Source organism: Aulonocara sp. 'chitande type north' Nkhata Bay, linkage group LG14 (assembly GCF_057382095.1).
Source record: "Aulonocara sp. 'chitande type north' Nkhata Bay isolate Kocher_YH1m ecotype deep benthic linkage group LG14, A_spYH_male_GT1.1, whole genome shotgun sequence".
Lineage (NCBI taxonomy): Eukaryota > Metazoa > Chordata > Actinopteri > Cichliformes > Cichlidae > Aulonocara > Aulonocara sp. 'chitande type north' Nkhata Bay.
In genome coordinates, this window is record NC_141357.1 from 20,422,730 (window position 1) to 20,526,655 (window position 103,926).

A 103,926-nucleotide genomic window follows, 5' to 3' on the forward strand; every position below is an offset into this window, starting at 1 on the left:
ATTGTTTTTTTTTTTTTTCAATTAAGAGAAAATAAGAGTTATGACTGCCATGTGATTGCCTGGTACAAATCACTGACCAGTGCTGCTGTGATGACAAAGAACAAAAAGCTGACAGATGTGACATTTTTTGTGTTAGTAAAGAATTTTTTACTCAGATTCTTCAGCTAACCATGTCGCTAGCTTTCCATGTATCGGCCTATTTACTCCAAATCAGCTATAGTGTATACTTTAAATTACACAATGCAGCCGTGTTTCACAAAACAGGCTTTCTTTGGTTTCCTGTTAGTTATGCAAAACGTTTTAAAAGTTATCTATTACATCTCAGTTAACATTAGGTCTTCATGAAGTTTTCTTGACATAATGCAAAGCTCGATTTAAATTACATGATGGATTCAACAATATTAAAACATTAGCAAAAATAACTGTTTTTCTCACTTGAATGCGTTGTCAACCTCGAGTAAATTTCTAGCATGTGCTAACAGATTTTTCTTCTTTAATTATTGTGCATATATGAAACAAAACCAACGGCTGCCTTGAAATGCAGGAAAGACTCAAATCTAAAACTGTAAAGCGTACATTTAAATGAAGCTTAAGTTAGTTCAATAAGGAAGATCTGTATTCACCCATCTGCCTGCTTTTCCTGGGTGTTCGGCTGCTTTTCTCTTCACACGTCTACCCCTTTCGCACGCTGTCATTCTCAATCCTGACATCATTACACTAGTCCAATCATCTTCTCGCCTGCCTTCTTTGAGCCAATCAGCCTGCACTTAGAATGGTTTAAATCTGTGCTCTCCGTCATTCTACCTTTCAGACTGTCTGTCCTGCGTACCACCTCCTTCCCATCTCCACCTCAGCCACTTCAGTCAGAGCTCTATTCAAGCCTCAGTCTTCACTGCCACCACCAGCATCTAGACGCCGGTGGGTCCTGTCCTAAATCCTTGCACTGCTAGGATTCCATTCTGCCATGATGGCTCATCGGAGTCAAACACATTAACTCCTCTTTCTCAATAAATTATGTTCAGTTCTTCCGAGTCATCTGTCCTTATTGAAATATGGTTAGCAACGATTAAAGAATATGATTTGTAGTGAGAAGCTAAAACACGTGACCCTTGAAACCTTGACCGGTTCATCATTCATCTCTAGTTAAAACCCTAAAATGTTACACAGCAACACGCTGCAGCGTTCTTGGATTATTGAAATGAATATGATAATAAACTAAATAACAACTTGAAACGATATCACAGCTTTGACTTAAGTCTCTTTGAAGTGTCCAAAGGGTAAATTTCTCTTTTGACTGATCTGTTAAGTTTCAAATTTCTGATAAATGAAAACAAAGTAAAGAGATCTGAAACAGTCTACAAAACCCCCAAACACAGGTGGAGAATGGGACCATACAGGTGTGAAACATGAAATATCCAATGTAGTAGAGTTCACATTAGATTATACGTGAGGTACTGATATACTCTATAGTGCATCAGGTATTTACAGCGCATGGCGCTCATGCTCATTCACGTGTACGACAGGAGGCTTGCAGCTTCTTGCAGTGAGGTGGGTCGATGTTTTTTTAAAACTCAAGTTTAAAAGCTTGCAAACCTAAATAATGTCTTGATCTACAGTTGTGTTGCTCTGTTGTGTATCAGCTGGTGTGTACAGGTCATTTTTACCTGCTATAAGCGAACCTATCAGAACAAGCCAATGCAAAGAAAGGCTAGTGGAAGACGACTGGTCCAGGAAGTGACACGTAAAGCCAAGAGCGGATTGCCGCACATGCTACAAATATGCAAATATGACTAGTGCTGCAGTTTTTGCTACCAAACAAATCACATATCGATTTGCTTTTACTTTTTCTTCCTTTTTCTTTTAATTGTCAAATTTAAAAAAAAAAAAGATTTTTAGTCAGGGACTTTTGTGTGATTGACATCAATGCTGAAGGTAATTCTGCTTTGATTTGTGTTTTTGCTAAATATAATTTATTAATGAAAACCTAATTAAGTTTTTCCCTCTTTGAGTTTGAGTGATAGCAACTGTAAATAAAAAAGACTTCAAACACCAAGGGGCTTTCAACTTGAACTGAAACATGAACAAAAAGCCCAGGATTTAGTTAGTGCAGGCCTTTTTTTTCATAGTATTAAAAAAGAAGCTGTGGTACTGCACTCCTTTGTAAGTACAGGGTATAAGCAGTAAAGGGAATTATGCTGCACTGTTTAGCCCTCCTTTGCACAATGGACATTTTGATAACAGTGCAATGGATACAGCTGCAGATTTACACAGTATTACCAGAGTATTAGCAAAACTCTAATTGAGTTAAGAAATTGGGTTACAATAGAACAAGTAAAGGTAGCCAGTAAAAATAAGCAAACAAGCCTGTTTGATGTATTTCTTAGTGACTGAGATCCAGTGTTTAACATCTAACTGCATAAAGTGTACACTTACTGAAAAGTGTAATGCTGCTTTTTATATTTCTGTCACAGTTTTCTTTTTAGGTTTAATTTCAGCGCTGCTGTTTTCATTGTAAATGTTTCCGCCCTGTTAATGCTCTCCTCTAATCCCTGTCTAATCACTTCAGGTACAAGTAGAATTGCCAAGCCAAAGCTAGCCTGTCACGCGTGACGTCTGTGGCTTCAAATTGTTTACACTCTTTGAGGGATTTGAAATTGTTGCGTTATGAAATAATAAAATCTGTCAAACTGCTACAGAGATTTACCACAGAAGCAGAAAATCCATTGCTACAGGTCAACAATGCTGTACTGCCTCTTCGATATCTCTACCTTGATCCTACCTCAAGTGTCAGGCAGGTTCCCAAAAAAAGTCTTGTCAAAATGAATGCATCCATTTTTTATTTTGCAAATATGATAAAAGAAAAACAACTGTCCATTACAACTCACTGCATGAAGAAACTAAGTAACCTAAATTCTTGAGATCTGAATCCACAAAGAGCCCCTGTTGCTTTTCTGACGTCAGATCAGATACACTACACTGCATATCCCTGTAATACGGTTTGGAGAATTGGAGAAGTGGATCATCACATGATTTTGAATCCAACTGAACTGGCTCATCTTCAAAGACTTACACCAGAAAGAATCAGCTGAACTGTGACAAAGATCTGAGACCCCTCTGACCTCTCATGAGCAGCTCCAAGTCCAGCTGAAAGGATTCTTCCATTAATAAGCCTCATTACCGAGGCTGTTCTTTTTTTTCACACATTTTCTTCCATTACAGCAAATATGAATGTCCAAGGACATCAAAGACGAGCGCAAACAGTGACATTAATAAAAGAGTGAAGAGAAATAGTCTCTCAAAAAATAGTAGGTAAACTACATCATTCAATAAATAGATAGTAAATATCATATATTTGTGTACATGTGGTTAATTATTAAGCTGGATTCAGAAATGTAAGGGGCTTACTGTTTCCACTATAACTTTCTTTGGCTTTTTATGGAAGTGAAACAACTAGTTCTTTAAAGTTATTTTAACAGCTTTTTCTATGTATCATTAAAAGTCACTCCAAAACACAGATAGGCTTCATGGTGCTGATATTTCTAAACTCTTTCCAAAGGTTTTTTGGCTCGAGAGGTCAAAGTTCACGCTATCATATCTTTTGTTTACATGAGGCAATTTTAAGCAACTGTAGATGTACATCACTGACTCTTGGCTCGTTAACTGCTTTTGCATTCATGTGGACAGAAACATTTTAAGGGTGTTTTATCAGATTTATTTACTTAGAACAACAAAAGAAAACCCCTGTTTGAAAGAATACCCCTATGCGTGTGGACCCGGTCATACGCTTCCATGTATAGTTTTTTTGTGGGCGCACAGCACCTCCTGCATGGCAATAAGCCTCACAGTGTTGAAATGTCTTATTAACGTAAATCTTCTTGGGTAATTTAGATCAGTGACTCAGCTCTGGCCTAGTCCACTATGGCGGATTACTGCACTTTCTGAAACATTTGGCCTACATACCAGCCTAGAAGTTACACTGGAGAGAAACAGAATCTCTTCTCTTTAACAAATCCCTTAAAGATTGATCCAAGTTGAGAGGTCCCATAAATGTGGGCACAGATTATATGTGCTTGCAATATGAAAACACCTTATATTACCGACTGGTTTCTTTCTTGAGAGTTAGCTGTAGTGTGATTAATATTAATGTGCATTAGGTGTTGCACAAAGAGAACCACACTCTGCTGGGGACGCACTGAAGTGACAAAAAAGGCAGAAGCAGTGACAATTAAAAGGACAAGAACACTAGAGGTCCTTTTTTTGTTTCTCGATCTCTAAGGGTTTCTGCCTTCCTGAGTTATGCAGACTGGAAACGTGTAGGTGCGCTGAACCAATTATAACAAAAGAAAGGGAGAAATGATTGCTGACTAACATTGTTTGACAAGAACAAAACATTGCTTTGTATGTTTTTCCTTGAATGAGAATAAAGCTTTTGGTGCAACAGAGTTCTTTGTTAAACTTCCTATCTGTTCTGAGCATGGAGTGTGTTTCTGCTATAGCACTGTGTGTGTCTGTGTGAAGTGTGTGTACACAATGCATGACCACTGGCTCTTTTTTTCAATCTCCTCCTGAAATTCACGTGGCAGAGGCTCAGTGGACACGGCTTTTCCGCTGGCTTTCATCCCATTGTGTTCACGGAGAAGGGGCCTGGTGCACATCCTCGAGCAGCTGCGTGGCTCCAAAGTGTGCTGATAGCATGGGAACTAAAGACAGGAGTGTGTGTGTGGGAGGGGGGGGAGCGGGGTGACAGTGTATTACTCACTGGTGGAGTGAAGATGTGAATCAGCGTGGTTGGCCCATAGTGCAAGATGAGCAGTCTGGGTGCCAAATCCAAACTAAAACAAACAGCAAAACAAACAAATGCACTCCATCTTGATTACTCAGTCTGAGTTTTTCTCTATTTTCCCTCATTTGTCGCTTCATCTTCTTGCTCATCTCACATCTCTCTCCTCGTCAGATGCACTGGGTACGAGTTTATCCCTGTCCTCAACCCTGTTTTTGTTAGGCACATTTTACCCAAAACATCCTCTACAGTGTTGTGTCAAAGTGATGTGCTGGCTACCATATAAAGAGTTTAGTTAGGAAAGAAAAACAAAAAAACCCAAAAACGTTTTGGACAACGTTCAGATTCCTGGTTTAAGAGGAGGTCAGAGTTCATCATTTCACTCAGGTTCTTCCTCTTTTTCTCCTGAAGTGTCCAATTGTGGAAAGATCTCCTCTTCCTCTATAGCTGGCACCTCTTCCCTTTCATTAAGGCCATCAGTCAACTCCTCTTTGCTTGCCTGCTCCTCCTCTTCCTCGTGAATGGCTGTTATTGGATCGGTGGGCTTGCCAATGCAGTTTGGATTCTCTTCCTGAGCCTCCTCCTGGGCTTCTGCAGCAAGCACTCTTTTCCACATTTCATGGTTTTCCAAAAGATGCTGTGTGATCTGGCAAAACACTTTCCTCCTGCTCACCTTTTTGGCTTCTTGCCGCTCTGTCAGACAGAAAACCAACAGTTAGAGAAGATTCTGGGATTGAAAAAGAGTAGAAATAGAAGATTTTCGGGAAACATGCTCATTTGCTCTCTTGCAGAGAGCTACAAGATAGGAATCATATTCATTTTACACATGCGTTACGAGAAAGGCATGAAACAGGAAAACAGTGAGTCTGCACCTTTACAGTGAGATAATTAACATATATATATATATATATACACACATATATTATTTTTGTGCTAAAAGCAAAATTTAAGAGTACTGTGGTTTCCTTGTTTGTTTTTTTTATTTTTACTTACAGGAATAAAGGGAGCGTGACGCACGTAACTACTGTAAAAAGAGAAACTAACATTGCACTTGCAGGGGGATGATGAAATGAGCATCATATATATGAAAATCAAAAGAACTGGAATTTCAAATAATAAATTATAGATGCTGATGATAACTGTTGCACTTGTTGTTGCAAGAAAGCAAATGATAACTATTTATCCCATTAGGAATATGTGTAGTAATTAATAGTGTTCTCAACTATTAATACTGTGTGTCTTTTTTGCATCTATCACAGCAGCAGAAACTAGCTGCATTAAATGTCGATAAATGAGTCAAAAATAATGACAGAAAGTCTATCCTGGAACATGTCCTCCCATGCAGTGAATACTCACAGGAACGATTCAGCGACATACGTTAGGTATTCCCTACAACATGAATAATCAAGAGACTGACATACGCGAGGTGTCAGAACTTGTTGACGCATCCTCATCTGCCATATCCTCATCCTCCTCTTCTGTATCTTGTCCTTCCTGGTCTCCCTCAGATTCATCAACCCAGTGTCCCGGCATAAGAGCAGCTGAGTCGTAGGAGGAGCACAGTGGTCCCACGATGTGAGTAATGAATGATTCCTGCAGTTTAGCTAACTGTGGAGCAGACCTGTCCATGAACGGGCTGATGGGAAGGCCCAGGGATGATTCTTCATCGCCCTGGCAGAGTACAAATATGAAAACGTAAGAATAACAGGAATTATTAAATATAAATGATGTGTCTTGCACTCTCTCCTTCAAGAGCTGTACATTTTTAAAGATGGCAGAGAATAAGGGCTTTTACACAGCATAAACTAATTTCTGTATTAAAATAAATCAATATATGAATTAAACACGATATCACTCAAAGGTAAACACAGCTATGCATCTAGTCTTCTGTATAACTCAAGTGGCAAGCACAGAAACTTCCAGATATGCTGCCTCTGGGCACAGTCTCTTGAAAGTAGGTCAAGAAGACTACAAATAGAAAAACATCAGTTCAAACTATGGCCGATCTGTATGTATCAGTCATCCAAATGAGGCTGCCTGCAGAAATTTTCCAGAGTAATGGTGACTGTGATCTTTATATTTGTAACCACATGGTCACCACCAGTAAATGCAGACACAAATCTAATTATCTTTGCTGTGTATGTATAGATTGGGTGCACGACTCCGCATCAGATAAACTGTAATTATGATTTGTTTAAGTATTTATCTATGTAACAGTCGTATACTGTAAATGGAGGCCACATAAAGAAAACCAAAGCGGAGTCATATCTGCCCCAAATCGTGTGGTTTGTGTTGGATTACCCACGACCACACAGCTTGTATTGTATTTTAATACATCGTGACAGTCCTGTACTGTGCTTTTATGTTTGTTATATGATGTTAGAGCTTTCAAAGCTATTCACCGGGAGGACAGAGGGCCAAGAGCTCCAATTGCTATGGAAACCAGAAACCTGGATGGCGTCAGTGCACTGCACTAGTGGTTGTGTGTGAAAAGTGTGTGTGTGTGTGTATTTATAGACACGGCACAATCAAACAGAGAAACTTTGTTTTAAGTGAGTATTTTTAAAGTGTAGAATATTAAATTGGTGCATTGCAGTGCATGATGAAAATTCACGCATGTTTGTGTGTGTGTGTGTGCGTTTATATCTGCGCTGACTCTGATGTCACAGAGAGCCTCGTTCCACTTGTGATCTTCCTCAGTGCGACTGTGAATGAGTGCTGTCAAAGGATGGCACATTTAGGTCATGCGCCTCTATGAAAGCAAAGCATGCGCATACGCTCTGTCCCTCGCCACCCTGTCTCTCACCCCCAACCCCCATCCCCCCGGGATGCTGTCACTCAAAGGACTTACATAATCCATAAAGTTTTTTAAGACAACTGAGCCAAAGCTTCCAGAGGAACACCAGAATGCTAAGCAGCAGACATGAGAGGCATGTCGCTTTCCTCGGGAATCAGCAATGTTCAGATTAGAGGTTTCTCGCTGCTGAACACTGGTTTGATATCCTTTCTCTGAGTTTTCCCTTCATTAAAAAGGATTAAATAGATAATACACATTCTGATGCTAAGTTTGGTGGCTGTCAAAGCAACCTTGTGATAACAAGCTTCTGTCCCAGCCTGTATGTCTAACATAAAGACCTGATTTGAGAGGAATTTATATTGTGGGTACCGCTGAGAAATAAATAAAGTTTTCAAATTAGTGCTATGCTGTCTACAAAATCCTTGCTTGTTATCTTTATGGTCTTGTGAGTTTATAGCAGGATTTGTTGCCAGGCATCCATCTACAGCGGCTGTAATAAATACATGAGCTAATAGGTAAATGTTTTCAATATTCAGTTATTGTCAGAGGGAACATGTGGCTACACATTTATACCTTAGAGAAATGTTCTAGGGGCAAGAAATGAAATGCCTTTCATGCATACTGGAAGTTTTTAAAGGTTTAGTTCATTGTGTCTGTTTCTTAGCTTTAATTTCCAATTTCCTGTCACCTCTGTAATGTCACTCTCCCAGTTTCCTTTATTCCCTGCCTCATTGTCTTGCTACTTTGTGTAGTCAAGAGACTTTTCCTCTTTTCTCGTCTTTTCCGTCCCCCTGCCTGTGACCTGGACAGCAATCTCATTACATGACTGTCTCAGTTCCTAAAATGAATTTGAAGGACAGAGGATTGAGGAGACAGAAAGCTTGCCAGAGCAGATGTAACGAAGGATCAACAGGTGTATCCTTTGTGTGGAAGTGTTGTTACCTCTGTGCTAAACTGCTGAAATACACAAACCACATTGGGAGGAGGGATCTACAAATAAGTTATTTTAGGAACTGTTCAGTTCACTACTTGTGTATTTGTTTGATAAAAGAAAAAGGTATGATATCTTGACACAATGTCAATTTATTTGAAAGATGGCCTCAATAATAAAGTTGTGAAGCACACTGTTATGCTTGAATGACATCTGAAATAATGAAACACAGCAGTAGTCGGTCTGCACCAAAACAATTTAGGATGCCGCCATGCCAAACATCATATTTACTTGACATTGTTTTAAAAATCCGACTCCAAAGCCAGGATGTCTCATTTAGTTAAATGCCTGTTTCCTTGACTGACTCCCCGTGTCTCTTACTCGCCTCCTCTACTCACATGTCTGGCAGAAGGGCTAAGACGTTAAGAGGATTCAAAGAAAGGAATGAAGAATGTACTTAGAAAGAAATTAGGAATCTGGAAGGTTTCCGGGAATTCTTAGTGTTTGTTGTGTTTTCTGTCTTGCCTTGTTTTCTTCTGTGTGAACTCTGACCTCTGTTTTTAGATTTTTTTTTTTACACTCTTTTTTGCCCACTGGATTTATTTGTCATGTTGACTGACTCCTGTGAATGTTCTGTGTTTGGATTTTCCTTCACTGAAAATCACATTGTGTTTATCACTGATAAGGCTGTAGATGAGAACATTTTTGGTTAACTCTCACAAGATATTGGTTGATATTGACAGGATTCGTTAGTAAAACAGTGACATCAAACACAATAAGTATTGTTTTTGTACAGAAAGTTAGCTTGAATTACAATTAATAACTCCTAATCCCTGAATGTAAAATAGTTTTAACTTGTCATAGCTTTATAATTTTTCATGTGACTGAAATATGGAAATAATACTGAGATATTTATCATACATAAACTATGTTAGTAATCTATTACAAAAAAATGACCTCATATCTCTCATTAATGATCTAATAAACGTTCTGCAACAGCCACTCCTAACAGGACTTTGGTTTATTTACAAATGATGACAGTGAAAACACTACTAGAGGCGCTCCTGTGCATCACAGCACTTCCTGTATTTCAAAGTTTTTTGTATAACTATTTGGTTTTTGGCATCTGGCAATTGCTTGTACTTTGGCACACAAGTTAGGCTTTAGCAAAATATCCAGTCTGATCACACTGGATTTTAGGTAGAGTTTTATTGTGTTAAACCATTACTGATATATAAGTAATAAATGGTTGATTTTATTAAGTTGTTTTTTTTTGTTTAAATTTAAAGATTTGGGCAAGTGTAGAGTTAAAGAAAGAATATTTTGGTATAATTCTTTTTGAAATAATTCTTGTGTTTTTTTGTGTTTTGTTAGTTTTATGTGAAATGCTGAACATTTAGAAAGCAGTTATTTTTAAGGGAACACTTAACAAAACTGCGCTCTGAATATATTGGAGACATTTTCATGAACATACCTGTTCATAGAACTCATTGACGATCCCCTCTGTCCATTGTAGGTGCAGCTCCTTACACTTCAGTGGCCCGTTGACATCAGCGAGCTTGATGCACATCTGGCACACTAGCAATCGATCATTCTCATTGGTCCAATCAATACAAGACACTCCTTCATCCCCTACCTAAGGAATTAGAAAGATGTTTTTGTCAAAAACAAAAACAGAGCTTATAGATTAGTTGTAGAAAGGTTTATAGACCTTGCATTTAAGACAATGTGAAAAAAAGACATTCTCTGTTACTTCAGAAAGAGACCTTTACAGAAAAAAAATGAAAAGAGCCTGCAGTAAATGTTTATTATCTCTTTCAAGGAGGTTATGATTTTGGTAGTGTTTGCATGTGTGTATCACTCTTTCTGTCCATATACATGATAGCTCAAAATTTTTGAATGATTTCTAATAAAACTTTGTAGGCGTGTAGATTATTGTGACGTTAACAATCCATTAGAATTTGGATTATAAAGGTCTTCAAGGTAAAATTTAATAAGTTGTTGGTGGAAAACGTGTATTGTCAATATATAGAAAGTACCATTTAAGGATTTACAATGTGTCACGTTTGACCTCTGAGCTCTTCTTCAAGGTCAGATAAGGTCAAAGTTTCATAAAAAGTCTCGTTAAAATGTTTATCGTTAAAACTGTGCTTTAAATTCTGCGTCTTGTTTGTATTGGCAACATTTAGAAATTTGAACTGTTAAATGGGGATTCTAAATATCACATCATAGTTTGCATTCAAATATCAAGTCGAGTCAGTAACAGCATTGTAATTACAGACGAATGATGGATGGTCATGTTTTATACTGTTTATGTAGCTTATTTGATTTACCTTGGCATTAAACTCTGCGAGGAAGTCAAAGTGCTTTTTGAGGTCAGTGGCCAGGATAGCTTCAATGACTAGGAAGCGGAAGCGCTTGAACTCGACGTGTTCAAGGTTAACCAGGAAGTTATACTCAGATCGAGACATAAAGAGGTTCCAAGCTGCAGCTGCGTGATGGTTTTCCAAGACTGACCTGTCGTTGTAAAGAAGAGCCTAAAATGGAGAAGGAGAAACTTAAATTAATATTTCATATCTGTCAATGAATGAATCTTCCCAGTTTAGTAATGAGTCGCTTACTAAACCATGTTTAATATTACATGTTAGGTTTTAAGGTAGGATTTGGTACACCAAAATCTAAAAATAAAAATAACTCATACATGAATCAAAACTTTGACAAGAATCCGTTTTTTTGTTGATGCTAATTCTGGCTTTCTTTTTTACCATAATGTTGCCTAAAACCTGCAGCATCTGCATTGCCTCAGTCTCAACTGTAAACTGCTTAGACTAACAACTTAATCTGCTTTTGGCTGTATGTTGATGTTTGTATTTGGTTCATTTAAAGCTCTTTAACAACAGTACTCATGTCTGAGCATTATGTACGTTTATATTCACACCATTTACGCTCTTGTAACAACATTTGATAACAGGATAAGCGGCTTCATTCATATTAATTATAAGCAAAACAAGCAGATTTTAGCTCAAAGCGCAGTTAATGTGACAGCTTACATTACTCCTTATCTCATCATAATTACATCTGAACCGTTATAAAGGTTTACACTGCTCATAATAAACAAATACTGGTAATATGCTGCCTATCATCTCTCTGGAGCATTTCATAAACATAAACTTAATGAAAAGACGTCTTACTGACATTCAGTTTTGTGAGCTTATCTACCTTAAAACATTAATTACTATCACATAACTAATAATTCAGTCAGTTAGTATTCTAAGATCAGTATAGTTGCTGAAGGGACTTGGTTAATGAATATCCACACAACAACTTGATGTGGACAACGCTCAGGGCGACCTTATTGATGACATTTCACTACTCCATTCCCAGTTTTAGCTTCCCAGTAAATGAACTTTCCCATCCGTCAGTCTTATTGATCACTATCCAGCCATCACTACGGCTCCTCCCTCAAGCCTTCCAGGTCACAAACATTTTCCTGTATTTATTTACCTGTGGTGCACTGGTAGCTACTAGAAAGGCATTGGTTCTTCCAGGGTGGTCATAGTCATGCATGGCAGCAGCTACATAAAGGGCCATGAGCTCCAGGGCAGGGATAAGACCAGCCAGGCAGCCATAGCCTTCCTGCAGCACAGGGTTCATTTTGGACACCAGGAATCCTGTGGCACCAGGTGTAATGCCGTTCTGTGAGTCTACATCCAAAGAGACAACACAGGCAAACTATCAGTGACTCTGACCTCTGATCGCTCCTCTCAAATGTTGCCTGCAAGTCTACTTCATTCTGCAGGACATGCCAGCATTATCACTAACTTTTAGTATCTTGCCATTGACCAAACAGGAGGAAAAAATAATTTAAAAAAATTACTTTCAATAAAAATAAATATGGGAATATCTGGGTAATTTTGCTATCACACTGCACTTGTGATGCCGTCCAAAACTTGTAAACAAGCATGAATAAAAATTGAGGACGACATCTAGTTAAGTTGTGAGCATTAGCTCTGGTTCAGGACCCATGAGAACGACTAAATGTATGTCCTAATTATTCAGCTTGGTCCCTCGTGACAGAAGTTATTAATGCATAAATAACAAAATTGTCAGCTTAATTTTCAATCTATGCACTTTGATCCTCTGACTGAATATCTGTCCTGTACAGTCTAGGTACAGTTATGAGTGTCTTAAGCTTTAAGATTTACACCAACGTGGAAACAGGCTTGCTAGAGTCTGGCAGACGGGAATTAAAATTATGATTTTTTTTTTTGCATGAAATATCAGGAAGATTAATGTATGCGTAGGAGACAGCGCACCAGTGTGTACTCCGTTCTCAGTCAGCAGGGTGGGCAGTCCTGGCACAGGCTGAGTGGTGAGGTACCAGACAGCATGCAGCACGTCTGTAGCATGGATCCGGTTGTGATCTGAGGAGAGTAAAATGAAGTGCTGATTCACAACAGTGTGGGTGGTAAGAGCGTAGTGGAAAAGTCCCAGCTTGACTAGTTTTAAATACCCTCAATCACGGTAGTCACCTCATTGGGCCTCAATGCAAGCAGTGTCCTTTTAAAATATATTGGCGATATAATATGTAAAGTTGGTATACATATAAGTATACTGTATACTATGGATTACTACTGCATCAGTGCATGGCTGATGAAGCGACTTCTCTCGTTTTTACAGAAAAACAATGTTACAATCCATGGAAGACATGGAGATGTAACATAAAAATCCATATAAAATAAACACTTATTAATTGATTGATTTGATTAATTAAGTTTCACTGGAAGGTTTTTTAATAAGAACACAACTTGTAAACATGTTGGGTCACAGTCTTTCGCATAATGAATGAAGTGCTATGAGTAAATCTGCCAATTCAAACAATGGCTTAAAATCTGGGTCACAAATAGACAACAAGACTGATATAGTTTGATTAACGTCACATATGTATGAGATGGATATTGATGCCTCTAAGTAGGCTTTATCCATAGTATTCCCAAACATGTAAAAATATTCCCTCTTGATGTACCCTGTGGAGGCTTTGAGAGAAAGGCTAAAATCTATTTGTATTTGATTAGGAGCTATTTTACAATATATTCCTTCAAATAATCTAATCTGTCACACTATAAATTCAAGCTCGTGTCATCACATTTTCAGTATATATTTGCACAGTAAACAGCAGGCAGGAAAAATAGACACGCTATTAAAAGTTTATTTCATGAGCAACACATCCACCTTGTGGCAGCAAAAGGTAATGATGGATCATTTTTTGTTTTTTTCTTAAATATGTGATCCTTCTACTTACAAGGGATGTCCCTGTATCCATTTTCCAAAGAATGGAAGTAGTTCATGAACTCTCGCACAGGAATCCTGAAGGTCTCAAACAGACCTGTGTCCTCAAACAGCCTATAAGAAACCTGGGAGATGCCACCATGAGGAAAACACACACTACAGTGAATCACCTGGATATCAAATCATGCATATTAGAAATCAATTCATTTTTCCACCACCTGCATTAACAAGCTAACATCTTTATCCAGTTAAGCTGCTAATTACATAAGTCTACTGCAAATGTAATCTCAACAATATGAGTTCCTGTTTATTGAATTAATGACCATTTGTTTTCATTAAAGTTGCAACATTTCCTCACTAACAAAGTATTTACCTGGCTGAGGATGCAGCCCGTCTTGCCGTGAGTCTTCTCCACAAGACTAAAAATGGGAAAGTTCCAGTTGTTAAGCTGACTCATTAGAGGCTCCAGCCCTGGCATTAACAGAGTCTCTGGGGCCAAGTTTGGCTTGTCCTGTCAGGCAAAGGTAAGTGAACAAAGATAAGTTCAGGGTGGTGAAAGAAATATTTGGACGTAAGGTAAAATAACCTTTAGGACTTAAAAATTTCAGTCATCACAGTGACACAACAGTAGGAATATTGGTTTACTTAATGCACTCTGTAGACATACAGTAATCGGGCATAACATTATGACCACTGACAGGTGAAGAGAATAACACTGATTATCTCTTCGTCGTGGCACCTCCTAGTGGGTGGGATATATTAGGGGCCATGTGAGCCTTTTACATAAGAAGCAGGAAAAATGGGAAAGCATAAGGATTAGTGCAAGTTGGACAAAGGCGAACTTGTGTTGGCTACAAGACCGGGTCAGGGCATCTCCAAAACTGCAGCTCTTGATGTCATGATCCTTGGTTCGTCGACCCACACTTTTGTCTTTTTTCTCATTGTTTTTCGTTATCTTTGTATTATAGTTCTCACTGTTCTATAGGGTTTTTGGTTCGTTCTGGTTAAGATGAGTTTTGGTTTGGAGCTTCATAGTCTTCTATTTATTCATTTTTTCCTAGTGCCTCTGAGTTTCATTATGTCTATTTGTGGTTCATAGTTTCTTGTTTGATTATGTTAGTTTCTCTTTGTTTCCAGTCTGTGTTCCTTATTGGGTAAGTCAGTGTTTAGTTATCATGTTTTTGTTCCCTTTCTTCATCCCCCCAGTCAGTCATGTCTCTGTGTGTTTATTCTCCAATCGCTGTGTCAAGTTCACATGTCTTAGTTGTGGTCTCAGTGTTTTTACTTCCTGTTTTATTTAGTTCTTTTCATTCTCGTGTGTATGATGTTCAGTTTTGCTTCCCCCATCACATCAGTCAGATAAGTGTGTTTCTTCCTGCTCATGTTTTTCCCAGTTTAGATGGTTTGTTCCTGCCTCATGTTTTGGTTAAGTTTTCAAAGCAATAAACCTGTTTTTGAGTTTTCACGTTGTGCTCCGTGAGGCCCACGTTTGGGTCCTACCTATGACACTTGTGGGGTGCTCCCAGTCTGCAGTGGTCAGTATCTATTAAAAGTGATACAAGGAAGCAACAGCTGTGAACAAGCCACAGGGTCATCGGCGGGCAATGTTCATTGATGCATGTGGGGAGTGAAAGCTGGCCAGTGTGGTCTGATCCAACAGATGAGCTGCTGTAACTCAAAATGCTGATGTTGGTTTCGAAATACACATCCATCCATCCATTCGCTTCCGCTTATCCTTTTCAGGGTCGCGGGGGGCGCTGGAGCCTATCCCAGCTGTCATAGGGCGAAAGGCGGGGTACACCCTGGACAGGTCGCCAGTCTGTCGCAGGGCTTCGAAATACACATTTCACTGCAATTTGTTGCGTATGGGCTGCATCGCTGTAGACCAGTCAGAGTGTCCACTGCTGAAAGTTCCAACAACATCAAAACTGGACCACAGAGCAATGGAAGAAGGTCTGATGAGTCATGTTTTCTTTGTAAATCAATGCCTGTTGCTTACTTTGGAACACCTGGCACCAGGATACTGAAATCCATGTTCCCTACTTAAGCACTGCTGCAGACCATGTACACCATTTCATGGAAACGGTATTCCCTGATGGCTCTGGCCTATTTCAGCAGGATAATGCATCATTCCACAAAACAAAAATGGTTCATTAATGGTTTGAGGAGCACAACAAGTTTGAAGTGTTGACTTGGCCTCCAAATTCCCCAGATTTCAATCCAGTCGAACATTTGTAGGATGTTGCGAGGCCCCACCTGGCAACTTACAGGACTTAAAGAATCTGCTGCTAACATCTTGTTGCCAGATACCACAGCACACCTTCGGTCAGGCCTGTTTTGCTAGCAAAAGGTGGAACAACACAATATTAGACAGGTGACCGTAATGTTATGCCTCATTGACTTATATTGTTAAAGCAAAACCAGCTTTTTTAAAGTAACTTTCAAAGATAGTTGCTGCTTAATAGAGGATAGCTAGCTCATGACATCATAAGATGGTTTCACATAATTCGCAAATGATGTAGTGCTGCTCTTATTGTCGATTCAATTATTCCTTCTTAATGAAATTATTTTGGGGGAAGGACATTAAGTGAGGTCTGATTGTCTACCTCTGAAGAGAGCAGGACAGGGTGAAGAACAATGCCGTCATTCGGATACTCCCTGCAACCTTCCCTTGCTTCAGGAGGCTTCTTGCCTCCCTCTGCTTCCTCTTCATTCTGTGCAAAGTCGCTGCTGTCACTGTGGTTGGTCTCATAGGTGCTGTCGTACGTGCTATCATAGTCTGATGACGCTACTGCGCGTTCATCTGGAAAAACATGACACGATTTAGAAAGGTAGCTTTAATAATCACACTAGTACTTATGGCCACATTGGATTTGACACATTAAAAAGGACTAAACACATTAGAAGTGAACACAGACGTGTTTCTTCTGTTGAGAATACATTATCACTAGAACACAAAGATGTTTCTGTTTAACTAAAAACTGGAGTTAATCCTATGTTAATGTTAACTATAAGACCTTTTTTTTATAATGACTCCATGAAAACATAATCAAAATCCAAATGTCCAAAACTTCAGCTGTCCTAGGTGAAGCGCCCTTGATTTAGATCCTGCCTTATATAAGATTATTTTAAGGTCGAGACCTTAAAAGACCTCGATATGTAAGCCGATATGTTTTTGTTTCAGACACATGAAACAAACAAATTTATGAATCCTTACTAAAATTTGTGTCAAAAACAAACTCTTTTATTGCCATAACGAGTGGTGGATTTCTTGTTTACATTCTGCTTGAATGTCGTAAACTATGCAACTGTATATAACTGAAGGGTGTTTCTGTTGTTTCTTCTTTACTTTTTCAATTTACATTTATTGGCTGCTGTAAATACCGACACCAGTAGATTGACAAACAACTGATATCTGCTGAAATATCAGTTGTGCTCTAATTTGTATCTGGAATAAACAGAAAAATATGTATTTTTTTACTTGATTACCTGGGTGGGGTATTCTGTCTCCTTTGTCTTCAGACTCTACCCCGTTGTTTAGTCGATTGTTGTACGGCCTGCCACAGCTAACGGAGAGCAGAGAGACACAAGCATTCAGAGTATACACACCGGTCCATCCTAATTGATCTCTCTCATCTGGTAATTTGGATGTTGCTTTATTCTCAGAGCAAACTAATGACGTGACTAATTTCCCCCACTCACACGCAGATGACACATAAATTGTACAATCAAATTTTCTGCGGTCAGAATCGCTCTATATATTGTAAGTAAATAACTGATTTAGTATGTGATAGCGTGTAAATTACCTGCCGCAGAGTGATGGAGGCCGCCAGTGAGTGGTGGTGGAGCTCGGAGCGCTCTGGCTGTGAGTTAAGGTTCTGTGGTGGCTTTTGGGGGCCACAGAGCCAGGTACTAGCTCTGTTAGTGGCCCAGCCGGCTCAGGAAGCTGCACTGAACATATTTTTATCGTAGGGCTGGAGGCAGGAGTGCCCTGGACAGGAGGAGATGAGCAAGGAGAGCCCAGAGGTGATATGTTGGAGGGAGGGAAACCTGAAAAAGATTGCATTGTAAATCAATACTCGCTTTTTTTGTTTGTTTGTTTTGTTTTTACCCAAAATAACTGAAATGTTCTACACTCTGCAGTAAAATAGATTCACAGACACACACCTGGTCTTCCCAGTGGTTTGCTGTACAGGTGGTTGGATGTGACAGAGGCAGCACAGGAGGCAGACATGGAGCGACTCTTTGAGATGGTCATCATCACTGAGTTGTTCCAAAAATCACTGGTTTATTGGAGGAGAAAAGTCAGATAAAGAAATGACAGTAATGTTAAACCTTCTGAGTAAGACGTGTTACCTTTCTGTAGTGTGTTTGTTGCTGGCTGAGCGGTCTCTGCGTACAGGGCCTGGCTCGATGGTAGGCAGCCCTGTAGCTGATGTGGTTGTGGTCCAAGTTGATGAAATTCTCCTAAGTAATCCTGGGGGAAGACTCCGCCTGAGACGCTGAAATACAGATGAACATGTAGATGTTACCTAATGGTAAGTAGCTAAGGCAACATTATGAAATTCTAAAAAGTAAAGGGATTTTTTAAATAAAACGCAGCTTAAAAATGATGAAGAGAATGCTTCTTCGTCACAGTGGTCAAAATCAGTCAAACTTCAGAGATATCACTGCGTTCAGTTAGGAAGCATAAACCACTGTGAATCAATTTCACCCACTTTGGTGCAAATGAAAGTGACAACGGTGCACCGGAGAGGCAACCCCAAAAAAGGGAACGGCTTTGTAGGTGGAGGCCACAGATACAGATGAAAGCAGGGTCACACTGAGCACACTTGACAGTTGTGAAAGAGAGTAGAAGGGAGACATGCACCACGTCCCCATGGTGTTAATCAACCCAGTGTTAGACATTTCTCTGTAAATCCATGAGCTGAACGCAGTTAATGAGCTCATATTTTTCTGAAGGGAGCACACAAACACATTTACAGCAGAATATAGAGGGCAGCAGAGGATCACATTTGATGTTCTTCTAAAATAAACTTGCATCCACTCAAGCAGATAACCTCACATACACACATGCTCACTCTGCTCTGTGGCACTTAATCTATTCAAAGATCTCAAGCAGAGTGTGAACGAATGACTGAGGAGGCGAGTAAAAGAGAAAAGGGTGGGCTGAGAGAGAATGGCTGTTGGCGCTTTTTCTATTGTAAATTTTATTATTACTATGGGGTATTCCACTTTAAAGGGCATATCTGAAACATCTTCATGCAACAATAATGTAGCTTGAAAAAGTGACAAAAAAACTTGAAAATTGGTTTCACTGCATAAAAAATAAGTTATGAGCCAATCTTATAAAATCGTATAGTAACTTTGTAAAAATGTAGCCATTTTCAAAGTTTGCTAGGAGTAATATAAAGAGAAAATTTGTTTAACACAAGCTAGTTCAGAAGCTGGAAGTTGCTAAATATTAGAAAAATATCCTGAACAGTAGCAGCTTGATAACATAAACAGCCAAATGATACACTTTCAATAAGAACTACAAGCAAAACCTACAAATTAAGAAAAAAAACAGGGTTTTGCTGTCTCGCTGTGCAAGGTCAAAGCTTAGTTGTAGCTCAGTCACCAATAGTACTGATTACCTTTATGTAACTGCTATTTCTGTCCTTAGTTCAGAGCCATACAACAGGCCAGTGCAAGTGAGTTGAATCACCTACATTACCCACTGCCACATGCAGTCTCACAAATCCCCAGTGAGCCAAAATGAGGCAGCATCTCATTGAGTTCCACTACATGGCTCAGGCATTTGAGTGCACTCAGGCATTGTTAAAGCTGCTAGTCACTTTCCTGGTAGGCCGTCCTGCATTGCATCACACACTTTATTTAGTTTCCTTGCTCACGTTAAGTGCCTTCATACATTTTGAAGCTCTGGCCTTGTAAAACATTAAAAAGCCCCCTGGAAGAATTTGCGTCATTGTTAGTTATCTTAGAGGCCCCCACCAGGCTAGCAGTGAGGGAGGAAATGGAAAAGATCGCTGATATGTGCCAAAAGAGACATACCTGGTAAATACCTGTGTGTGTGTGTGTGTGTGTGTGTGTGTGTGTGTGTGTGTGTGTGTGTGTGTGTGTGTGTGTACAACAATACAACTAAAAAAACATAGCTTAAATATAATTAAATATTTTTGTGTTTTTATGAGCACATTATTAATACTTTTTACTTTACTCACTCAATATAATAGAGGGGAGTATAATAAGTCTGGCATAACTATAGTAATGCCAGTTTTCATTTTTTGTATGTCCCTCTATTCATTGGTTATTCATGGGCAACCATGAACCTTTGAGGTTAGGGTGATCTGCTGATCATCACTGCTTAGGTACAATCAATAGCATCACTAGTATATAGCAATGAAAACCTTTTACTTCTTCATCTTTCTGCATAAACTTTGAGTGGGGTTCTAAACCCTGAAATTAAAACAAACAAAGAATACATAAAGGATGAATCTGTCTACGAATCTGAACAGTAAAGCCAATGCAAAGTGCCTTGAACCTACATTATTTCTAACAGACAGCAGATGAGTCCTCTTGTAAAAAGATTTATATGAAAAAAATACTCTCTTTCTAACTTGAGCTATTCCTCATGCCCTTACTACTCATTTTCTGGATAGGTTTATGATATCAGTCACATGTTTCAGTGTTAGTTTTGTGAATATTCACAATATAGATAATAAAGACATTTTTTAGATAGGGGGAGGCTGTCTTGTGATTGATATAATGCTGGGCATGTATCTTTCCTTGTTAGATCGTCCTTTACTTGTTTAGTATGGCGTTATTTTTGTGCCACTATTCTGAGCACACGTAAAAAAAAATTGAGCGCACGTAAAAAAATTTGAGCGCACGTAAAAACATTTTGCAGGTGCATGTGTTGCATTTTGAGGAGAAATTTATTTTGAGCGAAGAAAAGATCAATTTGAGTGAACAAAGGTAATCGCTGTGTGCAAAAAATGTATTTCAGTGTTTGCTATTATCCATGCACACACACACACACACACACACACACACACACACACACACAAACAGCAGCCCCTCTCGCTCAGTTTTTGCATTTGCGCTTGCTCGCAATGTGTTGCTTGCGCTCTCAACATTTCTTCCCGTGTGCGTTCAGCTCTTTCTGTACACCGTTATAGTTGTACCACAAAACCAGCCAATCACAGACTTGGATGCAAAAAACCCTGATTGGCTGTTTTGGTCTCCAATCAGTTCAAAATGACGAAATGCAGTATCCCAGAATCCATTTCGTCCAAACCTCAAACGAGGCAGTGGCGGAGGAACACAGAGTGGCGGAGTTTGAAATATTACTCTTTCTGGGTCACAAATAAACTTTAAAGATATTTTCATGCAAGAATGGTGCTGTGTAAACTTCAAATATCTGCTCGAATTATCAAGACATCGCATATTTGCAGAAGTGCTCTAAACGTTTTCGGAGATGCCTGTTACCCACCAGCTGACCGCATAGCTGGACTGGCCATTGGGCATACATTTGCCCGGTGGACCGATGGTGACTTTTCATTTTTATGTTTGCTTGTTTTTGTAACGGTATAAACAACGAAAGGTTGGATTAACCAATTCAGCTAGAATGAAAAAAAGACACAAAGCTGGAGTTATTCTGTGTTTTGCTGCACACCTGCCTGTTCTTCTCTCATCCTCTCCCCTCCCTCTCCTGTTGCTACTTCAATCATGAAACTGATCAATGATCAGCTGATCGGCTTTTCTGCCACAAGTCCTGTCTCTCTTGTTTGTTTATCGCCCACTTTGCGACAGAAAGAGGAAACCAGCGGATTTTGCGCTAAACAACATCAGCACGTTCAAGCTTGATCAGCTGTTGTTAGAATTTATTTAATTACTTTCTAGTATCAGCTGATGTTTGCTGGAGTCACAGCTGTAAAAGCTGCTGGTCATGATATTGGTTTGGATATGTGGTGAGAGGGAAACATGAAGGTGATACAAATCATACATATATATGTCTTGATGCATTCTTAATCATCCAGGAAAGTAAATCTCCAAAAGTTTATCCAAGTGACTTTTGTGACTGAAGTGACTTCTTCAGTCTGAGACCAATCCGATTTTTTTTTTGCATCCAAGTCTGTGACTGGCTGGTTTTGTGGCACAAATATAACTGTGTACAGAAACAGTTGAACGCGCACGGGAAGAAATGTTGAGAGCGCAAGCAACACATTGCGAGCGAGCGCAAATGCAAAAACTGAGCGAGAGGGGCTGCTATTGTGTGTGTGTATGGATAATAGCAAACACTAAAATACATTTTTTGCACGCAGCAATTAATTTTGTTCACTCAAATTTAGCTTTTCTTTGCTCAAAATAAATTTCTCCTCAAAATGCAACACATGCACCTGCAAAATGTTTTTACATGCGCTCCATTTTTTTTTTTTTTTACGTGTGCTCAGAATAGTGGCACAAAAATAACGCCATAGTTTAGCATTTGGTTGTACTAAAACACACACCCAAAGCTGGAGGCTGTTAATTTTTTCTGTCATTACTTTTGTTTTAGTCCCGTTCTACCCAAAACTACGATCACAACAAAGATAAAAAAGGAAAAAAAAGAAAGAAAACCCCACACTTTTATCTATGCATGCTACTTAGCTAGCATTAGCTAACTGAGGTTTCTCGTGTGAGATTATTCACACATTGAGCTGACTATTGGTTCAGCACTGGTTCCTATGGAAAAATGTGTTTCCCAAAGTTTTCTGGCTGTTGCTTGGTAAAACTAGTTGCAATAAGGTGCTGCACCACAAACTGCTCCCTGATTGGTTTTGTTGCTAGCAGGTTGCCATGGTTGCCTGTCATTATTCATGTTTGTCTACAAAAACCTGCAAATTACTAACCAAGTGGTATGCAAAACTTGAAAATATGTGACGCAAATTAGAAATGAACAAGCTTTGCCTTCAAAGTAAACAGTTATAGCTCAGCTCTGCAGCCTGTTTCAAAAACATGTCTCCATTTCTAGCTTGCACGTTTCACAGCTTGGAGAGCAGTGTTTGTAGACAAATCTGTAAAAAATATAAATATGCGACTAAAGTAAAAAAGGAAGTTTTTACCAACCTTTGGGGAATACATATTTTTATATTTTATCCAAGCATTGTCACAACCAGTTAAAATAAAAAGCAGAAAAACAAGACGGCAACAGGACAAACACAAGTGTTCAAAACAGTAACCTAAAAACTGTGTGAGCCACTGAGCCTACTTTTAACATTTATGGTTTAGAACTGTGTCTACAATTTGCACTGGCACTGACTTTTCTATTCACGTTTATCTGCTTTGCCTAGCACACTAAACAGTTAAACATATGTATCTACAATAACTGTAAATCTTACACTGAATAGTAGTGATTCTTCTTCTCCTTTTGGAAGACCAGACAAAACTTTGTTTTTAGCTGTAAGTAAAATTCCACAAAACAGCCAGAACTACACAAACTCAACTTTTCTAGAAAGACAAGCAATAACCTTTGGAATAGCGAGTCTCTCTGTTTTTTCTGGCCCATCTTCAGAGTCAGAGCAGGTGTGGGTGTCTGCAGGGGTGCGAGGTCGGTGGAGTGGCTGGAGGTTGATCTGGGTGCTGAGGAGATTGCTGACAGCCTTCAGAGAGCTGCAGGTGTTAGGGGGCAATGATGGGTCTGCCAGCAGGTCTGAGATCAAACCATGAGCCTCACCCATCACTGCGATGTCCACCACCACACTGGTGCCCGATGACTAGAAGACAAAATGAGAGAAAAGGTGAATAATTAATAATCCATTGTTCATTTTTTCTTGTGTAATACAGTCATGTTGTGGATTTAAAAAGTCTTTACACACTGATGCATACTAAAGTTTTTTTATCTAAAAGAGAATGGAAAAATGTTTGTCTGTATACTGTGGTTGCACAGCAGCGCAACCATTGTCTGTGTGTATATGTGTGTGTGTTTTGAGCATAAAGCATAAATAAAATAAAGCAAATAAATAAGATGAAACAATTGCCTTTAGCCTACGATTGTACTATATGGTTACAGCAGGTTAATAATAAGTAATGAGAGTGGTCAAAATCCTGAAAACTGACTAACAAGCCCCACTCCTCCTACCCCTCCACCTTTTGTTCTATATTTAGCTATTATTGATTCAACATACTGATTGATAAACCCCAAAGGCTCATCTGTGTCAGAGGTAGGCCACGTGTTGTTTCAGTCATGGATTCCACCATTAATGTCAACATCGGTTAATCAGCTTCTCTTTAGTTTATACCAGTTTCCATCACACAACCAAACATGTCACCCCACACACACACACACACACACACACACACACACACACACACACACACACACACAAGGCAGTTTCTACATGTACATATTCTCTGCATGCAAAATGCAGTGTCTGCAATAAAGTGAGCCTTGAGAAAGATAAAGAACTGACATTTGAGAGAATTCACCAATCTTGCTGTGCTTAATTAAGTGAAAAGTTAAAATAAATAGCTTTTTTGATTAATGCCATAATTAAACGATGCAAGGCAACAATTAAAAGATCAAAAGATTAAGAAGACTAGTTCCTAAAGAAGATGCTTATTTTTTGTCAGTGAATGGCTTAAGGAAATAGACTGTATAGTGTAAAAGATTCAATTCAATTCAATTCAATTTTATTTATATAGCGCCAAATCACAACAAAAGTCGCCTCAAGGCACTTCATAGATACAGAGAAAAACCCAACAATCATATGACCCCCTATGAGCAAGCACTTTGGCGACAGTGGGAAGGAAAAACTCCCTTTTAACAGGAAGAAACCTCCGGCAGAACCAGGCTCAGGGAGGGGCGGCCATCTGCTGCGACCGGTTGGGGTGAGAGAAGGAAGACAGGATAAAGACATGCTGTGGAAGAGAGACAGAGGTTAATAACAGATATGATTCAATGCAGAGAGGTCTATTAATACATAGTGAGTGAGAAAGGTGACTGGAAAGGAAAAACTCAATGCATCATGGGAATCCCCCGGCAGCCAACGTCTATTGCAGCATAACTAAGGGAGGATTCAGGGTCACCTGGTCCAGCCCTAACTATATGCTTTAGCAAAAAGGAAAGTTTTAAGCCTAATCTTAAAAGTAGAGATAGTGTCTGTCTCCCGAATCCAAACTGGAAGCTGGTTCCACAGAAGAGGGGCCTGAAAACTGAAGGCTCTCCCTCCCATTCTACTTTTAAATGATGTAGAAGTGATCGAGTATTGTGTCTCTTCACTGAAGCTTACATGATCTGTGCCATAAAATAATGCTTTTGAACCTGTGAAGGATCAGTACCTTTTCTGTTTAGCTACTGGTCTTTTTTTTTTTTTTTTTTTTTTGGACATGTCTCCTTTCGATAAAAAAGCAAAAGATAAAAATCTTAAAGATTTTTATAATTTAAAATCTTAAATAATTGGGCTGAAAAAGTTAAACTTTGATGCTTGCAGGGATCAGTTCCCCAAACTAAGATTTGATATTAAATATTATTATTTAATGTCTCTGTCTAAATAAAATGTTATTCTATTGTGATTTCAAAAAGATCACTTCAATTCAATTTTATTTATATAGTGCCAGAAATCAGATAGAAACTGATTTAGTGGATCAGTGGATGATAGTCCCTAGAGAGGTGGCGTCTGATACCTGACCTGACATATGGACACAGACAAACAGGCACACACAGATACGAACATCCATTCCCACCCTCATGCTCTCATATGCAAATACTCAGCACTCATCCAATGTGGAGACAGACATAAATAGACACTGTACACACAATCACACTCCCCAAGCGCACTCTATACCCCAGGTCTAGGTACTCTTGCCCCTAGAGGGGGAAACTGCACCCAGACCCAGGTAGTGTTACCCTCTTCCCTGGGGTGGAGAGAAGCAGACCGCCCGGACTCCGCAGCAGCAGGGAGGCCCCACATTCCAGACCCCAATCGGATGGCCAACTCCTCCTCCCAGCCCCCCGCCCCAACAGGCAACAGAGAATGGGGGTGTATGAAGACTCCAAACCTCCCTCCGCCCGCTCATATGTAGTGTAGATGCATGTGTGTTCTAAGGTGCATTTAATACCCAGGAGGGCATGGAGCTACCTGCCAGAGAGCAGCAGGTAAGCGCATAGCCCCTCCCGATAGCCCTCAATGTCGACGTGTATTTAAAATTGAGAGGTGGGCAACGGCGCCAGAGGTGAGGTCGTACACCCTGACGGTCTTCTGGATGCCGTGTAGCGTGCCCACCCCCAAGGTCCTATATGTATGTGTAATGAGAGTGTGAGTAATGTGAATGTCTAAGTTGTGAGATAAAATTGTGGCACAGGCAGCCAGAAGGGGACAGAGGCCCCTCCCTGGGGGCTAGCTCCCCCGCTGACCCCAGTAGGCACCCCCACACTCTGGAACCTACCAGGGCAAGGGGGCCCAGGCCCATCCGGACTGGGGCCCAGGTCAGCAGGGGCAGCCCATCCAACCCCACCACAGAGAAAACTGCACCCACCCCATCATCCACTCATCTCCCAGACTACACAATGGTGTGTATGTGTAAGTTTGGTGATGGAGTTTTTATTATGAATGAATGATGAATTTTTTATGAATTATTATGTCTATTTTTATGCTTAAGGACAACAGATGGAAATTAGCCCTTGGCTATAATCTGGTATGTTTACATTCATGTAATTTTTTTTTTTTTTACATTTATGTTCATTAACATGCACTGTCCTAAATAAATAAATAAACAAGACAATAGACACCCAGGCTGAGTTCTTCCTCCACCTCTCTTATATCTCTCCCCCACCTGCAGAGTGAGTTCCTGGAGAGAGGAGACCTCCTTCAAAGATGTAACAGCGTCTCCCATCAGTTAAAGAGACCCTCAGGTGGCTTGATGCACCGGTGGCAACCCGCACCAGGGCTGAGCTCCCATATGCCCACCCGCCCACAACCCAGGTGACACACCAACCAGGACACAAGCTCCCAAGGCCCAGCCAGGGTCCCGGCCCGGAGACGGAGCACCCCCAGAACCCCATGCCCACCCCGGACCCACCTAGGGGCAGCCAGGCTACCAGGTCAGTAACCCATGTCCGTCAGCACAGACCCTCCCCTATCCCCGCTGCACGCAGCCACGAGGAAACCATCACCTAAGAGCCCTTAACAGGCCATGACCGCAACCCCGGATTGAGCCCTCCAAGGAAGACGCTCCTGGGGAATCCCCCGACGCCCCAAGCCTATCCCTACCCCCACACCAATCACAACAGCGAATGTGGGACCAAACTATTTTTTGCCATTTTCTAATTATGGTATATGGTGTACAAGGCCAAGTCTTTGGCTTTTAAATGAATATAAACTCTTTCTGTGTCTATGGTTGATTAATAAGCTGGAGTGGAAGATTGCTGCTGCTACTCCTCCTCCTCGGCCTGTACTTCGAGGATTCTGACATTGGTATAACTCAGGAGTGTTGATTCATTTAACTAACATAATCATCCTGTTGTAACCAGGCCTCTGTAAGGCAGAATGAATCAATATGTGGATCAATTATTAAATCATTTACTAAAAGGCAATTAGAACAGAGAGACATAGACCTAGTAGTGTTTCATAATTCACAAATAACTGTTTTATATTTTGGTCCGGTTGAGGATGTATATTACTCTTTTTTTGTCATTTTTTAAATACTTAAGTTATTTTTGCAGATTTTTGGTTTGGGGTTTGGTGATATGGGAACAGAGGGTCTCTATATAGGATTTAAAACAGAAAAACTTTTCCAGCTTTTAATACTTGAAATTGTCAAATACTAATATGTAACAAAGTGTTGCATATTTTTTACTTTTGATTCAAACTCTCTCATATTTTGTCCCTAAACCACCAGCCTGTGTGTTGTAGTACTGAGTTTTGATATCCAGAGCACTTTTAGAAATTGATCTAAGACCTGAAAGTTCAGGTCAAGTGTGGAAGACTACCTTTTCTTTTATTTCTTACACTTATGCTATATTTTAATACCAAGGACCCAACTTTTGTTGTTGATTAAATTACATCAGTAGGATAATGTTAAAGTTATAGAACAAAATCTGTTGCTATTCATTTCAGTCCTGGTAGTTTTTGTATTATATATAAAACAAATAATAATGACCTACCATCATACTGTCATCTGTGGATGTCTGTAGATGTTAGCCAGTTAAACCTCTACAAGGTTTTGTCAGAATTCATTCCAAACTTTTTAAGCTATTGTGTTTGCCACACGTGTATAAACTAGAACCTGGTCATGCAGTCTGGGAATGGGCTATTTCAAAAAAACTCACTGATTTAACTGTGGTCCTTAATAGGATGCCAGAGCTGCAATTTGTTAAGTTTCATGCCTCCTAGCTATCAACTGTAAGTGGTGTTATTGCAAGGGTTTGGGAACCACAGCAATTTAAAAGTAGCAGACCACACAAAGTAACAGAGCAGGGTTAGCAAGTCCTGAGACTCAGAGAGAGTAAAAGTCACTAGTGCTTTGCTAAAGCAGTAATAGAGTAGCAGAGTAGTATTACAGTTTTTTCTGATTGCTTAAGCACATTTTTTGTAACCATTGGCTAATTTTGCAAAACTCTTCACACAAATAAGAAAACCTGTCACCCAATAATCAAAACATTGTAGTTCTCTTGCAAAAGCAAGATTAACTAAGCTAGATTAACTCTTCACACCTTCGTAAAAATGGTGTTTCCGTATCAAACAGTACACACAAGCCATCATCTACTAAGCACACAATGCGCCAACTGCACACTGATGGTATGAATACAAAACACATCTGGCTTTTGCTTTCTCTGTGCACAAGGTAGGCTATGTCAGTTTGAGCTCATACTTCTGTCATAGATCCATAAGCATAGAGGGATCCAAACTTCAAGTACTGGTGTATTTGAAACACTGTAATAGAGTTCCAAACTTTATCTGACATTACAGTTTTTTCTGAATGCTTAAACCCTAACTGTGATTCCTGTAGCACAATCTCTAAAACTATTCAGACTTATAGCAAAACCACTCACTGAGTTTGCAAAACTAAAAGCACAAAAACTGCTTTGCACTCAGTTTGCAATTTTGTAACACACACTTTGCAAAACTGTAGGCACAATTCACTGCACAACACTCAATTACCAAATTTCCAACACACTCCTAGCAAAAGTATACACATGTATGGCTATCATTAACACTAATTTGCCAACTGTCTGGCACACTTTCACATGTGAAAACTTTCTTAGATAATTAGTTCACTTTGCAATCAGCCTAAGCACTATAATACAGGTAAGCTGTGTGTGCGGAGTACAATGGAGGGAGCAGAAAGAGTGAGAAGTAGAGGAGGCCGAGGAAGAGGACGTGGAGGTGAAGAAGTAGGATGAAGAGGACGACAAGGACAAGGAGGAGCAAGAGGAAGACGAGGAGGGGGGAGAGGAAGATGAGGAGGGGGGAGAGGAAGGGTAGGAAGAGTAAGAAATAGAATTGCTGATGACATCAGAGCTACAATAGTGGACCATGTAATCAACCGTGGAATGACCCTGAGGGTAGCTGGCCAACGGGTCCAGCCTAACTCGAGCCGCTACACTGTAGCAAGTACCATAAGGACATCTTGAAATGAGAATCGGTTAGTACAGTCACTTCGCACAAAGATTTGTAGCACTGCCATATGCCAATGAGAAACACACCAATACCATTGATGTAGAAATACTGAAATTGTTACTTTACAGAATTGCTAGATGACCAGATGCTGGGGGCAGAGGAAGCATGTTCACTGCAGACCAAGTAACCCATATAGTCATTATAGCGATTACAAATAATCCTATACTTGGAAATAAACACTTGTGTTTGTTTTGATGTGTTTGAATAAACACCAGTACTTGAAGTTTGGATCCCTCTATGCTTATGGATCTATGACAGAAGTAGCTCAAACTGACATAGCCTACCTTGTGCACAGAGAAAGCAAAAGCCAGATGTGTTTTGTATTCATACCATCAGTGTGCAGTTGGCGCATTGTGTGCTTAGTAGATGATGGCTTGTGTGTACTGTTTGATACGGAAACACCATTTTTACGAAGGTGTGAAGAGTTAATCTAGCTGTGTTTGCTTTTGCAAGAGAACTACAATGTTTTGATTATTGGGTGACAGGTTTTCTTATTTGTGTGAAGAGTTTTGCAAAATTAGCCAATAGTTACAAAAAATGTGCTTAAGCAATCAGAAAAAACTGTAACATCAGCACAAAAAGTGTGTGGCACAGGTTTCCATGGCCAATAACGTCTGCAGGTGCAATAAATATACATTACTGTGCAAAGGTTTTAGGCAGGTGAGGAAATGCTGTACACAAAGAATGCATAAAAATGGAAGTGTTAATCAAGTCAATCAACAAAATGCTGTGAATGAACAAAAGAGAAATCTAAATCAAATCAATATTTGGTGTGACCACCCTTTGACTTCAAAACAGCATCCATTCTTCTAGGGACACTTGCACACAGCTTTTGAAGGAACTCGGCTGGTAAGTTGTTCCAAACATCTTGGAGAACTAACCACAGACCTTCTGTGGATGTAGGCTTCCTCATATCCTTCTGTCTCTTCATGCAATCCCAGACACACTTGATGATGTTGAGATCAGGGCTCTGTGGGGGTCATACCATCACTTCCAGTACTTCTTGTTCTTCTGTATGCTGAAGATAGTTCTTAATGACTTTGGCTTTATGTTTGGGGTGGTTGTCTTGCTGCAGAATACATTTGGGGCCAGTAAACAATCATTTATATTTCTGTAAGCATTCTTTGTTTACAGAATTTTTCCCACAGCTGCCTAAAACTTTTGCACAGTATAATAATAATAACAACAACAACAACAACAACAACAACAACAACAACAACAACAATAATAATTAGGGCTGAACGATATATCGCATTTGCGATAATATCGCGACATGATCAAGTGCAATTTTCTAACCGCAAAGGCTGCGATTATACTCTGGACATGTCCAAATTCATGGGCTGCATCCTCCTGAGGCCGCATTTGTAGACCGATTACGTCACAGCGACGCGCCGAAGGCTGTCCAAATTACTACCATATCCCAGAATTCATAGCGCGGCCCAGCCAAACTCCAGTTTCCAACAATGGCGGCCGCTACTAAGTTTTAAAATTACTCATACTAATCTTTCTGGGTCACAAAATAAACTTTTAACATATTTTCAGGCGAGAAAGTAGTTGTGTAAACATCAAATATCTGCTCGGTTTATCAAGATATCCCATATTTGCAAAAGTGCTTCGACGTTTTCAGAGGCGTCTGCTACCCACCAGCTCGACAGCTAGCCGGGAGCTCGAGGGTTACTGATGCGGCCGAGAACGGCACAACTCCCGGCACATCATTTTCAGATCACCGCGGAGTTTCGCTGCTCGGGTTAAACGTAATATATAAGTCACTTAGACAACCTAAAAATGTTATTGTTGGGCTTTTTTCAGTGTTTTGTTTGTTCGTGAGTAAATCGGTTTGGCTGAGATTAAAGTTATTAGATTAGATAAAATAAAACTTTATTAATCCCCCGGGTGGGTTCCTCCTTGGTTTTCACACAGCTGACTAAACGTCAAACAGAAAACTTATTAAACAGAAGTATGAGACAGTCGAGAATTTACACCAGTGTCTGGTTATATTTTAGATAGCAAGAAGCAGACGGCCGAGTTTAATAAACTCCACCGAGACAGCGGTGACGCTAATCAGAAGGCTAGACCGTCCAATTTCACGCCTTTAAATTTTAAAGGCGTGTTTGTGTGTGTGTTTATACAATTGCTATTATGTTTGCACTTTATGTGTAATGTTACTGACTGCAGAGATCAGTAAGATGTGTGTATTTTTTATTTATTAGTTTTATTTATTTAATATTATTTTTTAATTGAATGACTGTCTAGTAGTTCACAGATGTCGAAAAACTGAGTGTGGTAAAGCCACTGATTTTGTTTCTGTATATTTCTGCAATCTGCACATTGTACTGACTTTCATTTTAATGTTTACACCAGGGTTCCTTGTCAGCACTTTATGCTCAGATGTTTGTAAGCTAAAAATAAACTATTGTGTATGTTCAAATATACTGTTGTGATTGAAGAAGTTAAATAAAAATGTCAGTCATCAATTCATGCATCACCTCATGTCATCATAACAGAGGTCTGTCTTCCAGGAAAGAACAGTTTAAAATTAATGTAATATAGTATTGGCCATACTATATGATGTATTGCTTGTCTTTGTTTAATAATACAGAAGACAAAGACCTTAAAAAATAATCGCATATCGCATCGCAATCGCAATATTGGGGCAAAAAATCGCAATTAGATTATTTTCCATAATCGTTCAGCCCTAATAATAATAATAATAATAAATTTACTAGAATTAGGAGAATACTGAAAATAAAACAGCGACTCATGGTTATTAAAAACTAGATCATTACTAATGTAGACAAATCAAAGAACAATATTTTCCACTATACCCCCACCCCCTCTCCTTCTGTATCTTTCTTTCCTCACTGTGGCAGCACATGAAGCTAATTTAGCTCACATGATCACTCCATCCATAAGCCTTCCCATCTGCCTGCCTGAGGCTGCGAGGCTTGACAACTGGCAGCAACCTCTGCTTTTGCCACTTTGCTTGTATCCCTGCCAAACTTTTTCACTTTGGTTGGACTTTAAAGTGTTATTTTTATATCTCAGGCTCGTGAGTGACCCGCTTGAGGATTTTTATTAATTCAATTCTTTTTTGGTCCAGAGGAAAAAAAGATCAAGATGAGACAGCAACAGGAGAGGCACCCCTCCATATTCCAACTAAGTGACAGCTGATTCTCAAAATTTGCTTCTTTAAACAAAATCTATTAGCTCTTCAAACACATCAGGAGTTGTGATGAGTAAATGCAACAAGGACGTAGGTGATAGTTTACTGGAAGAGCATGTGTCTGTACATGCGTGTGCGCGGTAGTGTGCATGTGTTACCTCAACCTGAACAAAACCCATTAGACCACTCCAGAGCTTTATGACATCCTGCTATTGTGACATTCACCTCTTACCTGGCAGTAATAGAGTTGTTGAGCTAATGTCACAGAGGGAGTGACATAGTAGAACCAGCAATTTGTGTGCACCTGCAGATACCCACCCAGACACGGAGACATGATGTAGCTGTTTTATGGCAATGTTATTCTCTGATATTTAACTTCCTAGATTAATTTATTGTCTTGCAATGAATTTAGATTAGAAAATCAAATTTTATGTCTGTGCATTTGCTAGTACATTCAGTACATCATGCAAAAGAATTTGAGCTGATGGATGCTACAGAGATCTGTTTTGAAACATGTTGGTGTAAAGGTGAGGAAGGAGTTTATGGATTTCTCCCAGTATGAAGGGCCACAGGCTACAACTGGGGGAGCAATGGTCAATGAGTAAATCAGCAGTGGACACATGAAGATGTGCATAAAGACACACACACAAACACAGAGGTATGCATGTACAAGAACCTGCCTTGGGATCAGACCGAGACAGCATGTAGTGCACATAGAAACATGGGTCATAAAACTTTCTCAAACTGAGTTCACTGTAACAGAATACAAATCGACTGGACTCTGGTGATGTACACAGAGAAATAAAAAGAGATCTGTGTATGCCAGGCTCCTATGAAACCACAGAGATCCTCATTTGGTTTACTTGTCAAACTGCATCATCAGTGTTTAAAGGTTAAACCACTCTCCATTGCATTTGAACTGACACACATAGAATGTGGTCAAAAAGGAAAAACACCACAGTGCTCAAAAAATTCCAAAGAAAATTTTTTTTACCTTTTATTTTTGGTGTGATTTTAAGTCCTGACCTCAAAGGGTTCATAGTTTATGTATATACTGTAAATATACACTCAGGGACCGCTTTATGACACTGTTCAACTGCTGGTTCATGCAAATATCTGAGCAGCCAATCACATGGCAGCAATTAAAACTAAAGACCAATTAAGTTCAAACCAAACATTAGAAAGGAAAAGAAAGGTGGTTTAAGTGACTTTGATGGTGGCGTGATTGTTGGTCTGGGTAGGCTGGTCTGAATCTTTCAGAAACTGTTGATCTGCTGGGATTTTTACCGCTCAGCGATCTTTAGTTTAGTTTAGAGTTTACAGAAAATGGCCAGAAAAAGAAATAATATCCAGTGAGAGGCATTTCTCTGGGTGAAAATGCCAAGAGGTCAGAGGAAAATGACTGATAGGAAGGCAACGGTAACTGAAACATCCGCTCACTACAACCAAGGTGTGCAGAAGAGCATACCCATAACCCTTACCTTGAAGCAGGGTGTGTGTGTGTGTGTGTGTGTGTGTGTGTGTGTGTGTGTGTGTGTGTGTGTGTGTGTGTGTGTGTGTGTGTGTGTGTGCATGTGTGTCCAGATATAGAGCAAAATCTCTTTCCAGCACCTTGTTGAATCTGAGCCATAAAGAATTAGGTCAGTTCTCAATGCAAAATGAGTCCAAACTGGTACTACCAAAGTGTACCTAATAATATGTCAAGTGATTTTATAACCATGGGAATATACATTCAAGTCAAATACAAGTTTCAAACTCTTTCCACACAAATGAAGATGATACACAAAGGATTTTTCCTCAGGTTTCCCATATCCACCACTTCCCACTATAACAGTTTTCTCTCCTCTCTACCCCCATCCCCCAGCCCTCTCCTGAGAGACAGTTAGAAAATATGCAGGCAGATCAGGCATAAAGGCAGATGGTGAGAGCCGAGAGAGAGAGAGTTAAGCAAAAAAGAGGGATGGAAAGAGAGAACGGGAGAAAGAGAGTGATAGGCACATAGAAAGAGAGAAGCTATGGCCACAGGCAGGCCATGGCCAATCAAGTGAAAAAGAGAACAGCTCACCCTAGCAGACCAGCTGAGCTCCTCCACAGTCTCATCTACAACAACTGTAAATACAGCACTACAGTGGAGAGCTGACAAATGTTTTTTTTTTCCTGTATATGAAGTAAATAAAAGAATAAAATATGAAAAAAAAACCTCATTCCTCTCAGATTTATGAACTAATTCAGGAGTAGTGATATTTAACACGGCTTGCCAGCGGCCAAGTTCATATTCTGAATTCTGTAATCGCCAAGAGGACTATTAAAGATTTACAAACAGTTACAGGATTTCATCGCTGGACCAACAGTTAATCCTTAAGTAAATCAATTGATTGTTTAATAATGGATGGTATATATTTTGGAAGGGGAGCAGTTGAAGATTGTTAATGCTCCAGAGGCTACATTTCTTTGCAAAATTGTATCTCTGCAATGAATGCTCCTTTAGCTCCTGCTCATACTCGGCAGAACTGAAATGCAAACACAGATCAGCAGATATTGATTAAAGAGTGTTTGGATTAAAGGTGGATAAACTACACAAACCATTGTGCTGGAGTCGGATAAAACTGCTTCTCCCCAGCACTACTTCACCTAAGAACAACAGTGACAGTGAATCTCTCAGTAGAGGCTTCACTCTCCTTCTTGTGAACGCCAGACTCTGTGACCTAAAAACTAGGCTCTATCAAGAAGCTTAATTTAGACATTGCTTCAAGTTGTCCTATTTAAACCATCTCATCATTACTGATAAAATGGCTTGCACACATGTGTATGCACGAGCGCTCACACACACACACACACACACACACACACACACACACACACACACACACACACACACACACACACACACACACACACACACACACACAAAGCATAGAGAACAAGCAGCCTATGCCAAGAGTGAATCAAACCAATACTGGACCTGTTTAAGAAGATTGTCCTGGTGGCGCCCCATGGTACTAGCTGAGTGCCTCCTCTGCATCATTAACGTTCAGCTCGAAGAGAGCCACTCACTCGTGATATTTGCAACAAGATTCCTGGAGAAGTCAACAGCTTTATGCTGTCCTCACTTCCTTAAACCTTAATTCAAATGTCACAGTAAGTGACACATAAGAGTCTCAATCCAAAGCAACTGACATTTCAACAATGTAGCCCACAAACACTTCCTCGCACTCTCTCGTCTCCTTTCCGCTGCTGCTGCTTCATAAGCCCCCCCGCCTCATCATCTCACCCGCCCCTGCTTCCACACATCTACCAATTGAAAACTGGTTCACTGGTGGTTCAGGGACGACAAAACCTGCAGCACATAGAAATCAGTTATATTGAAAATACTTGGTTGCTAGGACACATTGGGGCAAAGATCAAAGTGATTCATCTATGGACCATAAAATAGTTGTTTGGGGTTCAGTCGGCCACAGTTATACTACGCCTTCTACTTGTCAAGGGTTTCCTGTGATAGCAGATGATGCATGACAACCAAACAGTGGGTAACGTGTGTTATCAGAAAAGCACTCTCAGCATCAGGACACTGAGGTACATATTGATTCATTAAAAGTCTGTTAACATGGTTGGATGTTGGCTAAAACTGGAATTACATGTCAACTGTGGGAAAAAAACAGATGATTTAGCTACTATATAAAAAAATGTAAATAAATCACCACAGTATGGAGAGAGCCACACTTCCCGAAAAGACCATATTGACTTCAAAATATGGGAATCTTAAAAAGTTAGAGGCCCCTTTCCAAGGATGACGCTTCTTAGCATTCATCAGATTTTACTTTGTGGTTTTCTATGTATTATCGTAGGATCTTTACCTCACAATATAAAGCACCTTGAGGCAACTGTTATTGTGATTTAGTAGTATATAAATATGAAATTGCACATTGCTCTGTCAAAATTCTTCCTACGGGAATGTTTGAGAGCTAAGTTAATGTGATATAATACCACTATGTTACAGTGCTGTGCAAAAGTCTTGAGCCACCACTCTTTTCTTTTGCTAGGAAAATGGGAAATTGGTGCAATGATTTATTGAAACTTGTAAACATACTAGCATAAAAACTAGCTTTTATTTCATTAGTTTTGTTACCTGGCTGAGATCAATTCCCAATCAAAACCTGAAATATTAATTATTAAGACAATAATAACAACAATGCAAACGTGCCCCACTAACATATCGCTGGAGAGACAGAAGTGAGTCAAACATGAATAGGAATGTGCCGAAATGTCTTGAGTGTGTTAAAACAGATTATTTAAGACCGGACAGCTTTCACAGTCAGCTGAGCAGGAACAAAAAGAGTTTAATGTTATGAAAATAAAGATCTGCTTTGAAGCTATTTTGATATTCAGCAAATCTTCAGATTAGAAGAGGAAATTTTGCCAAAGACACACATCCTTTTTTGCCCTTTCCCTCTGGGCTGCATTGACCCAGAATCCGTCCAGAGCTGTCTTGTGGTCCCAATCTGGATGGCACATAATCTGCAGATAAAAGCTAACGAACAGAAGCTGCTCTCAAAGATCATTCTACTTAAACTATAGAGTGCTATCTGGGCGCATAACATCATCTCTCTTGTTCTACGGTCCCTCCTTTGCTTACCACTCCTCTCTTCCTTTTTCCCATCTAAAAATAAACAAGAGCAGGCACAGCTGATAAACAAAAAGAAAAAGACACGTGCACCCTTAATGCTGGAGGGCTGATCTACATTTGCTTCTCTTCAGCTCTCTCCCACCACCATCCTGTATCTGTACCCTCTATGAAGTTATTTTTTAAGACTTCCTTCAATAAGGTAAAAAGAGTAATTCAGGTAAACACACTGATAACAATTTTTGAAAAGGTTAATGCTTAAAACGATGGCGTCTTTAACAGAGCACGGCTGCCTACTCATCATTCTAGACATGCTGATTCAAAAGATGACCAGTAGGGGGATTTCTCAAAATGTACAGGTAGTTTGAAATTACATTAGAGAACTAGTGGCCCCAGATGGAAGCAAGAGGTAACTGTTTGGCACTTTAACAAAGAACAGAAACTGTCCATTGTGAGTATTTTTAATTATACTTCTCTGACCTATATTCCACGATGCTGAAAGCTGGTGAACTGGTAAAGAAGTTTTTAACGTTTAGATTTAACATCAAGAATTAAGCACAAGAATTCTGTGTGATTCTCTAAATAGTTTAACTTAAAATTGCAACCACTGCAATTTTAACTTCATGTAATGGTAGAAAAATACATGCACATAGAAACCAGGACAAAACAAGCCAATGATAAATGTAAAAACAAGCAACGGCTTGCACACTTTGGGGCAAAGCTATTATCAGTTTTTGTTCATGAACAGCTGTTCAGGACAGTAGTAGTAGTATTAGTAGTACAGATGGATGCATGCGTTTGAAAAAGGACAATGTAGAATTGAAAATAATTTAAAATACATCTGAATAAAGTTCTTTAGATGTATGTAAAGGTTGTACCTTTGTGTTCTAGGTATGTCTTTATTTATAACAGTCAAATCATTCAAACTAGTGACACTGTGTATACCAGTGATACTCCCTCTAAAATTAAAGGTATTTTTTTAAAGTTTTTTTTTTAATAGGAAAAAAAGAATGCTGTACTTATAAACATATTTTGATTAGTGTGTAATTATGTCTTCCAACAAAATGTGATCTCATGAACTAATGAATTCATTAAAAATACATAAGAGTGAGTGCTGGTTTGTGGAATGTGCCATGTTGTATTTTACCTATGCGCCTAGAGACAAGGTGCATACACAGTACGCTTTATAAATTACTTTTCATTTAAAGATCACAAAGAATCCTTTCAAATTATATATGACCAGTTAACATTTATTAAATGTACATTTTCTACAATAAGATAGACAAAACAGAGAAAACCCAAACAAACATATGACTCCTTGTGAGCAAGTGCTTTGGTGACAGTGGGAAGGAAAAACTCCTTTTTAACAGAAAGAAACCTCTGGCAGAACAAGACTCGGGGAGGGGAGGCCACCTGCCTCAACATTGTGCCAACTAATGTTAGGCTCTCCTAAAAATCTCAGTTTCCCTCTGAAAACTGTAACAGTGGCAAAAACAGCAGCGCTTACCAGCAGAAACGTTCAAGATGAACATTAACAGTAAATGAGTAAATAAGAGCAAATCATTAACAAAGCTCATCAGTGTTACGGGAAGCCTGTGCTATATCATTCCATCAATGATAATAACAGTATAAATTTTCCATGACATATAAGCGCCATCAACAATATCAACCACTGTGTTTACATTCGCTAACGCACACGTCAACCATGCAAGCCCAGACATGTCTGAGAGCGAAAGTAACTCGTTGGCCTTCGATTCTCATTTAGTACCAAAAAAAGGGAACTACAAGAGTTCAGGCCTCCAACAAAGCACATTGCCTTACAAAATATACAAGAATACTGTTCCTGCTAAACCCATAACCACATTGTTTCAACACTTTAGGCAAAAATACACCATATTTAACTAGGCTATGAAGGAGGATATGCTAGTAGTGATTTGCAACCCATCACATGGCTGTAGCACTCACTACTGTTTTCCATATGAGGAGAAGAGCAAAGAGTGGATGGAACTCATTGATCTGGGTCAATGGTGGTAACCACTTAAGGAAATGGTTCAAAAGCTTGACCCAAGTTACAACACACCAGGTAAAAAATACATATTTTTCAATTAGATATTGATCTAAAGTTTTAAACAGTTATTCAGTCTGTTTACTTAATATTTCCATAAAAACTAATACCTAGGCTACTTCTGGACTTATTCTGTATTACTGTATATACTGTGTCCCTACTATTACACTATAAATCTGCTGCTGCTGCTGGTAACTCATGGCACTAGAGGTCCGCCATCAATAACATAGCTTACTGGAAAAGAAGTATGGAAAATGCCACTAATTTTGTGTGGACTAATGAATGCTGCTGCCTGAAAGCTGCATCCACTACTAAAATGTTCAATATTTTTTTGTCTGTCATCATATATATAGAGATAGACATAAACGTTATTAACCCCACACTGGGGAAAAGTCATAAGACAAATGTGAATTAGAGCTATAAGAAAAATAAATAGTAATTTACACTATTTACAATTTATGTTTTACAATGTGACATCATATCATTACATACTCAGGGCTATACCATACACCCCCAGGTTACACAACATTTTTAATATTTAAATGTTTGACTTGCCTGCATAAAGGCAATGTGCATCATGCTTCTTGTGCAACATTAGGTCCATTTAATTATTATTAACAATAACTGTTAACTGATAACTGGTCCCAGGCCTAGTATGCATGCTTGTGTGTCTGTGAGTGTACGTCTGTTTGTACGCTGATTTCATCAAATGTGATGTCCTGACAGTGCAACCGTCATCCACTGGAGATGACTTTGCATCTTGAATGGCAGATGAGATAATCTGCCTAATACAGTGGATTTGTTTAATGTGAGCCCCTGAGGATGGGAAGGCGGTTACGTCACAAAATGAAAAAGCAGGAAAGCTGAATTACATGTAACTCTTTATACATATATACACTGCATATATAGCTATTTAAATGCATTACATTCCTTTCTTTATTAGTGAAAATGTTTGTTTTAGAGATAAGGCATTAAAATAGAGCCGCATTATAGCAGAAATCCAAAGCATTTCAGCATCCATATTTACCACAGGCCATTAAACCTTCCTATGTGGTCGGCTGTCCCTTGACAGCCTCCAACTACAGCTCATATACACTTGTGCTGTCAAGTCTATAAGAGGCCAGGAAAATCACAGCGGTCTAATGTACTCCTGAGCCTCATAAACTCTGACAGCTCCATTATTTAGTCTTAATTAAACTTTTAGTTATTTCACTGACACAAACTGAAAAGTCAACATCATATGTACAAAGGGATGGTGCATCTACACACACACACACACACACACACACACACACCAGTCTAATTTTGCTGGGTCGCCTGGCACATGCATCATCATACTGTGGTCTGCAGGGGGAGCTCTTTTTTCTGACTTACTACTATCAGCATAATGTTTGCTTTGATGTCTAATGCAGTTTGCAGTTTGCTTCTCTTGAGCTGTATCAAAGATACATTTCTGTTGCTTTGTGACAGACAATAAAGGTGTTCTATTCTATTCTATTTCAGTCTATTTTAGGTTTTCTGATATACGCAGAACATAAAATTGATTCCATATTTTTTTAAGTCGGTGATTTTCAAAGAAGATGCAAAGAAGATATTTAAAAAGGATCTCTACAGTTTGGGCCATTTTCAACATTTTGATATTTAACAATAACATAGATATAATAACATAATAATTTTTGTGGTGTAACTTTAATGACTGTAAAAACAAACATTAATACACAGAGAAGGAAAGAAGCAGACCAGGTCCCATAGAGACAATAGGATCACAGACTTGTCCGCGGTTGACTTCAGGACCACAGATATCAAACCTCACTGCACCTAAAGCTGGGCCACATTTAAAAACTGTTAAACTTACAAAGGCAGCACTTCTATACAACACTAGTCTTTGACACCATCAGACTGATAAATATAGTATCTTATCTTTATCTACTGCCTGTCTATGGCAGGTAGCTCAGTCTTGGTCTCATCTGTCATCACAGCAAAGACACAGTCATAATCTCTTATTATCTGTTTGGTATAGTTTGGTACCTTTAGTCTCCCTTTGCTTGTATAGAATTTACTTTAAAAAATGTAAAAGTCTGCTGTGGAAAACCAGAAAAGAACAGCTGTTTTTCACACATTAAAACTTTGCCTAAAACTTAGATTAGACTAGATATTGTACTTTGATATTTATATTACAAATGGGTTTTGTTAATCTTAACCGCTCCTGAAGTTCTGTTCTGTGTTATCGATCCAATTATTATGACAAGAAAAACTATGTTCACATGATGACCTACTTCTTATTGAAAAAAATATCTGAAAGCTAAAAATAACAACAGCAGTCGCACAGGGTTGAAAAAACACTCTCTTGTTTTGCATAAAACACAGTTTAGTCAACCACAGGAAAAACATGGAAACGACATCTGTGTTTTTTCTGGTGCTCACGCTGGCAGTGTGAAACCAGTTAGGTTAGTTTACAAGAGTTAAAAAATCTTATTCTAAAACACTAAGCAGCAGTCTGTGTGAGCCTGTGCATGTTATGTCACATAATGACAAATGACAATTAAAGGCTAAAGGAGCATGGATTTCATCTTGACGGGTTAACGTGTGCACTGACAAACACATAAACACACATGCCCGGTGTCACGACTCAAACGCTCCACTCCTCAGCAACCCAGCAAGCTAGACCAAAACCCCTACTGACCAGCAACTGTTCTTACTAGAGCCCAGCTGAGACAGAAAAAGAGAGGAGGGAAATGCACTACACATAGCCAACATGAAGAGAGAGACAGAGAAAGTGGGAATTGAAGGACAGAAATAATTCCTATTTCATTTTATCTCAGTAAGCTTCTGAGATAACTGATGTGTTATATATATATATATATATATATATATATATATATATATATATATATAGCTAGCTCAGTCGGGAGAGCATGAGACTCTTAATCTCAGGGTCGTGGGTTCGTGCCCCAAGTTGGGCGCCAAGCAGCTGGATAGCGTAGTGGTTAAACTTGGAACCCAGGATCGCAAGTTCGATTCCTGCCTGGGGCGTCTGTATCCAGTAAGGGTCCTAAGGCTAGACCCCCTATGCTAAGCAAGCCTACCGCAGACATGAGCGAGACAGATAAATATGAAGGCATGCCGGCTCGGACGTCGCCCGGATCAACAAGGTCCGCGTCAGGTGTTGAGGAACCAGGGCACCCTGACGAAAAGTGGGCTACTGGAACAAGAAGGCATCGGTGAGCAAGAGACGAAAACAGGGCGTTGTTGGAATAGGCGAGTGGCTCCAGCAGATCCCGGGAATAACATCGGAGATCTCTGTCCAGAAGAGCGCAGTCCTGGGAACAGCTAAGATACTGCGCAGGACCCTCAAGCTCCCAGGCCTCTGGTAGAGGACCCGAGCTTGAAGGATAAACCGCCCGCAGGGGCGTGCTGGGTGTTTATTTATATATATATATACACATGTATATATATATGATGTCTTCTCTTGTGCAGTTAATGAATGGTAAGATGAAAAAGTTCATATAGGCTTTTACAAGTAAACAAGTGCAAAAAAAAGAGGACTGTTGGTCACCCTAGGATATCTATCTATCTATCTATCTATCTATCTGTATGTATGTATGTATAGACAGAGAGATATGGAAATGAGTATACAAATTCACTAAAACAACTATTCTTAGAAATGTACATGTGGTCAACTCTGGTTTCGAAGTACTAGCAAGCAATCTTTTCAAGTTTTCAGTTGTAACATGGTGCACTGGTTACCAACTTTCTATTGTTGTGCTTATACACTCAACAAAAATATAAACGCAACACCTTTGTTACTGTTCCCATTCCCCATGGGATGGACGTAGAGACCTAAAATTTATTCCAGATACACAATATAACCATCCCTCCCAAACAGTGGTCACAAATCAGTCCAAATGTGTGGTAGTGGGCACATCTGCTATATTGAGATAATCCATCCCACCTCACAGGTGTGCCACATCAGGATGCTGATCTGACATCATGAGTAGTGCACAGGTGTACCTCAGACTGCCCACAACAAAAGGCCACCCTGGAATGTGCATTTTTTTGCGCTATTGGGGGTCTGGGGACCCAGAACCGGTCAGTATCTGGTGTGACCACCATTTGCCTCATGCAGTGCAACACATCGTCGCATGGAGTCTATCAGATTGTCAATTGTGGCCTGTGGAATGTTGGTCTACTCCACTTCAATGGCTGTGCGAGGTTGTTGGATATTCGTGGGAACTGGTACACGCTGTCATATACGCCGGTCAAGCACATCCCGAACATGCTCAATGGGTGACATGTCCGGTGAGTATGCTGGCCATGCAAGAACTGGGACATTCTCAGCTGCCATCTGCCCTGAACAATGTGAACCATGATTCATCCGTGAAGCGCACACCTCTCCAACGTGCCAGACGCCATCGAATGTGAGCATTTGCCCACACAAGTCTGTTACGGCGATGAGCTGGAGTCAGGTCAAGACCCCGATGAGGACGACGGGCATGCAGTTGAGCGTCCCTGAGACGGTTTCTGACAGTTTGTGCAGAAATTGTTTGGTTGTGCAAACCAATTGTTCCAGCAGCTGTCTGGGTGGCTGGTCTCAGACGATCTTGGAGGTGAACCTGCTGGATGTGGAGGTCCTGGGCTGGTGTGGTTACACGAGGTCTGCGGTTGTGAGGCCGGTTGGATGTGCTGCCATATTCTCTGAAACGCCTGTGGAGACGGCTTATGGTTGAGAAATGAACATTCAATGCACGGCCGACAGATCTGGTTGACATTCCTGCTGTCAGCATGCCAGTTGCACGCTCCCTCATTGCTTGTGGCATCTGTGGCATTTTGCTGTGAGACAAAACTGCACATTCCAGGGTGGCCTTTTGTTGTGGGCAGTCTGAGGTACACCTGTGCACTACTCATGATGTCAGATCAGCATCCTGATGTGGCACACCTGTGAGGTGGGATAGATTATCTCAATATAGCAGATGTGCCCACTACCACACATTTGGACTGATTTGTGACCACTGTTTGGGAGGGATGGTTATATTGTGTATCTGGAATGAATTTTAGGTCTCTACGTCCATCCCATGGGGAATGGGAGCAGTAACAAAGGTGTTGCGTTTATATTTTTGTTGAGTGTATTAGGTCTCTGAACTCAACTCATGAGTAAGTTGAGTTCCAAAATGCTGCAGCAAGAGTCCTGACAGGGACTAGAAAGAGAGAGCATATGTCTCCTGTTTCATTGGCTTCCTGTTAAATCCAGAATTGAATTCAAAATCCTGCTCCTCACATACAAGGTCTTAAATAATCAGGCCCCATCTTATCTTAATGACCTTGTAGTACCATATCACCCTATCAGAGTACTTCGCTCTCGCACTGCAGGCCTACTTGTTGTTCCTCGAGTATTTAAAAGCAGAATGGGAAGGAGAGCCTTCAGTTTTCAGGCCCCTCTTCTGTGGAACCAGCTTCCAGTTTGGATTCGGGAGACAGACACTATCTCTACTTTTAAGATTAGGCTTAAAACTTTCCTTTTTGCTAAAGCATATAGTTAGGGCTGGACCAGGTCACCCTGAATCCTCCCTTAGTTATGCTGCAATAGACGTAGGCTGCCGGGGATTCCCATGATGCATTGAGTTTTTCCTTTCCAGTCACCTTTCTCACTCACTATGTATTAATAGACCTCTCTGCATTGAATCATATCTGTTATTAACCTCTGTCTCTCTTCCACAGCATGTCTTTATCCTGTCTTCCTTCTCTCACCCCAACCGGTCGCAGCAGATGGCTCCGCCCCTCCCTGAGCCTGGTTCTGCTGGAGGTTTCTTCCTGTTAAAAGGGAGTTTTTCCTTCCCACTGTCGCCAAAGTGCTTGCTCATAGGGGGTCATATGATTGTTGGGTTTTTCTCTGCATCTATGAAGCGCCTTGAGGCGACTTTTGTTGTGATTTGGCGCTATATAAATAAAACTGAATTCAATTCAATTGGTTACACAAGTATGCTTGTGTCTTGTGTCTATATATTATTGAAGACAAACTTTCAGTGTAATTGATGCCTTTCTTTCCGATAATAAATGAAATGGCACTATAGCAAAGTTTCTTAAGAATAGCTGCTGCAGTTTGAGCATATGCTGTAAAATATGACCATAATGCAGCAGAATGATTAGTTATGATATGCTTTTCCATTTTCAAAAAACAATAATTTCTTAACATGAGGTCTGATTTCTTTGTAAGTTTGGATTGTATCTATTAGATTGATACATTTAGTATATTATTTAGTATATTTATGGGACTGGGAATATTAATGGTGAAAGGTTTTGTACCTGTGAGCATTTCACAAGCACGTGACTCTGCACCTCGCCTTAGACTGGAAACATTTTTAAATTAAACAGGCAGGTGTGCAGGTGATCAAAAGCAAATCTGTGTAAAACATAAAACCTTGGTTTGTAAAAATGATACTGTCAGCCTAAATATGGACATAATAGAGCTGAGTTAGAAAATAAATATAACTTATGTAGAGACTGCATGGTAAGATTTATATTTATCCTTTGGGTTACCTAAAAAAAAAATCGTTGCAGAATACCCTTTTAAAAGTCACTAATTCCCTGTTGTAGCACTTGAGTTTGTTAGGCTTCTGATACTGGCCTCTCATTAAGGTAAGTTCTCTGTCATATTGTTGCTCAGTATCATAATTTTGTTATATTTCACAACATGCAGTGAAAGCAGTCTACATTATCTATAAAAACTGGTTCATTTTGACCCGGAGAATTCCATTTTACCCCCTGAACACAGCTAGCTTGCCAGATGGAACTGGCAAAGCTGCATGTGCATGCATGGTTTGCATGTGTGTGTTTATGACAGTGTGTGTGAGTGAGGGAGAGAGATGGGGCTCCTGGGCTGGATAACGATGACTCATCCATCCACCCACCCACCCACACCGCACACACACACACACACACACACACACACACGTGAATTCAGACATGCACTCTTTACCGTCATCACTCAAAACCCTGTTAGCGGCGCTCACTGATGCTAATTGTTCCCAATCAGCACATCAGGGGTCCTGTCAATGCACTGTGAAACCAGACCACGCCAATGATTGCTTATTGATTTTATTACAGGCTGACGTCATTCTGTCAAGCAAGAGTTTGTGTGTCAGCAAGCAGATGTTTGATGGACTTAATATGGAGCTCAACTCTGAAGGTGTTAAAAAAAAGATTAAAATGATTAAAAGGAATTTGTGAAAACGCTTTAATAAATTTGAAAAAGCAACACTAAGAGTGGAGACCAGCTTGGTATAAGCTATACTTATTAACAGAAAATTATGATGCCGATCCGCCCAATGCATGTTGCAAAAAAGCTGCAAAAAAGGTAGTGGCATGGGGAAAATTGTCAGGCAGCTTCCCATAGTAATATTTAACACTTGTGTAACTTTAAATTTGAGTAGTGAGATTGCAGTGTTGAAGGTGGCAGGTGTTAACAAATAGAACTCACAGAAAACAAAAAACACTTGTTTACTTCTACTTTCCCTCACTGGTTAGTTGCTGGTTGGGTTTAAGTCCCACAATACACCCAAAACCCAGAAATGAGCTAAAATGCAACACTTTATGAATGAGTTCAGCCTAATTACTAACAGGGACGATTTCAAAAGACAACTTGTGGATATTGTTAAGATGATTTGTTTTTATGACGAACACTGGTTTTAGCCCTTTGATGTACTGGTAAGCAGTCCAGGGTATGCCTCCACTCTCTCCTAATTTGACCACTGAGATAGATTTTTCGTCCGTGTTGATAACATCCCACAGTTACTGCAGATTTTTCGGCTGCTCCATGTTTATTTTCCCTTATATCACATTTCAAAGGTGCTCTGTTGGATTGGGATCTGGTGACTGTGGAGGTCATTTGAATACAGTGACCTCATTGTCATGTTCAAGAAACTGAGATGATTTGAGATAGTGTGTTATCCTGCTAGAAACAGCCAACAGAAGATTAGTACACTGTGGTGGAATGGACACGGTCAACAACAATGCTCAGGCAGGCTGTGACATTTCAGCTCATTTGGTAATAAGGGGCCCAAAGTGTGCCAAAAATATCTCCCACACTCTTACACCCCAACAAACAACAAATTAAACCGCTGATCTAAGGCAAGATGGATCCATGTTTTGTTTTGGGGTTTTTTGCTGTTTATGCCAAATTCTGACCCATAATTTTCTGTGAACTATATCGCAGCCAAAAGTATTAGTTCTTATTATCAGTTCATTCTTGTCTATCCTGTTGTCCCCGTGCATGGATTGTGCTGATGACAGCCACTAATATAGCCGAATGGTAGTCTTTGAGTGCTTCTGTGTTTCACAGTGGAGTTGCATGACTAAGCCTTTGCATGTACTGTCAAGTAAATGCATGTATGCATCTGTCAACAAGTACAGATTTGTACTGCTTGTATTTCTAGTCACCTTTGCATCTTTGACACATGAACTTCTGTTGTGGTTTTGTAGTTTTACAGTTCAAAAAGGTTTTTTGCCTTTGCCTTCAGAAGGTCATGACAGTGTGACTACCTGACAGAAAATGAAAATGAATCCACATTTTTGCACAGATTTGGCCTTTAATCTAAACTTTTGATCAGCTGTAAAACAGCCTTGTGGTAAGGACCCGACGCACACACTGGATTTCATGCGCTATAGGTTCGTTTTTATTTTTGTTTAAGCAACTGTATTTTGATGTTCCGGCACCAGTCGCACAGGAACAGCTGCTTCCTCCTCCTCCTCTCAGTCCCCCCGTCACTATTTCAACATACAGAGAAGAAGAAGATGATCACCTCGAGCAGTCACACCTGCCCTCTCTGCCACACCTGGGCATCGCCTTGAGCGCTCACTGTAGCGCCCCTCCGCTGCAGCAGGCCAGAGACCACACCCCTGCCACAAGCCTGTTTCAGTTTAAGTGTTGTTTTCAAGAAACTACATTAGAAACTCTATTTAATTTGTAAAATATGTATACACACACACACACACACACACACACATACACACACGTAGATATAAATATTTAGTATACACATTCAGTAATATGCATACACTCTTATATTGTACATATATTTATTCATATAACTTTCAGATTTAGCAATTCCTATATTTTGCTTGTTCTTATGTTATTGTATTTTTGCACACCTCTGTTGCTTGTGAAGCTCGCACACAAGAATTTCACTCGCATGTACTGTACCAGTGTACCTCCACATGTGATGTGACAATAAAAGTGATTTGATTTGATTTGGTTTGATCCATGTGTCCTTAAGCTTGTATGTTGAAGTATCCTTAGGCAACTTAACTTAGGTTAAAAGTGCTCAGGTATAGAAAAACGTATGAATGTGTGAACGTGGGTTGTAGTACGAAAGCACTTTGAGTGCTCATACTGAGTAGAAAAGTCCTATATGCAAAAGTCAATTTAACTCCATTTTTTATTTTCTTCAGTTAAATGTTATATATATGTAGTGCCAAATCACAACAAAAGCTGCTTTATATTGTAAGGTAAAGCACTTGGCGATAGTGGGAAGAAAAATCTTTTTTTAACAGGAAGAACATTCAGACAGTGCGACGCTCAGGGTGGGGCAGCCATCTCCAACAGTTTTGAGATCCAGTAAACTAGTGAAAAACAAACATAAACAAGAATAAAGAGAAATAATATAAGATGGATGATAAATTAATGTATAAAGAAGTCAATAACAGTCGTCCTGTGCATTCATATAACTGCACAGTCTACTGTCATCTTTACTTCACTGAGAAAACTGCATCACGCACAAATAAGTCGCCATGCATGCATAAATACCATTTCATCCTAGTCTTCCTCCTCCTTCCCTACTTCCCTCCAAGGCTCCATGGCTAAGTGAAGTGCTTTTCCCCTGTGTTGTTGTACCCATGTTAGGCTACTGACGCCAGCTTGTCATTCTCTCCTCCTATTACTGTGAGAGGTGAGTGCGTCACGCTCGCGCAACCCATTTCTCTCTGTCAGCTTTCTGCTCTTGCTGATAGACACTGACATTGTCGGGCGTGAGCATTTCAGGCTGGGTCCCATGGGAATAGCATGAGCATTCAGACACTGGTCTTACATTTGACGCTGCATGCATAACGACTTTGGGAAGTTTTGTTCTTCAATGATACTTTTTAAAGACGATAACCAGAGCAAGTTCATACAATCAGGACTCAGTCACTGAATTGCTTCTTGAATGAGACTGGTGAGAAAGTAGTAGAGAAGGAAAAAAGTGGGTGGAGAATAAAGGGAGAGGAAGCAAGAGACATGTATTAAGGAAAAAAGAAAAAGAAGAAAAAATAAAATACATTAACATTAAAACGAGATTAATCTTACAGAAACCAAACAGGCCATAAATGTACTCCATGTATGTGTGTTTGTCTGACTGAGCAATCAAATCAGGGAGAAACAGCAAAGCAGACAGTGTGTGTCTGTATATGTAGTGTTGTTCTGTGAACACATCACTAGCCCGACCCATTCATCTGCTCTTCAATGAGAACCAAGGGCTCACTTTGTGATGGTTTACCACATCTCTCTGAAAAAAAAATGTCTATAAATAGTATCCAGGTATTTATGAATATTTAAACCTAACTGATGAAAGGAATGTACAATCTGGTCAATACAATCTGTGTTTGGTAGCATCCCAATCCACCATCTGCACAGCTCCACCCATAGATTAAATTGAATTCATGATGTGAAGCAATCCCATGATTAGCTGGGCATATAGTTATCTGGATAAAACACCTGTCACATCAGCTCAGGTCTAAAAACTGTCTTCACAAGTCTCGGTGCCCAGTTTTTGCTCTAATTTGAATCTGAAAGATATGATTGGAAGCAAAGATTTGTATCTCAGAAACTTCGTTAAGGATATCTTGTTTTTCCACTCACCACTATTCTTTTGTGTACACGTGTCAAAATCACTTTTTAATAGTTCAAGTGTAACTGAAATGCTTGGATAGTGCTTTTATCTGCAAGTATTTTATTTTTTATTTTATTGATTTTAGATTTCCCTTAGAGCAGAGCACTATTCAACAAAAGCTTGTGCAAGTTACAGGTTTACTCCAACCACAGCCGGTAGCAGAACGCTGGTTTAAGTTGACCATATCATATCAAATGTATTTGTTTAGCACATTTAAAGACCAAAGTACACCAAAGTGCTTTCCAGTAAAACCATGATACAGATAAAATCACAATATAAAATATAAACTACAGATATAAAATTGTTACATAATATAAATGCAGAGCCAGATGAAAATCCCACTAGTTAACCTCGAATGGGAGGTAATGGCAAGTACGTTTTTAGACATGATTTAAAAGATTGAATAGAATGTGATGCCCAAATGTCTAGAGGAAGATTATTCCATAATTTGGGTGTGGCAATGGCAAAGGCACAGTCTCCTCTGGTCTTCAGCTGAGACCTAGGTTGCACTAAGAGCAGTTGACCGGATGATCTTAGTGCTCTCTTAGGGCTATACAGACAGAGGAGATCAGCTAAGTAATCAGGTGCCATATTATTTAGGATTTTATAAGTAAACAATAAGATTTTAAAATGTTTGAGAGCAGAATCAGGACTTATCATATCATCAGCTCCTATTGGAAAGAAAGCCTCATTGGACAAGATACTGGCCATCACAAGAGCAAACTACACTTCATACAGCAGGTTTTAGATCTCACCCAGGGTCAACACACCTGAATCAAATGATTAGTTCATTAACAGGCTTCTGGAGAACTTCAAGACATGTTGAGGAGGTAATTTAGCCATTTAAATCAGCTGTCTTGGATCAAGGACACATCTAAAACCTGCAGGACACCGGCCCTCGTGTACTGGAGTTCGACACCTGTGTCATACAGGGTAGTGTGCATGCTGCAACTGAACTTTAAGAATAAAAAACAGAGAGTGCCTTTTTGATGACAAGTTCTTTACCGTTACTCTGAAGAGGGCAGCTTATGTCAGAGATAATAACATAAAACAGGGGTCGGCAACCTTTTTGATGATGAGTGCCGTCTAAAATTTCCTCAGAAGTCAATGTGCCATATGATTGCATTAGCAATAAATTTAATAACACTCTACATGAACAGTTACACACTATATAAAACAACTTTACAGAATTATATTTGTTCACAGATGTTGGCAGTTGTCAGCGAATAATTATTATCTTGAAACAAAAGAAAGACACTTTTTATCCATAAGAGCAAATGAACTGTACAACAGAAAATGCAAATGCTTTTTATGGTATCCTCACAACAATGAAAACAAACACTGTTGCGACAGTGATGTAGAGTCTTGTTGGTATATGTATGATTTCTATACATTTTACATCAGATAAAAACTTTGGTTGTAAAATTCAGATAATTATTTATTAAAAGCGAGATATTTTAAATGAGAATAAGAAAGAAAGGTATTTCTTTGTGGCCCCCTTTCCCTGTTAATGCCCTACCTGGCCCCCCTGGCAAAACTTTCCTAGACCCGCCCCTGCAGTTACCAGCTGTCAGCTGCTTAGAAAAGGATCCTGGTGTTATTTGTCTCTCAGAAACAGTTGATAACTTCAACTCATTCATGTCACCTAAAAGGTAAACCTGTTTCTCCATCACCTGTTCAGCTCTGATGATTCAGTAAGGACATCTCCTGGTTTCATCTTCATGTTTCCCTCTCACCACATATCCAAACCGATATCATAACCAGCAGCTTTTACAGCTGTGGCTCCAGCAAACATCAGCTGATACTAGAAATCAATATTAAATAAATTCTAACAACAGCTGATCAAGCTTAAACGTGCTGCTGTTGTTTTTCTGCTGGTTTCCTCTTTCTGGCGCAAAGTGGAAGATAAACAAACAAGAGAGACGATCAGCTGATTATTGATCAGTTTCATGATTGAAGTAACAACAGGAGAGGCAGGGGGAGAGGATGAGAGAAGAAGAGGCAGCTGTGCAGCGTAAAGACGCAGAATAACTCCAGCTTTGTGTCTTTTTCATTGTAGCTGAAGTCCGAGACAAACTGTTCCTTTTCAGCTCAATACGGAACGCGTAATATTTTCTCTGAATACGAGATGATTCCGTTTTATACAGGACGGTTGGCAACTCTACTAAATAACCTTATGAATACAATAAAGTTCACTATCAGTAACATCATAGCATCCACCCAGTAGTATAGAAACTCCGTCATGCTAGCTCACGCAGTACGAGTTATTGTAACTGACTGTAAAAAATCAGCACAACAAAAAATAAACTGCACCTAAACTTGGTTTATATCTGACCCAGAGAGACTGCAGGTCATAACTTCTTACCTGAAGTTCAGTTCACCTGACACTCGGACCGGCAGCCGCCTCGGGTCTCTCCTCCTCCTGCCTTCCCTCATCCACCTTCTGGCCTCTGTGGAAGCTCCGCCATAGCCACCACCAAACAACTGAGTTATTTTTACACATCGGCCAGCATCTGGCCAATCCACCACCTCTCATTGTTTATATCGTTACAAAAGACGAAACAACAAACAAACAAACAAACAAACAAACAAAAATCATCGACCCATAAAAACAAAAAATCACATCGGTCCACCGGACAAATGCCGGGTATGCCCGATGGCCAGTCCAGCTATGGTCGTGCCATCAGTTAACCCTCTGCGTGCCAGCTGTGGCACGCGTGCCCAGGGTTGCCGACCCGTGACATAAAATATAAGATCATCAGATTGCCGACTGCCTGCATCTGAAGGCACACACAAAATTGTAGATATTGTATAAGATTGGCTGGCTCTGTTACGTTGCATGAAACTGCATTTCTAAACAGTGATTTTAGCATGTAGTTTGATGTATGACACATCAACATAGAGAGTGTGCTCTGGATTCAGTGTCTCCACCTCCCCTTTAAAAATCGTGACTACTCCCTATACCCTATTCTGACAGTGTATAGTCACTGTTCCCAACCTCTTGTGATACTGAAGAGGCATGCTACTGAACAAGGGCCAAAAATAGCCAGAACCCTTTAGCATCTAAAGACACAGCTCATCCAAAACCTGTCACTTAACCACCGATGAGCTCCTAACTCCTCTGGTAGAAATATGTGTAAAGCTTTCCTTGAGAATTCAAACTTTAACTACTCCACAGAAGACATGGCAATGCTTGAATATCATGTTCATCGTGGCCAAAAACCGCCAAGTATGGAATTCCTCCTAATCACCTATCAATATATGTCTTCAACGTTGCCCACATGAGTGCTGAAGTACCCCAATGGTAAAATCTCTACTAGTCCTTAGACAATTTCCTTTCCAGGATCTGACATAAATTCTCCAAGAACTCCAAATACACTTAACTGCTGTTCATAGGTACACCGATACTTAGAGCCTTCCTCTCATTTCCCCTTTATGTTCTCAGGGGAAAACGCCAACTCAGCAGAATTCAGTGAGGGATTTTTGAGAATTCCCAGAGTGGCCTATTGCTATAAGCAACTACTGTATGGAAAAGGATATTCCAAGGCATCTCTAAAATTTCGATTCCAGAACCAAGCATGTATGTGGAGGCAACCTCAATATATATTAATTTAACTTCAGTTTGTTTAAATATATCCAGATTGGGTATATGGTTAACATACCATATACCAAATCTGTGACGCCCTGTGTTGGCAGATCATCTTCTGCTGCCAATTCTGTACAGATTTAAAACAGAAAACAACAACAAAGAGCAAGAGGTCAGAGTCGAACCAGACCACACAGCTCTAGATTTACAACGTGTCTGGCCTCTGTTTTGATACACGGGGATGATTGTGAACTGTCAGAAGGCCAGAATCTGAGGTAAGACACAAGCAAAACCTCACACGTGCGCTCACACATACACATACAGACACACATAAGCAATGTCTTACATAACACAGTGAGTGATGGCAGCTGAGGACACAATAATACTGCCTTTGGCATTTGTCCTGTGAAAGTTGGACACAGAGGAAATCGGGTGAGTGGGAGAGAAAACAGAGGGACAGATTTTTAAAAAAGCAATTGAAAGTGAAAGAAAGAGAGAAGATGGGGCAGAAAAGGGGTGAACAAAGACAAGATTTAAAAAAAAAAGAAAGAAACAAGAAAATATTTGTTTGTTTGTTTCGCTACTACTGCCCATGGCCAGAGGCACAATACCCCAAGGGAAAATGTGGCTTTATGTTAATATTGCAGCCCAGTCAAAGCCACCCTTATCACCACCGGCATCAACTTCCGGAAAGAAACTGTAATGGGGTGCAAGGGAAAGAAATAATAACAACAGGAGCAAAACAAGAGTAAACATGAGAGCAGCTTTCCAATGCTGGGAATAGCTTCTGGACATAAAATTAAATAAATGAATGATCATGCTGAGTATGCCTCTAAACTTGTATAGTAGGAGAGAGAGCTAATGACTGTCATGTAGCAATGAGATGTAAAGAAAGCTAATTGCAACTGCAGCATTGAAAGGTGGGAGAGTGTAACAATGCAATTGAATAATGTAGTGCTATCTACTCTCGCTGAAGTTAAATGTGTGACAGTAACAGAATTGGTGTATAGGTTTAAGCAGGGGTTAAACTGGGCTAGGAGTTATCTAATAGGCAGGTTAATACATTATACTGCGTGTCCCTGTGGTGCGTTCATGGCGCGCATGTCAAAACTGTGTTCTCGTTACTTTTGCATCAATCTAACACTACTGAGGAGGACTGAGCATAAATGGACTAATGTCTTCAGGTAAATTTCAAATGCAACTGTTCAAACAGCTCCACAAAAATCACCAGATACAAATGCTTTCTCTGCTACTTGGCATATTATTGTGTCTTTGCAGCTAAATATACAGTTCGTCTATTTCCCGGGGAGGGAAAGAGTTATGTTTGACACTGTGGTGAAGTTTACAGTAATGCACTATGCTTGACTGGTACAGAGCAGGCTGTGGTGTGAGGTTACATCAAGGGTAGCAGCCATCAATTTAAATTTAAGGTAAGTATGCTGATTAGATTCTCTCACCAATTTCGACCTTTCATAACAGCTGTATAGTGTCTAGAGGTTGAAAATCAGGTTAACATGAAATCTCATATCATGTTGAATTCAGTTTGCTAAATCCACAAAGAGCAGAGCATCTTAGAGCAGCAGCATCACGGGCCAGCTCATCACAACCTGTATAGAAATTAAACTCTAATGGAGCTTACAATGCACATTATTATGTGACTTATTTCTAAGTGATTCTTTTCCACATGTTGCAGCCCTACACCCAATTTTTAAGCTCCTCCACCTGCCAAATCCCACTTTAACCCCTGGGTTTAGGTGGGTCTTCTTGCCGCCTCTGTGGGAATAATAGGTGAGAGAGAAAGAATCTCAATTTCTTTTTCCAATTTTTTGGGTTTTTTTAAAAAAAAAAACAACAACAACAACAGCTTTTTATTAGCCTTTTAAACTGTTTCATGTGTAACATAATTAGTGAGCCAATGACATGTGTTAGCTTAAGGGTGTAGCTGTTCTTTGTAAAATAAGATCAAAAAATAAATAAATACACTACTACTACTGTTGATAATAATATTAACACAGTCATTGAAAGAAACGTTGGTCTATAACACAGATGTAACCAGACTACCAGACTGTTAACTAGGGAATCATGGACCATCAATGCAACCGTTTCCTTAAATTCTCATCTAACTTAGGAGTTCGGGATGAGTGCTGAGGATAACTAGTAAGATGATATGATTGTGATCGTGTGCTGATATCAGAGGCATGAGTGACGACAGCATGATATAGTAAAAAGAGAAAAAAAAATTCAGTCAAATCTGAGAAATGGAGTTGCAGAATCTTTTTTTTTTTTTTGTTTCCCAACTTTCAGCATCGATATCGTGGCATTTATCCCAATTTCAATAGCAAAGGTACAATGAATGTATGACGCAGAGAAGCAGAAACAAACATTCCTGCCTTGGATATTTTATTTATTTATTTATAGTTTTGCTTTTTGTTTTTTAATGATCATGAATTGGGGAAATCATCAAAAAGTGTATTTTGGTTAAACATTAAGAGGCTTGTCATATATATTTGGTCAAAACAAGTCATAGCATAATTGGTTTAGCTTAAATTTCCATGTGCGTAAACTTTTTTTTAATCAAAATAGTCATTTCTACCTAACTATAAATGACTATTTTTCTCACAGAAATTACTAAAATGTAAGTAATGTGATGTAGTTCAGCTGTCTATTGTGTAGGACTGCAACGATTCATCGATGATGGCACAGTCTGGTTGCACACCACGAAGAAGCAAAGAGGCGGAGCCTCAGGTTGAGGGAAAGAAAACGTGTTTCTAACGTCCAAAACAGCAGCGATGTTCCTGTAATCACCATTAAAACCTTCACTGGTAGAAAGCGAGCGGGAATCCTTCACCAAAGCACCTAATCAACAAACTCCGACATGAAGAAAAGCGAACAATCCACCGCTGTTTGTTTTACACAGCGTAAAATCTGCAGTAAGTCTCCAGATGTATTAAAATAAGCAGATGATCTGATAACTTTGTTTGATACCAGACTAGTTAAATTATAGAGCTTGCTGAAGGTTGAAGGCAGCCGTCCTATTTTATATGGAAGTTTACCTGCAGCAAGCAGGGGTGAGTCTAAAGGGGGGCATGGGGTGTACTAGACCACATGTATTTCAAGGCTTTCATAGCATTTTTCCAGACTGAAACAATATAACATATAGTATTAATTAAATTGCATTTATATTTAAAAATATAAAAAGAAAAGATTTTTTTCATAATTGTTTCTAAAGTTTGGACACTGAATCATTGTTAATTAGTTAGTGTCTACATCATCATAATGTCTGTTTTCAGCAGCACAAAAACTTGCCTCCTAACGTCAGAAAGCCTTCCAAGAAAAGTAAAGTAAAGATATGCCTTAGTTTAGACTACATATATATATATCTATATATATATAAATATATCTATATATACACACATATACACACACACACACACACACACACACACACACACACACACACACACACACATATATATATATATATATATACATATATATATATATATACATATATATATATATATATATATATATATATATATATATATATATATATATATATATATATATATATACATATATATATATATATATACATATATATATATATATATATATATATATATATATATAAAACACCCAGCACGCCCCTGCGGGCGGTTTATCCTTCAAGCTCGGGTCCTCTACCAGAGGCCTGGGAGCTTGAGGGTCCTGCGCAGTATCTTAGCTGTTCCCAGGACTGCGCTCTTCTGGACAGAGACCTCCGATGTTGTTCCTGGGATCTGCTGGAGCCACTCGCCTAGCTTGGGAGTCACCGCACCTAGTGCTCCGATTACCACGGGGACCACCGTTACCTTCACCCTCCACATCCTCTCGAGCTCTTCTCTGAGCCCTTGGTATTTCTCCAGCTTCTCATGTTCCTTCTTCCTGATATTGCTGTCATTCGGAACCGCTACATCGATCACTATGGCCGTCTTCTTCTGTTTGTCTACCACCACTATGTCCGGTTGGTTAGCCACCACCATTTTGTCCGTCTGTATCTAGAAGTCCCACAGGATCTTAGCTCGGTCATTCTCCACCACCCTTGGGGGCATCTCCCATTTTGACCTCGGGACTTCCAGGTTATACTCGGCACAGATGTTCCTGTACACTATGCCGGCCACTTGGTTATGGCGTTCCATGTATGCCTTGCCTGCTAGCATCTTGCACCCTGCTGTTATGTGCTGGATTGTCTCTGGGGCATCTTTACACAGCCTGCACCTGGGGTCTTGCCTGGTGTGATAGACCCCAGCCTCTATGGATCTTGTACTAAGAGCTTGTTCTTGTGCTGCCATGATTAGTGCCTCTGTGCTGTCTTTCAGTCCAGCTTTGTCCAGCCACTGGTAGGATTTCTGGATATCAGCCACCTCCTCTATCTGCCGGTGGTACATACCGTGCAGGGGCCTGTCCTTCCATGATGGTTCCTCGTTTCCCTCCTCTTTCTTGGGTTTCTGCTGCCTGAGGTATTCACTGAGCACTCGGTCAGTTGGGCCCATCTTCCCAATGTATTCTTGGATGTTCCTTGTCTCATCCTGGACTGTGGTGCTGACACTCACCAGTCCCCGGCCCCCTTCCTTCCGCTTAGCGCACAGCCTCAGGGTGCTGGACTTGGGGTGAAACCCTCCATGCATGGTAAGGAGCTTTCTTGTCTTTATGTCAGTGGCTTCTATCTCCTCCTTTGGCCAGCCTATTACCCCAGCAGGGTACCTGATCACGGGCAGGGCGTACGTGTTGATGGCCCGGATCTTGTTCTTACCATTCAGCTGACTCCTCAGGACTTGCCTGACCCTCTGCAGGTACTTGGTGGTTGCAGCCTTTCTAGCGGCCTCTTCATGGTTCCCATTTGCCTGCGGGATCCCCAGGTACTTGTAACTGTCCTCTATGTCTGCAATGTTGCCTTCTGCAATGATGCATCACCACCTGGTATGGCAACAGCACCGACTACAACTGCAAAGCTCTCCAGCGAGTAGTGCGGTGCTCTGAACGGATAATTGGAGGTGAGCTTTCCTCCCTCCAAGACATCTACAGGAAGCGCTGCCTGAGGAAAGCGGGGAGGATCATCAAGGACTCCAGTCACCCCAGCCATAAACTGTTCAGACTGCTTCCATCAGGAAGGAGGTTCTGCAGCATCCGGTCCCGTACCAGCAGACTGAGAGACAGCTTTTTCCATCAGGCCATCAGACTGCTGAACACGTCATAGACACCTCAGCTTCACTACTGGAACTTCAACATTATGCACTCCACACTGTATATAAATGCCACTTGTTTTGCACATATTCAACTCTGTATATTTTATATATTTTATTATTATTATTATTATTATTTTATTTTTTTTATTATTTTATTTTTTTACTATTTAATTTGTAAAAATGTATACACACACACACACACACACACACACACACACACACACACGTAGGAAAATATTTAGTATACACATCCAGAAATGCATACACTATTATATATTGTACATATATTTATTAGTTTCAGGTTGGCCATTCTTGTATTTTGCTCGTTTGTGTTGTTGTGTTTGCACATCTCTGTTGCTTGTGGGGCTCGCACACAAGAATTTCACTCGCATGTGCTGTGCCAGTGTGCCTGCACATGTGATGTGACAATAAAAGTGATTTGATTTGATTTGATTTGATTCTGGTAATTCAATCCCCTCAGTTCTGACTACCTTCCCTCTCTTTGATACCATCAGACTACACTTCTCCAGTCCGAACGACATTCCAATGTCATTGCTGTATAGCCTGGTAGTGTGGATCAGTGAATCGATGTCTCGTTCACTCTTGGCATACAGCTTGATGTCATCCATGTACAGGAGGTGGCTGACAACTGCTCCGTTCCGTAGTCGGTATCCGTAGCCAGTCTTGTTAATGATCTCACTGAGGGGGTTCAGGCCTATGCAGAACAGCAGTGGGGACAGAGCATCTCCTTGGTAGATCCCGCACTTGATGGTGACTTGTGCTATGGGCTTGGAGTTGGCCTCTAGTGTTGTACGCCACATCCCCATTGAGTTCCTGATGAAGGCTCTTAGGGTCCCATTGATCTTGTACAATTCTAGGCATTCCAGTATCCAGCTGTGGGGCATTGAGTCATAGGCCTTCTTGTAATCAATCCAGGCAGTGCACAGGTTGGTCAGTCTGGTCTTGCAGTCTCGGCTGATTGTTCTGTCTACCAGTAGCTGGTGTTTTGCGCCTCTGGTATTCTTGCCAATTCCTTTCTGTGTCCCGCTCATGTATTGACCCATGTGCCTGTTCATCTTAGCCGATATGATGCCTGACAGGAGCTTCCATGTAGTACTGAGGCAGGTTATTCGTCGGTAGTTGGAGGGGACCGGTCCCTTCTTGGGGTCCTTGGGGATCAGGACCGTCCGGCCTTCAGTTAGCCATTCCGGGTGTCTCTCGTTAACTAGCAGCTGGTTCATTTGTGCTGCCAGACGCTCGTGGAGTGCAGTCAGCTTCTTCAGCCAGTAGGCGTGAACCATGTCGGGCCCTGGTGCTGTCCAACTCTTCATACTGGAGACCCTTTCTTGGATATCTGCCACTGTGATGGTTACTGGACCCTGTTCAGGGAGGTCGCTGTGGTCTGCCCTCAGATCCTCTAGCCACTGAGCATTGCCGTTATGGGTTGCATCCTTCTCCCATATGCTCTTCCAGTATTGCTCCGTCTCCAGCCTTGGTGGTGCTGTTCTCTTATTGTTCCCTTGCCACTGAGAGTACACCTTTGCTGGTTCTGTGGAGAACAGCTGGTTTATTCTCCTGCCTTCTATTTCTCTGGTGTACCTCCTCAAGCGGCTGGCCAAGGCTGTGAGTCTTTGCTTGGCAGTTTCCAAGGCCTCAGGTATGGACAGCTTGCTGTATTTCTTAGGCACCTTATTTGTCGCACCTTTCTGCAACTCCGTTAGTTGGCTAACCTTTGATCTTGCCCTCTAGCCTCCTTCTCCATGGAGGGTACTGCCCCTTGTCGCTGTTCAACTTGTAGCCAAGCTACTACTGCCGTATTGTAGATCAGCTTGTTAGTGTCGGTAATCGTGGTTGTAGGTATTGCCCGTAGTGCTGCATTAACATCATCTAGCAGACCTTCTGAGGGTACGTCACGTAATCTTAGTAACCGGCTATGGGGGATCCAGGTTTCAAGCTTGGCCATGATCCTATTTTTCAGGTCAGTTCCTCTCGCACTCAACGATCCTTCTCCTATCGCACTTGGGGCTATGTACCCAATCTCGGGTGGGGGTGATGATATCGCCCCCCTGACCTGGCGTCCTGACTCCTCCTTGCCGTAGCATTTGTGTTGTACCTCGTCAATCTCTAGCTGTGAGAGCAGTCCCTTCTTTCGAATGTTGGAACACCGTCTAGCCCCATGCACGGGGCGATCGGCGTAGCTCGTTAACGGAGATTTGCCGTGTTGTGGCGTTAAGGTCATTTCAACGAGATTAACCTGAAAGCACTAGTGGGAACACAACGAATATGACTGCACATTTACGCCGACATCATCCTAGTGCAAAGACAAAAACAACAAGCATGCTACTAACTTTAGCCGAGTCATTTAGACAGCTGTTAGCACATGATTCTCCTTATATGTTTAATATGCTGCTGAGAATATAGCCCAGAAGAAGCGGATAGTATAGCTTTTATTTTGGAAAGAGACATTTCTCTGTAATAAACTCTCTTTTCCAAAGATGAGTGATTCCTCGATCAGATAAAGGGCTCGCAATATCGCTAGCCCGACGTCCCGGGGCTAGCGATTTTTTTCAGTCGGGCTACCAAAATCTATCTCTTCCCTGCCTGTCGGGCTATCGTAGGACGGAAAAATATATGTCAATGCTTTTGCATTCTTTCAGAAATGTAGCTGGGTAATTATGTCATTGGCATCGGTGAGCCACTGTCAATATGTGACATATTGCAATCGCGTTTGAATTTGCGCTTGTTTTTTTGCTTTCACTTTGCAATCGCACGAACTGTGTATAGAGAGCGACAGCACTGATCTGTGAGTGATGATAATTTGTGGGGTTAGGGTTAGGGTTAAAAAAGAAGGGGGAAAAAGGACTCATTACAAACTAAAATAAACCCGTGAGTTATTTTAAACATCAGAAGCAAAATATCATGGTAGTCTCTCATGCATTGTTTCATGTCCACTTCCCCATCATTATAATAACTTCAGACCCATTTCTGAAAGAGCAGGTATGCCAGAGTATCTCTCTTCAAAGCACTTTAGCAGTCAGTGATGCTCTTCTGTCAAAACAGAATACAGCAGGTAAAGACAGCTTTGCATTCTTATGCCTAGATGAAACCTGCCGCGTGTGTCTGCAGCGTGTATGTGTGCGTGAGCGAGACGTGTATGTGTGCATTATGAGGGATAATGGAAGGGAAAAACACTCCCAGATGCATGTGATGCAATTATATCCTTGATTATCTGATTGGGTAATCCACAGACAGGCTGGAGGCATCCAAGATAAACACAGTGTTGGCAGACTGTTGACCAAGCATAAACCACGACGAAGGACACGCATACAGTCTTACGCAGACACACACACCTGTATTTGAACATGCACTCAACAACATATAGATATTGTGAATACTATTTAAATAATATTCTATTTAAACATTTAAATACTTTAAATGATGAAACATATTTTCCCATAATTCTTTTAGCTAAAATAAAAAAGCTAACAATTTAAATACATACAACAATAATTAGACTGACTTTAGCCGTTAAGATGTTAATGGTCCAGTTTTAATATGTAAATGCATTTTTTTGCAGGAAATGTTGCCACTGAAAAATAGTTGTTGTTTTTTTTTCATCAAAACTTTAGAAATATTTTTTACATCACTTTGCAAGCTCAAGAATCACCCTGAACCCACAGTATATTTTTAACAGGTTTTGGAGATGCCAGGATGATCTGATGCCGGTTGTTGAAAAGGTAAATCCCTCGTATTTCCAGATAATTCTGAAAACATTAAGGAGAAGGGCATTCTTTAAGCTAGTTGGGTCACCAGTACTCCAACACTGCTTGTGCTGCTGTGTAGCTCCCAGGTACGTCAGTAGGTGTTAACTAAGTCTGTAAACCCAGGGCACAGCAATGAAAGAGATGCACACATGCCAGCAATTCCTGCATAAATACAGTTTTAAAAATGTACCTCTGCTTATGTCCTCGCTGATCCAAACTGCCCATGCTCTGCGTCCACAGAGTAAAGGGAAAGCTGAACAACAAAGAACACTTAAATGTGTGATGTGTGAGGTGGCGTGAAGGCTTAAACTGACAAATGTCATGAAAGTAAAGTGTGTAAGAGTGTTTACTGTAGGGGAAGAGAGAAGCAGACATACCTGCAGACAGATGTATGGACAGGTCTAGAGTCTGCTTGTCAATGTTGCCCCCTGCCCAGGCCAACCACCCTCCCCTCACCCCTCCTCACCTCTCACCAAACATATTTTGGAGCTAAAACACACCATTGAATCGAGTAACAAGGCAATCCTTGTCCAGCGCCACCAAACCTCATCTGGACAGCCAGCAGGGAACCCACTGTATGTGCGTGTGTGTGTAAGCGCGTGTACAGTATACAGAAATGACCAGAAAAGGTTAAAATTATTTGCTGTTGCTTTTAAAGAGCAAGCTGCGGAGGCCACTCTATTGCACACACTTTCTTTTGCTCTTGCTCTTTTCCCCCTGCCCTGTGTTCTCTCTCCCTCTCTCTGGAGGCATGTGGCACTGGGCCATCTTCACCTTACATATGCACAAACACATTAAAAACACATACGCAATAACTGCCAGGCAAACTATAAGCAGTCAGTACGAACTTGCCTCAGCTGTGTGTGAGTCCATGTGAGCGTTCAGAGCAAAGGTGTGTTTAGAACAGAAGCAAAGAGGTTGAACACGAGGATCAGATAGTTGTCCTTTTACAATCAACACTTAAGCGGAGCTTGGCAGAGAATCTCCTCTCACGCCCACGTTTTGCCTCGCTGTAAACTGCAAATCTTTCAACACTCCTCTTATACCCCACATTAACTCCAGCTACCCCCCACCCCCAGCTTTTTAAAGCTCTTTGTCACGCACACACACACACGCACGCACGCACACATATTCACCCATGTCTCGGTGCTACCCATGGATAGATACACCCTGTCCTGATTCAACTCTTTCAATCACTTTTCTTCAGGAAGTCTGTTTTCACTGTTTTATCACTATGACTACCTTCCCTGTTTTTCAGTGTGTCTTTTTAATAGTAAAGGAGTATATATGTTTATAACTGAAATGTAGTGATATATAAACAGTAATATCTAATCAAGACTGTTAAGTTTCCTGCTCACACTTTTTCACTTTATGCACAAATATAACCTTTTGGGGTTTTTTTCTTTGAGGTACTTAAATTACTGCTGTTTAAATGTTACTATAATCTAGTAGAAAACACTGTAGAGCTGCTCAGGTATAGCAAAAAAAAATTTTTTTTTTATGTATAGATATAGTAATGTGTGAAAATCTTGAGCCAGCCCTCATTATTTTATAGTTTGCATGCACTGAGTCAGACATTTCTGTAAAATTTAAAGTGGTCTCGAGCAATAGTTCTCCAGGAGATTGACTTCCTTTTCACTCATTTTCAGTCCAACATGGTCAGTACCTGATTATGTTGAGAGGATTTCATGAAGCCACTTAACCTCAATTTCAATAAATTTGAAATTGGAACTGAGAATCCCTCCAAATTATGGAGATAGAAACATATGGTCAGATTTTCCAGTACCATCTGGGAAGTATTGGAATGGCAATAGCTTAATTTTTCAGCATGACAATAATTCCAAACATACTGTCAGTGCAGTAAAACCATACCTGGATAGAAAAGACACAGTGGAATATTATCAGTCCTGCACTGGCATCCCCAGAGACCTCAACATTACTGAAGCAGTGTAGGATGACTGACAGAAGACAGAACAAAAAGGCAGTCACCATCCAAAGAAGAGCTTTAAATGTCCTTCAAGACACCTGGAGAATTATTCCTGAAGATCACTTAAAGAAATTACAAGAAACCGTGCCTAAGAGATTTCAGGCTGTCCTGAAGAATAAAGGTGGTCATACCAAATTTTAGAATTTTAAACTCTTTTTACCTCATACACTGTATTTCTATGTATTTTTGCACAATGTTCAATAAACTGCCGCACCTTTTTCCCATTTTCCTAACAAAGAATAAAGAAATGGAGAGTGGCCCAAGACTTTTCCACAGTGCTATATGTTTTCATAATCTTTTCATCTACTATACACAGCACAGTAAGTCCAACATTTTTTCAGGTGTACTGTGAGATAAATCAATGACATACACAACCTTGCACAGCCTTATTATCTAATGGCCCAGGCTGATTGGAGAATTGCAACTCTCAGGTCATGCAGGCCTAAAGACCGATCAATGTTGCCCTGATAACTGCCAGTCCTTAGAGAAATACATGCATTCCCCGACGGCTTAGCTTGCTGGTCCCACAGAGGGCGCTGCACTAAAAACCTCCTTGTGATTTCTTTGGAGACCAGCAGATTAGCACGGCCACCTTCAGTTTTCATGGAAGACTCCAATTCGTCTGTAAACACTCACTAACTTATCATAGAGCACCAGTGAGATGCAACCCGGAAACAGCATCCGTTCCCCTTCAAAGTAAAAGTTGCAACTTTTGAAACATGTTGGTTTTGGTGGTAAGGCACAAATTCTACACTGAAGGTGAAGCTTCTCTGTTTCAAGTTTGCAGTAAATATACATATAGGAAAATGAACACACGTGAAAATGGCAGGGAAGCTCAGCTAACCATATTAAACAGCTACACTGACATCAGGGAATTGTCTAATTATTATGGAAGTGGCTATTTCTATAAATACAGTTGCTGTTTACAGGTGACATCTGCAACAACAATAAATAACAAAACATGAGGTATACTCAAACCAACAAGCCCACAACTCGTGTTTTTTATAGCGTCTCAGTTTGTATACGGTTTATTTGTCCTAATAACAAGGTTCACTGAACCATAATCCTATTATATTTGCACTGCAAAGCTTTAACACAGTTTCTGATATTGTACAGTCATCTGTGCTTTTACTGGCAATTATTGAGAAGATAAAAACTTGCTGTATTATCTATGCATTTTAAATGATTTTAAAAACTCTCCATCATTATCCTATAAAAGAAAAAATACTGTATGTTAAGACTGGATGCCATTCAGAGTAAGAGCGCTCTGGCGACTGGAGCTGGTTGTGTCTCCCTGGAAATGTATGTGCGTCAGTGAGAGAATGTGGGCCTTCCCTCAAATAGATTTCAGAGCACATGTTTCTGCTTTAGAATCTGTCTCTCTCCCGCCTTTCCCCTCCTGTTTGACACAGATACTTTATATGGTGAAGAGATTATGAAAATGATTTGAACAAGAGAGCAACCTTAATCGTGATATAAAGTAGTGAAATTAGCCTCGGGTGAAACAATGTGCAAATATTTCAGTAAACCCATATTGCTGCTATGCAACTGAAAAAGCAAACACCGCCATAAAAAAATAAATAAAATAAATGTAAATATTACGCTGCTTATCGACATACTTATGGTTGTTGTCATGTTGCACACAGCAAGTGTTTGTCAGCTGCATGCAACCCAACAAACAAAATACTATTCCCCAAAATCCCCCATCCCACTGAGACCCTGGCTAAAAGACAAACAACTCCTGTCAAAACACAAGGCCTCTGTGTGGAGCTGATCCAGAAGGATCATAATGGATGTTAAAATCATCAAATATTATAAACTCCTTTGTATGGACAGCAGAAACCAACAGGCTTTAACGTAGTGGTGCATCAGCAGGAGAATTAATCCCATTCACTTTAGAGAAAAAAAAATACTGAAATAAAGCCATGGAGCTGAGCCAATGCTATTTCCCAGCTTCCTGTTCAGCAGAGTGCCTGTCTTGCCTCTGGCTTGGCAGGCTGCACCAGCCTGCTTCATAAATACTGCACAACCAACGCTTGATGAAAACGCCCGCTTCTCTCAGGTACAACTGCACTCTGGAGAGCTTCATTTTCTACAGTATGGATAAACTGTGAGCATCTGTGTCAAAGAGAGGCTCTGAGATAAAGGCCGCAACCTCAAAAATGTGCTTGATTTTTAATATAACCTCATTTTGCTTCTGGAAATTTACCTATGTAATGTGTGTGGCTAAAACAAAAACCAGTGCTAACCCCAGGTGGCCCTCCGGTGACCTGGTGGAAGTTTAAGAGGTTTAAGAGCAATCCAATTGCTTTGAATTTCTTTCTCTTTTTGTGGCGTACATCTGTGTCCGTGCGTCGGTCCTACAGATTACACCCAGTGGGAAAAGGTTAAAAGAGGACGCGCTGTCCTCAGCATCTGGTCAGTTAAAAAAATTTTCATTGTTTTTTTTTTTAACTCTCAGAATTCAATTTGTCACTATTCCTGTTCCAAACATGGTGACCAGAATGGGTAATGGAGCTCTTCTAATAGTACAGATAGTCCACTAACTCACTGTTCCCTAGATACCAATTAGCAGTGAACATCCCAGCATCACGAGTCAGACAGCTGATGTGGGAACAGCTTGACGTGAGAGAATGAAACTTGTGTGTTGGGACAATGTGGGTGAGTCCAGATTAGTAAACTGTGAAAGGTGTATTCCCTTTGCTATTTTGGGGCACTTGGTGGCTCACCATCACCCACACTGAGTTCATCTCAGGTAAACACAAATTTTAGGCTTCTGTGAGACAAAATGTATCTATGGCAATTCAGTCTAACATGGATATATAGCTAATTATAATAATGTTTTATAATGCAAAAGTCAGGAAGGAAACGTTCTTTTTAACAGGGCATTAATGAATGTTTTGATTCTCCTTAAAAACATCAAACAGTCTCAGTAAAATCACAGAAAACAGCACCTGTATATTTTTCTCCAGAAAGCAATATGAGGTACGCTCCCTCTTCCACAGGACAAATATAAATAATAGAAAGCTACAAAGTGTGTACAAAGTACCAACGTTTTTGTGTGGACGTACAGAAAGCACCATCATCCACTGTGATTACACCATAAACCAAGCCATTTAACTGCTACTGTTAAGCTTTTCTTTCTCTGCCATGTTTCCTTTCTCTCTCTATTCTCAAAATCTACAAATGAGATCAGGGTAAAGTTGAAGAAAAAGAGCAGCGTAATCAGGATTATGCTGCTTCTGTAGCTAAGCCATACACGGGTGACTGTGACACAAGCTCACCCACTCGGGATGATCACCGAATCCCCACTGTGAAAACACCAGCATGCCTCCCTATTACTATGCACCATGTGGTGACACTTTCAGTTGAAAATGAGTGGCTTCATATAACATTCATTTTATCTCAGCTTGCCGGTGTAGGACATAAGAACCAAAAAGAAGGAGGGGGGCAAAGACGGGCGAAGAACATTCAAACAAGGTAGCATCCATGAGTGTGAAGGGATGGATGTTTGGAGGTTGGAGCACTGTTCTAAGAAGAAGGCACCATCTGTGATATATTAAAAACTTAACATTACTTAACATGTATTTTTTAAGTCACATTAAGTTTTAATCACATTAAGTCACATTATTTTGTATGTATGTTTTATTTAAATTTCCCGGTTTTAGTATATATATATATATATATATATATATATATATATATATATATATATATGTATATATATATATATATATATATATATATATATTTATATATATGTATATATAATCACAAGCTGTGAGCCATTATTCACAATCCCTTATGCTGCCATAAAGATAATATGTGTAAAAAGTCTGACACGGCACCACGGGCCTGCAAGCTGGAGAAGCAGAGGCTTGCAAAAATATTTACATGTGACTTCACACCTATGCACGCGAATACAGACACACACACACAGGCACGCGGTAACTTGGCGTGATAAATACACCATCCATTTCCTTATCAGCAGCCCCAAACAGAGCACAACACAACTATGATGACTAAATGAACAACGTCAGAGTAGGCTCAAGGTAAACATCGGTGTTTAAAGGGATGTACAGGATCGTGAAATTCAAAAGACCAAAGCACCAAAATACTACATTAACAAGCATCTTGGGAAAACACAGATGTGGCCCTGCATGGAGCAAACAGGTCATCAAAACAAGTGTTATTATAGTGTCTTCGGCCTATTCCGTTTTGGCCCAATGTTTAAAAAAAATGCATGTAAAGCTCTCACACATGCCATCAGAGAAAGAGGGGGACTCGAAAGCATTACATGCCAGTGGTTGAAAGTTCCTAAGCAAATCAGTAACAAAACAGCCAGTAAGGTCCGGTCCAAAGTTACATCTTACCTGGTCCCGCGGAATGCAAGGCAGCGAAGTCCTGCGGTGGGACTTGCTGTTGCTCTGACTGTGAGCCATCATTTCCGAGGCCGCTATGGAGCTGGACCTCCGTCTCCTTTTGAAGACAGGGATGTCCTCCTCCTTCGCCCCGGTCACAGAGCCACAGCACCCCGTCCCGCTGGTCCCTGAGGCCGGCAAGAGCCGGTCAGCATACCTCGCAAGCAAAACCCCCAGCAGCCCCAGCAGGTAGGCCAGGTAGGGTCTCCAACTGGCCCGGACTCGACTCAGGGAGACAAGTGAGACGGTCCTGATGACGCTAATGAAGACGAGGATGGACACTCCCTGACCCAGCCGGACGACCAGCAGAGCCCCGCTGCCTAGGCAGCCGAGGACTACCAGGGTTGCGGAGACGGACAGCAGCTGCTCCTCGGCGCCGCACAGGAGGGAATGCGCCGCGGCTTCGCCCAAGTGGCACACCGCTAACAGAAACAGCGCGGTGCGGATGAGTACTCCGCAGCGAATCAGATACAGCCCTACCCAGAAGAAGGCACATACGAGTGTAAAAGCGGGGGAGACGCAGTAACACACGCTCAAAAGCAGCTCGACAGCGCAGCCCGCCGCGAAATGAAGACGAGGGTCGGAGCCGCTGCTATTTCCGTTGGTCCTGCTGCCTGCATCCCAGTCGACCAATCTGAGCAGCAGAGCGAGAGTAACGGAGATGGAGGCAACGCAGACCGCAGACGACACTCCTCGGCAAGTCCATGTCACGGCGAGTCTGAGCCACGACGACTGGCACCCTGCGTCCTGGAACAGCGGGGTGACACATGTCTTCACGTAGCCGTTGCGCTCCAACGCCGCCCGGGGATATTTTTCAGGAGCGCTCCTTGATGAACCTCCGTCTGCCTCCAAGGCCATCGTTATCAGTCAAGCGGCATAAAAGAGATAGATTTAGTCCCTGTGTGGGTGTTTTAGTTTGCACATACCACCAAGAACTCTTTATTTTATTGTATTTCTGTGCACCAAAACTCAGGACCACCCCAACTCTAAAGTTTGCATATTATTTAAAAAGCGCAAAACTGAGAGGTCTACACAACTTTTCATTTAGTTTGGTGCTTCAGGACGTCCCTGTTATATTTGTTCCACTATTGGGTTGACTGTGTTAGTCAAGCAGTGAACCAAAAAAAGAAAGAAAAAAAGGCAACCCCTGGCGTTTCACACATCTAGGCCACTACCCCAACTCCTCTACATGTTTTTTCTCTCTCCTTTCCCTCAACCTCTCCTCGTCTCTCTCTCTCTCCCCTCCCACTAGAAATTATCCCCCCTTTTTCCTTTTTTTTTTTTTTTGCCGCTCCGGTGATTCCTCCATCACGTTTTGGCTCTTCCCCTCCTCCGTGTGTTTCTGCTGTTCATTCTGCAGGCTGCGGTCTCGCCCTGGATGTGACTCAGTTCGCAGTGGATGGATGCCATGTTTATACGAAGATTTCCTGGCTTGTTCGGGAAGATGGAGCGGGTCATTACGAGAATTGACTATAACAATCCTGTTATACATTTTAGAAGTCCTGTGCACTGTAAATATGACAGAACACCAAAACGTGGATGTCGTGCTATGCACACTGGTACCATGCAGCTTTAAACAATATCATTCATCAAGCTTTCAATCTTTCATGACTTAATTATTTATTTACCTTCGCTTTCATTGCTGTGCGCACTGTGTACCTCTAAAAACACGCAGTGAAATGAAAAGCACAGTCCAAAAAAAGAGAAAATGCTTTCCTCTGTTAGTAATCTTGCGACCCATGTTTTTTTTTTCTTTTTTTTTTTCCGGATTAAAATCCTAAATCACATCATCCTGTGCCTCCTGTGTGGCAGACCGGGACAGGGCAAGTTAGCGGCCTTCACCTGTTTGGCCTACATTTTGTGAGAGGATTTAGAAGGAGACTGCATCTGCATAATGCTATTGTAATTCTCACATATCTTTCTGTAAAAATACTACAACAACAACACTGGCAAACTGGGGTTCTTTAAGATGTAAAGCAGTACAGATGTTACCGAAAGACAAAGAAGTCATAAGCAGACAATTAATAAACTGGGTGCAGTTTGTTTTGTGTGTAAATGCATCAGGAAAATATGAGGCCTATCCTTCCCCACATTGGTAGTTTGTGCTGTAACTTTGGTACGTTATTTCCACTGACACTGGTGTTACACAACATGGGTCGGTGCAATCAGTCAAGTGCAATCAGGGTATAAATCTTGGGTTTTAGTCATCCTATCGCAGTGTGCTGGGAAAATTTTGCCAGCACAAATTGTTCATCGGTATTTAAGCTGGTTAGTATGTCAGAACAAGAGATTAGATTGTTAAGTTTGACTCCGGCTGTTTATTCTGGTTGATTGTGTCCCACAGCGGCCGTCAGCATTACAGCTAAACTGAACTGGTCAAAGGAAATCACCACGTACACTCATTTTGTTTAACACGCACTAGTCTCCAACTCGCAACCATGTCAAAGAAAACGAACAAAAACTGAGATGTGTTCCTGTACAGGGTACAGTATGCTGGCCCCTGCAGGGGACACACAATAAATCACATTTGGCAAAGGTAGCCATGATAATAACATTCCTCGTCCTTTCCTCTTGGAAACATTGTCCAGACACCCTTCTCCAGGTATACTGAGGAAGTGTAGTAACGATGTCATCTATTACTGGTAAGTGTTGGAGGACAACTGGATGTGAGCATATGGTTTGGTTTTATTGAGTTATCTGTAGCATGGTCGGTTAATCAAACTCATGCATCCTGATATATATTTATACTGTCATTCATGTAACCGAAATATTCCACCCAGCGGTCTGACCTGTTTGGGTGGAAACAAAATGCCAAGAGTCCAAGAGACTTGATTTTGGTAACACAACTCAACTAACATACAAAAAATAAATCCGCACACATTTACCAAGTACATCTTACACTAAAAATGCCTCAAAAAGTCATTTTGACACAATTTAAGTATCAAAACTGTTTTTTCACCCTGTTCACATGGAAATACAGGGAGTGCAGAATTATTAGGCAAGTTGTATTTTTGAGGAATAATTTTATTATTGAACAACAACCATGTTCTCAATGAACCCAAAAAACTCATTAATATCAAAGCTGAATGTTTTTGGAAGTAGTTTTTAGTTTGTTTTTAGTTTTAGCTATTTTAGGGGGATATCTGTGTGTGCAGGTGACTATTACTGTGCATAATTATTAGGCAACTTAACAAAAAACAAATATATACCCATTTCAATTATTTATTTTTACCAGTGACACCAATATAACATCTCCACGTTCACAAATATACATTTCTGACATTCAAAAACAAAACAAAAACAAATCAGCGACCAATATAGCCACCTTTCTTTGCAAGGACACTCAAAAGCCTGCCATCCATGGATTCTGTCAGTGTTTTGATCTGTTCACCATCAACATTGCGTGCAGCAGCAACCACAGCCTCCCAGACACTGTTCAGAGAGGTGTACTGTTTTCCCTCCTTGTAAATCTCACATTTGATGATGGACCACAGGTTCTCAATGGGGTTCAGATCAGGTGAACAAGGTGGCCATGTCATTAGTTTTTCTTCTTTTATACCCTTTCTTGCCAGCCACGCTGTGGAGTACTTGGACGCGTGTGATGGAGCATTGTCCTGCATGAAAATCATGTTTTTCGTGAAGGATGCAGACTTCTTCCTGTACCACTGCTTGAAGAAGGTGTCTTCCAGAAACTGGCAGTAGGACTGGGAGTTGAGCTTGACTCCATCCTCAACCCGAAAAGGCCCCACAAGCTCATCTTTGATGATACCAGCCCAAACCAGTACTCCACCTCCACCTTGCTGGCGTCTGAGTCGGACTGGAGCTCTCTGCCCTTTACCAATCCAGCCACGGGCCCATCCATCTGGCCCATCAAGACTCACTCTCATTTCATCAGTCCATAAACCTTAGAAAAATCAGTCTTGAGATATTTCTTGGCCCAGTCTTGACGTTTCAGCTTGTGTGTCTTGTTCAGTGGTGGTCGTCTTTCAGCCTTTCTTACCTTGGCCATGTCTCTGAGTATTGCACACCTTGTGCTTTTGGGCACTCCAGTGATGTTGCAGCTCTGAAATATGGCCAAACTGGTGGCAAGTGGCATCTTGGCAGCTGCACGCTTGACTTTTCTCAGTTCATGGGCAGTTATTTTGTGCCTTGGTTTTTCCACACGCTTCTTGCGACCCTGTTGACTATTTTGAATGAAACGCTTGATTGTTCGATGATCAAATCACTTTTATTGTCACATCACATGTGCAGGTACATTGGTACAGCACATGCGAGTGAAATTCTTGTGTGCGAGCTTCACAAGCAACAGAGTTGTGCAAAATACAATAACATAAACAGGCAAAATATACGAATGGCTAAATCTGAAACTAATAAATATATGTACAATATATAATAGTATATGCAAAAAAAAAATAAAAAATTTCTGGATGTGTATACTAAATGTTTTCCTACGTGTGTGTGTGTGTGTGTACACATATTTTACAAATTAAATAGAGTCACTAAATAAAATATATAAAAATATACAGAGTTGAGACATGTGCAAAACAGTGGCGTTACTGTACAGTATGGAGTGCATAATGTTGAAGTTCCAGTAGTGAAGCTGAGGTGTCTATGACGTGTTCAGCAGTCTGATGGCCTGATGGAAGAAGCTGTCTCTCAGTCTGCTGGTACGGGACCGGATGCTGCAGAACCTCCTTCCTGATGGAAGCAGTCTGAACAGTTTATGGCTGGGGTGACTGGAGTCCTTGATGATCCTCCCCGCTTTCCTCAGGCACCGCTTCCTGTAGATGTCTTGGAGGGAGGGAAGCTCACCTCCAATTATCCGTTCAGAGCACCGCACTACTCGCTGGAGAGCTTTGCGGTTGTAGGCGGTGCTGTTGCCATACCAGGTGGTGATGCATCCAGTGAGGATGCTCTCAATGGCACAGTGATAGAAGGTCCTGAGGATGCGAGGGCTCATGCCAAATCTTTTCAGTCTCCTGAGAAAGAAGAGGCGCTGCTGCGCCTTCTTCACTGTTTTGTTTGTGTGTACTGACCACGTAAGATCCTCAGCCAGATGTACTCCAAGGAACCGGAAGCTGCTCACTCTCTCCACAGCAGCGCCGTTGATGGTGATGGGGGTGTGTACTTCTCTGCACCTCCGGAAGTCCACTATCAACTCCTTTGTCTTTGCGACGTTGAGGGTGAGATGGTTGTCTTGACACCAGTGGGTCAGGGCGCTGACCTCCTCCCTGTAAGCCGTCTCATCACCGTTGGTGATAAGACCCACCACTGTAGTGTCGTCCGCAAACTTCACAATGATGTTGGAGTTGTTAGTGGCTGTGCAGTCGTAGGTGTAGAGTGAGTACAGGAGAGGGCTCAGTACACACCCCTGTGGAGCACCAGTGTTCAGTGTGACGGGGGATGAGGTGATGCTGCCCAGTCTGACCACTTGGCGTCTGTCAGACAGGAAGCTAAGGATCCAGCTGCAGAGGGAGCTGCTCAGTCCTAGATCCTGCAGTTTCAGAAGCTTTGCAATTTTGAGACTGCTGCATCCCTCTGCAAGATATCTCACTATTTTTGACTTTTCTGAGCCTGTCAAGTCCTTCTTTTGACCCATTTGACCCAAGGAAAGGACGTTGCCTAATAATTATGCACACCTGATATAGGGTGTTGATGTCATTAGACCACACCCCTTCTCATTGCAGAGATGCACATCACCTAATATGCTTAATTGGTAGTAGGCTTTCGAGCCTATACAGCTTGGAGTAAGACAACATGCATGAAGAGGATGATGTGGACAAAATACTCATTTGCCTAATAATTCTGCACTCCCTGTATGTCAAATGACTCTTTGTGGATTATGGGGACCGTGAGTAGCTAGCCAGAGGAGAAACCCCATCACAACCAATGTATGTTTGGGGTTTTGCAAACATTTGCATTTAATAAGAGTGTGTCAGAGATATCATTCATTGATTCAGCTCCTATTCTTCTCCGTATCAAACAATGTGAATGAACAAAGTGTTTTCAAGTTACTGTTAAGTGTCATTGTTTGTGTTTTGAGCAGATTCTGAAAGGCATTGTGTTTTCTTCTGAAATTAAACTTCTATGTTGCATTAATTAGTTCAGCTATGATCCGAAAACTATTAATTAACATCTCATTTACATTTACATTACCACACTAATCTCTCATTATTTTTATATCTGTACCTTTGTCTGTCCTTAAGCTGTCTTTTGGTTGTTGTTGTTTTCATTATGTCTCCTTAGTGTTAAATTCCTTATTCTATTTGTCTACTATTGTACTTTTTATGTACCGGTAATTACATGAAAAAAGTACAATGTTGATATAAGTGTACTTTGTATGGCACTTTGTTCAGTTAAAGCTGTTTAAATGTGATTATAGATACATTTTACTTACTTACTTACTTTACTTACTTTATATCCTAAACATTAAATTCAGAAATATATACCAGTTCATTGCAATTTTCTGTGGCAGTGGTAAAAACTATATATCAGTAGGAATTGTGAGCACATATTGTACTGAAAAACAAAGGGAAATTTAAAGCCACTGCAAATGATATGATGAGTCACAATGACGCTAGCTGTTTAACTTGGTTATAGATTAACAAAGACCTTTAGGTGCTATTTTTTTTAGGGGATTTGAAACATAAACCAGAACTAAGAGTGTCACGACCTGTGGTTTGTACATAAACCTTGTCTTACTGTTTGTGTTCCTGTATAAACTTCTGCATTTTAGACATTATACAGTGCGTTCCTGCTGTCATAACCTCTTTGCATAACAAAACAAACCTGTTGAATATGTTCTGACACACCGGGCTAGAAAGACATCACGGGGTAGATGAAAACCAAATGCAGCTGCTTGTGGAGAACCTGTGTGTGTGTGTGTGTGTGTAGGTGTGTGTGTGTGTGTGTGTCAGTGACTCCATGCCTCTGGGGTTGTGTACATGTGCAAATGTGAGGAGAGAGGACAGACTATGTTTCTGGAGGCTGTAAAGCAGTGAGATGACTGCTCTCTCTCACGTCTTTCCTCTGCCTCTCCATGTTTTGCTACCCTCAAAAAATATTCTTTGATGGTGCTCTTTCGACACCGTAAAGCTTGGATGGGCAAACTGCACCGTTTCAATTACAGCACGCCTTCCAAAGACCCACGACTTACTCGCTCTAAACAAAGCCCACCAAATCAGCAGTGGCCCGAGGATGTCTTAGAAAAAGCTGGGTTGGATCGACAAAATGGTTCAGAAGCATGCAACTCTTATACAAGACCTTTATTACATTGGAAAAAAACACAGTGAGGTATAATGATTTTCTGTGTTTGTTTTTGCATCTGGAACAGAGGCATTAAAGCCGGGGATGTGCAGGAAGAATGCACATAGAGTTAACATCTACAGTATATTAAGCACTGCTCTGGGCAAAATTATTTTAATGCTCATTCTTCTTTTTTGAGAAATTAAGAGCTCATAAAAACCTGCATAAGCACACAGTTCAAATACAGACCTTTTTTTAATGGAATTTTTAAATGAAAAATGAAAAATCTAGTAGATATTTTTTTCAGCTGTTAGGTCACTGTATGGACTGTAAATGTAAATAAATTTAAAATAACAAAAGCTCCAAAAAATGCATCAAATGTTAACATTGACCTTTGTTTGTGTCGTTTTAGCATCTACCAAACATTTCACTTTCCACACTTGCGGTGTCTAAATTTAGCTGAGACATCTACAATTATGTGGTCGTATCCTAAATGGCAAATAGTGTCAAATTGCTTGGCGGGATCATCACTAGAAAACTATGAAATTTATTCTGTTTTTAACTACATTCAGTGGAACTTCTTGGAACTGCTTTTCAACATAGGAAAATATGAACTTCCTGCTATGCACACATGCAAAATCCAAGCTTGCGCCACGCATACACATGCTCCTTGTTCAGTCCACTCTGTTTACTGTTACCATATGATGGATTAAGATTTGTTTATGAGTTAGTGCAGCATAACATTTGCCATATCCTGTTTGCTTCTTGCAACAGTGGCCAGTTCTCACCACTAATGACCTGAAACATGCAGCTCAAATACCCGTGTCGTTATAAGTTTCTGTGTGTGTGGTAACAGAGAAGAGAAATTTATGAAATATGAGTTTAAATGTTTTTGTGCTTCACAAAGAGCAAAAAAAAAAGAAATTCGCTATAATTCTCTCACAATAGCAGAAGAGCCATAGTAAGGTTTGCTCAGTCTCATCTCTCCAAGTGCTCCCTGAGCTCATCAGGCGAGATCAGGAAACACAACCAAACCAGTCAGTCCCTGTTAGTCAAACTTGAAAGAATGTCTTTATTGGGCAGCGGGATGGCATTGCGTCAGCAGTGTGATAAGCTGTGCCTGCTAACCGTTCAGGAATCCATGGATAAAAAAAAAATGCTTATCAGGGCTGTAAGTCTGGGTGTGTGCATCTATGCATGTGTGTTACTTACAGGACAATTCTGGTTTATTTCAAAAAGTGGCTGTTGTGTACATAGCATTGTGTCCAGGATTTCTACCTCTATTCCACCACTGGTCTCAGTTTAATTTATTTGTGTACAGTTCCTCCATTGCTGTGTGTTTACCACTTCTGCCTGACCTTCTCCTGCTGTGTTTGTCCAGCTTTCTGCAAACCTTTGTGATCTGCTGGGATAACACACACACACACACACACACACACACACACACACACACACACACACACACACACACACACACACACACACACACAGAGAGAGAGAGAGAGACAAGATGTAGGGCTACTCATTCTGCTGCGCTTGAGAAATCCCACTTAAACTTGGTAAATAAATAAACCCTATATATAGAATAGTCTGTGACTGTATTACAGCTATGATGCCATATTTTTTCATGTAACAACATGACAAAGTTTTCCCAGCTTTTAACTGCAGAATTAAGTGCAAATGTATTGAGGGTCAGCCCTGCAGCTGGCTAGTGATTATTGCTGGTTATTGATTAGAATTGATTTTTTAAAAGCTGCAAATGCAAATGTTGGTCTTTGCAAACCTTTGATGCCCCCTCCAATAAATGTAATGAGCCTCTTTATCTTCCTTCATTGTTCTCACAATCACTTCTGCAGCCCTTTAGACAATGCCTCCTTATTGTAAAGCTCTTTTTTTTTTGTCCGTACCTTTGTTCGAATGGCACACAGCTGCCTGAGAAACATGTAACATTATCCCATTACTTTTGAACGCTTACGGTTTGGGTTACAGTGTGTTATTTACCACACAACTCTTTGATTTTCTTTTTTCCAAACAAAGGTTAATCCAGTTTCGGGCACAAAGCTCATTATGCCACCAAGATGTCCATCAGCCATCCTAGAGCAGTGAGCCAGCAACTGCATACCGTGGATGTTAGTGTTTAATTCATATATTCAGTAATTCAGTACAAAAATAATATGCTGCATCTACTCAATGATTAATATGCAAATGGGTATTTTGCATCTGTGGTGTAACAAAAAAAAACTGTCTGGTCAATTGGGCTCACAAGACATGAAAAAAGAGGCAGGTGTGTGGGTGTGTGCAGAGGTGTATCAAAAGGCTGTGCGTTTGTGTGTATTTATGCGGACAACTCCCGGGGCCTCTTGTTGTCCTCAGGGTTAAGTATCCCATCTAGTGAGAGTTGTTCTTTTGAACATTATGCTAATTGTCTATTTATACCTGTTTACTATTCAAAATAATGTTTTGTTTGTTGTTGTTTGCTCCGCTGCAGCATATGTCGCTCTGTGTGGGCAGCTGGAAGAATAATTATCAGGTTTTACTCGCTAATGATGTGGTTTTCAGTGCACTCAGAGCAGCACATAAACCGAAAGCTTATCTCTTTCCAAAAGTCTTATATTAGACAAAGCAAACACAAAATATAGGCCGGTGAGGAGAAAAATAGGAGAAGGGACGGCAATGTACTCTAATGGAATAAAAAAATGCTAAAGGGAGTACATGTGATGCATGCACATGTGAGTATATACATGTGATGACTTCTGGCATAGTAGTTTGGGAAACTGATATAAAGACTAAAGATAATGTGTCTGAAAACATTTAACTATCAATAGCTAGACAGACAGGCAGACAGCCCTTATTGTCTTCATAAAAGATTTAGTTAGGTGCAAATAATCCCCTTAAACCAAAATTCATGGCTTGCAGTTGCAGTTCTTAAACATTTCCCGGCAAAGACAAATGCTCAAATGAAGATGTATTCAGGCAGACAGGACAAGACACTTGTACAATTGCATGCATGGCTGCACATGCATGAACTGTAACACCAGCACAGAAAGAAAAAGAGGGAGAAAAAAAACACACGCACACGCGCGCACACACACAACACGCATACAACCAGAGACACACAGATGTGGACACAGAGGCAAATACACCCACCAGGAACAAAACGGGGATGCAGCATCCATACAAACGACTCTTAGTCAGTTGAGGAGCAGGAAACTGTCTGGATGCTAGTCATCTGTCTTTCCATAACAGCTACTCTTATAGAGAGGTGGTATGTTGCTTCCAGGGAGGATTTGTTTGTTTGTGCTTTTATGTGTGTGTTTTGGCAGTGGCCATTTTTCATGCAACATTCATATCCACCGAGAGGGCTCAGACCTCCGGTCCCTGCTGATTTTACTGCAAGTGACGGAACAAGTCAATTTAGCACAGTTCTTGTTTAATTTTAACATCATGACCTCCCTTTATTTTGTCCCGGTTTGCAGACTCTGCAATGCAGAATTTGTGAATGCTTGGACTATTTTTTTGTTCATTATAAGCTCTATCCCTACCACAGAAAGATACACATATTTACATTTATTTTTAATACAAAAACTGTGAGGGCAGATTCCCGAATTATTACTGCTGCAAGTTTTATTACAACTGCTCATGTGGTGAGAAAAGCCCAGAACTCATATTATGAATGAAGGCGGAACACAAAGACAAATACCTGTGCATCACCTTGTCTCAATCTCTCAGTAAATGTAAGCCTCAAAGAGAAATCTATTTCTCTTTACATCAAGCTGTTTGCTATGTATTGACTGGATTCAAGGGATCAGAATGCAAACTCCCTAGAGAATGGAGAGGGGTTAACAGTTTTACTATTGAAAATATGGTCACAGAAAATACCAATAAGGCAGAATTAGATAATCTTTAAAGTTGTCACTGTTGCTTTAAAACCGACTCCAGCTACAGTCACACAATATATCTGTGACTCTGTCTGTCTGTCTTCCACCATGGAGTTCCACCACCCTTAGGAGGTGCCCAGGAGACTTCCTAATCAGTTGTCCAAATCACCTCAGCTGGCTTCTCTCAATGTGAAGGAGTAGCAGATCTATTCTGACCCCCCACCCCCCTCCCAATTCAAAGGTGACCCAGACACACTTTGGAGGAAGCTCATTTCCACTGCTTGCATCAGCGATCTCATTCTTTTGGTTACTACCCAGAGCTAGCGAGACTAGGTGAGGGTAGGAGAGTAAATTGATGTCTTCATGTTCATACTCGCTTCTCTCACAACAGGACTAGTACACAGCATCCACATCACTACAGACACCCCACCAGTGCATCTGGCCTTCACCTACAGTCCACAAACAGATGTAGACTGTTTGGGCAAACTCAAGAGGATATCTGTGAAAGAATATAGAGCTGAGCATTTATAATGCAGGACTGTATTAGACAGATTTTTGCTTTGCATACAGTGAAACTGTTTGTAATTTTGTGAAATGCAAGTACTTGCTAAATTCAAATTACACAGGGAGATGCAGAGATGCAAAGCAGCCGGTAACCTGGACAATGGCTGGTTTGAGGTGGGGCTGCTTGTATCAAACAGACATTAAATTTTAGATTTACTGTTTTTTCCCCCCATTTATTTACTTTTTATCAACATAAACACTAATAATTCAGTGACACTTTTGCCGCTCATCTTATGAACTGATTTGAATCCTCAGGTAAGAACAGTTTTGAGTTTATCAGTCAGATATGATTTGGATCAGTCATGATAATCACATCAAAACACACAGGAAGCAGCTTATTTAATGCAATGACATGGATGTAGGTCAACATTTGTTAAAATTACAAGAATCCCCGTCTTTATGCAATGGATGCACCTGCACAGTATTCTGAAGAGTAAAACAGTTTTCTTTTTGGGATTTTGATTATTCCCTATTCGCCGTACGGCACCGTACCAGATAATGCAAACATATTATGTTTGGCTCAAAGGATTCCAATTAAGGATGTTGTACAACATGTTCAGAAGTTAAGAGCCAAACATCTTGCCAAACAAATTTGCTCTGGCATTAATATTTCTGTCGCTCTCCTCTTCAAACCATCTCAGATCACCTCATACATATCCATCGGCAGCCAGTGCACTTAGACTGAAATTCTTTGGCTCGGTGTAGTTAAAGCCCGGCAGTGCTTCCTATTTTTGTCTTACAGATGTTATGGGCAAGTTCCATTCCACCCAAAAGCCAAATGACAATTATTGCAACTTGCACAAACAGTAAAAGAGAAGGGGAATGTAAGCAATGAGAACAGCAGCTGTTTTTATTTACTTTTTCATGTTTCAGTGCTAATTTCTTAATTGTGAATTTTCCTTCTTGTGACTGTATATAATACAAAATATATGGAGCATAGTAACACACACTGATAAACAGAGACATTCACACACAAAGGGCGAATATCTGCACACCATGGAAAGCAAAAGATTAGTTTGTTGGGTTTGTGTTCATACACTTGTTTCTTTAAATCCTCAGGACTAGAGGAAAAAAAACAAAAACAAAAAAAACACTCCGGTAAATGAGTAACACTCCCTGCTGCCTCACAGCAACCATCGCAGTGGTACTGACTAAATGGCAAAGGACTGGAGCTGTGCTGAGCAGCTTTCAGGTCAAGCATAACTGTATGCTTTTCAGCTTTCATAAATAAAGACATTACAAAGTCAAACATTTCACTCCCCCGTGTGCTTCTTCCTGTTTCTCTCTAATGTGTCCCACTCTGCCATTTTTCTTAGTAAAGTAGTCTATGAAAAGAACAGCACGTCAGTGTTATGTAACAAAAAAAAGCACCACCTGGCGATCTGACTCTTTCGCAAAATGCTGAAGTCACTCATGATATATTTAGCAGTTTATCCTAATCTGTGCATCATGTGTCCGAATGCCTGCGCACACATGTGTGCTTCCACTAAAACCGGGATTTGTCTTACATGCATCTGGGAATAATGAATAGCGAGCAAAGGAACCGTTACACGCAGCTGTAAAGGCCTCATCACTTCACCCTGCCCCCTTTCTGCCTCTTCCTGCTTTCCAGACTGTCTGTTTCTTATCGTCTCAACACCTTCCCATAGGAGTCATGGACTCACAGCAACAGCGAGCTGGGGGAGGGTGAGAAAGCAAGAAAAGGGGTCGATGGAAATGCAGATTAATGCACAGTAAAATCCCGGGGAGTCACCCTCTACAGAGGAACAGCATAATTTATGGTCCTCATCTGAACTTTTTCAAAACAAGTTCCCATGTTAAATACACCAGTATTATTATACATGATTGAAGCTGGCCTGTCTGTTATACATCATTTTTAACAGCGTGTTCCCAAAACTTTATATATTAGGGAAATTTTATTACTAACATGATGTGGTCTGTTTCTTCATAGAAATATATGAGAAAAGAAGAGTCCAAACATCTGCACATTATGTCAACAATGTGAGAACAGTTTGGATAAGCTGGCACTCCACGTGTCCTGTCTTGAGAAGAACGGCTGGTTCGCATCAGTCTGTGTGGTTATAAATTTCCCACAGCCCCCAAAGGTATTTCTATAAGTTTGTGGAGCTTGCTGCTGTTCCCTGAGTTACTCTGAGCTTATAGCAGAATCATTACCCCTTACTATGAGGCCGTTTCGTGACCACACTCTTTGCAATAGCTGCTAAATTTCCTGGAAATCCATCAACAACCAGAAATCATAACCACATATAGCCAGCCACTTAAAACATCTCTGCCAAGTGGCTTTCAGCTATTTCACTGATTAAGTTTGTGGAGACGTAGCAACACTTCACGTCCCATCTTAGGGTATCCAGCATTGGTGATTCATGCCATGCTGAAAGGTCGTGCACAGTCACAAAACATTTCTCTTAAAACCCGGCCCCTGACTGTGGAAACCAATCAGTGCTGTTGAGTCTGTGAGTGGGTTTGCATTTTGCATGCATGTATTGTGTCTGTGCTCTACAGCGTCACTGTCGGTGCCTCGAGGATCAGCACACAGAAAATGATGGGATTTCAAGGTCCTTATAAGGTTTTAGATTAACCAACGCTCATTCGCAATTCACTTTTAAATGAACATGGGAGCATGGCTCCTTATTTCTACCTGCATGGGATCAATAAATTGTACCATTAACAGTGTTGTTACTGTTGACACACTGAAAACAGTGCTATTTACACACTCTGTATAGTGGCCATGAATGATGTTAATCAGCGCACACGGCTTGTTCCTGGTTGCAGTTTTGGATTGTCAAACTCAGGTTTTAGAGGTTATTAAAAGTTACAAAGGTTGAAATTTTATTTCCAAGCTCTCAAATTATAGTAGGTTTTGAATGTCTGATATCATTTTAGTTGCCTACACCACATAGGTACATACTGAGAAGAAGAAAATTCAGATACTGTACTGTGGTCTTCACTGTTTTTCATGAGTAAGGAGGAGTGGCCACTTCATCACCACCCTTGTGTGTGCTTTGTGTGTGAGAGTGGGCTCTTTGTTGAGGTGAGAAACATGAGAGGCCTAACTGGATTCCTTCATGGTCCTCACTTCCCTCCATATGGTGATGTGTGTGTTTTGTGTGATTTCACGTGAAGGTTAGTCAGGAGTGTGCACATAAATATCATCATTATGCTTCTCAAATGTCCAAAATAGTGCCATATTTTAATACTGTCATGGCTGTGTGCATGCAGGCAAGGAGGAAGGACCCAAAATGCAGGACTCACTGAGGCAAAGTTGAACTCAAAATAAACAGCTTTATTGCAGGTTGCAGACTGAACAGAAGATTAACTATACTGGGGGAAAATAAACTAACAGGCAGGCAAAACAGGTAACGGGACACACAGCGAAATCTGAGGGTGAGCAGACGTTAACGACGCGACAGAGAGCAAAGGGAAACACAGGGCTTATATACACTGGGGAGTAATGAGGGAACGGGAAACAGGAGGGAGACACAGCTGGGAGAAATTAGACTAACGAGACAGGGGAGAAGTAAAACAGAACACACTGACATCAGACTGGGACTATCAAAATAAAACAGAAAACACGAAACAAATCACAAAGACTCAGACTTGACACTGAGAGGCAGACTGAAAGAATATAACACATGGAACCCAGAGACGACAGAGACTTAAAGAAGAATTAACATCAAACTAAACTCATGACTAGAACCCAATTGAAACATCGATTTATAATACTCATCAACACAGGATAGCTAAAGAATCAGATATAAATCATAATACAGAAAAACACCAAAACATAAGAAACAGAAAATGCTGGGTGACCCAGAACTGTGACAAATGCATATGAATTTTTCTATTAAAGGTTGTTTTAAACCTTTAATTTAGCAACAGCACATTTACAGAAGGAGACACGTTACATTCATATCATTTATTCTGCAAGAATTGAATTGTGTGGATTTATTTCAAGCTAATACAGCAAGCACATCCACCTGCTGTAGGTGGAAAGGTGTAGTGCATGTGGGTTGTGTTTTTGTATTAACAGTGACTGGAGAATTGCTGTATGCTCCTTCCGTCTGTCTACTCAATGGAAAGCTCCCTCATGCAGGCAGCTCTCATCTCATGCCAGCGTTGATGCCATAAATGGCCCCATTTCTGTGCCTCCTATTGGTCCGTTCAGCGTGACACAGCTCTTCTGGTTGACGTACAATTAGGAAATCCACGTCACTGTAGTAAGTGGTCTGATGTCTCCCCCACTCGCGCGTGCACCTTTCATCGTTTTCTTTATTCTTTACAGTCTTTTTGGTCACTCGCTGCGGTAAAAGGAAATGCCAAGTGAGCCATTTGCTGATTGGTTTAGTCAAAACCAGCCAGTGATGCATGTGGCTGCCAGACACATAAACAGACCTCAGTAAACCTGAACTCATTTGTTTGTTTGTGTCACTGTGTGTGGTGTATATGCATGTGTAGGTGTGGTTGTGGGTGTCAGGGTTTGCATCTACCTGATCCTGACTAAAAGGTTCAGTGGATATTTCAATCCTTCTGTTGTCCTTAGATTTGAATGATTATAATAACTCAACTTTCAGTTTGAGGGAACAAATAGACCTTCAAAAAACAGCACCTTTCTTCAAAGCACCATCCTTCCATTTAAAAATAAAAATAAAAATCATCATACAGAAACATATTACATTTGATCCAATGATGATGGAATCTACAAATGCAGTGGATTAAAGCTCCACCAGACTCTGGTGGACAGAATAAAGTCAGCATTTTCAGTACGTGAAAGAGAAAGGATAGATCTACAATGGCAAAAAAATTTAAAGCATAGTTTATGGTAATTACTAGAGAATAAAAAGCAATGGAAGCACTTAATATTACAGCTCGGTAATAAAGGGGTAATAGTAGGGTAACGAGGGGAAACAAAAGGGTAATAATGTGGTAATTTCTAAGTTATTACTATGCAATTACCAAAGTAATAACCATGTAATATCCAAGTAATTCTTTGGCTGGTGTTTGTTCTGTTGTCCACCACGGTGATACCGCACTGCTAATAATGAGTTCTGTTTTATGCTTTGACTGCACCACACTGTCAATCAGATGTTTTACACGTGGTATTGTATGGTGAATCAAAATTTGATTTGGATATTTCTGTGTTTATAAGTCCAACAATTTTAACAAGATGCCCAACACCACTGGCTGAAATGCAGTCCCAATCCATGACAGAGCCCCTACTACATTTTACACATGGCTAAAGACACTCACTGTTGTGACAGTCTGAACCAAAAAACATTAGAAAAATGTAGATTTGCCCCTCCATAAAACCTGTTGCCACTGATTTTCAGTTATTTTCTTGTGTCTCAGCATTTTCTCCCTACTGAGTTCCTTAAGAACAGCTTCTCTCCCACTGAGACAATTTCTAATGACAGTTTGGTGAACAGTAAATGGACTGAAAATCAACTGAAAGGTTAAATTATTCAGGTCAGTGCTAAGTGGCTTAATGCACAAATATTCTTTTGAATATAAGAATATTTAGGAGTCGACTCAAAATGAGTGAAAACTAATGTCCAGAGAAAGATTGTCAGAAAGCCTGAGAAATATTGCTCAACACCACTTAAAAAAAAGTCTGGCAAAAGTCTTTTATGCAATACTGTGTTGGCATATAAATATATAGGCGAAAACCACACTGACCATGTCACTCAGTCCGTGTGTCAGGTAGCATCTATATTTTGAATGCCAAAGCACATCTTGCAGTTGCATTGTTTTGTTGCACTATGCATGATATGAGACAAAAACGCGAATGAGGGACCAATAGCCTGCAAACTGTAGTCTGCATAAGAATTAAGGGAGCACTATCCATCCACTTTGCAACCACTTGTGCAATTTGTGGTCATAGCGGTGAAGCTATTCCAGTTGTCCTAAGGCATGAGGCAGAATAAACTCTGGGCATGTCACCATTATTGAGGGGCAATAGTTTGTATTTTTGCTTTTTTTCTTAGGGATCAAATAATCTCCTAATATACTCTGACTGATTGCCAGCAGGGAAGACACTGTGGATATTTTTAGTGTGTGCTAACATACACATAAATAGACGTTACCTTCACGTTACAACATTTCTGAAAATATGCACTTAGTGCTTCATGATGTCTTCCCTCTGGCTGACTCTTGTTATTCACAGTGAAAAAGGTACACAGAAGAACCTAGACATACACATATTTTACATAGTTATAATCATCAACTCAGAGTTAAATCTTGGTACTGTTTCCCAGATACTCAGGCTGTTAGTGCGTCCTTGATGCTGGTTAAAATCAAAAGGTCAGGGGAAAATGTGTGAATCACTGGTGTGGACTGCATTCATCACACTGTGAGTTACTAAACTAGCCACATGATGGCACTGTTGGAATCACTGCAAAATATTTCGGTGCCAGGATTACCCTACTAGGTGGATTTTTTGAGAATGTACAACTGTATAAGAACAACAGTTATTTTTCTTTTTAAAAAAGGGATCATGGCCAAATAACTGAATCATTATAGAGAGAGTAGATAAGTAAAAATAAATTAAGAAAGAAAGACATCAATGTGTCATGTGCACATAAATATAGAGGGCAAAAAGAAACGAGTGTATTAAATATCCTTAATGTGGAGGAAAAGCACTAGTTTCAGTTTGCTTTCAGACTCTCGCTGTCTCAGCCACAGTAAAAGTAATGAGCTGCCCCAAGGCTACCCACAGCTGGAAATGAAAAGAATAAGGCCTCCCCCTAATGGCAAGCAGAGCAAATATCAAATGCTTTGCTATATTCCTGTAGATGTATAGTATTGACACTGTGACAATAGCTTCTACCATCCACTAGCTGATGCTAGAGGACAAAAGATTCACAGGTCATCCAAAAAAAGTATGCATCAATTACTGACAGTTTCTATTGTAGAATTATTGCAGCCCTTTGGTTATTAAGATCATATATAACATATAGGTTCTCCATATCTGAACACTACATCCAGTGTAGTATTAAGCTTCTTTCACAGAGTGTCAGACAGCAATAACAAGAGGTTGTTGTTGTTTAAGTGGATTGTCCCTGTTTGGGTCCCAACAAAACAGGGTTGTAACACATTTTTATGGTGGCTCATTACTAAAAAGCTTTGAAATAAAACCTTTCAAAATGCGAAAAAACTGAGATAGTTGTAAGTACAAAAAGAGGCTCTATACGCAGGTGTATAAAATGCCCCCAGAACATCCACAGTCTCTCAGATAACAGATTTAAAACTGGTTTATGGATATTTTTTTTTTCATAGGTAGTTTCATTTACTTCTGTAAACAGTTTAATTCAGATCTATCCAGGTTTGTTGGATATATTAAGTCTATAAAAAATCTTTATTGCTCATCATTAGTGGTTGTTTTTTTTAAACCCTTTTAACTAAGTATACTTTACCCCCACTTATCTAAATTGCCATGTTCTCTACAGAGAGCGTGTGTTTTCTGTCACATGCATACTAATGGAAATTTCTGTTTTTGAGCACTCCCTTCTGGGTGTAAGAACTTAATCAAACTGTTGCCGTAGCAACAAATAGGCAATCTTTCCATTCCACACAGTTAACTCTGTGTGTGTGTTTGTATGTTCAGTGTCCAGATCAATGAGTGCCCTCATTGCCCTCACTCGTTCCCTGTTGTTCGGCAGACAGCAGTGTGATCTCCACCTCCGCAAAATCTCACTCAAATACACACGTACACGCACAAACTAAAAGCAACCAGGAAGAACACATTTATACCACGAGCACCTAGACAGATGGCTTAGATAGACATCGTAATTGCACAGTAATCTTCATCCGCCTTCTATTTGTCATAGCCGAGGCAGGTGGCACAGACTATTTGTAACTGTAATTGTAATTGCTTGTTTAGTTGCAGATGGGATTGTTTCTCCTCCCTCGAGTCCTTCAGTGCAGTCCACCTGCTCTCACTGCCGCCCTGTGACACTAATGAAGTTACGCCAACCCTCATCGAAGCTCTTAAAAGCCTCATGGCAGGGCAAAGTGCTCCCCATTGCTTTACCTTTGCCCTCTCTTACCTCAGTAAAAAGCCTGTCATTTCATATCAGCCAAAAGTCGCTGCGACCGTCCTTGTGCTGTTCATGCACTAACAGCTCAGTTTGCTTGTTTCTTTTTCTCTTTTTCTGAAATTAATGCTGCTTTCTTTCCTGAGGGTTTGCTCTTCTATTCTACTCTATTGCACTACATTTGAGGGTTCTGCTCTTTATATCACCCTCCACCAGTGTGATTGATGCACTACGCTGCTGGGAGATCTGAGCTGGGGATGCATTTGTCTACCATAAATGGTTGTGTCAGCTACAAAGTGTGAGGGCTTTTGCTGTTTTGGCTATCTGAATTCCACACTGTTTGATAGTTCTGTGTTTGGACCTTGTTAGAGCCACAATCTTGGTGTTAGATTTCTGCTCTTATGTAGTTCTGCTATGGAATATTTGAATTGTACTTTTTTCATAAATCAAGCAAAGTTGTTGCTTTTAAAAGCTTATAAAAAGCTTAATTGGGATATATGTTTCAGAGGTTTCAATTTCTGCCTGAAGATAGCAGCTTTAAACCACATTTTGATGTGAAAGAGCACTTTGAAAAATCATTCAAGCATTCTTTGCATGAAAGCTGCAATATAGTCCCTGGATGCTCTTATTACACTGCAGATGCTGTTAACCAAATTTTACTCTTCCAGCATCCTGGTTTTGTTGAATATATTTGCAATGGAAATGAGTTTCTAAAGTAAGCTGCTGACTAAAATATTAAAAAAGAACAAGAGCAACAGAGTCGTCATTGTTGGAGATGAGATATTCAAAACGGGAAAAGAATGAAGACATCCCTAAACTTGTTTGCTTTTCATATTCTTGCACTTGTTATTGCCTGGATAACAGACAGGAGGGGAGGGGTCCAGACCCTCCTCCCTGACATGCAAAAAAAAAATAAAAAAATTAATGGATGCCAGTTCAGAATTTCCATTAGTTTTTACAATCTATTGCTCATACTACACCTATCTCTCTTCTAAATTACTGGCCCTTATCATGCTGTTTGGAGATGCTGCAGGAGAGAGGATGTTTGGGTTATTGCCCATGGCACATAGAGCTTTTAGTAAACTGTGGCTCCTTTCCAGTCACATACACACACACACACCCTCCCCCCTCCAGCATTATCACGAGATGTGTAGCACTAACAACAGGGTTGATTTAGCCACATCGGCACAGACAGATAGGTTTGCTTTTGCAATCGATCTGATTCAACACTTGGATTTGTCTTGGCTGAGCCTTTTTAAATGAATGAAAATAAACAGTAAAGTGTGTCTGTGGAATTGTGTTATTTATTTGAGGGGAGCCAGACCTGCTCGAGTCTCTATAGTACGAAGCTCGTGCTCAGTCCGCATGGCATTTTGTTCTTGATTATGATTTATGGCTGCCTTTTAAATGGGTAAAGGGGCAGAGCAAAAACTGTATGATATTTATGCAGGCTTTTATGTAACATGATACAGAATCAATGAGAAATTTCTAAGACATCTTATCTGAAAAACAAAATGCTATTTTCAGTTGAGTAGGTTCAAATAGGACCTAAGTATTCTTTCCGAGTTTGTTTTTATCATCTGTGCTAAAAGGGCAGTTAGTGTATTTATGTGACAGTGTGTATGAACGTTTGTATTCATCAATATGTGAATTTGCTGTGATTTCCGTACACTGTAAGCTTCAGTATATTAATGAACACCTGTTTTTTGCATTGCATGTTTGTAACTGGAACACCGAAACATGAATATGTGTTTCCATTTTAGCAAGTGTGAGTGTGTGACTGTGTATGAGGTTTCCAGAGTCTGTGAACCCCCACATTTCTCATTAGCTCTGTGTTTCTTTTCTTCAGTTTCTCTCTGTCACACACACTACAGCTGACTTCACTTTCTACTTTGGGAAATAGAGATCCTGTCAGCCAGCGCTCACTCTCTCCCTTTGATGCTGCAAAGTGCATCGGTCTGATGTAAAAGTCCTTTAATGACTTCCTTTAAGACAGCAGAGGTATTTAAAAAATGACAGTTCAAGAACAGAAGTTCCTCAAGACACACCTATGTAATGCCTAAGTCTTGTATCATGCTACAAAAAAAAGATATATTCCTAAGCACAAAAACTACCCAGTAAAATTTCTTTTTGTGTTGGCTAATTTTAGCAACCAGATACTGCATATTCTTTGTAACACATATTTTTAACTACATTATGTACAGCATGACTCACCGCTGCTATGGGTGCATATAACAGTTTATAGCTTGTAGGTTTTAGGCCTTTCTTCTTTCTTTTTTGTGTTCAGACATTTCCCACAGCTGATCTTTGACTTGAAAGCCAGCTATACAAAACATGATATCTATTTAAATCTACAATACACTGAGAGACAAAAAACTGTAGTGCAAGAAGTGTCTTTTTTCAGAGCACTCTGTTTAGTCTCCCGTCTCTAATTCAATTTCCTCTTGCTTTTTTTCTCCTCCTCTTCCTCCTTCTTCATTCCCTGCCAGGGGGCTCCTCTGTGGCAAAACTCAGCCAGAAGTTTATCCATCAGCTGTAAGAGTTCTGTACAGTACTGCTTTCTTATGCAAGGACTACAGAAAAACAGGCAAAGTAAACTTTTATTTCCCTCGATTGCCAAATGCTGCACAGTTTTAGTTTCACTCCTTCAGCAGAAAACATGTCAGGAAGAAACACTGAAACGTCCCGACTTGTAGAGAACTTCATTTCATGCACTGCAGATCAGTTATACAACATTTTCCTTTCTTCTACCGAGATTTCTACGCTAATAAATATAGATCCATAAATTAAAAAATGGTCTTCGACTAAAATGCAGGAGATTTGAGACGTCCACACTTGAGGTTTCGTCCTGTGGTGGGGTGTGGTTGGTGGGTCAGCTGCAGGGGATGGGTGGAGCAGTTGTTTCAGGGAGCTAGGAGAGGCTGGAGGCCAGAGCTGACCCTCATTATTTCCATCATGTCTCCTCTATTTCAGTAGCGCCCTGGGATTTGGAAGAGTGGAAGTAGACAGAGCTATATTAAGAGGGACAGAGTGTACAGGAGCGAAAGCTCGAGTAGTCGGAAAGCAACACCCAGCCAGTTTTTGTGCACAAAGCACTTTCAATAAAGTGTCACATGTTGTGTAACACTGAGTGTAACAGGTCATACGTTCACACCTCTGTTTGACTTTGATCCCCTGGACTCCAAATTTAAAAGTTTTACCCCAATCAGGAAGTTCTGAAGAGTCTGTTGCAGCATCAAGAGTTTGAACAATTAATCTTTTTCCCTTCTATTATCAGCATGCCGTCATTGAAACGAGATTTCGCTTTGAATTAAAAGTTACAGCTTTTGAAACACGATGGTTCTAACAGTTAGTTTCAGCTTTTACTTTGAAGGCAAATGTCATGTTTCTCATTTGTTCACAGTTTCATTACTACTTTAGTTGGCAGGCAGATGCTGACAAATCAGTGTTTCCATGCAAACTATGGGTGAACGTGGCAATCCACTATCACAAACGAAAGCACCAGTTGACCAATTCCACCTGGGAGGTGACAGCCAACAGAACACCAAGGCTTCATTATATAGCTGTGGTTAGTGCTGTGCAAAACTGAAAACTTTGGTCCGGTATTAAGTAAATACAGCACCAGTACCACCAGTGCCGATACCAAGACCAATACTGACAGATTTCACTAATAATGAAATTAATTTAAGGATGCTCATGTAGGGAACATCAGTGTGTAATGACTTATGCGAGGACTCATCATCCATTTTGGAAATTCTGAACACATTTTAATGACTTCTAAAACACTTTGATTTTGATTTTTCACAATACTCAGTTAACACAATAAAACACAACTTTTAGCATTTCGTATGTTTTGAGACTGGGTATTTTGGAGAACTGAAATGTAAATTTGCTTTTCACTAAAGAATTTAAAACCAACGTTTTGTATTTAATGAAGAAAATAATTCTATTATATTTATTATTATAGTCGTTAAAAAACCTTTCATGCTTCGTGGATGTCATCAAGTATCTCTCTGTTCGTTTTATCAATAGTTTTAGTAAATTTATCATCTGGTGATCAGGTGGTCCTTTCCTTATATTTTCTCTTTTTTTAAGTGACAGCATGTCTTAGAAGTGTCTGACATTTTTATTCTCTTCAGAAATTACACTTTTCATATTAATTGCTAAAAAAACAATAACAACAACAAAAAAACATGTTATTGTTCCAGGACATTGAAGCCTTACTTTTACTCACAGCCATGAACAAAAGCTACTTATAAAAATATTCTATTACTTGTGCAGGTATACCTTTTATGGAGGCGTGGAAGTCGATGGCAGGGCCTCAGGAATTCCTCCCGCCTCGGTCAGACTTCCAGCCCTGACAGGACTCTGCCAGGGCATGGGAAATTAACTTTTAATTAAAGTTGCAATACACAAATGTAAGAAGCAGACAAAGTACAAAGCAGGCAAAATACTCTTCAGACTGTCACCTGTCAGAGAGTACTTCCATGGACTTTAAGTGCAGTTTCTGATATCAGTATATTATAATCTCTGTAATAAATCTTTAAAATAATTTTGTCATAGTGGATGTGGCCACTCAAGCACAAAAATGCAAAAAAGTTCAACAGTAATGAGGGTTACTGCCCTCGCTGGCATCCTGCCTTAGTAAACAATGTATGTTCTGTCTTGCTTCACACAAATCAGTGTAGCCAGAATGGGAATACAAATTTGTGATATGACATGCTTTATTTCACTCTAGAGAGGCAACAACATGAGTTTTAAACAGACCATATGCAGTCATGCACAAATACACTATCTAGGCATGATAGCCTTATTGTGTGGTCCAGAGAACTTCAGTGCATGGTGAATATGTTTCTAAATGTCAAATATAATTCTCTGGTAATCCAACCGTGTGTGTATGATATGCATATGTAAGTATTTTTATACTTCCTCGGTTTTTAGCCTCGATCTCACCCTATCTCCAGCTTCCTCTCCTCTATCACACCAACTATCTTGCATGTCCTTCTCCGCTACGTCCATGAACCTTCTGTGCTCTTCCTCTTTTCTTTCTGCCTCGCAGCTCCATTTTTAACATCCTTTGTCCCGTATATTCATTATTCCTCACTATTCCTTGTGTATAAAAAACCTATTAAAATCAAATGACAACGAAATGAATTAAAATGAAATGCAGCTTCTTGGCAGTTGTTTTTTATGAAGCAGAAAAATAAAATCGTGGTTATAAAGTAATTGTAGGGGGGGGGGGGGGGGGGGTAGCTTTATTTTTGGAAAATATACAAGCAAAAAAAATGTATGGAGAAAGCCAGGCACTTTATTTAGTAGACCTTACTAGTACTACACTGGACCCCAAACATTCCTCAGCGATTTTGATCCATATTGACATGATAGCATCACACAGTTTATCGGCTGCACATGTAAAATTCCAATTCTACCAGTTTGCAAAGATGCTCTGTTGGACTGAGATCTGCTAACTGTGGAGGACAGTGAACTCCATCCATCCATTTTTTCTGCTTATCTAAGCAGAAGAAAATTTAAGGTCTCCTTTGCTTGTCTAAGCAGGGCGAGAGACAGGATACACCATGGAAAGGTTGCCAGTCCTCAATTGTCCAATTTAGGTGAGCCTGGTCAAATTTTAGCCTCAGTTACTTGTGATAGTTGGTGTAGCCTTCTGCTGCTAGTACAGCCCATCTGCTTCATGGTGTGATGGCCTTCTGCATGCCTTGGTTGTAATGATCCAGTGAACTGCTGCTCACTGGATATCGTCTCTTTTTCAGGTCATTCACATTTGAGCTAAAACGGTAGATCAACAATTTCTGAAATCATCTTTCCTCCCCATTATGATGTTCAGCTTGAACTTCAGTAGGCTGCCTTGTGATTGGCTAACTAGCATGTGTACCTAATGAAGTGGCCAGTTAGTCTATTTCCTCTCTTAAAGGGCAGCATCCTTTATTGGTTCAGGTTATCTCAGTTAAAGAAGAAATGCTCTAGTTAGATCTGTCAGTAGTGAATCTCAGACCATCCAGCAAAATACATTTAGTTATTATTTTCCTTTATACTTCAAATCGCATCTCTCTCACGTGAATGTGGATCCGGTCAGTCTTGGAGGTTTTTTATTTTGGTTGAATGTTGGCTGCAAAGTGGCCATGGTCTATTGTTATTTCTTTTTATCACGTCATTGCTGAGGTGGGGCAGGCTCATTTGACTATTGTTGTCTGCGGTGGTAAAGGCCATTTTCTGAATGCATTCATCCTTTCATGTTGAACTTCCTTCCTGCCATTCACTGTTGATGTCACTGGTGCTATTTCAAGAGAACATCACAAACTCTCATCGCTGTTTAACTGACTGGAAGTCTCTAAATAACGTGAGACTGTACTCTCTAAGTGTGAATTTGACGTGACAGAGAACAATCAGGAACAAAAATAACACTTTTTTTTATAGCTTATGAAAATGTTTGAACGACTGCAACAGTGAAGTGAAAGGCATCTGAGTCTTCCACTCTTATTCGCGGCTCGATGTTCTGACTAATGGGTTAATGTTGCAGTAAGTAAAATCCAGTCTCATGTTGCAGAAAAGCCGCACACGCTTTTATGCTGCACTTTATTCACCTTCAGAGTCTGTCAACATGCTCTTATCTTAGCACCGTGTTTGCACTAGTAGCTGTCAACAAATCATAAAAAGACGGTAAATCAAGTTCCCAGGTTTCAGGAATTGGTGACTACCACGTTGTTGTTGATCTGCAGTTAAGGTTGAAGGCTGAAGAAATAAAAATGAACGTTTACTGTATTCATATTTATTTTATACATTGTATAGATCCCAAATTTGTTTCTAAATTCAAACAGAACAGAGAGTATTGTACTTGGCAATAACAAAATCATAAAAGCATTACCTTGGCCTCCAGCACTACTTTGAGGAATTTTTGAGGAATTTCTAGCCAATACGCATCCTTCAACACACACATTAAGCAAATATCTATGAATGCTTTCCTTTGTGTGCACAATCCTGCTAAAGTTAGAAACAAACTGTCTCTGTCTTCATGCATTTGCTGGACTACTGTATTTCATTGTTATCAGGCTGTTCTAAAAGCTGCCTGAAAAGCCTCCGTGTGATCTAACACACCAATAATAAAACTAACACCAGCTAGAAAGATCATATATTTTTCCTATATTGGCTTCTCTTTGCTGGCTCCCTGTTGAATCCAGAATTGAATTTAAATTCTTCTTTTCACATACAAAGTCAGATCAGGCCCCGTCAGATCATAAAAGCCTTGTGGTGTCCTGTTATTTTATTAGAGCACTTCACTCTCAGACTGCAGGCTTACTTGTTTTTCTTAGAGTTTCTAAAAAGCAGAATAAGAGTGGTGCAGAACCTTCAGCTATCTGGCCCCTCTCCTGTGCAACTACCTCTCAGTCTGGAGTGATCACCTCTTATTTATGCTGCTACAGCCTCTTTCCCCCAAACCAGTCTCAGCAGATGGCTGCCCCTCCCTGAGCCTGCCAGTAGGAATATTCTTGTTAAATAGGAGCTCTTCGTTCCCACCATTAGGAGCTGCTTGCTCTCTAACATTATGGGGTCCTTACCTTGCAATGTAAAACACCTTGAGGTAACTGTTGTTGTAAACCGGCAAAATCATCTCCAACTTCTTTCATGACATTAATCTTCCTAAATATATATTTCTCTCACTCAGGCAGGACAAATAACAATGTCAATAAACCAACTTGTAAAATACAGTATGCAGAAAGCTGGGAGGTTCAGTGTACTGGGACATATAGTTTATGTGCAGCCTTGACCGTCAAGGAACAGGCAGAATGAAGTAATCCTCTTTGTGATTTATAACCTTCAACATTATGTCATGTGATGTATGATTTCAGAAGGCTGTAATACTAGAGTCTCAATCGTAATAAAGTTTTGCCAGTCATTGTAAATCTTAAATATTTAACCAAAGTAAATGTTGGACTTTGCAGTTTAAATCCTAAGAAATTCTTTTATGGAAAAGAATGAAGTAAGAACCTGGAAGAAAATCTCGCCATTATCTTTCTTGGGTTTGTGTATAAATATAACAGTTCAGTGACTGTAATTAACAGTTATGTGCACTGACTTCACCCCGCAAGAGGTGGAGCAAGAGCTCATCACACAATCAGCTATGTGAAGGCTCTAAGTAAGTGTGTGTGTGTGTGTGTGTGTGTGTGTGTGTGTGTGTGTGTGTGTGTGTGTGTGTGTGTGTGTGTGTGTGTGTGTGTGTGTGTGTGTGTGTGTGTGTGAGGCCACGGAAATGAGCAGTACACTTCAAGGAAACTTAGATAAAGAAAACTTTCTTGCACTTGAATGAAAATGTTATGCTTGCATTTAGCAATAAATTCAACAAAAACAGGGCGGTATTTCTTAGGATGAAGCTCTTTCTGTGAATGGCAAAGAAATAGGGAAGAAGAAGGTGGGTAATAATATGCACCCGTACAGTAACTGAAGCACCCCGGCCATTAGCAGAGTTGACAGGCTGACCCTTGGAAAGCAGCATGACCTTCTGAGTCTGCCTCTAGCAGAAATAACACGGCCCAGTCTCATGGGGAGTTGTGAAATAGTCACAAAATGTGATTCATTTGTTCGTGTGCATGGAGATGCATTGTCCTTTGTTATTCCTGACAGATAGGACTACTTTAAGGCTCATGTATTTTAACTGGAAGTATGTATCATGCCAGCGCCTTTTGAATTTCCTATGAAGGGATTTCTTCTTACTGTAACCCTTTAGTTTTGGCCACCAATTTAGTTTCAAATCTTGTTTTGAAGCACTTTTTTTAGCCACAAGTGGATGAGGGCATACAAATACAGAAAACTGCTAATTAGTGCTCAGTAACATCCAAGACGTCCCAGAATTTAACTAAACAAAACTGGAGCATAGACTTCCTGGATAGGCTTCTATTAAAATGAAACACACAAGAACCTTTTATCCATCAGGCAGCGGTCACATTTTGTTTATCCGTCCATCTGTCCGAACCTCTTCTATTTTATACATTTCAGGGTCACAGAGGGGCCGTGGAGCCTTGTTTCACCCCGTATTAATAGGGTGAAATGCAGGGTACACCATGGACAGGTCATCAGCCTGTCATAGGGCTAACACAGAGAGACAGACAATTAGTCACGCTCACATTCACACCTATAGCCAATTGGGAACTGCCAATTAACCTAACCCCAGTGAATCTGAGTCCAGTGCACCATTATGCTGCCATAAATACGCATAAAAACATCACATATGGAAGAACACATGCTGCACATCATTTCTCTCTATGCATGACATGATGTGCAGATAACGTGACTCACTGCACACTTGGCATGGCTTCTGCACATGTATGCAGCTGTAACATGATTAAAGGCAGAATATAACACCTGCTTGCACAAAAAGAAAAGGTCAGCAATGAATGTAATTTGTTATCCATGTTGACAACTGGTAGTCAAACATGATGGATCATGCTATAACAAATCAGGGGAATACTTCTCGTGACTGATAAGACCCAATCAAGGAGCAAAAGAGGGTCTCTGTCATCTTTCCAAACAGTCTGTTTTTATTGCTTTCAAACTGAAAATTGTGGGGCAGCAAACTTTTCAACAGTTACTGGATGCTAAAATGCAGAACTGTGAATTTTAGCAAACAAAGTCTTATCAGTGTGGATTTAGTCTGCATGGTTCAAAGAGAGTGTCAGGCCATGCTAAGGATAAACAAAATAGCCTGAATTACTGCAGCAGCTCAAGTGTAACTGGATGATATAATGATAGCATGAACAACTGGGACAAGCTTTCAACTATTCAGTTCTTTGTAGATTGAATGAGCATTGTTGTCCTTACATATTGTTCTATTAGCCACAAGGATGGCCATTAGCCTTCATTTTGACCTTTACATTCTCTATTGTAATAAATAATAAATAGAAATCAGTCAACAGCTTGTTTTTTTAAGATTTGGCTATGACATCAGCATGTCAACCTGCACATTTCATAATGTGCTCTCATGACTCACCAACTTGCAAATAAAAAGAAAAAAATGAATTCCCAATTTCACATGGCCTTGATTACTGAAGCTTGTGTCATTAAGGAGATCCCTCTGGATTATAAACAATGACAGCGAGAACAAACACAGATATCGTCAGAGCTGTAACACAACTATCAGTAAAAGGTCAAGAACAGACACCTGATTTCTTTCTACACATGTCCAACAAGAAATAGTGTTGCTTAAACTGCAGGAACTTTCAGTTTTAAAGTGCAGATGATTCCTCTATTCCTCTGCGTAATTCTGGTAGCATTTGAATTATTTGCACAATGGCTGAAAGATTCGTAATTAACTGATAAGACTCACTGGGAGAGTTACAGCTCATGAGGAACTCATAGACAAAATGATGCTGTATCCTTATTTGCAAACTAAATAAACAAAAGAACGAATGAATGATCTGAGTCAATGTTTGAGTTTTATTATACATCTCTGCCAAGTAGAGGTTAGGTGGGTGGCCAATGACGTACCAAAGCTAACCAATTAAACATGCATGCTGCGTTCCAGTTAGCTCAGAAGTGAGATGACAGAGTTGGGTGTCATACCACTCTGGAGTTAAAATAAAACAGACGTTGTTTTGGTTCTTACCAGAACAACGTTCATTCATCCATCACTTGCAACACAAAGAAATTCTTGTTCTGATTTCTGTTTTGGGGGGTTTCTTTCCTTAAAAAACAAACAAACAAAAAGCTTATCCTAGCCCTATGGTTTCTAGGATTAGCTCCAGTCCCTCTTTGACCCTGAACTAGATAAGCGTAAGAGAATGGATGGAATGAAAAAAAAAAACAAAAAACATGCATGCTCATGGAAATAGCCTGGTCAGTGCTTAGTGCCGGGCTTATTGTGCAGATCATAAATACACAACAGTCACAGCACAGATTACAATGTGTACAGTGGTGCTAATGTTTACGTGCATTGTTGCCATCTTGGATTGCAGTATGTGATGAAGTTGGGCTGGGTCAGACTTCTCCAACTGGAAATCTGGGTGTCCCGGTTGAAAATTCCCACTTCAAATAAAATGTAGTGTTATTCTCTACATAACCCTGAGAGGCCAAACGGACTGCAACTTAAGAAAAAACACCAGAAATAAGAAAAATGCTGCAAAAGCACACAAAACACAACGGAAATAGGAAAAACGACAACGGAAATAGGAAAAAACTGATTTCCAAATGCACAGGGGAAATGTTTCTGGGGAGACAATAACCCGACGGACCAGTTGCAGGAACCAAATATGCTAAGAATTGCGCTGGGTGATACTTAAAAGAAGTGGAGGATTTGTGAGGAAAGAAAAGATGAGAGGTAAGTCGTTAGACTAACCATTAGCCTAAAAATCCATCATCACTATTATATGAATCATGATAAAACACACCTATCATGTTTTGGGTTCCGGCAACTAGTCCGTCGGGTTATTGTCTTCCCAGAAACACTTCCCTTGTGCTTTCGGAAATCTGTTTTTTCCTATCTCTGTTTTCTTTTTCCTATTTCTGTACTCGTTTTCCCTCTTTGTGTTTTGTTTTTTCCTATTTCCGTTGTTGTTTTTCCTATTTCCATTCTGTTTTGTGTGCTTTTGCAGCATTTTTCTTATTGCTGGTGTTTTCTTAAGTTGCAGTCCATTTGGCCTCTCAGGGCCACCGCACACACAGTACAATTACAATGCATTCAAACTAAATCCTGAACACTGGTCCTTCAGAGGAGCACTATAGTGTCTGGCCTTTACACTACAGCTGAAAAGGAAATTAGCCTTTGCTGCTCTAGTGATAGATAGATCTGTAAAACTGTCTTCCCTCATTATACAATTATATTCAATTCAGTTTTATTTTTATAGCCCCAATTCACAACAACAATCACCTCAAGGCAATATACTGTAAACTCCAGTCTGCCTGCCTGGCTGCCATGCAAGTGTTTTTCGGGGGATGCTGGCTGTCACTACGTGAAACTAAGGAGGTATAGCATGCTGCAACAAAAATCTCCTTGCAATTGTGAAAGTGAAAGTGCAAAAAGTGCTATCTTTTACTTTGTAGGTAAAGGTTCTCCATTTTGGGTTTTTTTTGGTTGTGAAGCATTGTTTCATGTTTAAAGACTGGTTAACCACTTGCTAACCAGCTGGTTTGTTAGCAAGTCTCTGCAAACAAGCTGCAAGCTACATGCAGCTGCAGCAGTCTGCTAGCAAGTAAAGCAATCATAAGGTGGTTTCTGGAGCAGCACCCTTTTTCTCCACTCACTGCAGTTTTTAAATGCTAAATGTGACACAACACACTTTTAGAGGGCTCTTCGGAGCTGGGGACTTCAGAGAAAGTTGTGATGTGGGTTTATGCAAAAATTAATTCATTAATTAAATTAACTCATTCACTGCCAGCCATTGGCAGTGAATGAGTTAAACCCATTGACTCATTCACTGCCATTGACGGCTATAGACGTCAATGGCAGTGAATGAGTTAATTGACTGCGCCCAATTCAAAAGAGGATCTGGAGGGAAAGAAAGCAGCTTGGTGGTGCTCCTACAACGATCAAAAATAACCACTTTTTTTTTTTTTTAAAGCATACAAAGTAGAAGCTGAGCAAACAACAGCAAATGGCCTAAATTTCTATACCTCTCTTCTTGCCCTATGACAGCTGGGATAGGCTCCAGTGCCTCCACAAACCTGATAAGGATAAGTGGAAGAGAATGGCTGGACTGATGGATGAAAACGAGGGCATGTTTCACAGACAATCATTCAAAGTCAGAGGAGGGAGATGGGAATCATCGCATCTGACTGAAAGGTGTTAACATTGTTTTGTTTTTTTACATACTTCTTAATAGTGCAGATAGTTTGCAAATGTTTGACTGTCACCAGTGGCTCCAGTAGTATTGACCTATTTTCAGCCCATAAAATTGCCAATATATCCTTGAAAAACATCAGTAAACACTTCAGACTGAGTGCTGTCAGACCACATGTTTGCAATTTAGAATCATGTGATGAAAAACATTTTCCCCTGTTAATCGTAACTTCCTTTAATGACCGAGAGGTATGAAATGATATTGTGCATGTGCAGGTCAGCTCTTGATCTATTTGTCCAAACTCCTCGCACGTCTGGGAAGTGAAGCTAAAGAGTGTTTATTAGTAAAAACCTGCCAAGCACCCCACATTAAGAGACGTTTGACATTTCACGAGATCATGTTGTTTCCAGCTGCGAGCTCCTGCTGATGCTTTTCCTTGTGATGATTTGATTTCCTCAAAATGGAAAGACTTTTTTTTTAACAGAAGATAACTCATAATACAGTTTGATGTGATGCTGAAACAGGATTTCATATTCTTAATGATTTTTTGACTGTTTCTGACCATGTCGCGTGGAATCTGGATTCAAAACTTCAAATCTTCTCAATAATATAAAATATCAATGAAAACATGTAATAACATTCTTAGAAATGCTTGTTATTAACATTTTCAAAGTGAGCCTCCAACTAATGAAAAGACTCAAAGACATAAACAAATGCAGAAATCTATTTGGTGATATAAGTGATACGGCAGATATTTGTGTATTGACGTATCACCCACCATTAGGTATTCAGAGCCTTATTTAAAGTAACACTTCAGATTTGCTTTTTAAAAGTGTGCATGTAGGTTTATTGCTGGAAAACACTGGCATACTATCCTATTAATACATTATACAGTATGCGTAACAGTAGACCTGTCTCAATTTCTTAGACAAAACTAGAGCACAGGAATAGGAGTAAGGACTGTTGTGGTGACAGCCAAGACTTGCTAATCTCCGTCTAATCTATTTTCCATTAGGCATCCCTATTGAGAAGAGGGTCAAGAAGCAAACTATGAAAGCATTCAGGGCAGATCTACATAATTCTGCATATTTTACAATCATATTAAGTTGTAGCATCTTCTTCTATGAGACTCTCCAGGTCCTTTTTTTCCTCTTTTTGTTTTATTTTACCCCCAATTCTTACTCCTCCCTCTTTGACTACTGGTGCATCAACACTTTGTTTTTCCAATCTATTCCTCATCTTTCCTTTAATTTGAGAGAATGGGTATGTTTAGAGAATTAGTCTCAGATTAGCTTTCCTCTTGATGGGCTTTAAAATTAGAACAGGGCTGTGGGAGTCGGCATATTGCAGTTCACGGGGTATTCGGTTCTGCTGCCAGTATTGTGGATCAAGCTGAATTTGAAACAACACCAAATGACTGATGACAAAAACCAAAAGGCAAATGGCAGCTGTAAGCAATGAAACAGAAGGCTGTTATGAAGAAATTCATACTAACCTGTATTGGCATGTATAAGCTCAGACTTACAGTTTATTCTTTTTTTTTTTTTGGCAAGGGTGTGCAGGTAAAGCTTAGTGAGTTGCTTTTGTCCATACACTTAAATCTTGTCATTGCAAAATGACAAGATTTATACATGTCATGTTTAAAATTTACGTTTTAATATCAACGGAAATTTAAGTGGGACAGGAAGGCCGTCTGAGAGGAAGTGGTCATGCACTGACATGTGCAAGAGGTTAGTAAAACTACACTGTGGCTGAAAGTCACAGGCAGTGACTTTAGAAAACATTCGCAGTTACCTCATTTTTTATCTCTCTTACTCTGTGGTAGATGTGGAGAATAATGTGTGTTCTCTACATTTTATATCCAATTTAATGATGTTATCAAAGCAAATGGAGACATTTGTTTCTGTGTGTCCAACATTCTCCGGAGACTGCAACCCTTCAAAATATTCACCAGAGGAAGAGGATATGTTTGTTAGATCATGGATATAATTCAGTCAGGGAAAGGCTTACGTCACAGTCCGGGTTCAGGACGAGGACATCTACTGCATCACCACATAAGTACATGTCAGTGTTTGAAGAAGTTAAAGCCAGCGTAAACATGAGCTCTGCATATGGTTGCCATTACAGCAGCTGGGTGAGAGGTGACTGTGAGGTTTCTGCTTTCCTAAACGTCGAGGTGTGTTGGAGAAGAAA

General features: G+C 40.2%; 1 protein-coding gene across 1 annotated transcript; it reads right to left on the minus strand.

Moving 5' to 3' along the window:
* Positions 1-1,881: 1,881 nt before the first annotated feature.
* On the minus strand, positions 1,882-70,346 carry LOC147314485 (cGMP-inhibited 3',5'-cyclic phosphodiesterase 3A-like). Its single transcript, XM_086261439.1, has 15 exons — positions 69,163-70,346; positions 23,307-23,552; positions 18,154-18,299; positions 17,965-18,080; positions 17,604-17,847; positions 17,287-17,363; positions 16,404-16,600; positions 14,171-14,308; positions 13,811-13,922; positions 12,825-12,932; positions 12,013-12,212; positions 10,842-11,045; positions 9,983-10,144; positions 6,202-6,451; positions 1,882-5,473 (listed from the first exon to the last, which is right to left on the minus strand). The coding sequence occupies exons 1-15, from the start codon at positions 70,066-70,068 to the stop codon at positions 5,160-5,162; spliced, it is 3,420 nt and encodes a 1,139-aa protein (XP_086117565.1). The 5' UTR covers positions 70,069-70,346; the 3' UTR covers positions 1,882-5,159.
* Between the last annotated feature and the right edge of the window lie 33,580 nt (positions 70,347-103,926).

What these genes read in the sequence shown, in the direction of transcription:
- LOC147314485 (XM_086261439.1), bottom strand. Translation starts at nt 70,068, where the DNA reads ATGGCCTTGGAGGCAGACGGAGGTTCATCAAGGAGCGCTCCTGAAAAA. An exon ending in AGAGACTCGCTATTCCAAAG is followed by an intron (nt 18,300 to 23,306) that starts GTTATTGCTTGT and finishes TCTGTATTTCAG; the next exon opens with CGTCTCAGGCGGAGTCTTCC. An exon ending in TCGCAGAGTTTAATGCCAAG is followed by an intron (nt 10,145 to 10,841) that starts GTAAATCAAATA and finishes CTAATTCCTTAG; the next exon opens with GTAGGGGATGAAGGAGTGTC.